The 126809-nt window shown below is 43.2% G+C and overlaps 4 protein-coding genes across 9 annotated transcripts; all 4 read right to left on the reverse strand.

Moving 5' to 3' along the window:
• Nucleotides 1–8067: 8067 nt before the first annotated feature.
• Nucleotides 8068–22400, reverse strand: cds1 (CDP-diacylglycerol synthase (phosphatidate cytidylyltransferase) 1). Its single transcript, XM_018758912.2, has 13 exons — nt 21892–22400; nt 14623–14771; nt 13855–13951; nt 12826–12923; nt 12364–12503; nt 11673–11731; nt 11303–11385; nt 10168–10255; nt 9807–9875; nt 9372–9524; nt 8811–8930; nt 8609–8712; nt 8068–8450 (listed from the first exon to the last, which is right to left on the reverse strand). The coding sequence occupies exons 1-13, from the start codon at nt 21955–21957 to the stop codon at nt 8315–8317; spliced, it is 1362 nt and encodes a 453-aa protein (XP_018614428.1). The 5' UTR covers nt 21958–22400; the 3' UTR covers nt 8068–8314.
• Nucleotides 22401–27332: 4932 nt separating this feature from the next.
• On the reverse strand, nt 27333–82256 carry wdfy3 (WD repeat and FYVE domain containing 3). Of its 6 annotated transcripts, XM_029259341.1 has the most exons (66): nt 82086–82256; nt 74726–74747; nt 73992–74202; nt 73671–73794; nt 72556–72665; nt 69441–69587; nt 68539–68731; nt 67105–67291; nt 66717–66874; nt 65347–65814; nt 64860–64961; nt 62626–62819; nt 62055–62512; nt 61127–61210; nt 60544–60724; nt 60044–60258; nt 59763–59875; nt 58680–58914; nt 57840–57940; nt 57420–57638; nt 56400–56581; nt 55978–56209; nt 55498–55658; nt 55113–55224; nt 54504–54694; nt 52371–52523; nt 52185–52258; nt 51649–51810; nt 51334–51428; nt 50105–50222; nt 49663–49880; nt 49398–49588; nt 48905–49051; nt 48537–48716; nt 48190–48423; nt 47864–47963; nt 44498–44667; nt 44091–44326; nt 43507–43616; nt 43086–43268; nt 42301–42458; nt 42109–42186; nt 41700–41927; nt 40012–40180; nt 39635–39798; nt 39328–39476; nt 38419–38539; nt 38192–38277; nt 37988–38068; nt 37842–37896; nt 37614–37733; nt 35833–35950; nt 35639–35745; nt 35206–35359; nt 35002–35093; nt 34549–34761; nt 33972–34119; nt 33595–33749; nt 32845–33003; nt 32493–32672; nt 31735–31917; nt 31525–31621; nt 30804–31115; nt 30385–30496; nt 29975–30172; nt 27333–29364 (listed from the first exon to the last, which is right to left on the reverse strand). In XM_029259341.1, exons 3-66 carry the CDS (start codon nt 74169–74171, stop codon nt 29244–29246), a joined length of 10476 nt encoding a protein of 3491 aa, XP_029115174.1. In that variant the 5' UTR covers nt 74172–74202; nt 74726–74747; nt 82086–82256; the 3' UTR covers nt 27333–29243. The 6 variants fall into 6 exon arrangements, with proteins under 6 accessions (XP_029115174.1, XP_029115175.1, XP_029115173.1 ...); XM_029259342.1 differs by lacking the exon at nt 74726–74747; XM_029259340.1 differs by lacking the exons at nt 74726–74747; nt 82086–82256 and adding an exon at nt 74325–74678 and having other exon boundaries at nt 56400–56578.
• Nucleotides 82257–83978: 1722 nt separating this feature from the next.
• Nucleotides 83979–87262, reverse strand: LOC108938508 (probable isoprenylcysteine alpha-carbonyl methylesterase ICMEL2). The gene is made up of 9 exons (XM_018759091.2): nt 86941–87262; nt 86650–86711; nt 86370–86519; nt 86123–86243; nt 85399–85611; nt 85020–85103; nt 84692–84833; nt 84429–84591; nt 83979–84309 (listed from the first exon to the last, which is right to left on the reverse strand). Coding segments are annotated over exons 2-9 (1110 nt in total). The 5' UTR covers nt 86652–86711; nt 86941–87262; the 3' UTR covers nt 83979–84074.
• A 13544-nt stretch (nt 87263–100806) lies between these two features.
• LOC108938384 (sorting nexin-18-like) lies at nt 100807–107279 on the reverse strand. The gene is made up of 2 exons (XM_018758926.1): nt 105572–107279; nt 100807–101847 (listed from the first exon to the last, which is right to left on the reverse strand). Exons 1-2 carry the CDS (start codon nt 107040–107042, stop codon nt 101594–101596), a joined length of 1725 nt encoding a protein of 574 aa, XP_018614442.1. The 5' UTR covers nt 107043–107279; the 3' UTR covers nt 100807–101593.
• Nucleotides 107280–126809: the final 19530 nt, after the last annotated feature.

The following is a 126809-nucleotide window of genomic DNA, read 5'->3' on the forward strand; positions in this document are numbered from 1 at the left end:
ATGCATCAATAGAACTGCTCCCAGATATCTACAAGACTTGATCATCCACTACACCCCAACCAGACTGCTATGCTCTTCCACATCTCTCCGCTTGGTGGTCTCGCGCACAAAAGGTAAAGCACAGTGGTTCTTGGTTCTGGCTCCGTTGTGGTGGAACGACCTCCCCCTCTCACTCAGAACTGCTGAATCTTTGTCCACATTTAAAATGGGTCTTAAAATTCATCTCTTCCGAACTCACCTCGCCGAGTGTCAGGCAGCCAGAGGTATTGATCCAAGGGGTACAAGGGAGAAACAAGGAGACAGGAACCGGGGCAACCGAGGAACAGGGAGTTGAGAAGCATGGTGAGCATTCGCTGGGATTGCAGTGGCTCAAGTGAGGTTCCGCGACCCGGTGCATCCGAGCAGCCCTTTTATGCCTCATCTCCCTTACGCGCTGCAAGTGTGCTGTCTCATCCGATGTTGTGGGCATGACAACTACAGTGTGGAGAAATATAGAACGAAGAAATCAAATTAAATTAAGAGATATGCAAAATAGAGTAATTCTTCTCAAGCTATCCCGGGGTATTCTTAAATAATGCAGTACTTTTCTGTACTGACTTCAGTGTTTCAGCAAAGGCTACCCTTCGTTTTCATGACTTTATCGAAAGAGCCCTCAAGTTCTCCAAATGACGCTTTCTGAGAAGAGTTTGTTCAGAAACTTATAAAGAACAGCCTGTACCCCGATGGAAGGGTTTCAGACAATGAGACTGTTAATCACTAAAATCCTCCCAAAAGGACCGAGCCACTTTAAAAGGCTCCAGCTGTGTAATTTTGAGAAATTTCAAATGAAATATGTTAGCATTCTATGGTTCAGCATACATTCATTCAATTCACTGGATTTATTAAGCGGAGGAGGGAAGGGAAACCTTGACGGACATAGGATACCCCAGCCGTTCAGCAAGAAACTCCTCTGTCTATGAGCCAAATGAGGATTTGCAGCAGGCGAGAACAGCAGTCCCAGCAGTCCCCTCCGATGAAGACAAATGCCATGTAATTCAGCACTAGTCACCGTCAAAGTCCCTGTGCTCCCATATTTGCCAACCACCTTTCCTGCTAAATGCAACTGTTATCACAGCAGAACGGCGAACCGTCAAAGGGGGAGCCGAGATGGCCGAAGAAACGGCAAGCCTTCTTTCAGCACCTACTCCATGACGCACTAAATCACATCAGCACTTGTAAGAAAATGTAATAAACTATCCACATATTCAAGATCTTTGTTGGGTATGAAATATGTATTCTAAAGAAGAAAGAGCTCACAATGCGCTGATATTACATACAGGGCAAAAGATGTTACCCCATACATATTCAATCAATTCAGCCCTGAGGTGTTTCCTTTTGGCATTGGATTATTGCTATTCAATATCTAAGCTCAGAGGGGGCACAGTGGTGCAGCGGGTTTGGCTGGGTCCTGTTCTCCGGTGGGTCTGGTGTTTGAGTCCCGCTTGGGGTGCCTTGTGACAGACTGGCGTCCCTTCCGGGGTGTGTCCCCTCCCCCTCCGGCCTTACGCCCTGTGTTGCCGGGTTAGGCTCCGGCTCCCTGTGACCCCGCATGGGACAAGCGGTTTCAGAAAGTGTGTGTGTGTCTAAGCTCATACTGAAAAGTTGGTATGATAGGGAATGTCTGAAGGGAAAACCATCAAAATAATGAATGTAACTGCAGCACAACATGGGAGCAAAGGTGCAGTGATTGCACATGACAGCTTGTGTGTGTGTGTGGACAAAGGGGTATTCATGTGAAATAAGTTGGCAACACACAACTCTAGTGCTGTCATAGATATCGGTACCATGAGTGTCACTATTATAACCTTTCCAAGTTCCAGCATAAGGCCATGTGTATTTGTTTTACAGTTAAAATTATTTCATTAAATGGCGCCTCCTCCCTGCGATACGGTAAGCTCTGTGGACATCAGTTTGTTACACAAGACTCTTGTCTTAGCATCCTCTTAATTCTGTTCTGTGATTTTTAGAGCATCACAATTCTTTACTTTCAAGGCACCACTAAACCCAGGCTGCAACCTGCAAATCTATCTTTCTACTCATCCCTCTGTGTTCCTGCGAAAAATATTCTGAGACACGGCCACATCCATAATGCATCAGTGGCTTTCCCTGTTACTTCAAGGAGCACTTCTCTGCCCGCTGCCTTTCCAGTTTCTGCACACTCCACGTCCCTAGGCAGGGGACGCACGTCCGCAGAACTGGACGAATCAAATTGCATGTGTTGCATTTCCAATTCAGTGGTGATGGATTTCATCCCTGCATCCCTTCTCTTTCACCTTCGTGACTCAAACAGTGATTGTCGCACTGAATATAAGGACGAGCCCACAAGCGTACACGCACGCTCACGCACCCGGATGTATATTACAGCAGATCACTGTACAAACACTGGACCAAAATGAAGAAAAATTCTCTTCTCCTCCTTGTGAAGATTACATTTTGTGAAGCAGCACTCATAATATTCACGCCTTTCCAACACCTGTTCTTCTCCATCCTAATGCAATAGCTATTGATGCAATAGATGTTCGCGTGTTCCTAAGACAGAGTCATTGGTTGGGCCATTTGAAACCATTTAAGCATCTAAATCATTATTCTCAGTATGTGAATACTCCTCACACTTGTGCACTTATAATATGTCTAATTAAATGCAGTAAGGAGTTCCCCAAAATTCCCTGTTGGGACCGCTGTTGCCGTCTCTTTGCATTGCATCACTGGAGCTGCGTGGCACTGTCTGCAGGAGCTGTGCTAAACTGCTTTCTTGAACAAAAAACTGGATGAAAGATAGTTTTGATTTTACTTGGATGCACTACAGTGCATAATGGCTTCAGCTGAATATTGAAGGTAAACAGCCTTATATAGGGAAATCTGAAATGATAACTGGTGTTCTTCAAAGTTCCTCTGTAATTAAGTTTTGTGACAAGAAGCTCTGCCAAGTAAAATGGTGAAATGGTTATTTTTTTCATTTATTTTGTAGTTCCTGCCCGAGAATCCTGCACTCTGAACGTCCGTGCTGCTGTCCCAACATGAGAGAAGTGACTAAAGAGCTGTTGCATAAAGAGCTGGCACACTTCTACCCTGGCAGGATAGTGAGATAACAGTCATTTCACTAAACAACTCAGTTCGCTGTTGAATATGTTTATCATTAATTTTAAGATTAACTGCAGAATGATGCCTTGACGTGTCAGAAGTGCTAAGTAGGGTCTAAGAAAGTGACACTTTCAACAAATGTCTCTATGAAAGCATCAAGTTTACACACACAATCTGAAACCGCTTGTCCCAAGCAGGGTCGCAGCAAACCGGAGCCTAATCCAGCAACACAGGGTGCAAGGCTGGAAGGGGAGGGAACACAGCCAGGACAGGACGCCAGTCCATCGCAGGGCACCCCATGCAGGGCTCGAACCCCAGACCTACGAGAGAGCAGGCCCCAACCAAACCTGCTGCACCACCACATCCCCCTAGCATAAAACTTAAGCAAAGTAAATATATATGAATAAAGACTTAATTTGCAAATGAGAAATATACATTTATACAGATTTTTGATGATCAGCAGAGCTACAGTGGTCTCCAAAATTATTCTCAACCTTTGCAAAGATTAACAAAATAGCTATAAAAATAAACAGCACAGATAAACAGCTAATTTTGTCCCAGAAAAGTCTGGAAAACCTACAATTTTTATTGAACTGCACTTTTTTTTCCAAAATAAATATTCATAGATGAGCTATACAGTGTGTTCAGAAATGCAACAATTCTCATAAATTCATAGCCTCATAGTTTCAGTCACTGTTTGCTCAATAGCGTCCTCTGGTGGAGCTCAGTGGAAATGACACATGAACCTGGGCCAGTGGGGCACCTGTGCTGTGCAGGTGTTTGTGCTGGAATTCTTCCGCTGATGGCCAACGTGACTTGCGTGTTAGTTTTCTTTACACTAAGTGACGCAACGATTTACACATATTGCATCGGTTTAGAGTACGCATCTTGATCAAGGGAGTGCAACTCGAACCAGCGTCCTTTAGATCGTAACAGCCAGAGTCAATACGCTGCCTCCTGCCAGTGGGGTTCCTACTCGCATTTACCTTTGGACCCTTCCTAATTAACAGTGAGCGACTGTCATGTTGCCTGTAGAGATGTATTCAACTCTAATTATACAACTGGCAGCTTCACTATAATTAATTAATTTGTCCTTGTTGGTAGTTACCAGTTTCTATTAATATTCAGCATAATTATAAATGCAGTCATATAACTGAAGGCAATTTTGTTTGATTTCCAGGTTGAGCAACCGATTCTTTAGGAGGCAAAAGCGATCTGTTTTTGGACAGGATGAGTTTGCTAATGATATATTGATAGTGAGTCTCAGTTCTTGTCCAGAAGACCCCATGTGTATGCTGCTTTTTCATTTAGCTGAGCTGTGCGTTGCATTTATTTGGCTGTTCAGTGAATAAATCACAGTTCTCAAGTCACATTAAACTAAAGCCCTCAGTGACCGAATTAATTTTTCAAGTAAGTGCTGAATAAGTGGTGAGAAAAGTTCACACCATATCAAAGAGAAGTGCTTGTAAGAAGACCAAAATCAATGTGAACGCGCACACACACACACACACACACTGCAATGCATGACAGAAGATCTCACTCTGACCTGCCTTCAGGTATCCTATTTCAAATAAATTGATGTAATTAGTGAAGATACTACTCCAGGGTGCTTTTGCTAATAACATTTTCCCTTTATTTGATCATCTGTAAGCTTAAAATAATACTCGTTCGTTCATTCATTCATTCATTCATTCATTCATCCATCCATCCCCTGCCAGTAGCTGTTTTCCTGGTCAGGTTCACAATAGTCTGGAGCCAATCCAGCAAACAATGAGCTCAAGGCAAGGTGGGGTATACCCCACACAGGATGGTAGCCACACATGCACACAATCCAACACACAGTCACTCGACAAACAATTTCGAGTATCCAGCTCACATTAATTGCATGTCTTTGGAAGGTATGTATTGAAATACACACCCAATAGAGAATTAGAACACAATTACTATATACCTAGTACAGTTAAGGTCGCTGTTGCCCCCGCTCTGTTTCCTGATGCTGTGTGCGGTGAGGATAATATACCGTAAGAATAATGTGCATGGATAATGTACCAGAGCCTAGTGAGGTGGTGGAGTTGAGCAGCAGTCTGACTGAAGCTCTACAGGGATCCAGCCTGAGTTCCTCCCTTGTTACACTGGGCCTCCTGTGGTTTGTCCACCACTGACACTACCTCTGCGTGATGGGCCTGCTAAACACCTTTTCCCTGGCCATCATGAGGGCCCTGCTCATGGCCTACCAGTTGACCCAACAGTTTGCGCACAACTCTCTTAGCAAGCTGGTGGCCATCCAGATGAGCTGTGTCATCATCTTGTTTGTTGGTGTCTTCCAGCTGGTCATCTGTGAGGCAGGAGACCCTGCACACCTAAATGCCCTAGAGTGGATGTGAACCACACCTTCATGCTGGCCAAGCTGGCACTCTGCCGCTGTGTGGCACTGTGCACCTTAACCCTTACCCTTGCGTTGGGTAAGCGTAGCGCCCCAGTCTTCTACCTGATGTCTTCAGTCACTTCTCTCTTGGCTTTCCTGTTGCTGCACTACGTGCTCCAGGCTGCCCTGGTACTCCTGCAAGTGCTTTTTGGGCCAGTCAAGACTGGGATGTACCTGAGGCACAAAGAGGACCCTCATCTACCCTTCAGCACCATGGTGACCTAGCATACGACAGCCGCTTTGCTATTCTTTAATACAATTCTTGAGGAAAGTATACTACTGTACTACTATTATTTTCTCAGCATATATATTTTAACTTTACAATTATGCTTAAAAATAAAATTAACTAGAAAATTTGTCCAATTACATTTAGGCAAACTAGCATAATTTTTTTATTGTAGCATTAGAACATCAAAAACCAGTGAAGTTGTAGAGAAGGTTGACTCCTCTGTTGACATAGTACTGAGTAGTATAATTACACAAAGTATTAAAACCAGAAGTGAATTTAAGAAAAAATATTTATTCACCTGTATTCTACAGCCATGGCCTATAAGAATACAATGAAATGACAAAACATGACAAACAGCTGGTTCCTATTTGTTTTTGCATTATTCTTAAACTTTATTTCACAGAACAGCTTAAGTTAAACCTCACCACCCTCACAAGATAAATATCTTCATTAAAAATAATCCCAAAAATGGACTTTGTCAATAAAATTAAGCCCAAAACAAAAAGTCAACAAAAGAAAAATTAAAAACATGACAAAATTAATACATATCTGACAATGCAGATAATCACTCATTTTTAGGTCATTTTTGCATTACTCACGCAACTTAAAAGCTTAAAACCGTATTATAAATTAGATAAGATTTTATGCTAAACAACAGTGTAACTTAAAGATATAAGGCTGATCCACTCTTTATTGTACACCTGACACCTGAGTCCAAGGCTGGTTTCCATTTTTCACGTAAACATGTATGATTAGTCTTATGGAAAGGGAAATGTATAAAGTCCACGCAGATGTAAAAACATGCCACAGAATGATTACAGTGTGCAGTCATCACCATCAGAGTAAGCGCAAGTTCGAAGTCATGGTAAAAGTCAAGTTCTAACTTTACATCTCAAATTCTGGACAATTGTTTAGTTTTAAAATGTGTGTTAAAACATCCCACATGTAAAGCCACGTTTCCAATTGAGAAATGTGAGTGTAAACGTCAACGAGAGCACTGCAACACTTGGTCGAGAATTTTTGACAGTTGCATCGAAAACGCAAAGTACTGCGTTTCTTGAAGCATCCAGTAGTTTTGTCATACATAATGTGGTACGCATTACATTATCTGAAAAAAACTGCAGACAGGTATCATGGTTTCAGAGTTAGCATCATGGACCAGATATATATCTATTACTCACCAGGAGCACATTAAAAAGGCCTTTAGCAATGCTTTGGTAAACACTTTAAATCATTCTTAACAGGTCCATCTCTTGAATAAATTACACTTGATTTCATATTCCCCAGCCCTTGTGCGAATTATTATAAAGCTGACAGGAACCATGTAGGTCACGTAATTTTCAACATCAAAATCTCAACTTGGGAATGCAACATGGACACTGTCCTTTGAACATTTCTTAAAGCATATTACTCCCGTGTTCAGAAATATATATATATATATATATTCCTCCAAATCTATATAATATATGTAATGGTATTCCACAGAACATAACAAGCAAAGTTCAAAAACATGAAAAGTTTGGCTGATGACAATGAGAACCTCCAAGGAGATTCCAAAAGGTGCAGTAGATATGATCTACCTGCATTACATCAGTGCAACTAAAAGAATTTGTTCACTGGAAAGTGACTGCATAGCCATTGACCATCTCCAGTGGACGCACCGCAGGGGGGCACCCAGCACGCTCTTTAAACATTCCTCCCACCACAAATAACAGACTCACTGCTATCTCCTGAACTACAGTACAAAACCCAAACCGATACTACAAAATGAGTTCCTTTTTTTACATAGCACATTTTAGAGGTTACATCATTTTAATAAGTTATAATTGCTTTATATTTACTTACCTATATAATATACACATCATATAAATTGTATCTACTTCATGTAAATATACATGTCCTTTGTTTAAATATATGCATATACACACTATTTACAGTGTGATGTGTGCTCTTACTATATTTATATTTATTTACTGCCATGCCAACTACATTCGAATTTATTCAAGTCTCTTGTAAAATTGTCTCTGCTCTACTCTTGCTGTACTCAAGGAAAAGGAAAATTAGTTTCAACAACCGCATTTCAGGAACATGCTTATTTCTCAAACTGCTTTTTACCTTAAAATGTTAAACACACAAAGAGCATGATCTTATCTTACATTTTTTGTAAGGTGTACATGTTGATGTCTGGACAATCAATAACTACTGTTCAGAGTGGCAACAATCTATATCGCTTGCCTACATTTCAAACTGAATTAGTGCAACATTTACACATTCTTGTAGCTACACAGACACAAAAACACTCGTCCTTGTCTTGTCAAGTTTCTGGAAGACCAAATTGAGTTCTTGCTTTCATAGAGCCTCCCATCTTCCATATGAGGCCTCTTACTGTCTCTCTGAGTTATCCTATAACAGCCTGAAGTCCACGTGTTGCTATGGTGACCGCTCGGCATTCATACTAACAGTATGTTTACATTAAGCACAAACAGTTGTATCCAGGTGGTGACAGGGAGTGGTGGCTGGGGGGAGCCTTTTGCACCTGCTCACTGTGCCTCAGGTCTAGGAGGTGGTAATATGCCCTTGTCCTGTAGGTGGGAGCGCAGGGTGTTGAAAATGCTGAGCTGTTGTTCCGGCTGCAAGACCAGAACCTGCTGTAATACTTTGCTGGGATTGGGACCCCTGGAAGAGGAGCAGGACAGTCAAATGTCAAGTCTTGTCAAGTCTAGTCGATGTTTTCACTTCTGTTCACCATGTTTTTAACAGTAAATATGTTAACCTACTGATTCTGTAGTGTTTACAAAATAGCATCTTGTTTTCTGTTTTGTGCTGTCAATTACCTGATAAAACTTGCAATGTAAACATGAACAAATGTAGCCATCAAGTACTGACAGTCAAAACGGTCCATGATGCCCCCATGTCCAGGGATTGTGTTTGCAAAATCCTGCAAGTCAGAAAACAAGACACATGAGCTCGTAGCTTTGAAGTGGGGCGGACATCAAGATATGCAGTAAGGTGTGTGCCAAACGTGTGCATGCTCACTTTAATTTTGAAAGCTCTTTTAAATCCACTGGCAAAGAAGCCTCCAAATGGTCCTATCAGAGAAGCAAATGTGGAAAGGGCGACACTGTGGATCTGGAATGGGTACATCTTCACTGTTTTCTGGAAGAATGGAGCACAGACAGAATAAATGTATTGTAGTATTTCAATGGAATAACCTACTCCAGGCAGGAAGGAGATGTTAACCTTCAAATGGGCGTTTTTCGCTGATGGCCATAAGCTAGACTTTTAAATAAGAGCCACATGGAAGCTATTGATCTTTGACAATGATATCCAGCTCGAAAATAAGATGAATAAAAATAGAGCCAAAATTCCTCTTTAAGTACAAGCCACAAGTAGCTAAACTAATGACTGAAGGGGTGTACTTGTTTTACCATACTTGCTACTTCTCGCAAGTACGGCTGTCCACACACAACATACATGAAGGGGAAAAAAAAAATTGTACTTAAAAGTCATAAAGGATACGTCATGTATACCACTCACATGACGTTCATGTTTCAGATATGTCCCTGCAGTAGACTGAACTGGACCATGTTCACTCACCCATCTGAGCACATTCTGCAGTGCTGCTGGGAGACGGTATTCCTGCATGACAAAGAGCTCAGAGGGCTGGCATTCCACAGCAAACCTGTTCGTCTCACTGTCATACTCCACCGGACACACAAAGTACTGGTACTGTGCCAGGAGGTAGGCAAACTGAGGGCAGAGGTGGAAAGGTGAGCGGCGCATTGTAAACTTACAACACTGAACGAAATATACAGATGACTTGTATGTACAAAAGTCATGTGACAGAACTAATGTCACACGTTTAGAGGTCATCTTTGGGGACACTGCTTGGAAGGATATGACACAGACTTGTAACCTGAGGGTTTCCCGATCAAGTCACTTCTCATAAAAATGGGCTAAACAACAAAGTAGCAATGGTGATCCTGAGACTGATGATGATATTTTTTTACTACTATCCATGAGGGTACTCACAATGAATCCAAAGACAACAGTGGAGAGGAAGCCTCCAATGAATCCTTCCCATGTCTTCTTTGGAGAGAGCTGCCAGATACATTGTTACACAAATGAGTTAACTCTTTGCCCTTGTCTGATGACAAACCCTCCACAACCACACGGCAGAAAAAGTAGACCCTGCTCCTATTTTTCAGTGTCATCAGCATAGCTGTACTCTCCAGTTTTACTTTACATTACTACAAAACTGAACCACACTGATGTTCAGCACTGTGACCGAGAGTATGACTTAAAACCATTGTAAGAAATATTGAATCTTTCAAAATAAATTTTTTCTTGAAAAAATAAAAACAAAAAAGAAGAAATATATTTGTATCTCTACCTTAATTAATGGAGTTCGTCCAAAAAAGAAGCCAAACAGGTAAGCCATTATATCATTGCAGATCACGATCGATATTGGAACAATGAACCTACGCAAAGACAAATTTTACCGTAAAAGTTCATAAAAATAAAAACGAATCAACACCACACTTAGACCTTATACTTGTAATACTGATATAAGCAGTACATTACATTTTTTCTGATATAAGTGCGCAGAAGGTAACATCTTATCCTGTGTACGTTGAAAGAATGTACAGTGCAATCCGAAAGTATTCAGACCCCTTCACTTTTTTCCCATTTTATGTCAATGTGATATTTCAGTTTTTTTATTTTTAAAAAGCTGGAAAATTTTCTAAAACCCCATTTTTGCTTTATCATTTTGGTGTATTGAGTTTAGACTGATGAGGGAAAAAATGAATTTAAACAATTTTAGCATTGTCACGTCTACGCCCACAACGCAACCGACAGCACCCGGCGATGTTCCTGTACCTGATTGATCACTCACCCTTTAAAAGACCCTCCTCAGTTCCCATACCATTGCGGAATCTCGTCAGGGACAACCACCCTTCTTCGTGACGCCTCGCTCACACGCTTCGCTAGCTCTCACTTCATCTTCTCCGGTTTTTGACTCTTCGCTTCGTTTCCCGACCATGTCCACGGATCCTCGTTCCTGTCCTGTTTGCCGCTCGACCGACCCTTCGCTAAGTCCTTTGACCTCGCTCATGGATCTTCGCTCTGACCCTGACCGCCAATCAACCGACCCTTCGCCTGTCCCCGACACCGAGAACTTGCCTTATCCCTCGACTCCGGACGAACGACGTTGCACTTGGGTCCAGCCGTCCCGGCCCCCTATGTTTCGCGTGACAAGCATAAGGTTACAACATCAAAAAATTAAGGGGTCTGAATACTTTCTGAACGCACTGTATATATGATACAACCATGAGTATGTAGGGTATTTTTAATTATTTAAAGACTATAAAAATGAAAAGATGAGATCACTATAATATTACGAAGGACTTGCAATAATTATAAACAGATTTTTCTGTCAGTCACACCACAGAAAAATAATGGGAAATTGATGACTACAGAAAAGAAACAGTTGATTGGTTGATCAGGATTTTTGTCTTACTGCTTACCAAATCATTCCTTCAAACAGGTTCTGAATGACAAGGTGTGACTGGGTTACCACAATCAGCAGTGTCACATGGGTCCAAGCAAACTGAAATTGCAAACACAATATATACTCTCATCTAGTTAAGGTCTATGTGCAAGAAAAGAACAAGTAGGACAAAACACAGAATCTTTATTATTTACTTTATTCATCTTAGATGTCCAATTATATGCTGCAGATTTATTGACATACAGCATATATTTTGCTGCCTTAATTATGTATGCACGGTTCATGTTAAACAATAGTTACTTTTAAAGTCCTAGCATAGTTTACATAACTTGAAGTATAGCTCATTCAGTTCTGTTAAGGTTTGGAGTGTCAATGCTGATACACACCATATAAAACTGCAGGCGGTAATGTTTCTTCACTAAACTCAGTACAAACATGCAGAAACCTGTAAAGGCAAATAACAACATGCAGTCAATTTATTTCCACTGCAAATAAAGCAAAACATCTGCATAAGCAGTTTACTCAACTTTGGCACTGTATAGCAATATTTCAATAATTCATATAGTGAGCTAATGTGAAGGTTAAGAAAATCCAGTGGGGCATTATGCAAGTGTGTGCCTTGTTAATGCTGAAATCAAAGGGAATCCAAACTGCTCAATAGCAAACACTGGCATCAAATCTCCCTTTGAGGTATACACAGAATAAACGCAAAAATACAGGCTGCAGGCAGATACTAAGTGTACACCGCTGGGCATATGCGTTCATCGTTCATGGACTGTGACATTAACTTTGCCAGCAACGTGTTAATCTACAGTGATAGAAATTATTTGCTTACGGGATTCTACTATCTGAAATAACATAATAAGTGCTTTGCTCGAGGATTCAGAACCTAAACTTTCATGCAAACAAAAGGGCCAGTAAAGCCCTGGAGTCTGTATTTAGATCTCCAACAGCACAAAAGTAAAAGACAACTACACATTAATGCAGCCAATCAAAAGCAAACACTGGCTTCCTTACAGCTCTATTATGAACTGTTGGAAGATGCCATTCTGAGTGGGAAAGCTGGCCTGCACTCACCTGCCAGGTACAAGGTGAAAGAGATAAAACGGTGGTAGCGCACGAGAAACTGCAGAGGCTCCTCTTTCTGGACCAGCACACCAAAATAATCAGCTACCGTCTCCCCGTAGAAGAAGTAGTTCACACAGATCAGAAAGTACCTGATGAAATTCAACAAGTCACATCGATTAGAACTCCGCAGGTATCTCTGCACTTTCCTCCTCCATGTTAGTAATGCTGAGTGTTTTACGAGATCATAGGAAGAATGGACGATCATCAGGAGTTGAAACCTGAGACCCAATTACACTCACACACAAATGACCAAAAATCTCCTTCTAAAGAATGGCGTATATTAAGGTAACTATTCCTCCTTGATCTCAGGGCTACAAAGAAAAACATGCAGAGCATTTCAATTAATTCCTGGAGTGGGACCATGCAGCTGGGAAGACCTTTTGTGTGCTCCTTAAATAATATGCTCCTTACCAGCTAAGTGTCCTGAACCACGGAAGGTCATAAGAATGGTAGACTCTGTACCCAATGGTTATAATTTCTTGAAAACACTTGATCTGAACCGTCATGACCTAAAACAGATAAGAACAGACAATATAGTAACTCATTGTAAAAATAGGGCATTTGTGCAGTTAACAACTGCATATTGCATACAGACAGTCCTAAAGATGACTACTTAATGGTATTGATAATATGCAGATTTCAAGACTGCATGTGAAAACTGAAAGTGAACCAGTAGAACAGACTGAGGACAATGAGAAGCATACTTGAGCAATATTTTCATTTTTGATTTAGCCATTCGTCTCAGAAGAGCCCTAGCTGACCTGCTCTCCCCCAAAAGATCAGTTTGCCGAATATTTTTTGCAAAGCCTCAGTGTGATGACTGCATAATAACTGCAACTGTCCCATCTAACCATCTTATCCAGTACTTTTCCAGTTCAGGCAGCATGGTGGCACAGTGAGTAGTGCTGCTGTCTCACAGTGCCTGGGTGGTGCAAGAAAACGTGGGTTTGCTCTCTGCTCAGTCTGTGTGGAGTTTGCATGTTCTCCCCATGTCTGTATGGGTTTCCTCCGGGTGCTCTGGTTTCCTCCCACAGTCCAAAGACATGCTGTCCAGGTTCACCCATAGTGTGTGAGTGACACTGAGAGTGTGTGCTTCACTGATGTATGGATGAGTGACCCAGTGTAAGTAGTGTACAGTCACCTTGGTGAATAAGGTGTGTGGGCCGGTAACACTACATAGCGTTCATTGTAAGACGCTTTGGTGAAAAGTGTCTGCTAAGTGAATACCTGTAAGTTTACTTTGAAACCTGTATTACCTGGAACTGAACAACCTAGTGACCACTTTAAAGATGTGATCAGAGGAGACACAACAAAGGAAGGCAAGGAAGAATTGACAGATGTTGTGGATGAGCAAGATGTTGAATGTGTGCCTGTATCTTCATTCATCTAGTTTTCTTAATTTTCATGAGATTAAATAAGAGAGACAAATAAAAAACTTACCACTATTATTAACATAACGGGCCCCAGGTAGATGATCAGGAAGAAGCCGGAAATCATTGTGAATGATAAAATTCCTCGTATCCACCAGTTCCTCCATCTAAAACATGGAAAAGTAAACATTCAAAAGACATTTATCCGTATATGTTTCAATTGTGTGGCCAGGTATACTTGAGAAGTTCTAAGTTAAACAAGTGGGAACTGGTTCAGTATACCTAACACCCACTAGAAGCCAGATAGCAAGCATTACAAAAGTCTCAATGGAAATCCTGAAATTCTTGAGGCGATACCACATTTATCTCTGCCTCATCATGAATTAAAATTCTTATCAATTCATGCATATCAAGTACAAAACACAGAAACTGTACACTGTTTATCTAGCTGTCTCATGAGATTTGTATCAGTGATCATACTCAGAAGAAACAGCTTGTGTGTCTACGCAGGAATTGATCTCAAATGAGAGAAAAAATATTTTGGGCACATGAGTAGAGCCTCAAATCGTAGAAGAGCACTTAGTATGTGAAAACAAACTGCCACACCTCCTTAACATCTAAGGCATGAAGTGGATCATGTCACTGACACGAAAGAACATGCGGTGTACACCCCTGGTGAGGGACAGATAACCTAGCAGAAACATAAAGTCTACTGAATCATTCTGCAAAGAAAACAGATGGACAAGGAAGTAGCTCATTGTATTTGAGGCTAACAGCAAGCTTTGTTTCCTAATGAACTTTCCAAAAGCCCACCCTTCCGTCTGGGGGGCTGGCCTACCTGGAGGAGAGTCCTTCCAGGGCCTTGTTGAGACATTGAGGAGTATTGTCTACGGATGTAGGGATCTCTGGGGTATCCGCTTTGGAGTCCCCATCTGCTTCTCCGTCAGGTTCCCCAGTTAGGCCCAGCCTGTCCTCTCCATCTGTCTCCTACACAACAGAGAACCGACACAGGATGCTACCACACAGGATGCCAGTCTGAATAGCACTAACACACAGGCTCCATTGTCTGCGCTGAACTCTCCTTAGCAGGAGAAGGCGTTAACCCAAAACATCTTCGTATACCGCATATCCCAGAATTCATGAAAAATGTCATGCACAAACGTTAACCTTTTCAAGTAGGAGAGATTTAAACACTTCAGTCATTCACATATTTAGAGGGAACTTCTACGCTCAACCACAGCAGTAAAATACATTTCTTTGCCAAGTATGTAAAATTAGTTGCCCTACATACCATAACATCACCAACAGACTGAGAGAATCAAACTTTTTGCTAAAGATTTTTCGATGGTTGTGAGAACGCCAGTACGGTAAACTTGTACCTTACCGCGTTCCCAGAGTAAATGTGTCAAAGTGCCCGCAGAGGCTTTGCATGGGAAGCACAACCGAGACGCCCCTGGGAATATTCTGTGTGAAGCACATTCTGTGAATGGACTTGAAGTTTTGTTCCGAGATGCATAGGCAGTGCAGTCAAGGAAGACTTTGGCACACATACATGACCATGCATGGTCACTAAAAGACACTTCAAGATCTTGTTCCCATCAATGCACTGGAAGAGCTACAACCAACACTTGATAAAACAGTGTATGATGCAGAGATCTTGGCCCTGGAACTGTCTGCTGTAATGAGCTGTTTCTCAACTTCCGTTACATCTGTCTGCAATTCATTCTCTTTTTCTAGGGCTGCAATAAAATGATATAGCTGTCTATGGTATTTGGAATTTTTTATTATGCAAAAATTTGAAAACTTATTTTCCAGCAAGTTTTAAAAAGTTAGATAAACAAGCAAGTGCCTGCAGCTTCAAATACTTACGTCAACAACAATGCATGTGGTGTTTGTCATGAATCAGAGCCCAAAAAAGCTGATGGAAGCCTAATGAAGTACTCACTGTTTATGGGCCAGAGCCAATCCTAAGGAATATGATTAATCTATAATAAACCATTATAGTTAATACCACACTCTGCATAATGCCACAAATAGCCTACAAGGCACTGATGTGATCAGAATGCAACACTGTACCATGTTCATTTACCATTATTTTAAAGCCAATACCTGGATTACTTACACTTATTCATTTAGCTGACACTTTTTTCCAAAGTGACTTACAATGTTAAGGTTACAATTATTACAGTTAGAAGCTTACAACTATTTACCCATTTATACAGCTGGGTAATTTTACTGGAGTAATTTTTAGGGTACATAAGTTGCTCAATGGTACCCCAGCCAGCGGTGGGGATTGAACCTGCATCCCCTGGCTCTAAAAGCAGTAACTCAAACCACTAAGCTACCAGCTGCCTGTAGAACATACTTTACTTTTCTCCAAAGCAACTTACAAACTTAAGCTACTTGCAATAATTTATTTATCCATTTATACTCTTCCTTGTATTTCTGGTTTTTCAGATATCCGCTCAGAGATTAATACTACTGTCAATAATGGGTCCAGACTGTCATTTATACAGTCTGCTTCCTCCACTCCAGGCCTGCAACAGTGGTCTGGCATGGTAAACTGAAACCACATTTGAAAATTGTGTAAAGCAGTGGTGTGGAAAAGAATTTACATTTACATTGACATTTATTTATTTAGTAGACACTTTTCTCCAAAGCGACGTACACCTCTGTGAAAATACAATGTGTGCATTATATTAGGAGTAAGAGATATGGCTGCAGACATGTGATTCTTAAGTTAACCTAGTTTGTTACTTTCCACTTGATGCACCGATGTTAATGGCTTGAGCAGGTGCATAAAACACAGGATAGATGAATCCTGATCACCTTCCTACAATTATTTTTAACAATAAGGCACACAAACAAACATTTACATACAATATAGGAGTAGCGGTTGTGTAAAGGGTTATCTGGGGATAATCATGAAGTTAGGTGCATGAACATTTACACCGTAAATGAGCCTGAGAGATCTTGGGCAAAGTGACTTTTCAGACCCTTCTTGAATGTAGACAGAGTTTCAGCAGTTCTGAGCGAGAGGGGAAGGTCTTTCCACCACAACGGAGCCAGAACCGAGAACCTCCGTGCTTTACCTTTCATGTGCGGGACCACCAATTTGAGACACAGTGTGCTTTAATTGTCTTATTATTCACTTATGTAAATTTGACATACAGCTTTCATTTACCTCAAGTCATCTATGCATGTTATCACAGAAAGTTAATTTTGTGACATAATTTTTAAACATTTATTTCATATACACTACACCCTTTGTAAATGAAATTTCCACGAACAGCTTGCCTTTATCCTATAGGCTTAGAACATGTGGTCAGGGGTTTTAACTCTCATAAGCAATTACAAGGGAGTATTTTCAATACAGTATAACCTGATGAAAAATGTCTGCCATTACTTAAGCTAAATATGCCTAAAAATGTGTTACTGTGGAATACCAGCTGATACTAATTCATTTGTCGAAGAGTGAAAATAACTTTCATAAATGCATACATATGGCTGCAAACATATTCACTGTGCTGAAATACAAGTTGGTTTATAAAACAAATATCCACAGAGTGCTGAAACATGGGAAAATACCATCTTTACCTCTGAAACAGGAACAGCCAGTTGTCCCACATATGTACCAAACCTGTGACCTGTGCACCATAAACATATCCTGAATCCAGTGTAAAGGGCAGTTGCTTCTCCATGTGGCAAAATGTAGACAACATAAAAATGATTCAGCTGGGGCCTACTGCTTCATTTGTTTTCCTTACATATACTACAGGGCAGGGGGATGCGGTGGCGCAGCGGGTTTGGCCGGGGCCTGCCCTGGGGTTGGTCTGGGGTTTGAGTCCCACTTGGGATGCCTTGTGGCGGACTGGCATCCTGTCCTGGGTGTGTCTCCTCTCCCTTTGGCCTTGCACATCCTGTGCTGCCGAATTACGCTCCAGTTTGCCATGACCCTGCTTGGGACAAGCAGTTGTAGACTGTGTGTGTGCATGTGTGCACTACATGGCTGACTGTATGGCCAAGATATATATAAAAACAAGACAACACTCATCTAGTGAAGAAATTAATTCATAAACTGATAAACACAGAAACTGACACTGGGAACTAAGTGACTGTCTGACAATGTACAGAGATGCTGCAAAGTGTGATTCAAAGACTTAGTACATCCACAAGGGTCAGGTCACCACAGAGCTTTACTAACATATATATATAGTAAAAGAAGGAGAAAGCACAGCTTTGATTTCAAGGGTCACTGTCAAGTAGGATTCTTACTTGGCATGCAGGAGCAGGGTGTCCCATCTAACCCACACTTCAAAAGGTTGTGGACTTACCCTTTTATGGACCTTTCTCCCACATCTTTGCTAAATAAGGCCAAAACTAAAGGGCAAGACTGAAGAAAACCACTTTGTATAAATAGTAAAGGTTGAAGCCTCCACTGTCCAACACTAATTAGTACTGATACCATAATAATTGGGGGCATACCTAACTAGGAAAAGGATGACCCTCATCAGGCATATTAACTCACATGAATGGCTATAGGAATATAGGAGGATATACAAGGGCAACAGAAAATTAAGAAGAAATTGGAATCCTTCACCATCAACATGAAAGGTTAATACAGAATATGAAAGTTGTACTGTATAATTTATTAGACTTCAGTATGAAATTAAGTTGAGCATAACTTCATAAATATTATAGTGGTTAAACAAGTAAAATAAGTATTAAAAAATAATACATTAAAAATAATGTGTAGCACTGATTCACAAATGCAAAAACAGACAAGCACTTTGGAAAGGTGCCAGACCTAAAAGTTTTGTTTTTCATTAGTTTTATGCAAAGAGGTGGGTCACAGTGACAAAAGACAGAGAGGAATCACCAAGAAATTGCAAATATGTCCTAAAGGTTACAATTTTTCACAGATACGATCATGTAGCCTGACCTAATAAGTTATAGAAGAGTGTTCAGATGTTCCAGAAATCCTCTGAATTGCTATGTGGTTCAATGTTAATATTTCATGCACAAAACAACTGAACACTTTGGTCATTCACATTTTTAGATAATCTAAAGCGTTACAAGTTTAAACATAAAAGCAAAGTTAAATCTGACTGCTTTCATAGCAAAAGTGTGACTGCAACGTGTCTACTGGCACTATTGGTGAAATGTAATCCCTTGTGCATCTCCTTCTCCTGCAAATTTCATGAGCGCATCTCCGGGGTCTTAACGCTGAAAAAAGGTCAGAAGGCATCATCCGCCATCGTCCACCATGAATGAAGTGATCAAATCTTTATAGAAACCTAGAGAATTATCCAGCACTAAATTACAATGTAAAGATGTGACACGAAATAATATGGAATGTATCTGTGTATAAGTACATACAGCAGCATTACTATAATAATTATTGTTAGATAGTATATTGATACAATTCTTAGCCAATCAATGAAATCGTACCTGATTCGGTACATTGCCATAAACAAGTTTTCGCAACTCTATCACATTTCAAACTTGACACTTCAGTTACAGCACGTGAAAATTCTTAAAATTGCAGCAAAAAAGGAAAACCAAAACTCAGTAATAATAGTAATAATAATAATATCATCTACCCATTGGGCTATATACTGCACCAGTGTATAACAGGTATATAATTTAATATTCTATAAGCTATTTACAAGATCTACGCAGAGCTCAGTGACTCCTTGACATGGACCACTTGAGGCATAAAAGCAAATTATAAAGAGGTAGTCCAGGCGATCGCCAACTTCATGAGAGACAACACTGTATCCCGCACAGAGACGGCTGATCCCGATCCTTCAAACAAACGATGGTGCCCACTATCTGAAGCTTCCAGCGCTCACCTGGCCTGTGTCGCTTTTGAGTTCTTTGCAACGGTGGCGAAGGAAGGCCTAATTATGAAAAAGTGCAGCGACTAGTGAATTGAGCACATGTGCTGCTGACAACAGAGACCATTTCGTACAGCTATTGAAGGCCCGTGGTAAGCAGCGGGAGCCCAGGAGCCAAATCCTACCCACAGAGGCTGAGTTAGCAAACAGCGCAGAGAGCCAGACTGTACTGAGCTTACAGCGTCAAAGCAAATGAGAGCAGTTATCTGTTGGATTGTATCATTTGTGTGATAATGAATTCTGGCTACTGGGAGGTGAGGACAGGACAAATGGAGATGGGAGTCAGAAATTCTTTATTTCACTACAACACACAGTTCCTATGCATTGCGGCTACATCCGGGGGGGATGGGGGATAGGGGATGGGGGACGGGGGATGGTGGGGGGCATGACCGGGTCCTGCTCTCCGGTCGGTCTGGGGTTTGAGTCCCGCTTGGGGTGCCTTGTGACGGACTGGGTGTGTCCCCTCCCCCTTCAGGCCTACGCCTTGTGCTGCCGGGATAGGGTCCAGATCCCCCGCGACCCCACATGGGACAAGCGGTTTCAGAAAATATGTGTGTGTGTGTGTGTGTGTGTGTGTGTGTGTGTGTGTGTGTGTGTGTGTGTGTGCGCGACTACATCCTCCTTTTTATACTTATTGGTAACGTACATTGATAAGTAACTCCGCATATTCTACTAATTACTAAATTACATTATATTTTGCCAAGTAACTAGGTAACTACAAGCATTCTATACTGCTAAAAGTATTATTAAGCACATACAAGTACATAACAAAAAACAATATAAAAGATCCTCCCACATATTTAAATACCAAGCTTGCCTATTATTAGCTGGTTCTTTATAATATTTATTGCCCTATCACAGCCCACTTCTTTTCGTAATGCTTTACATTAAAAATACTCCACTTATTCTAAGGACAGAACGACGGAGCAGCACACAATTTACATTTAATTTCCCTACGTATATCATATGAGGTTCATCACAGAAAATGGGAAAAAAAAAAACCCCAACTGTCCCATGTGGACCTGAATATTTTAAAGCCTTGCAAGCAGGGTGACTGGGCAGTGGACCCCCTGGGGGACCCTTCACCAGGAGTGACTGTGAAGTCAAAACAAAGTGAGTCGCATAGAAAGCAGCGAAGCAAGGTCCATCCGTACTGTTCCTTTCATTAGTAATGACTAAAGTTGACAGAGAACAGACACACAGGTTCAGCCCATTATAATAATAATAAAGTGTCGCTTTAAAGATGACTGCAGGGATGAGAGCTTAGCAGAGGCTGTAAAAGTTGAATTTGACAAAAACAGTACTATTAAACACACAATTACAATTTACATCAAAGGAAAAGCTCAACATGATATTTACTTAATATTGAATTATATCCTGATGTTTGGTGGGCATTCATTTGCATTGTTATTTACTGCTGGATTTATTTGTATGGTTCGTACATTTGCTCGGATGACGTCCCAGTCTTCAGATACAGTGTGTAATTTGCCATTTGCTGTGCAATTGCGTGGCTATGCTAAGACTTACGGTAAAATGTGAAAAGACTGATATAGTAGACGTTGCGGGCAGGGAGAAAACAATTAACCTTTGTACTTTCGATTGGCTCGGTGGCCAAATTAATGAGCACGTTGAAGGGAGTACTCTGACCCAAGAGATATCAGGATAAGGGCATGACATAGCCCTCCAATCCTCCAGTGTTACGTATATCCAGCAAACTCCCAAGGTATGCCTTTATCGAGAAAAAACCGTATGAAGAAATCTGGACAGTTGTACAGTATATTTCCCCCGCTACATTTTCTGAAATAAATGCGCATCCATCAATTCATGCAGTAAAACCAGCATGCAAGGTGATGGAAATGCGTCATGACATTTAAAACTTGACGCAAAAATTAGCACATGATGTGACAACATGCGACCGCTGTTTCTGTTTCCCGGCCTTTTCAGATAATTAGTTCCCAGACAAGAGGAGACACTTCTTCGCCAAGTCACATTAGATCCGCAGTAACCGACACAGCCCGGCGAAAGAAGACGATCCACAACAAAGTACCAGCTCGGACTGGACTGCAACCGGCACCGCAACGTCAAAAATCATGAACGTCTGGGGTGACGCGGTGTGTCTTCGAGTAGCTGAGCAAACTCATCCCCAGTAATAATAATAATAATAATCCAAGCCAGAGCTGGAACACGTAGGTCACCGGCTTGTTTACCTTATCGCTGATGTTTTCTGCAGTGCTGGGGTCCCCGCCTCCTCCTCGCTTTCTCAGCTCCGTCATAATTTCTTCCCAGTTCTAACAATTATAGCAATAATGAAAGTAATAATATAATAAGGCCCCTCGGCTCCGTGTCAGCGGAAGAGTAACGCCAGCGCTCGCAGTGCAGCCACCATTAAAGAGGCGCCGCTGACGACGGGCTGCACTGACTGCCGCCACACGCGCGCGCGCTCTGCTGCTGTGTGTGAGAGAAGAGCCGTCTCACACACACAGCGGGTGTGTGAATGAAGACACGTCCCGGGTGGGGACGGCACTTCCCCAGCACCACTGTCCACTGCCCAACAGCGCTACCGCCCCGCCGTCGCACAGTCCCGATACAATAATAATAGTCGTACTGCACGCCCGCTGGGGACAGGAAACGCTCCGCTTCACGCCGGGATCAGCGGCCCAGTGACCGGCGGCGCCACAGCGACGCACGAGAGCGGACAGTGCCGCTCATAGCGCCCTTTTCTTCCGCGTCAGCACTTTCATTTGTGTGTGTGGGTTTGGAGAGGGAGTCGGGTGTTTGGGCAGTCACACTCTGGCGTTTTTTTTTTTAAACTTTTATCAAAGGCAATTTTGTCCAAGTGCCGTTTTTACGTAATCAAATTTACCACGATTTATGTTCCGTACAGATGGGCTCCCTCGCTCACTCGCTGTAGGCGATTCAAACCCCAAACTTTGAGGCGAGAGAGGAACGGTGTTAATCGCTAAGCACCTCCTCCCAGCACAAAACAAAAATGTCACACAGTTTATTCAGTGGAATAAACGTCAACGCCTTTGGTTTACATGCATGATTTATTTAGATGATGCTTTTCTCCAAAAAGCAACTTACAGTGATTTACCCATTGAATAAGTGTAATTCAGCCATTTAAATGGGTGGGTAATGCAACTGGAGAAATTCAGAAGTGTCTTGCTCAGGGTAACACAGCTGGAAGTGGGACTGGAATCTACCGCCTTACTTTGGGTGCACAGGTAGCAGCGCTAACCACCCCAGTTCCGGCTGCCCCACTATTTCACTTGCTGTCTGGCAGTTGACAGTATGGGGACAGAGTGGCCAGCCAGCAATGCTGTCCTGATTTTTGTTGGAATGTGCAATTCTCCACCTGAGTACGATCCCCAAGACAGAAGCAGTCCCCAGGAGGATATATCTTACGGTTCCGACCGGACCGACCAGTTTGAACAGATATTCCAGCACTGGAAAAAGGCTCCCACCATGGCTTACTGGTTTCGGACACAGCTCCCTTCTGTAAAGAACTGCAGAACCATTCATGTCCATGAGTGAAGTTCCTCCCCAAATACACACACAGACTTTCTGAACCGCTTGTCCCATACGGGGTCACGGGGAAGCAGAGCCTAACCCGGCAACTCAGGGCATAAGGCTAGAGGGGGAGGGGATACACCCAGGATGGGACGCCAGTCCATCACAAGGCACTCCAAGCAGGATTCGAACCCCAGACCCACCAGAGAGCAGGACCCGGTCCAACCCACTGCACCACCACACCACTGCACCCCTGTACCCCCCCCCCATCTCAAATATATAATTTCCTTTCTTTAGCATCCTTGAAGCAGAATCGGCTGAATGAGTTGCAGGGGTAACGACAAATTGGTCTGGCCAGGGTTATTTATAAGGAAGCTACACGCGTCAGTGACAATTCTGATTTTTGCACCTACCTGGATGTCCAACAAAACCACACTTTCCATAGTAGCATCTCTGGTTGCTTTTCACCTTAAAATATAAGCATCCTCAGAGGATGTTTAATTTCATGAACCTAAGCTTTTCTCATTATCCCTCTTCTGCAAGAGAAAAAGCAGGCAGTTATTGTTTGCCCCAGTGCTCTCTCAGCTCGAACTATCCGAGGACTTTCCTATTCAGACTGGAGTCCGCAAGGGAGATGTTGCTTCTCCCCTGCTTTTCAATATTGTGACTGATGCCATTATGAGGAAGGCATTCGAGGGCAGATGCGGAGTTCAATATGACGTAAACAACTTCCTGACCGACTTGATGTTCGCGGACGACAGTGCCATATTCGCCGACACAGATGCAGAGGCCACCGACATTCTGTGCCAAATCGCCTGCATCGCCCAATCCTACGGTCTAAGAATCAATGCAGACAAGACCAAAGTTATGACCACCGATGGATCACAAGCCAACGTCCACCTCGATGGAATCCAAATCGAGCAGGTCCAAGAATTCAAATACCTGGGATTGCTGGTGCAGGAGAAGAAAGTGGCATCCAGCACCAAAGTCCACAGCAGGATTGGCCAGGCAACAGCAGCGTTCGCCTCGCTCAAATGGTGCCTATGGAAGAAGGTTAACATCTCCACCAAGACCAAAATTCGCCTCTTCCGAACACTGATCCTGCCAATCGTCCTATACGGATCGGAAACATGGACTCTGCTCAAATCAGACATCAACAAGCTCGAAGTCTTCCAAATGCGATGCCTGAGACAGATCCTGGGTGTCTCTCTTCGTGATCGCCATTGTAACGAGATAATTCGGAAAAAGTGCGACAATCAACCCTCAATCGAAGAGCAAATCCAAACACGCAGACTGCGATGGTTTGGCCATGTGTGCAGAATGAACACCAATCGGCTGCTACGCAAGCTCCTCTGGCGAGAGCGACCCGTCCACTGGAGGGTTCAACGAGCAGCGCCAAAGAAAACATGGCTTAAACATGTTGAAGAAGACCTGAAGAACCAGCGACTGACCATCAACGAGGCTAGAATTATCACCACCGATCGCCAGAAGTGGAAGCGTATCGTGAATGACATACGGAATCCAGCGGCACCTACAGCAGCGTATTGGTTGAGAGGGCAACCTGCCCCCCAAATCGCCAGCTAAGGACCGAAGAAGAAGAAGAAGCTCTCTCAGCTCACCTCCCCGCTGACCTGATCTCACTGCTGTAAGACACAGAGGTCATGTTCAGGCCCAGTTACTGTGGCGCAGGTGTAACTCAGCATCCTGTTGACATCACCTCATAAAAGGCATCCTGCAGGCTTTGGAAAAACAGCCGAAGAAGTTTGCTTACAAGTTCCACAAGCTACTGCAAACAATTGGCAATGTGATAAAGAACACATGTGATCACAGCTACACAGTAAGTTTTAGCAGATAAACAGTATGTGGGTTTATATCAAGACAGCTGTTTTTATATACTTGCCAAATACATATTTTTATCATCATTGAGTGACCAGTGCAAAAGATTTGCATTAAGTCATATTGCAATAAGAAAATATTAATTTACAAAAAAATTCACGTACAAATTATAACAGTGGATAAGTCACAACTTTCCGTGTGGATGCAAGGAATGTTGGCTGGGTGAGAATGTGCACAGACATCCAGTAGAAACACGAAGTCTGTCTGAGACCGCTTGTCCCAAATGGGGTCACAGCAAACCGGAGCCTAACCCAGCAACACAGGGAGGGGACACCCAGGGCGGGACGCCAGTCCATCACAAGCTACCCCAAGCAGGACTCAAACCCCAGTCCCACCAGAGAGCAGGATCCAGCCAAACCTGCTGCGGCACCACGTTCCCCACCTGGTAGAAACAGACAAACCCAATTATTCATTACAATACAGATAAATGTTAAAAAAGGATAAATTTAGCTTTAACCCAGTTATGCGAATACCCAGACTGGAAATATATTATGAAGATAGTCTGCTCACAAGAAATCCATAAAAAAGCTATGTGCCTGTGGACATTTATCAGATTATCTCTGGTTGCCACACTGGTCTTGTGAGAAACTCGTGTCTTTCACAACAAAACTGCCTGCTTCGGAAGAGGCTGTCTTATTACTGTCAATTCCTTGTTTACAGTACGCTGGAAAGAAAAAACAGTAAGACATACTGCGTGTATGTAGTTACAGGAGTACCAGTATTTGACGTTAGCATGCATGCAAGGTGCCGAGTCAGGCCTGACCCATAGCGATCACTCGCGTGGTTTACATTGTGAGTCAAGGGGGGAACGGATGTGGGTTGCCAGGTCCTTCCGCTGGATGTTGCGGGGGGCATGGAGCCACCACACACCCCAAGCAGGGCTTGATCCCCAGACCCACCTCACGGTGAGGCACCGGTCAAACCCCTCCATTATCACGCAGGTCAAGTTGAAACTATAATAAAAGTTTTTACATGTTAGCTTAAGGCTCCCCCTACTGAGTGGCATCTTGTTTCTACTGAGCTATACATTTAATCAATAATATATTATTTGGCAACATTTTAAGGCTTGTAGCAGTGGCTACATACTTTTACATGCCTACATCTTTTAATAGTCTATTACAGTTAGCAAACTTCCCAGCTTGCCCGCTGCTTCTCTGTCCTCCTCGGCAGGTTTCATGGGGGAAAACTAGAAGAACCTAAAGATATTTTGTATGTAAGACTCAGATATATATTTACTGGGAAGCTGACATGTGCTTAACTACAGAATTTATAAAAATCTTTATGCTGTGATCTCAGTTTTAGAAAAATTAATGACCAAAAATCACTGAAGGCAGTAGCGTAGAAGAATGATGGAAGAACCTTCAAGAGCTGCCATTTCACCAGAACTCGGTATCTTTGTAGGGTGGGAGGAAACTAATGTATGCAAAATCTCAAAGGAAAGCACAAGCAAAATGTGCCACAAGAAATAAATTCGCTACCGGTCAAAAATTTGAGTACACTTGAAGTAATACCTATATTGGACGAACTGGACAGAAGAGTGAAAGCAAAACAACTCATAAGTGTCCTGCATCTCTGGGAAGTGTCACAGAAGAGCTGAGAAGACATGTCAGCTCATTTCCAACTCAGACATGTTCGTGGAAAAATTGTGGGGAAAAAACTAGTTTCCAACAAACTTTTTACTCAGACTTTTCATTGGTTCTGTACCAGGGCAAGATTTAAACTTAAGAATGTTGAGTCACTGTGTTGCTAACCTCCTGAGTCCACATGCTGCCCTTTCATTGTACAAAACTGTACTTAAACAAGATGCAAAGTAACCTGCAGAACCTTTGTAAATCCATCCTGTCTCACAGCGCCTGGGTGGTGCGAGGGAACATGGGTCTGATCCCCACTCAGCCTGTGTGAAGTTTGCATGTTCTCCCCATGTCTGCATGGGTTTCCTCCGGGTGCTCCGGTTTCCTCCCACAGTTCAAAAACATGCTGTTTGGGTTCCCCTATAGCGTGTGAGTGACAAGAGAGTGTGTTCCACTGATGTATGGATGACCGACCCAGTGTAAGTAGTGTATCTAGCAGTGTAAGTCACCGTGGTGAATAAGGTGTGTGGGCTCATAACACTACATAGAGTTCATTGGAAGTCGCTTTGGACAAAAGAGTCCGCTAAATAAATAAATGTAAACATGAAAATTCACACTAATGTTCAACTTCAACAGCTAGTCAATAATTTCAAAGCAAGCGCTTACCGGTAGTAAACAGCATGAGGTTTAATTTGAACAAAAGGACTAAATACCAGAACTATTGCACTTAACAAAGAGAAACATTTCTGCTGAGTAAGTCTGCTATTCTTTATAGTTGTGTTGAGCATAAATATTAAATAAACATTCCATTATCACACATTACACAATACAAAATGTTGTTTTTCAGTCAACACAAGGTCAGAAATTTGAAGACAACTTAAGGATATAGTGCAAAATTCTGCCAAGTGCTGGGAACTATTTCAATACAATTTCATTATGGCTGCTATCACCTTACAGTTAATGTAGGACTTGAAGGTGTTTCATTAATGCCTTAAAACACACCGAAAACAATATTAAAGTAAAACATAAAATAAACTGACACAGAAAGTCAGCAGTGTTAATAGGTACATAACAAGTAATAAAACTTGCTGAATTTACAATCATAAAAACATTTAAACCGCATTTTAAACCATTGTAGCTTCTTACATTTTGGACAAAACTTTTCAAATTTAGCGAGTGGTTTCAGACACTGACCACAGACCGTGGTACGAAGGTATATGATGTAAAAATGTGACGCAGTACAACGGTCTGTGAGCAATGACAGCTATTGTTTTGATAAATTAAAGATGGTAAGATTTTAACTTGGAAACCAGATTCTTTCAAGTTCAGAAATGCTCAATTTCTTTGCGCAAAGCAATATGAAAAGTGCAAATATACAGTATGCTCGTACTCATATCATTTTTTGCAACTTAACATATTTTCCCAGTATGTTCTTGAAGTGATATTTCATAGTGGCACAAACTCTCGGGAGAAGTAACAATCCATTACTTTTTAAAAAGCTTCAAAATTAGACGTAAGTGCGTAACACACCAAACCTTTAGATAAAATAAACATCTGACATTATGCAGTATAGCAAAGAATCTGACTAAGCAAAAGAAAAATGAAGAGTCCCTTTCTGAGCCTTTAAACAGGAAAAGGTCATGATAATGCTGTTTTCACAATACACAACTGTTCTGTAAACCTGAAGTGTCTCTGAACTATCATAGTCATTGCCACCGATGAAAAATTGCTCCTTTCCTCTTACGCAAGTAACGCAGTGTTTGCCTCCAAATTGTGGAATTACATTCCCATTGTGCATTGAACAAGCTTCATTTTGGTAAACAATAGTTAACGTGATATGTCTTTCAGCAGGTATTCATACCACACATATTCACTGATCACACATGCGAACAGGATATAAACTGATCTGAAATAGGCAAGCATTCAAAATAAAAACTTTCATGCACTGCAGTCGTTACAAAAGATAAGTTCTACATAAGAAGTTTTCAAAAGAGCCATAAATTACCATTAAACTTTTAGCTGACACTTCTGTCCAAGATAGTTTACACTATTAGAAATTAGCTTTATAATTATTTTCACCATTTAATCATCAGGTTATTCTTTCCAGAGTAATCCTGTGGTAAAAACTTGATCAAGGGTACGACAGTAGGAGGGAGATACAAACCAGGGACCTTCAGATTAGAAGGTGGCAGATCTAACCACTGCCTCACCTGCTGCCTTGTATAGATCATTTTCTTTTGTTGACTGGAAGCCTCCCTCTACAGACCATAAACTGTTTACATTCTACATACAGATTTCAATGTTATGGACATTTTCAGCAAAAGGACAAAAACAAAAACTAAAATAAATAAATTATTGCATTACTAAACATGTCAGTTAATTTGACACCAGTACATAATAAATATTTGTGCTATTTTAACAGTTCCATTTTTAATCATCCTGGTTTGCTGGTTTGCTCATTTTCAATACAGAAAACTTAATGGGAGGCTGGCTAGGCTTCCGGCGGAGGCTTGTTTTCCATGCTGTTGAACTCTGCATTTCCTCTTCATCTCCAAGCAAACAGGCCTCCAGCGGAGGGGAGGCTAGCTTTTGTAGCCTTCCTCAGAGCCATTCTCGTGTAGAAAGCTGACGTAACAGTTCTGGCAAATGCGAACTGGAGAGGAAATCTTCAGATGCTTGATCTCTGAGTGAAAATGACAGCATCTAAAAAAAAAAAAAACAAGGACATTACTAGTTAGACGGCTAACTAGAATTAGAGCTAGAGACAGCTGTCTAACCGGAATAGTTAAGACGGCTGTCTTTACATTTTTGGAGTTGAAGACGAAAAAGAGTTCTAGAGAACTAACTATAGAGCTGTATGTCACACACAATGTCCGAGTGAAAAATCTGAATACATGTGAGCCAGACGGAATGAAGAGTGAAGGCGGAGGAACCTACAAGTGCCCTACATCTCTGGGAATTGCTGCAGATGAACTGAGAAATATATATTAGTCAGTTCCCTGCTCAAAACTTTTCACTCAATGTCTCACGGAATCTAGGAAGTGCACTCGGACTTTTGATCTGTACTCTACATAAGAACGAAGACCGCAACACCCGAGTGGCACGCAGCAGGACAGGGAAAGGATTTAATTTCACTTTAGATCTTGGAACAAGCCATAACACAGAGAACAGCTCTCCAGTGCGACATCGCTTGCAAAGTTTCAAAACAGTTGATTCCGTTGAGCTGCAAATGACAGAGAACCTATCATCCTTCACATGAAGAATATCTGGAGAAGTCTGGCATCTGGAGGGATGCATGGAGCCAATGCCTTACTTCTGACAGAACAGCTGTCCGCAGTTGCTGCAGCGGAGCCGTCTCTCCGTGGGGGAGGAGCGTGCAGAGCAACCGAAGCAGATTTCCTGCCCATCATCCTTCAGCCAGTGGTCACCAACAGAGCGGCCGGCCAAATCGCTCACTGTCCAGCTGTAGACCCGACCACAGCTGTCACCGACCAAGATCTTACTGTGGTCTCTGGGAAACAGATTTTCACGAATAAGTTGAAAAGAGTCACATCTCAAACAGCTTCGGACCAGTGGAAGATGCACAGCTTTGTCACATGAGCAAACTGAATCAAATAAGGCGAAGAGAACTGAATCAGAAACACCAGCTGTTACTATCTAAAGGCCTTAAAAGGTCACCTGCAAAGTAGCAGAAGACAGCTGCACCTGTCCTGGTCTACTTACTTCGACATGGCGAGTGCGGTGATTTCGGCAGGGTTGGCGTTGTCCTTGCGGTCGAATGCTGTGTGCATGGTGAGTTTGCTCCGGAACACCAACTGACGCTCCCATCTGTAGCCTGCCTCACACACAGAAATGAGTGAGCCACAAGAACTATGTTAGCGCTGCAGAGGCTCAAAATATTATTCACTCAGTAATAATGAGAAATCAGCACAAGTCCAATAATGTCAAACATATTTAATTACGTATATGCTAATTATTCTATTTCACTTGAAAAAAATAATACACATGCCAGGGGTCACTTAGTTCTGAAAATGACTCATGATAATGATATTCTCTAATGAGGTCTCCAATTATGTTTGAATTAAGTGACTCTGGAAGGCTGCGTTTGACGGCTGTCTGTGCGGTGTGTAACGTGGCCGTACCGGGCCTGAGTTTGTAGTAAGGCCTTGACTCTGTGTTGCCAGCAAGCAGTGTTTGAATCCCTCTGCTATAAAGATCTGGCTGCTGGGAGTTTTCCACAGACCCATCCTTCTCGTCCACATTCATGCAGTCTGATGAGCTTTCTGAATTACTGTCAGTCAGCCAGGACCCATTGGGATGTCCGCCGCCACCTTCATTCTTGTGTATTATATTTCCGTCCTGGGTGCTGGCTGGAAAGCGCGTGGACTCCTGCCTGACAGACTCGTCCTCTTCCTCCGATTCACTGCTGTCGACATCATCTCCCTCTCGACCTTCTGTCGACACACACGGTGCCACACATACAGACCACGACACATCCACCCGGTCAGAATAGCCCGAATTAACGCAGCAGAGCCAAAATGTGTCCCAGGCCACTCGTAAAATAATCTGGTCATGTTCAAGGGCTGAAAACTATGGACTTTTAAAGAGCAAGCAAAAAACAAGCACGAGAAAATCCATGCAGCATATCAGATGGATGCATTATGCCAACAAGGTCTTCCTTTCAAATTCCTGAGACTTCCTTAGCTGACCAAATCATGATGAAAAGAAGTCACATTGAACTGCTTAGTCACAGAGAGTCTAAACATAATTGTGACATGGCTAGACTGTTTAAAAGGATTTCTTTATCTGCTATGTTCCACCGAATGTAAAGATGCAAGTGAAGAAGAGTCTGGAAAGACTAACCTAATTTATCTTCACCACAGCAGTCTGCTGCATCTGTGGGGTCTGTGAAATCCATGCCTGGGGTCTCAGGGACCTGTAGGAACTCCATCCTCCAGAACTAAGAAGAAACAGACGTGACAAGAAATTCTTAAAATTTAAAAAAATCAAACAGTCATGGAATTTTGGAGGGGGTCACAGCCACAAAAAAACAAAAGTGAGCCAAACCGTTACCCGTACTACGCCGTCTGAGTGGCCGGTGACGATGACGTTACGCGTGTCCCACTCATTCATCTCAGACACGCAGCAGCACAGGATCTGCTGACTACGACCAGTGAAGGTGTTGATGCTGACAACGGGGCTGCCGTTAATACTCCACACATGGATGTGCGTTCCTGCGCAAGACACAATATCTCCCTGGCAACACCCACAACCCACCCCAGCATCAGGACCACAGATATTTACTGTCTCAAGTAGTGGTACTAGTGCTACTACTGACCTCCAGAGACCTCACTGGTTTACTTGTAAATTACATCACTTTATGTTTAACTAATTACACACAGACAGCTAGTAGCCTGGTGGTCAGAGCTGGTGCCTTCAGATCCAAAGGTCACAAGTTCAAATCCCACCTTCAGGTATAGCACCCTTAAGCAAGGTACCTACCCTGAATTGTCCCAGTGAAAATATCCAGCTGTACAAATGAGTAAATCACTGTAGGTAACTTTACACTGTAAGTTGCTTTGAACAAAAGCCTTAGCTGAATTAATAAATGTAAACATGGAAAACCCATGTGGTTGTTGGTTACTATAGTTTCAGGTCTCTAATGTCACAGCGAGTACAATAAAATAGCCTACAGAGGATAACATTACAATAAAAAGGCATCTTTTTTGATGACAGCAATAGTTTAAGTAGGAATTGGAGTTGGCACTCAAAACCAGGAGAGCAGGACATAACTAGTATTTGTTTTTGCACGAGTGAGACCGCACACATACCGTGAGCTCGTTGATGCAGAGGGCGGACACGGGGGCCCGGTGGCCCCTCAGCTGGGTGACAAAACACAGCTTGTTGAGGTCCCACACGATGCAGGTACGGTCCCGCGAGCCGCTCACAATGGTGTGGTAGGCCGAGGAAGCGGTGAGACATGTCACGGTGTCCGTGTGACCAAGCAGAGCCTGCCAACGCAAGTGGTCAGAACTCTCCTCGCACTCATGTTTCGGATCACGATTACCGAGCAACAAACTGTTGCAACTTTGGTAATTTTTGCATGCCAGCCGCAACACAAATTATGATATGGCGTTGCCACTGACATTGCTATATGGCAGGTATAGCATTAAACAGGGGTACCTGTTTCAGAGCGAGGGTCCTGGCCCGTTCTTTGGAGGTGCCCATTTCCCACACACAAACCACCGTACTTGTTCCTGCTGTGATGACCAGTTTTGGGCTGGGGCTGACGGCGCACAGGATCTGGCCCCATTCGGACAAGCTTTCATACACGACGACTGCCTAGACGAGAAAAAAATGATCAAACACATTTTGCATGTCAATGACACAGGTAAAAACACTGCCCTGAATGAATCCGAAACCAAGCAGAGTGTGCAAAAACCACTTGTCATTATACATAATTAATTTCATTACATCGCTACAGTAAAAGTGAATAAACATATTACACCTGATGATCCGAAATTCAAAAATGTGAGCTTACGCGTTGGGAAATATGCGTGAGTCAGGGAGTCACTGTGTATTTCCTGCAGGGCCACAACTAAAACTGTTGCTAATGGCTTAGGAATTACTGAAACATACCTAGATGGGCAGCAGAATCCTACTAACTTTGTCATAAGTAATCAACGCATCCAAAAACGTACAGAGAATCGCCACATCACTCTCTGCCTACACTGTTTCTACGAAACAAAAATCAAGACTCAGTGATATTTAAATACACAAGAACATGGTTTTACATAAGGCTTTATTTAAATGCTGCTTTTAAATAACAAATTAGGGTGACATTTGCAGCAAGTGGCTTGACGCAAGGGCGGATGCACAGTTCGGCGAACAGAACTCTCGAGCTGGAGGGAGGCAGCAATGCAAGTCTCTGACCTTGTCGGAGTCATAGTTGGCCAGTCTGCAGCTGAGGTCTGCGTAGCCCCAGGCGAAGGTCCTGCTCCAGGTGGGTGGTATCAGGACCTTGTTCTGCTCCACTGCCAGGACTCCCTTATCTGTGCACACAATCTGGCCAACCGGTTCTTTCAGCTCTGCAACGCCAACAAGCAACGGCTTGGAATAAAGCTTTACCAACAGGAGGCAGATCTGTGGAGGTGTTTACCAGGCTAAATTAAGAGCTCTTACCTATTTAACTTCATTACATTCCACTACAGAGTAACTGATGACAATACTATGTGTAATATGCTAAATGTAAGTGATAAACAGGTATGACAGGACACTGTAGGTGTTTCCAGCGCTTTACGATTTCCTGCCTTTGACAGGCACTGATGAAGGACGCAGGCTGTCCAGGTGGTGGAAGAAGATCCTGTCGGCTGCGGATGCGAGGGACGTTGGCGCACCCACGCTGTCTCCATTGGGTCTGCCACGCACACGCTTTGCAGGGTGAGGCTTCTTAAACAGCTGAAACACACATTGCTCCTTCCTATCAGAAGGCAAACACACTACTACAGTCCGCTAAGCTAGTCTGCAAGAAATATTTTCCCAAATTCACTTGTGGCCCAGATCTGCAACGAATACATTTTAATAAGCCTGCAGGATATTAAATGTTTAAGAAGGGGCTGAACACAGAAAACTATTTATGCATTGATTCAGAATTGATTTCTGCACCAAGCCAAGACACTAGCTTATTCAGGAATTTTCACACAAAGCTTTTATTGATGTTCTGTAACTTGACCCTCAACCTTTTAACACACACTGCAGTGCAGGCTTTGTGTCTGACCGATCATTAAAGAACTTGTTGTGGTTTAAAGTTATGAAGCTATATTACATTCAAAAAATTTAAAAACAAAATATATCAATTTCTGAAGCTTGTCCTTCGAAATGCTGCACCTGCTTAGGGATCTGCCCGAAGTTGTTGATGAAGCCAATGGTAGCAGTCTCCTTGAGCGGGTCATTAATGTTGTAGATGTCCACCTGGCCCTCATAGAACAGAGGGTGGAAGACGTTGACCGCCTCCACTGCTGGTGGGCCCTGCTGCTTGTAGCCAAATATGAGGTCTATCCACTCGTGGAGGTGTGCGCTGACATAGTCACACTCCAGGGCCTGTAGAGCAGCAGCAATTTGAAACCCAGGGTATCATGTGGCCAGACACTGTCCCCAGCTGGTCATGGTCACCATGACAATGGTTTCAGTTCTAACTCATTCTGTAAAAGCCTAATAGTACAAAAAATGATTACAATTTGCCATTCACTGGAAAGTATTTTCTAAAGGCGGCTATCGTGGTCGGTAGATGCGACACGTCAGATGAGAATCATAGCACAATACAAAAAATAAACCCCTTACCTCTCGATGAACTCTAATAAATTCCCTTGGATCACCTTTTGCCCATGGAGGTAAGAGAACATCACCGAGCTTGGTACCATTCTGTTTACTGCCTGTTGTGATAAAAAAAAAGCCAGGTTGATATATGATGATAGATTATGATAAGGACAATCAATGGACAAAACAAGGACAAAAATGGAGAGACAGCAGGACAATTTTTTTCACCCAGGTCAAAGTTGTTGGAGTTCAGCAGGAACTCTGGGAGGTAGAAGAATTCTGGGATGAGCTCCTTCACATCAGCCATATTGTGCTTGGAGGCAGATAACCAAGCCTCTTTGACACTGTGGAACATCCTGTCTGCCAGATCAAAGTGGCCTCCCTGCGTGGCATTGAAGAAAGTTAAACACAGCAATCCATACCATGTTTCTTTTCGGGTGTCAAGATATACAAAGTGCTGCTTCTCCTCTTTTGTGGGGGAATCTGAAGGTCCACTGGTTCACGACCGTTAAAAGCTTAGCAGTGGCAAATTAATGCTACTCAAAATATAACTAACTCACTGGTCAAAAGCCTTTCCATCTTTAGAACCATTTCATGAATCCATTGTGACAAATGAGTCTGAGGGTAATGAACTGTGAGAAGCCTGTAGGCCAGGGCTCACCTGCAGCCTCAAGAAGATCTGGGTGAAGGGCTCCATTCTCACCAGATAGGAGGCCACGATCATGGCTGAGGAATAGTGCGTGCCGTAGTGGTACGCAGGAGTTTCCCCTGGAACACACAGCCGTACACAGCCAGTTCAGTGTCGACACTGACGACGCCGGGATGCATCGAGAACCCGGCACCTGGGACACGTACCATTGGGATCCTCCCAGTCTTTGAAGCGCTTTGTGTACTGGATCAGTCTTTCGTCTGACTGGGCTCCCATCGGCTTGGCCAGGTTACGGAATGTTGTGGGGTTGCTGAGATCCAGTTCCTTTGTTTTGGGGAAACACCTCTTAGCAACACAAGTATGACACAATGGTCTGCCACAGGACAGACTTATTCGAAGTACAGTGGCGTCTCGTGTCGCCAAGAGTCGAATAACACATTTTCAAAGACACAAACATTTCCCAGGGTATCGATTGTGAATAACATTTTCTGTGCTATTTTTATTATTTCTTGTTTAATCTAAAATGCCCATGAGGCACTGGCATTGAACCCCCAGAGGTTTTTTTTTTTTCTCCCTTGACTTTCAGTTGGGGTGTTTTGTTCCTTTCCTCTGTTGCACCAGTTGGCATACATATAACTTTGATAAATGCATTGATAATGTACTTTGCTAGTCTGTAGTCAACTGGGGGGGGGGGTGTGGTGGTGCAATGGGTTGGCCCTTGTCCTGCTCTCCAGTGGGTCTGGGGTTCAAGTCCCACTTGGGGTGCCTTGTGATGGACTGGTGTCCTGTCCTGGGTGTGTCCCCTCCCCCTCCAGCCTTGTGCTCTGTGTTGCCAGGTTGGGCTCCGGCTCCCCGTGACCCCACATGGGACAAGCGGCTCAGATGGTGTGGGTGTGTGTGTCTGTGTGTGTGTAGTCAGCTGTCTTTTTTGTTGTATTTGTTTCTTTGCCTTATGCCTGTATTCAAGTGCTCTGTGTCACTGCATGAGAAGAGCGCTCTATAAAAATAAATTGAATAGTATTAAATTTTCCAAGGGGGCGCAGTGGCGCAGTGGATTGGACCAGGTCCTGCTCTCTGGTGGGTCTGGGGTTCGAATCCCGCTGGGGGTGCCTTGTGATGGACTGGTGTCCCGTCCTGGGTGTGTCCCCTCCCCCTCCAGCCTTACGCCCTGTGTTGTCGGGTTAGGCTCCGGTTCCCTGTGACCCCATATGGGACAAGCGGTGTGTGTGTGTGTGTGTGTGTGTGTGTGTGTGTGTGTGTGTGTGTGTGTGTGTGTGTGTGTGTGTGTGTGAGAGAATTTTCCAAAATTAGCACTTGTAGAACGAAAGCATTGTGTATACACTCAGCTCCCAGGTGTCAGCAAAACGCACTCAGACAGAATCGACATGCAGGACCGTCTTAGTTCAGCTCTTTTCCACACTCTTTACAACTTGCGTCTGGTATTTGTGAGTGTCGATGAGCCCTAGCCACATGAAGAACGCTGCATATATTAATACAATGAATCAGTCAACAATCTGCATTGAGCAGGAGTTGGTGAAGAGAAGGCTTTTTTATTTTCAGTCGTTTTAGTTTCAATATATGTACCCTGAAGTTAATAAAAATAGTAAAATAAGTCTTACAAAGTATTTCTTATTTATAATAGCTATATTTGAAATTTTTACAGCACCTAACCGAAAAATAAACTCAGGGATATGTGCATTATAAAGCATTTGTTGATAGGTGGCAATAATGACCTTAAGAACAAACAATATGAACCGATTTCTGGTCCCAGCATCATCCATAAGATTAGAAGCCTGTGTACAATAGTAGCTTTTACATTCATGCAAACATCCACTTGCGCTATTTGCAAGAAGAAGCAGCTACTTTCATAAATACTGAATTCTATAGATGCTGGAAGGAAGGACTTCAACCGAGTCAAGAACAGTTTCTGACTAAGATTATAGACCTGCTACAGCTTTAGGTATTCAAGAAAAAGCTCTGACAGTACCTCGGAATCGTAGTCAGCGAGGACCCACGGGAAAACAGGGTACTGCATTAGGTCATTGTAAGACCTGCCTGCCAAAGTGTTGAGGTGCATCAGGTACTGGAAGTTACTGATCTCTCCTCGCTGTTACAAAGACAAGGCCAGAGCATGGAACATTATATCTGTCCAAGGAAAATTAACAGAAACATCAAGAGATGCCCAAAAAGAAATTCTTAGAGGCTGTTTGCTTACCTCCCATCTCTGCGTTACAGATTTCTCACCGACTAAACTGCTTAGCAAACCAGAGCTGCGTGAACACAAAGGACAATGGAGAGATAGAAGCAGCTGAAGACATAAAATACACCTTTCAATTTGGTCTCAGGAACCGAAATACCTACCCTTGCTCTACACTGGTACTGGGGCGCTGGCCAGACACAGACTCAGAGCTGTCAGCCAGCGATGGAACCACCGCCAAGAATCTGAATATACAGAGAACAGAGTGACTGACTGCACACTGAACAAAGAAAACTGATAACTCATAGTTCTTCTCACTTCAGCTTGATTATAGAGCGTCTCATAAAAGAGAACCCTGGAGGAAGCACCTCTGATAGACTTTATTCCGGACACCTTTCTGGAATGCCAGCAGGTAGTTCCTTCCATCACCAGAGAACACCTCTACCGCCATTGGCTAGAGAGACAAAAATAAAGTGGGGTGGAAAAATGTCACTTGCTGTTACAGGAAGGAAAACGTAGAAATTGGGAATTAGAGCAGGTCATCGGTTCTGTAGCGGAGCTGTAAGGATGAGTGAAAAGGGAGCTCACAGCTCACCTGCAGCAGGTAGCGGCGCTTGTGCACCTCCCTGATGTCCTCGTACGCAAAGATGCTGCAGGTTCTCCTCAGCTGGCTTTGGCCCTGATGCGCTCCCCTGGGGATGATGGGCTCGTATGTGCTGCAACATCAAGATGTGCGGAGAGAAATTTAAAACACACTGTTGGGGCTTTAAACACACTACAGAGATTAGAGCTGTACTGTCCGTTCCGCTACCACATGTGATGCAATTATGCAACCTTGATATGTGATATACTGCAATGAATGAAGAACACAATTTGCATCACACAAACTTCTGAGTGCAATTTAAGAGTAATGTAATTTCATCCTGAGAATTCAGTTTTTTTGCATTTAGTGTTTAGTTTTGAGACACAGTTAAATATAGCTGGCCAAAGTGGTAAGATTGTAAAGACGCATTCCGGCGGTCTGGTGAAGACTGCAAAAGAAAAGCTGTTAAATGTTACAGTTGAATGTTGGAACCAGCTTTGGATTAAATGAACAAAGCACCACACCACAAACTTCATCTCCTGTCATTATTTTCATATTCTTTATTACTTATTTTTGGTTGTGATATGAGTTTTTTCTGGGTGATAATTACTGTATTTTATGTGCTCTGCCCCAACACCATTTTTTTCCTCTGAAACTGTTATTTTTTTATGCCAATTAGGTAAACGCAATGTTTCAAAGGAAGATAAATATTGTGATGTATCAGAACTGACTGTATTGGTGAGTAGTGGTGCACTGAGCCTTCGAGTCCAGAAGATTTATCTGTCATCAATTACTTATTCTTAATTTACTTTGAAATGCTATTTCCTGATTCTTTTGAAAGCTAAATAAACAAGGGTAGTTTACACAGGCTTTGGTTTCCACTCCAAGATTCACAGACCCACGTGAGTAAATTTAACTCACTCTGCAGAGAGTGTCTCAATGTCGCAGATCTCATGGGTGGTGGTCATGGTAAAGCCATCGATCACGTAGAAGTGCTCCATTCCGAAGAGCAGCAGGCCCTCGCTGGTGTCCAGGCCTTGGACCCGCGCACAGCGATACATATGCTGGATCTGGATGGCAGAGGAGCAACATTGGTAATGTGCACGCTTAACTGCTTCACAGCTGGCTTTACTAATGCAGAGCACCATGGAAGCAGAAGCAGTAGATGCTCTGTTCAGAGGGGCTGATTCGGTTCTCCTAGAATTGTTTGAGTCATGACTGGGATCACCTTCTCCCCCTCCTCCAGCAGGCGTAGCAGAGCAGTGCTGTCGGCTTTCTCATCTTCACCTGCAGATACAGCCTCCAGCAGCTGATCCATTGCCTGCTCTTGTCCGTCGTCCTCTGCACCATCCATGTTGGAGCATGTGCGTTTGAGAGGGGGCTTCACCAGACCTGTAACGAGGAGGTTACAGGACATAGTCCAGATTTTATGTACAGGGCACCACAACTAAAATGGCACAAAAAAGACAAAAAAATAATGGCACTACAGTAACAAAAATGAATAGAAAGAGGTGGAGAAAATGCTTTCTCTGGTTTAATCAACAGGGTAAGACTGCATCAGGCCTCATTCCAAACTAGCCTTTCACCTTGTCGTATGGTCAGTACCTTTGACCTCAGTGATAGTGTCTTCCACGTATGCAGGGTCATGTTGAATCATCTCTCCCTCCGAGCTCTGATCGATGGAGTGCTGGTACATGCCCGGGGTCCCCGACAGCACACGCATGTAGTATTCCTTGCTGTCATAGCTGATGGCCCTCCGATAGCGAGTCACTTTCTAGAGGGATTTTTAAATGATATGAGGAAATCCTAAAAGCAAAGTACTTCAGAAAGAAATGTCATATTATATACTGTACCATAAATAATTATGCACAACACCACAGTGCCAGTCACTTTCATTATACCTTTCCCTGTAGGAGGTAACATCATTCAGCAAAAAAAAAGAAGCCATAACTACAGTGTCCAAAAGTTTGAATCATATTATATTTTAATGGGCAAAAATTAAAAATCTTCCAATTGTACAAATAGTACAATTGTACAGTAAAATATACTATAAGTTCATACATTTAATTTGATAAATAAAAGTAGGCTGCTATTAAGTGCTTTTAAGACAAAATTGTAAGAATGTCCTCAAGATATAGCACAAAAAGGTCTTTGCCAAATCAAGTGTGTGAGCTTCAAATGGTGTGCCCAAATATTTCCTAGGTGAGATTAATGAATGTACAAGTAAATGCCTGTAATTTATTGACTGCCTTTCCTTATTAAATAATTTTAGCTACAGAGCACCTGAACTGTGGAACAGCCTACCAGTTACTGTCAGAAATGCCCCGTCTGTCTCAGTCTTTAAATCCAGACTACAGACTTACATGTTCACTCGGGCATATTACAGAGAAACTTAATTCCACTTGGCTGCGTTTCTGTTTTTTTCCACCTCTGTACTTAAATGTATTAAACTGTCTAATTTATTTAAGCTATAAATTATGAACAATTTCTTCTTTTGAACAATGTTTCCCTACAATAAGATCTGAGAAGGCCGGCTGGCCGTCACACAAGCACCCCATGCTGAGTGAAGTTGATGACCAACTGCCATAATGGACGAGACATATCTTGCTGAACTGGGAAATCGAGTTATGATACAGTAACAATACTATTATTAGTTGTAAACTGACATGGAAGTCTTGTTTAATGTAGAGTGCCCAGGAAGGGTGAGGGGGCAGCCACTGACACTTGACCCCCAGTGGATTTTTGTCCCTTGACTTTCAGTTGGGGGTTTTTGTTCCTTTCCTCAGCCAGTAGGGGTACTTATAGCTTTATAAAAGCACTGATAATGTATTATGCCAGTTCTGAAGTTTATTTGTTTCTTTGTCTCATGTATTTGTTTCTTTGCTCTGTGCCTCTGTTCAAGCGCTCCGTGTCACTGCCTGAGAAGAGCGCTCTATAAAAATGAATTGAATTTAATTGAATAAAGAGATGGCAAACAGCCAATGGCACACCACTGAGCTGCAAGGATTTTTGGGCAGCTTAAGAAGCTTAAGCATTTCACTGGATTTTGGTCGATGAAACATTCCATGTTGTTTTAGTGTGTAATGGAAAGACTCAAACGTAACCTGAACTGACTTTAATCCAGCTGAGGAGGAACACACCATCATTTGAAAACAACCTCAAGAGCCAATTCAGAGATATAGTTATAGTAAATTAATAAGCTTGTGTTTCTGCAGTTTTTTGGTAGGCTTTCATAGAAATTTGAAATCTCAGCCTTGTGCAATTGCGGTAGGGCTGGCTTTCGGTCTCTGCACCTGAGAGTCCTCTTCAGGCTCCGTGTCTGGCACATAGGGGTAGTGGATGTAGAACATGTCATTGCGAATCATTTTCTTCCTCATCCGGCATGGGCCCTCCGTCATCTCCAGCAGGAACTTGTCCAGGTGGGAGCCAATGGGCGGGCCCCACAGGCCCCTCTCTCGCAGAAGCTCGTACTCGATGCCTGCCCACTCCTCCGTTACGTATTTCAGAGTGTTCTGCTGCCGCTGTCACAAAGAATCACGGAGCAAAATTGTTTGCCTGAGATTGGTTGGCTTGCTCAAAGGTGTGGCATATCACACCTCAAGGGTAGATGTCACAGGAACATGACAGGGGCCCTTTCTTGTACACATAAACCACTGTGCTTAGTGAAAGAACGGAAGGAGCGCTAAGTCGTGTCCTTCTCACCTCTTGATACTCCTTGTACTGCATTGCGACCAAGTCCTGAACAACTGAAATGTGGGTAAACATCCACTGAAAGATGTCCTGATGAAGCAGAGAAGGGACAGATAACATGAAGCAGGCGTCTGTCTTTCAGCCACATGACAAAAAGACGACAGTATACAGAGAAGACGACCTGCGTCCCTGTCTGCGGAGTACCTGGGCAGAAAGGTGGTTCTTGCTAAGTGAACTCTCCTTCCTGCTGCGCCGTTGCCCTGTCAGCTTGGACAGGCCCAGCCCACTGCTGACCCGTGACAGCTTGGATTTTGCCATGGGGGCAGCTGCCTCTCCCCGGCTGATGCACTTCTTCTCCAGAGCTGGAGAGAGAGGAGAGAAGAAAAACATGCACACCAACTTTGTCTTGAACAGTCCACATTGTTTACCGTAATACTACTCCAGTTACACTCTAGCACCATCAGACTGAGCTTCAAGGTGGTTAGCAGGCAGTTGTTAAGACTAAGGTCAAACAAGACAACTAAACGTATGTACAGGTATCCCCTGTTATATGGACCTAATTCGTTCCTGAAAACAGTTTGTACACCAAGAGTCTGTAAACCGGGAGGTCCTTTCTCATTATTTTAAAACGGAGAAAAAAATGGTGCGTTCCTTGACTTTCCAGACGTGTCCAAATATTTCCACAAACACTTAAAAACAGTCTCAAGAAACAGTAATAAAAACATGAAGGTGATAAGATACTAAACATAATTAAGAGGGAAATAAAAAAAATAAAAGGAAAACATTTCTCAGAGGTTGTGATTGGCTCATGACTCCTACTTCATTGGGGAAAAATCCAAAATATCAGGAGCAGTTGGTCTGTATACTGAACAAGGGTACGATTATTCTAGGGCTGTCAGACTCAACGTCTGTAAACAATCAACAATATATTGATGATTCGGTTTGCTTGTAACTCGAAAAGTTACATGTGAAATTCTTGCACCGCTCACCCAGGTGGCTCTGCCAGCACCGAGCAGTTGGTTCCTCCAGCAATGCCTGGGCAGAGCCGAAGTCCACGTGGCCACGCTCGTTGGCGGGCAGGCTTGTTCTGATGATGTCCTCGAGCACCGGCCTCTTACTGAGAATGAGCTCAGCCCACACACGGCTCACCGCCTTCATCAAAAGCTGACGTCCTGTATGTAGCAAACATAACAACGTGACCATGAAAATCTAAGAATGTTAGATGTAAGTTATAAGAATCGTAAATGTAGATTTTTTTGTGCACTTTTCCATAGGAATATGTGTTCCACTCAATTAGCCGGCATCAATACGGAAATCCAGCACCAACGAAGCAAGAGACATTCTGAGCAACAAGGCTGCCTTTACGATCCTTTAGCATGAGCTCCTAAAATGAGTCATTATTGCTTTTACCTTCACTGACATCCTGTGAATGTATGGCACCAGCCTCCATCTCCACTGGCATGGCCAAATGCCAAGCGGTCATACGAGATTCCGCCTCCAGGCCAAATCCCTCAGCGCTGCTTGAGAGAACAAAGTTTCAAGAGGTCTTGTCAGTCTGCGCTTACTATGCAAGAAAGCAGACATCAAAGACAGGTTTTTGGCAGCAATCTTCTAAGTGTGTAAAGTAATTCAAGCAGCATTTGCAAAATACATAGCTGTCCCGACTGTATATATTCATATTAGTTATTCATTTAGATGATGCGTTTGCCCCAAAACAACTTACAGTGTTAGATTATAAACTTTACAATGGTTTGTCTATTTATACAGCTAAGTATTTTTAAATTTCAAGAAGCACATAAGCTAAAAACTAAATATGGTTAATAAATTAATTAATAAATGAACTTCTAATAGCGTAACTCCAGAGTGATTGTATGCATACTAAAAAGAACTAGGCAGCAAGCTTGTTCAGCTGGTACCTTCTGAAACATCAGAAGCTACAGAGTATAGGCACCCTGTTGTAGGGGACCCTATCACCTCCACAGAGAGAGTCTCACCTCCCCACATGCAGGCGGATTAAGCAGTAGGCTAGGCAGGCAACGAACTCCTGGTCGTGGTTGCTAGGGCCCAGGACCAGATCGTGGTTGACTACCAAGACGCGTAGGGTGTCAAGCAGGGCCACCTGCTGCAAGACAGCCTTGTGTGGTCGGGAAAGCTGGTAGAGGATGGTCCTGTTCAGACACTGGTAGAGAAGGTCCAAGGTCGAGCCTTGGGACCTCCTCTTGTATTGCGTCTATTACAAGAGAAGGCACAAATAAACTCTGTCAAGCAACCAGCTCTGGAGACAAACCTCTGTATGTCCTTACACTATGTATCACAGGATCAGTGTAATTCTGCATCGCATAAATTCAGTTTACCCTGTCCATTTTACATCTTTTACAAAGGAAAGACCAAGAAGACGGACCTGATATACATGTTCCATAAGCTGCATGATGAACTCCACCACCACTTTGGGCTCCTGGGTGTACGTTCCTTGCCACAGTTTATCCACCACACGCTGGGTAAAGTAGAAGACATTGTTGACCAGGACCTGGTGGCTTCCTCCACTGGTGAGGGGGAGATGGGCCTCTTCATCTGACACAAAGCAGTTAAGAGGAATTGTGTAATGGCACACAAAATCTTTTGTATAGGTACACCACACAAAGGTGATCAGGTGATCCTGACTCAGTCCAAAACTACAGGCCAGTCTCCCTCCTCCTTTTCCTGCCAGAAACTCTAGAGCAGGCGGCCTACAATCAACTATCTGGATTCCTCACCCGGAACCGTCTCCTGGACGGATATCAGTGTGGATTCAAAGCTGGGCACTCCATGGACACAATGCTCCTGGCAGTGTCTGATGCTCTCCAGTCGCCTAGAGCAGCCTTCCTCTCCTCAGTCCTCATCCTACTCGAGCTCTCTACAGCATTCGACACTGTCAACCACCGGATTTAATTGTCCTCTCTTGGTCAACGTGGCATCAAAGGAACAGCACTAATATGGTTTGAGTCCTACCTATCAGAGAGATACCATCAAATGGTCTGGAGGGGCACCCATTCTTCTCCTCTGCCCCTCTCAACTGGTGTCCCGCAGGGCTCGGCACTGGGCCCTCTACTCCTCTCAAAGTATACCTCTTCCTTTGGCCCTCTCACTGTCTCCCATGCATTCAGCTACCACTACTATTTACATTTACTGAGCAGATGCTTTTCTCCAAAGCAACTTCCAATTAACTCTATGTAGTGTTACCAGCCCACACACCTTATTCACCACAGTGACTTACACTGCTAGATACACTACTTACACTGGGTCACTCATCCATACATCAGTGGAACACACTCTCTCTGTCTGTCACTCACACACTATGGGTAAACCTGAACAGCATGTCTTTGGACTGTGGGAGGAAACCAGAGCACCTGGAGGAAACCCAGGCAGACACAGGGAAAACATGCAAACTCCACACAGACTGAGTGGGGATCGAACCCATGTCTTTTTCGCACTACCCAGGTGCTGTGAGACAGTAGCCCTACTCGCTGTGCCACCATACTGCCACAAGTGCCCGTGCTATGCCGATGATACCCAGCTCTTCCTCTCATTTGCACCTGGGGCATCGGACATTTCCTCGCGCACCACCGCCTGCCTCTTGGACAGCACTGCACAGATGTCTGATCACCACCTACAATTAAACATCTCCAAAACAGAGATCCTTCACCTCCCAGCTGGCCTGTCCTGCCGTGAACTCCCTATCAAACTTGGACAACTCACTGTTTTGCCTATCTCCTCGGCAAGGAGTCCGAGGGTAATGATTGACTCAAGTCTATCATTCTCTCAGAACATTGAAGCCACAACACAGATCTGCAGATACATCCTGCACAAAATACACAAGATCCGTCCTTATCTCACCACAGACTCCGCGCAACTACTTCTCCAGTCCGTGGTGACATCCCGCCTGGACTACTGCATCTCTCTCCTACGTGGCCTTCCAGCTACTGTCATCAAACCTCTGCAGCTGATACAGAACACTGCTGCACGAGTTGTTTTTGACTTTCCAAAGTGTTCCCATGTATCTCCTCTAGTCGTCTCTTTGCGTTGGCTTCCTAGCTGCCCGGATCAAATTTAAGACCCTGATTATAGCCTACAAATGCATCAATAGAACTGCTCCCAGCTATTTACAAGACCTGATCATCTGCTACACCTCAACCAGACTGCTACACTTGGTGGTCCCACACAAGAAAGGTCCAAAAGCAAAAGCACAGAGGTTCTCGGTTCTGATTCCGTTGTGGTGGAACGACCTCCCCCTCTCACTTAGAACTGCTGAACCTCTGTCCACCTTTAAAAAGGGTCTGAAAACTCACCTCTTCCAGACTCACTTTGCCCATGATCTCTTAAGTTCATGTAAGGTGTAAAAGTTCATACACCATAACTTTATGATCATGCTCGGATAAACCTTTACGCAGCTACTCCTGCAATATACAGAAATGTCTGTGAATCTCAAAAAAAAAAAAAAAAAAATAGTAGGAAGGTGATCAGGAATCGTCGCTATTCTGAGTTTCATGCAGCTACTCGTGATGAACATCGGTCACTTTCTCTTAATGAAATGCACATATTGGATTTTCTATGAGATGTACGTCGCTTTGGAGAAAAGCGTCTGCTAAATTAGTAAATGTAAGTGTAAATGTACACCACACAAAGGTGATGAGCGGTTCAAGAAATTGCCTTCTGATCATTTTTTTTTGTTTTAAATTTCAAGATTGGAAATTATCCTGTGCCAAAAATCAAAGTATTTCAACTAAAATGTCTTCATTAAATTTTCTACTTGCGTAAACGGATATGTAGTAAATCTGTAATCTCTCCAATATTCCTCTCAAAATATCAAAGCCACAACTTGGACCTGCAGACACATCTTGCATAACAGGATCCTCTGCTATATCACAACAAACGCTACGCAATTCCTGGTCCAGTGGCTGGTGATCACCAGCACTGGTGATATCCTGCTTGGACTACTACAACTCTCAACTCTACTGCAACTCTGTCTTGTCTGGTCTTCAAGCTTCTACCATCAAAACTCTCCAGATGATACACAACACTGCTGCACGAGTTACGTTTGACCTGTCAAAGCGTTCCCATGTATCGCTCCTCCTTGTCTCTCCGCATTGACTTCCTATAGCTGCCTGCATCAAATTCAAGACTCTAGTTATGGCCTAAAAGACCATTAATGGATCTGATCCTCAATAACTACAAGACCTAATCACTTGCTACCAGACTGCTATGCTCCTCCACCTCTGCCTGTTTGGTGGTCCCATGCACAAAAGGTTCAAAATGAAAAACACACAGGTTTTCGATTCTGGCTTCGATGTGGTAGATTGACCTCCCTCTCTCACTCAGGACTGCTGAATTTTTCTACCTCTAAGAAGGGTCTCAAAACTTACCGCTTTCGGACTCGCTTCTCCCCGATTTCGTAGGTGTATGATAAGCATGTTTATGTTTGGTAGTTTTAATAAAAATATATTTAATAAGCCTTAATACAGCTACTGGTGTGATGTACACTGGTTCATATGGCGACTCGTAACTAATTGACTGTAATGAATCATGTGCATGGATCCAAATCTCTCTGTTGACGTAATGTACTCATTCTATTTTTCTCTGAGATGTGCGTCACTTGGAAAAAAGCGTCTGCTAAATTAATAAACGTAAATGCAAAAATGTAAATATAAATGCAAACAACTATGTGCAAAAATAGGAATGCCAAGGTTAAAAACTGAGTTTTCAAGCATCACCACGAAATATGAGATCTCACCTGAAAAGACTTTTGCACCCAGCACCTGTTCCATTACACCGTCCAAGATGGAGGACTGGAACTCGGCCTGCTGGGAATGAGTGGCTCGCTCTGGGGAAGCCTGCAGATGCATGATGTCATTTCTCCGTCCATGACACAGGTGATCAGTTACAGCTTAATATATCGAATCCAGGCTTTTCCATCGCAATTTTCTACTGTCATTACAATTTTTATATCAACCACATGACATTTTGCCAGACACTCCCCATCCCCTTAAAACTTGTGGCTGCAGAGTTTCTGTACAGTTGTGCTCTAAGGCAAAGGTGGGATCACAAGTGAGTACACACCTCGAGCAGCAAATCAAGGACAGGCGTCTGCTTGCTGGCAGGGACCGTGCACAGGTTGTCCATAATCAGCACCCTCATGAAGTCAAAGATGCACTTCCTGGCAGGGTGGCCAGTCAGGTAGGTCTTGGAGCCCACATTGCAGTACTCTGACTGGCTGCGGTTCAGGCCCTTCTCGGCTGACAGGGCCTTTAAATCCTCCGCTGGGGAATTGCTCTCGTTCTCAAGGTCGCTCACCTGACGCAGGGAAAGAGACAGAATGGGTCAGAAGGATCTTCCAAAGAAACAAATCTTGTCAGAACAGCTTGAAGCATGTCACCCTCTCTCCAGGTGAAAACATGTAAATATACCATTTCAGAGTGGGGCCTAATGTTGAAAGGGAAGACGGTGGCTGCAAGCACACACAGGAACTCGGGGGTGGTCCACATGGAGGCCAGTTCGGGCAGATTGTGGTAGAAGTGCCCGAGAAACTGCATGAGAGTGGCGGGGTACTCCAGGAGCCAAGAGCCTTCCTCTTCTGCCTGCCACGGCTGTCATGAAAGAAAACACCAGCTTATTGCCAACTAATCATGAACCTACTGCTTGATTTCTGGGAATCCGACGTGCCATCAGTCAACATTAATCTGTCTCCCAAATGCAAAACGTGGAGTAGAAGAAAGGAGTTGATCAAAATTTAACAGAAAACAATTTTCCAGCCATGTCAGCCTCCTGTTCTCACCAGGTTGAAGAGGCCACGCAGCATGGCCAGCAGCAGGAAGGCTGCCTCCGTACACACGCTGTGAACCGAGCCCCCTGGACAGTCCCCCATGGAGCCGCTGGATGCGGGAATGCCAAAAATGAACGTCCACACAGCGTCCAAGTCACACTGTAGGGAGAATGCCAAGAAGCAGAACAATCCTGAAAAGAGAACTGAAAAGTGCACTTGGCACATACTGCAGCAGACAATATAACAAACAACTGGTTTTATTTGAGCCCATCCCTCAAAATAGAGACAAAGTGTATCCTGGATGGAACGCCACTGCAGGGCTTCCAATGTAAATATAAAAAAAAATCCAAATACAGTGCAAAACATACAGATGGCTTCGATTTAGAAAGAAATCAGAAAATGCTAGAGTAACGCAAACAGCCAGTTACTGTTCAAATATTAGTGACCTTCAAGCGGAGGTGTGGCTGTGGCGCAGTAATGCGAAGGGTTACATAGAGACACTGACGTGCAGGTTGCGTGGACGCTCTGCCACCGGCTGTTGCAAGAATAGTGCCATCAGCAGGAAGTGCAGCTCTGCCACATCACTGTGCTTTGGCATCAAGGTCTGAAGCACAGGGAACCCTGGGAAATGGCAGGCCTCCCGATTGATCTCCCGTATGACGCACCTTCCTCCGGCACCACGGCCAACATTGAAGCCTAGAAGAAAAGGGGCAGGGGTGGCTCAGTATCAAAGCCACGGTAACTCCCAGCCCCTCAGGAGTCTGGCTCACCTAGTACAGTGCCAATCCTGTCAGTGAGCACAGGTTCAGTGTTGTCCAGCCAGCCCCCTCCGCACAGACCCTCCCTGAAGCGGGCCAGAAGGGGCTGGCTGCTGAGCAGCGTCACCAGGATCCGCGCGGCTGCCGTCACGGTGCTCGGGTGCAGGTGCTCCTCCACGAACGCGAGTAGCCAGTCGAAACCCAGCGTCCGTGCCATTTCCTCGCATGCCCTGTAGGCGGTGGACGTGACCACAAACAGCCCGAGCTCTCTCACGCAACTCTCGTTCGTCATAAACCCAGAACCCCGACAACCCTAAAAACTCACTAACAATACAAAGCAACACGTCAAGAGAGCGGAGACACAAACTGAGGATGATCATTAATGAGAGGTATGTTCAAAATGTTTTCATACTTATGGAGAATTGTCAGCTGGCAGTAAAGAATGGGGACGTACAGGGTATTAACGGCGCACTTTTCTTTGGTGGTAAAGAGCAGATTCAGTAAGATGTCCAAAAGTCTGTTTCTCAGTAGGATGAGACTGGCAGAGAGATCCCCCGCATCGTCCTTGATTCCTAAAGGAAAGAAACGCTAAACTTAACTCCAGCTAATGATAAACAGTTGAATTAAACAAGGTCAACTCTATGTTGCGCAGGTTTTAAAGCACTACATATCCATATAGTACATTTGGTCCTTGGGCTATGAACAGTTTGTTTCTTGAAAAATTGTAACCTAACTTAAAAAAAAAAAAAAGATTTACTTTTTCAAAAAAAAATTGCTTACTTTCTTTCATTATCTTTTGTTACAGATTTTTTTGTTAAATAGTGAGTGCAACCTAGGTTTACCCATAAAGGTAATTATTAGCAGCGAAATATTTGCACACAAGCAGAAAAGAAGTGTGGCACCAGAATAATTGAACGGGCTTCCATAGTGTTTACAGCTTGTGTTTGATGTGTGAGTGATGCTAAAAGCACTGGTAAGAAAAAGAAAAAGAAAAAGAAGCCTGTTGCCATGGAGACCAAAGTACAGATAACAAAGAAAGATGAAAATGGTAGGATGATGTTGAATGTTATCTATCAGCATTAAATAGGAGTTTGTGGTGACAATTTACTAAGGTAAATCAAAAAGTATCCACAATAATCTGTATTCATATGAATATTTAACCTAGTATGTTTATTTCTGTAATATGAAATTAGTTTGAGTGTACAAATAGAATAAAAAAATAACATTAAACTATTAATAATATAAAGTCTCCCACGATATTATACATTGTAGAAATCTCAAGCTCTTAGATGACAACCTGTAAATAAATATAGGGACACCAGTATTATGATCAGCTCTTACTGACTGAAACTGAGCAGTAAAAGTGACTTTAGATTTATGTACGAAAAGAGTTACAAACAGACTCGTAATCCAAATTATGTTTGTAAACTGAGAGAGCAGTATATATAATTACATGTTTTATGGGACAAATCTGTTCTGAAGTTTTCCACAAATCATAGCTATTTCACTTTGTTTTAGTTCCTTAACAACAAACACAATTAGCAACTTTTATATTTTACATGCACAATATAGCTGTTTCAGACTGAAAACAGCAGAATCAGCTTTCAGGTTAAACACAGCGGTTAAGTCACAATTTCAGGTCCTTTATTGTTGCTTGGTTTAGAAATGTAAAGTATAATATACCTTGGTCACTCTTTTCTTCTGCATCGGCCTTCATAACAACAAATTTCTCACACACCGCATACGTGGGCAATGTGGAGGAAAGTAACTGGCCAAACCTAATGAAAGAAGCAAATGAAATGAGGAGCAGGACTTTAATGTTGAAATACATCTAAAACATTTCCATTTTCAAAGAAAAGAAAAAAAATTCTAATAATATAACAGCCACAAACTGTAGGTAGTGTCCAGACAAAGAGACTGGACATCTGGGTTACTGGGTTGTGGGCTCTTTCCAGTCTCCATGATATTCTCCCGCTACTGAAGAGCTCTCTGCAGCACCTGAGCAGGTCGCAGGCGCTGGGGAAGCCCTGCAGCAGCAGGCCGAGCAGACTGCCGATGGCTGCAATGGAGGCCTGGGACAGGGAGGGGTCCCGCAGGGTGAGCAGCAGCTTGGGAACCATCTGGAGCTCCCGCAGCAGCCTGCAGTTCTGGGGGGCCTCGCTGAAAGATCCAGAGAGCAGATATGCACATGCACACCATTGCACATCTGCACACACAGACTCACAATTATACAGGATTTACAACAGTATTTACAACTATGTAACTAACATTACGTACTGTATGTAACTAAGATTACAGTATTCATGATGGAAGATGTTACAGTAAGTCGTGCTCCTGATTGGAAGCACTCTTTTGTCTGTCATTAAAAAATCAGAATAGACTATATGTAGAATTTTCAAGAAGAACTGGTAAGTAAAATATATAACGACATTTGTACAACATCTTAATATTACAAATAAACGCCCTTATGAATTTTGTGAAGATTCTGAGACCAACAGCCCAGTGGTGACATCCCAGACTGCTGAGACACTCACCTGGATTCAGTGAGGAGCTCGATGAAGTGCTCGAACAGGGACAGGTGCAACTCGTGGGGTGCATGGAGCCATACCTGCGAAGGGGACAAAGCGGGTGAAAATGTTGACACTTTCCTGACCCCAGGCCGGACCTCGGCGCAGGAGCGCCCTCTTCTCGCTCGTCCTTGCTGCAGGCTGCGCCCTAACCTCCAAGTCACAGAGCAGCTCCTGGAAAGCAGTGGAGGTGGGGACGATGGCGGTCTCGTGGCTGCTGTCCATGGTGCCCACCAGGGAGAAGGTCAGGTGGAGGATGTGACTGTTGAGCAGAGCGCGCTTCTTCTTCAGCAGAATGGCCAACAGCTGTAATACAGTACAACCAGTGCAAAAGACTCGTTACAAGGTCCAAGGGAAATGTCATAATCGTTCGTGATATATCATTTTGGCGGGCGGAGTCGCCGGGATGGCACCGCGGGCATGGAGGGGGGTGGGTCTGGGACGCCAGATCTCGCCGTTGAGCCTTCTGGAGGTGTCGTGGGCTCAATTCAATGAAACATCAACGAAGGAAGGTGCCCACTTGACAACCCCAACGAAGTGCTCGCGGTGGCTCCCGGCGAGGAGGATGGTGTTTGCCCATGATGTGGGCTGATTTCTTTTTTGTTTTTTTTTAAGTGGAGGGAACTGTTTGGTGGGGGGTGAGGGGTATGTAGGGTTTTGGGAGGGATGGAGTACTGGTGGCGTGGTTGGTTTGTGTCCAGCCCCCCTTGATTTTGGCACGAGGGGTTGAACATCTTTCCCTGTGTATTATTGCATAGAAAATTGTACATTTACTTTTTTCACTTGTGACTTCTTTGTCCATAATTTATAATATTAGGTTTTTACACTAAACTACTTATGATGACTTACCCATTTATGCACCAGGGTATTCTTACTGTTTTAATCTACAGCAAGTACCTTGCTCAAGGGTACTACAGAAGGAGCCGCACTCAGACTAGGAACCTTTGTTTACAAAGAAACAGCTGTAACCACTGCACCATCTGCTGCCCCAGGTCAACTTAAATATACCTAATTTGGACAAATGTAAAAACTTAAATCAGGATACACAAGTTTTTGTAAAAATCTGCAAGGTTAAGATGAGGATTGACAGGACAGCTGGCAAGTGGCAGCAGCTCTGCTTGAGAAGAAACTACCTAGATGACAGCGCCACAGAGCCACACTCATCTGCCCTCTGCTGAAAAGCAGCTGTAGCTGAAGCACAGTTTGATGTTCACTTTGTGCAACAGGGATATCCTGACTTTCTCCTCAAGGCTGACTATATGAGCATATAGCAAAAACGGTACAGTGCCTTTTAATTTTAGTCAATGAAAGTTTATCTGTGAGATTTTCTCATGTTAAGATATTTTATAACATTAAGCTAATTTAAGTGTACTGGTTAGACCTGCAGGGGGTGCAGCGGCGCAGTGGCGCAGTGGGTTGGACTGCAGTCCTGCTCTCCGGTGGGTCTGGGGTTCGAGTCCCGCTTGGGGTGCCTTGCGACGGACTGGCGTCCCGTCCTGGGTGTGTTCCCTCCCCCTCTGGCTTTACGCCCTGTGTTACCAGGTAGGCTCTGGTTCCCTGGGACAAGTGTGTGTGTGTGTGTGTGTGTGTGTGTGTGTGTGTGTGTGTGTGTGTGTGTGTGTGTGGGGGTGGTTAGACCTGCTGTCTTCCACATGAGGACCCAGAGCAAGACATGCACCTTGAATTGCTCCAGTAAAAAATTATCCAGAAGTGTGGAGAAAATTGTCAGCTAAATAAGTGAATACTAATGCGTACAAAATAACGATTCCTAAAACTGGACTGCTCATTATATGTGGAATCACACACACACTGCCGGAAACCGCTTGCCCCAAGCAGAGTCGCAGCAAACTGGAGCCTAACCCGGTAACACAGGGCGCAAGGTTGGAGGGGGAGGGGACACACCCAGGACAGGAGGCCAGTCCATCACAAGGCACCCCAAGCAGGACTCAAACCCCAGGCCCACCGGAGAACAGGACATGGTCAAGCCCACCGCACCCCCATTATGTGAAATCAGTTCTCTTTAATTTACCATGTTTTATGTTGGTTTCAAGGTACAGCAGAGCCACACAAAACACACTGGAATCTAGATGCTTCTGGTGATGCTTGGTAAGTTACAACAAGTTACAAGCATGTTTCTACATAAAATGCAGAATTTTACACATTTATACACATTTTGACCATATCTGGTACAACTGAGAAGAAACAGCACTTAATGAAAATACGGCTTTTGGTCTGCATTGGAATAAGTAGAAAAATTCCTGGCATTTTCTGATGGATCATACGCACTTGGTATCCCCTGATGCGCTCCATCTCCTTGCTGGCTAGCGGGTTGCTCTTGACAACGCACACCAGCGTTTTGACCGATGCATACAGTCCTTCCACATCTGACGCCATGGCAACCAGGCCCAGGATAGCGGCTGCACCGCCAATATACTGTAGGTTTGTTGCCACTGGCTTGGGCACAAAAACACAAACACCTGGAAAGAAAATGGACAGTGACTTTGTAAATCTGCATCTTAGTCCTAACATAAACACCGAACTCATATATACACCTGAAGTGCAACAGTCCAAGGGCACCGCCCACAACTCTTCAAAACCACCAAATACATGCATTTGGGTCAATGTAAACTGTCTTCAGTGAAAAAGTATATATCACATGGCCATCTTGCAGTTCTACCAATTTGACAAGCTAATGAATTTGATTTTACATTTAGTTACATAAAAAACAACCGCCAACATTAAAAGAGATCTAAGGTTCTGTGATGGGATGTTTTAAATGAAAGCACAGGAATGCAAAGGAATGATGAGAGAACTAGTACAAGACCAGGCTGTGTGGCTGCAGGAATGAATTGGGATCAGTTTGTGCCATCATGCTGATCATCATGTCCATCGTACCCAGGTAGCCAATGACTGCCGCACCCACGGTGCGCGCTGGCCCATTCAGGTGGCCGGACCCATTGTGCAGGAGCTTCACAGGCGTGGAATTTTCGTGGGAAGACACCGCCAACTAAGGGGCAACAGGTAGAGAACACATGTCAAAGCAGGCCCCTTGTGTACCGCAACAATCTGACCCCTTGCGACCTTTCAGTCTGTGCTCTCCTGACCCTTAACAACTGTGTTGAGCTTCCAGGAGAGACATGTGTTCCACATGGGTCCTAACAGGTTCATCAACAGCTTATCTGACCATAGCAACCTGGTGGCAATACAATGTGATGGATCAGAGAGGTCCTACTAAGCTGGGTCCCAGTAGGAACTGGTTTCTCTGGGCAGGAGAACGTACTTGCTTGGCGATGGCCTTGCTGTCCAGCTTGTTGTAGACCTTTCTGATCTTGGCCATGGTGAGTGTGGAGACTGACAGCGCATAGAGGCTGAAAGATACCTTCTCTTCTGTTAGAAGGGCCACAGGGAATGGGATGCCAGCTTCCACTTTTGACTCTTTACCTTTGGGTAGACATAAGATGAGTGACCACCTGCTGAAAACATTGTATTGCAACCAGCTACACACCTCAGGCGAATTAAAGGCTTTAAATTTAAATGAAGTTCGATAAATTTTCAGCTTAGTAAACATGTTAACAATTTTAAATTTGGAAAACTAATAGATAGTCAATAATATCCGAGTATCCTAACTGAAAGAGTGACAAACACACACTCTATTTTTCAGTAGTTAGCCTAAGATTATTTTATCTACATTAAATGTCTGAAGGAGAAATAACTTGAAAAGTATAACCACAAGCACAAGTGTGTGTCCACAAACACTTACAGGGCAAGTACACAGCCTGGAAACTGCCCACGTAGTTGGGGCCCAGCTCGTAGATGACAGACACGCTTGTGGCAGGCAGCACCTCCTCCAGGAAGTGGGTGGGTCCGAGGCGCCAGGCGAGCGTGGACAGCTGGCGCTGCGCGGGCGGTGTGCCCACATAGCCATATACCGTGCTGGCTACAGGGGTGTGTCCAGAGCCCGAGCCCCCTGGTATGCTGTGGATGTAATGGAGCTGTCGCAATGAGGACATAGAGTAAGTATCTAAATAGCTGTAAGTAATAAAGACAAAATTTAAACCAAAAACAAAAGACTCCACAACTACAAAAAAGCAACAACATACAGCGTGGTGATCACAGAATCAGAGCACTGTTTCGGTGCGGTAATGCAGGCCTAAGCTGTCATGGCGCATGAAAGGTGCTCACCTTGACAGTGCTGACCAGCTGGCCGTCAATGTAGAGCGCTGCCGAGCTGTTCTTCAGCATACCTTTGCTCATGACCAACACCAGGTGGTGCCAATGTCCCTCACCGATGAGGTCGGCGACGTGGAAACGAGCACAGCAGGGCAGGACCTCGAAGAAGGACGGCTCCTCCCTGAAATCATCTGCTGGGGGAATTCAGCTGGATCTCAAATACATGTGTAATCTAGGGGTGTAACAACTGGTCAGGAATTGCGGGGTTTGAAAAAGCTATTAGTAATTTTTAATAGTTCTCTATGGAGTTTAAATGCATTCTTGACTGAATAAAGGAAGACGCACAATCCCCCTGGTGCCGCTGTGGTGCGGTCCATGGCCAAGGTGTGGCCACACACAAGGTCCCTCAGGCTTTTAGCAAATATTGTGCTCAAAAACACCATCTCTCTGCCTAACCCTAAAATCCAAAAGTCTCACACACACGTTGTCTGAAACTGCTTGTTCCGAGCGGGGTCGCGGCGAGCCGGAGCCTAGCCCGGCAACGCAGGGCGCAAGGCTGGGGAAGGGGAGGGGACACACCTCGGACAGGACACCAGTCTGCCGCAAGGCACCCCAAATGGGACTCGAACCCCAGACCCGCGCACCTGAAACTCTGTAGCCTAAAACAACATCAGGCAGGTACACTGGCATTGATTACATCATTTATAAAAGAAAATGGCAGGTGTAAAACTCCAAACAATGGTACTTATTTATTATTATTATTGATTCATTCAGCTGATCTTTCTCCAGAGTAATTTACAATATCAGGTTTGTATAATAAGCGATTTACAATGACTTGCCCTTTTATACGGCTTGCTTAGTTCATTTGAGCTATTCAGGGTAACCACCTTCCTCAAAAGTACTACAGCAGAAGGTGGGTTTTGAAACTGAATTTTTCTATCAGTCTCTCAGTTATGAGGTGGTGACTCAAACCACTGTGTCTCATGAGAAAGGTACTGAAAGACCACTGGAGTGGTAGACAGGAGCATTTACCACAGCTCAGCAGCAGTTCCTCCCTCGTGGAGATGGTGATCATGCGCTCCCTGGGGGACAGTGAGATGGCCAGGCACACATAGTGTTCCTCAGAGGAACTGGTCCTGCGCACCAGCGTCAACAGTCGAACCGGGTGTTCATGGGTTGAGCCCCCGAAGCGGTCCACGTAGAGCCAGCAAGAGTAACTGAGACCCGATGGAGGGGGGAAAAGACGCTCTCCTGCAGACAGGGGAGGACACTCAGTGATGGTGAGATGGGCAATATCAAAAAAACAAGGGAAAAACAAAAAGTGGTTTATTACAGTTGCAGAAAAACGTTGAAGTGTGTTGGGAAAGCAGAACGGAAACGCGGGGGATACGGAAACAGAACTGTATTTGCCCTATGAAAATGCCATATGCATAAAGATGTTCGGAGACTGACCGTATCCCAGGCCACTGACCACCGCCCCATCGCTGGCACCTGAGCCATTCGTGCTGTTGGAAGGGAAGTTGTGAGGAGCCACGCTCGGCAGGAACAGACACCTGTGGGAAAAGCATAAATCCAGACAGCATAATTACAGAGATCCACAACACTCTATTTACACGGTTGGCTGTAATATTCTGAACAGCAATCGTTCTCCTACAGGCCATGTTCCAGGTACATTCCTTATTCCCTTGTTTATAAAACTGCTTTTTTTCACAAGAAAAACTCTTTCACGTTGTTTTTAACGTTGAATAAATTCCTGTGTAGCCGGTCATCTTCGCCACGTTGCCTGCCGCTCCAGGATGCTGCAAATACCACATAATCTACACTACACCACTCAAGTAGCAATAATGCCACGGCTTAGGCTACTGTGGTACCTGAACCTTATCCCACTGTGTTTTCTTTTAAGGGGTCTGTCTTCTTCTCAAAACTCATACACTGATCGGAGCAGTAGTGTTGAAAATTTCCCTTAGGCAGAGGAACAGGCCTATTGACCGCAAATAATGTTCTTTACACCTCCTGGCCACTGTCTCAATAACACGGTCTTTCATAACCTTCCTCTGAGCATGGACATCACCATTGCCCCAGGGTGTGCCACAGTATAAATCTCACTTGATTCAGTGAGAATCAGCCAAAAAAAATGTAACCATTAGACGCCCACTGTTTCACTTGGTCAGACAATCTGTTTGTCTATCCCACTTTGACCAAAGCAAACAGCAGACTTAAGGATAAACAAGCCTGATACAAGCACCCTGATGGGATTTCTGTCCCTGGGAGATAAAGGTAGGCCAGCCTTACCCAAACCCTTCTAAAGACATGTCAAACTCCACAAAGGCTGGAGTGATTGATGAGCCACGCTGCCTGATGTTGTGAGGTGTTGTCATGGAGACAAGGCTCTTGACTCTGGCCAGAGGCACGGTGCTGTCTTTGGCCGAACGGACCAGACTCCGACTGATTCTGTACTGGCCGTTGTCTTCAGTCCCAGCAAAGTCACTGTCGGGACCAAAACCTTCCATGGACATAGTCATGGTGTCTGGGAGAAGACACATTCAAAAATTAAAAAAAAAAGACCACTTCCCTCAGGAGTAAAAGAACAACACTGGTTGCTTGAATTACACACTGCCGAATTACGAAGTTACAAACATTTTACATTACATTTAGAAAACATTTTGCAGTCTACTTCTTTTGAATTGAATTTTCTTTACTTATCTATATTTTAAACCTTCTATTTGTTGCGGAGCAAGGCCTATTGTTCTTTTTTTTTTTTTTTTTTTTTACACAGTTCCCAAACAGAATAGCAATGTGGGATGGACTAATTGAACAGTGTTCACAGCTTTTGTCTGATGTTTCTAAAAGCTGCTGATTAGTAACAAGATGAAAAATGTTCACGTTGATGGGATGAATCAGTCAACAACTAGCATGGAACAGGAGTCTGCATAGACAAGATATTTTTATTTCTAGTTCATTTTTAAACTAGTTTTCCTTTTAATATAGCTCAAAACGTTTAAAAATTAATCTCACAAATTTATTTATTATAGCTATACCTGAGATATTTTACAGACTCTTAAACTGTAAATAATTTTTGGGATGTCGGTGTTAAGCCTTCATTGGTTGTCACTCAATGGTAAAAGTTACAATGGAGTTAAGAACAAACAAAATTACAAACAGAATTACTGTCCCAATTGTGTCTGTAAGCTGACAAATCAGTGTGTAGCAATTACTAGATGGAAAGTCCTACCATAAAAGCATCATGCATAGGTCTGATTACTAAGTGTCTGAAACAAGCATAAACCTTAAAATAATCATAAAACTGACTTAGCCGTTGCAAATTCTTCGTAATTTGGAAGGATTTAAATTACAGGCTGGTAATGTATGTCTTACTTCCCGTCTCTGCTTCGTAACTGAGAGTGTTTGGTTTGTGGACTCGATACTGCTTTAGAAGCTTCTTGTCCCATGCGCCACAGTTTAGTGGGTTCCCCAAGCGCAGAAACTCTCTGAAAAATTAAAATACAGGTCATTATCTTGTAGCAGCAGATCTACAGCTTCGACCAAGGAGCTGCGTCGCTGCTGACTTTTCCAGATGATCAGAGCTCACAAAGACGTGTTTACTTCATCACATGGCACAAGCAAGGATCGCATGCACATGTGCCAGCGGTGTTTACCTGAGCACCACGGGCTGCGAGGCCTGTGAAACAAGCCTCTCAAACACCCTCTGAAGCGGTGGGTGCAGGGGGTGTGCTTCGTCCGCCAGAGCACAACTGCAGCGCTGAAGCAGCCTCAGGTGCAGACCCGCCTCACAGAGCGTCTGCTGGTTTCGCTCCGACTGTGCCCACTGCAGCAGGATGTTTGCCACAGCTAACTGCAGGTCTACAGCATGCTGGAGGAGGAGGAGGAGGAGGAGGAGGAGGAGAAGGAGAAGGGGGACAAGAGACACAATGGATCTTAAACAACATGTGAGGAATGAGACTGTTCATGATGATCCTCAAAAGCCACAAGGATGACATCGCTGTGGAGAACAGGCAGCCGCTCCCTTAAGTAAACATCGTAATTTACTATGCTGTGGTAAAGTCACGTACTGTTTGAAACCTCCACGGCAAGACGCTAAAAAGACAAGCAAGAAGACCTTCATGTCCTTAAGGCAGAAGGTAAGGGATTCCTGTACCTCAGGCTGAACCTCGGAGGTAACAGATGGAAGCAAGTCCAGCATGGCTAAACATGCCCCGGGGTGAATGACCATGGAGTCTGAGAGATGCAGAGGAGGCTCTCCTGGCTGGGTCTTTGACTCAGTCTTAGCTCTCCCAGAAAGAGGTGATGCAGGCACAGACGCCATGGGGCAGCCAGATCTACAGCGAAAGACCACATTGAAGGGAACAGCACACTATCATTTATTCCTAACACTTAACCATACAAAAGCAACATCCCTGGTGATGTTCAAAAGCAATTTGTCAACTTCATCTAAGCTTGTCAAAGCCTACTTGTTCAAACAAAAATGAGTCTTTTCTGTGTCACATCTAATGTGAATGTCTCATAAAACACACTTCCTGACTGATCAACAAATATCAGCTAATTCGAAGCGAAAGATTACGACTTAAGGCTCAAAATGTAACTGGGAAAAAGGGAGTTCTAGAGCAGATGTCAGCAGAGATATGTACTGCAAGCTTTCGGCAGAAGGCGGAAGGGAGCTGAGGACTGGAGTGAAAAGGGTGAGAAGCAGGAGAAGGTGGGAGCGGCTAGTGGCGCTGTACCTCTTCCTGGCCATGGCTGGAGTACCCCAGGGGGAGGGAAGCGAAGCCTCATGTGTCAGGCAGGGAGGTACCTGGTCAGCACGACTACACCCATACAGAGGTCCGCAAACACACAGATGCACGCATCGCAGCGGCAGAGCCAACAACAGCCAGGAAAGGCCCAGAGTTAGTGGGGAGGAGGAAAACAGTGTAGGAAGCAGTTCGACCTTCAGATGGAGCACACGAGCACACACTTCGACACACACAGTCCAAACAACACCTCTGCTACACTGCATTAACCATCTCTGGTCAACAGGGTCTACAGACCTATTAAGGTGTACATTCTGTTTACCCTTTCATGGTATTAGTACCATTCTACCCAATAAGCAAAAGGTGATCATGTCCTTAAATGCAGAGGGATCTAAAAATATTTCACTCACAGGATTCAAGGAAATGTAAAAACTGACAGTAGTACGTCTGGCCGAAACTGATGAACCGCATTAATGTGTCTTGTGTATACGATTAATACTTTAAAGTAAAATGATCATGCTCAGGGGTTTCTTTTGTCTGTAGCTAAAACAGAAATGGATAAATATAATAAGTTGGATGACATGTGAATCCTTATTAATTAAACAGCATCACCTAAATGAGCCCCACAGCACAGACTTCTGTGAGTGACTTTTCAAGGTCCGCCATCCTCCTTCGGTTCTTACACCGCAAGGACAATAAGCTCCTGAACTTCATCACGCATTTACTTAATTAAAACATCCTAAAAAAGCCCATAAAAAGGACCAAATTCTTGAAGTGACACCCTGATCAGAAACCATCTTGAATCTATCCTGAATCTGTAAAAACTTCTACAACGCTTAAACAAAGCACAAAAGCTCTAGAAATGTAAATTCAAAACGGGGAAAAAAAAAACACCTTCGGAAAGCAGCCCTGGTCTTACCTGTCGAAAGAGTCGGTGGCCACCTTGTACAGGTATATGAAGAGCCTGCCGCAGTGTCTGAGCGCAGGGTCCACGCAATCCACCGGGAGGACATCGCTTTCTAGCATCCTCTGAAACGGCTGGGCGTTGGAAGGGAACGCACTGGCCACCACTGTCTTTGTGGACTCCGAGAAGCAACCTAGGAGCCTCACAGCTTCCGCCAGTTTCTCGTAGCGCACCTCTGTTCGGAAGTAGTGAGAGCTGGCGGGCTCGTAGCGCATAGCCGCCACCAGCGTGCACAAGGCCGTCCGCAGCAGCTCCAGCACCTGGCTCTGGCTCACCTTTTCCCAGCAGTCCTTGGGGGGAGAGGCGAGGGACCCCTCCATGGCCACCAGGAGGGATGTGATGTAAACGAAGCCACCCACCCTGCGGAAGACCATCCGGGTGCGATGGCTCTCTCTCAGGGCTGCCAAGAGGGCCTGTAGAGGTGAGAGAGCAGAAGGGTGGCATTAGGTAAGCCGCGACCCGAGCGTGAGGAACGTGGTAAAACAGCGTGCTTCAGCCCGGTAGACCCTAGAAAGGCTGCTCTCACCTCAAGAATGTGGGTTTTAAGCTGCAGCTCAGTGGAGGAGGCCGAGTGCATGAGGCCCAGCAGAGTGCCCATGTCGTCCTCACCGCTGGGAGAGAGCACCAGCTGCTGGATGATGGACAGAGCATGTTTGCGGCACTGCCGGTACTTCACGATGTTGTGGACACACCTGGCACCTCCGAACTCCCGGAAAAGACCTGAAAGACAGTCTTACGTTTAAACTGAGAAATGCGAGACTGCACACTTCAGCAGCCCAGTAAGGCGACTTGAGCTGGAATTAAAGGTTAAACTGTCATACGACGGAACACAGCAAAATACAACAGAGCAAGTAAAAACATCTTAATGGTATGTACAAATCTATAATAAGCACTAGATGCAAAGGCACAACTTCAAGAAAACAAAAATAAAATATATAGCACTAGAATTTACGGATTAATATATTTTAAAATATACTGTCCTCTGCCGTCATCATTCATTAATTTTAAATAACATTTCAGTCATAAACAGTCGAAACCTGTCAATCCATAAATGCAAATAAACTGGCTATTTTAATTGTGAAAAAACATTTTTTCCAGTTCATTTATTTATTTTCATTGCATTTTCTTCACTGATCTATTTTCTGAAATGTATTTTGGGTTGCTGAGCAAAAGTAACCCTTATGTACCCTCCCAGCTTATACGTCTCAGTAAAAGATGCCTAAACTGAAGCAGATTAATTTAACTCATTCCCACTGCATTTATAACTTGTGTCTGGTGTTTGCGGAGTGTTGGTGATAAATACATTTACATTTGAGTTTATTTATTTAGCAGATGCTTTTCTCCAAAGCGACTTCCAATGAACTCTATTAAGTCAAAAAACACAAGATGAGGATTTTTGCAGATGCTTAACAATGAGCAGTGAAAAGGAATTTTGCAAGGACCATGTATTTTTAATGTCAACAATTCTAGTTAGTTGAAATTTTAATGCAGCTCAGTGTTAACAGACTACTAAAATTAAATGTATATTTTTAGTTCGTCGTCTCTAAATTGAAGGTTTTTAGAGAACCGAACCTCCTGGTAAATTTTCAGATGCCTGTATCACACACACACACACTTTCTGAACTGCTTGTCCCATACGGGGTCATGGAGCTTAACCCGGTAACACAGGGCGTAAGGCCGGAGGGGGAGGGGACACAACCAGGACGGGACGCCAGTCCGTCGCAAGGCACCCCAAGCGGGACTCGAACCCCAGACCCACTGGAAAGCAGGACTGTAGTCCAACCCACTGCGCCACCGCACCCCCATGCCTGTATCATTAACCCTTTACTGATTGTGACATTGTAGAAAAAATGTACAAACATGCTGAGTTATGGTCAGTCGTGTTCGTAAGCTGAGAAAACAGCGCACAGTCAGAGGTGCGGCAGAAGGCACTCTTCACCACAGAACATCAAACATCCTGTTGAGTACTGCGGGAGCTGCAGGACTAGTTGTGACAGCGTGAACGCAGCTATTATATCTGACCGATCCCTGGAGAAGTGCTGTGTTTGACTTCTCTTTCCCAAAGGGAAGGAAGTCCTGCCAGTCTGGCAGCAGTCCAACACAAAGTGTAGGAGGGAGAACACAAGAAGCAGTCAAACTGCTTTTGGCCACTGTTCCGATATTGGAACCACACCGCAGCGGTGAATGTTGGCAGGACCTCAGTCCTAAAGAATCGTTCATCTCGTGAAGAAATACATGTCTTCGAAGACTATCACAATAAAAGAGGACTGCAAGTGAGCAGCCCTGCTGTCTCACAGCGCCTGGGTGGTGCGAGAGGATGTGGGTTCGATCCCCGCTCAGTCTGTGCGGAGTTTGCATGTTCCGTCCGTGTCTGCGTGGGTTTCCTCCGGGTGCTCTGGTTTCCTCCCACAGTCCGAAGACATGCTGTTCAGGTTCCCCCATAGTGTGTGAGTGACACAGAGAGAGAGTGTGTGTGTTCCACTGATGTATGGATGAATGACCCAGTGTAAGTAGTGTATCTAGCAGTGTAAGTCACCGTGGTGAATAAGGTGTGTGGGCTGATAACACTACATAGAGTTCATTGGAGGTTGCTTTGGAGAAGAGCTTCAGCTAAATAAGTAAATGTAACAGATGATGTCTTCAACTCAGACATAGGTACTGAAGGGATGGGATTTCCTGGGTCAGTTCACATTTGATTTAGTCTACACTGGGACTCCAGGGTCACAACAAAGTAAATAAAACGAACGATGGTACACACACCTGCATTGGTGTTGGACCCCTGCAGGAGCACAGCAAGAGTCTCCATCACCAGAAAGGCCAGCTCTTTCTGCTCTTCAGACCCACGGCTGCTCTTCAGGTCGACTGACAAAGAAAACCAATTAACGAGCGAAAGAAAACTTAATCCAGCCTTTTGAGTTATGCCAGACTACTTTTAGGAATACTAGAAAACTGAAGAATGTTCATAAATATTTTTAAATCAAATCAAAGACAATCCTACAGATACTCAGAGGACTACAGAAGACTTTTCTTTCCATTCTATTCTCATTATTCTAAAATAACGAGTTTTTAAAGTTATTCAGTTGTTCAACAACCTGCTACCTTAAGCATTAACAACTACAAATGAAGTGAAAGAAATTTTAATCTTTCTCAAATTTAAATCTGTTGCTGTACAAATAGCTTGACTGATATCAACCTCGGAAAATACCAGGAACACAGGTCACTGTACACCGATATAACTCCTACTTACCCTGCTCACTTTGGACCTGCATGGGCTCTTTCATGAACGCAACATACTTGTGCAGCAGGTTGACCATGACCTCCAGGAGGCCCACCTCCCGGAAGACATCACCGAAGACTGGGTGATGCCGGCTGAACCTCAGCAGGGTATTCATGATCATGATGCTGCACTGGTAGGAGCTGCTGGCCTTGAGCATTACACTCAGGCCAAACAGCTCCTTGCAAGGGACATAGTTCAGATTGAAGACCACAAACTCCAGCAGCTCAAAGTACTTGGGCTGTACCTCTGGAATCCTGGAGATCTTCTCACTTATCATGGACAATGTGTGCTGAGTTTCTAGGATGAAGTAGTTGGCGTTATCAGCCATGTAAACTGAAGCTACGGCATCCAAAATAATAAGAGCAAGGTGACTGGTTTTAGCCTTCAGGAAGACGTTCTGAAGAACAGAAAAGGCCTGGACATTCCTCACTGTGTGACCTGGGAGCAACAAAGGAGACAGGCTGTCGAAAACAGAAATTCCAAAATGATTTGAATCGGGTCACATTACCAAACATATGGCTCAATTATAGCACATGTTCATTTGCACAGAATAGAAGGGAAAAGATATTTTTTAAAATTTTACTTATTTAATATTACAACTAACAATATTAAGCTACTTACATTGACTAACCCATTCAAATAGCTGGGTAATATTTACTGTTCAATTCAGGACAAGCACCTTGCTCAAGGGTACTACAGCATGAGCGAGATTTCAACCTGGATCCTTGACATGCAAGGACGCGAACCTATGTCCTCTGAGTGTAAGGCAGCAGCCCTAACCATTGTGGCACCTACTGACATGATTTAGGCATAAATTAAAAACAATAAAAAAGTATTGTTTAGGGCAATTCTATATTAAAGGCAAATACGAAAAAAATGGTGGGAACAATCAATTCAAACACACACACAGATTTTCTGAACCGCTCGTCCCATACGGGGTTGCAGGGAACCGGAGCCTAACCCGGCAATACAGGGCGTAAGGCCGGAGGGGGAGGGGACACACCCAGGACGGGACGCCAGTCCGTCGCAAGGCACCCCAAGCGGGATTCGAACCCCAGACCCACTGGAGAGCAGGACCCGGTCCAACCCACTGCGCCACCGCACCCCCCTACAATCAATTCAGTGAAGTATAAATTTCTTCTTGAAATTTTGCATCTCTTATTTCAGTATTTCATTTCTGGTGGTGTTGTCGGCATTTACATATACTGGCTCTTTTGCTCGGACGTATCTGAAGAACCACACAGAAGACATTGCAGACTGAAAAAGGTACCATTTTTTTTCTTGCAAAGATAGTAAAAAGGAAGGCAGCCGCTAAATATTATAAATTTGGAGGAACCAACCAACTCCGGAGGGCTGGGGAACCACAAATCCTGGGAGAAGGAAAGGAGCTGCAGTGGTGATTCCGGACATCTTTAGTTCACTCACTCCATAGGTTGTCAGGGAGGTAACCAAGTTGACCAGGTCATTCAGAGCATCTCTGGAATCGTTCTGCTCTAACCTGGAATGCATAGACCAAACCCTAATAAACACAGGCTTAAAGGAAGCTTATGTCCTTTGCACACCAAAGAACATTAATAAAACTACTACTGGGTTAACAACACAGATCTTCAGCTGTTATAAACATGTACTATACCAGGGCCAAAGGAAGAAGGGCTAAAGGGCCAAAAAGCCAAATATGTCTATGTCTGAACAAGGAAGAAGTCCCACTGTTTCCGCAGTGGACCATACCTGAGCATCAGATCACAGAGAAAGGAGTAACCTTGGCACAAGCGAAAGTCATCCAATAGTGTTTGGGATTTGGCACTGGAGTCCTTCAGGAAGCAGCACAGGCCTGCAAGCATCTCCACAACCTCCAGGGGTGACAGGTCATCTGACTGCTGCATATTCTGAATGCACGTGGCCAAACATTCTTTCTCTGAAGGGAAAATCGACTTCATATTACATTTAAAAATGAAACATTAAGTGATCACATGCAAATTACATTTGACAATGATGCACGCTATAGTAAAATGTTTCCTACCATCAACTTCACCCTAATCACCAGTGAAAAAGGAACACAATTAAATGTCTAAGTGCGAAAAAGACATATTGTTTTATCTCTAATGATCATTAAAGTAATAAAAATATGTAGGGCTTACATCACATTAGAGCATCAAAACCTTGGCACTCCAAAGCTTTGCAATTCAGTTTCGATTTCAATGTACTTTTGTATAGTGCTGTTCCAAACGCATTGCCTTAGGGTGTCTAACAGAATAATACGAATACAAAAGCTTAGAGAGACATGCAGCAATTAGCATGAGTAATAACAAAGACATACAGCACATTTAAAAAGAAAAAAGAAAAAAGCCAGAAGGCAGAAGAACAGGAAACAAAACCCCCAAGGCAGTTACAAGAGAAAAACTTAGGAGTGGTCCAAATCCAACCTGCTAACATTACACATAAAAGGTGATTCAAAAATCTAACTGCTTAATAATCAGGTTCTGGAACAGACTTGGAGGGGGTGTGGTGGTGCAGTGGGTTTGGCCTGTGTCTGCTCTCTGGTGGGTCTGGGGTTCGAGCACCGCTTGGGGTGCTTTGTGATGGACTGAAGTCCCGTCCTGGGTGTGTCTCCTCCCCCTCCAGCCCTGCACCCTGTGCTGCCGGGCTATGTTCCAGCTTGCCGCAACCCTGCTTGGGACAAGCGGTGTGTGCGTGTGCGCATGTGTGTTCTCCCCATGTCTGTGTGGGTATCCTCCGGGTGCTCTGGTTTCCTCCCACAGTCCAAAGACATCCTGTTCAGGTTCCCCCTTAGTGTGTGTGTGTGTGTGTGTGTGTGTGTATGTGTGTTCCACTGACGTATGGATGAGTGACCCATTGTAAGTAGTGTATCTAGCAGTATAAGTCACCATGGTGAATAAGGTGTGTGGGCTGATAACGCTACATAGTATCCATTGTAAATCGCTTTGGAGAAAAGCATCTGCTAAGTGAATAAATGTAAATGTGTGTGGAACAGAGTGATGCTTATCAAGCCTCAGTGCATCTTCAGTAATTCAGTACCTTTCCATATGTTACTGTCACATGTCTGACAATTTACAGCTAGGCTGTCAATAATTTATACATCATAAATTATAGTGGGAGTACAAAAAAACGGGATGTGGGCAAAAGCCACCCAATGACACACACCGTGGATGTACTTGATGACGTTGGCAGTCAGACCATGGTAGGAGATGGTTGCAAGCACCTCACGGGCACTCCGCCGCCAAGGCAGGTTGTGGGGCGGACACCAGGAGGTGATGGCACTGAAGAGCAGCTGGAGATCGTCCTTCTGGGCCAGCTCCTCAGCAGGTGAAGCAAAGCTGCACAGCTTGATCAGGATCTGCCAGAAGGACAGGCAGTTGAAGCCCACGTCCTGTGACTGACTGAACAACCTGGCCAACAGCGAGCAAGCAGCATGCCTGGTGTCCAAGAAAGCCGTTCGTCTGTTCGAACCCATGCTGACTAAGAGAGATTATGTTAGTCTCCATCAAGCCAAAAATTCCTCATATAAATAGATTCAAAGTCTGGCTACAGAGCCAGCGCAAGCCTGGAAAATGTGAGACTGAATCAAGTGACTTGAGAAGATGTACGTGACTCTACAGTACTGTTCTGGTAAAATGTATGTTTTCCTCCAATAATATATGATTCTGCCTCCTGCCACTAAGAGGTTGTGGTAATGAGGTGTGATACTTTAAGCTGCACGTGGCTCGTGGAAATACCCTCATCATATACGTGTATGTAGCGCCCTTCAAAATGTGGGGAGCGTGGGCAACGTAATCAAAACATACACGGGGCCAAATGAAGAGAACAGTGAAAGCAAGGCAACCACAAGTGCCCTATATCTCGTGGAATTGCTGTAGAAGAGCTGGAGAGGAGCTCATTCCCTGCTCAAATCTGTAAACGATATCTTGCGAAAAACTCGTTTCCTGCAATGTGCAGTCCAGCTTTTGACCGGTACTGGTACTGCACATGAAAGCGCGTTGGAGGGACAGAAGGCAGGACTGTCCAACTGGTTCAGCCACGTCGGTGCGTGAGCATCTCCATCTCACCTGCACAAAAACCTCCTGCAGGAGGGCACGGCGCTCAGTCAGGGGCAGCTCGGCATCCTCGGCCAAGCGCGGCAAGTCGAAGAACAGGTAGAGACACTTCACCAGGGTGGAGGGCACCGACATAGCCGTCATGCAGTCCACCGTTTTCTGAAGAACAATCAACACACATGAGCTGCAGCACAAAGAGTCACACTTTTGGTTTCTAAGAGAAGGCCAATGTACACTTTCACTCAAAGTCCTGGCGTTACAGACATCATTTGGTGATTTTGCTTTCGGCTGCGAGCGAGCGGAACAGCCCACACGTAGAGCTGCTTTGTTCAGAGCTCCTCTGACAGCTCTGCTGAGAGGAATCACAACCGGAGCCCAGATGAGCTGCGCTGTACACGGTGTCAGACCAGCTCATCGCACTTTACTGGTCCGGGGTACGGAAATAGAAGTAGCTCTATGGTAATTCATGCACATGAATCACGTCTCTCGCATCGCTCGCGTCAAGCGCTTAAGCACCGCGCCTGCATCCCTTTCTGAAAAGCCAAAAGTGATATTTCTGTCACTCCCAGCAGACCAAAAAAACACCATGCACATATTTATCTACACCGAGAACAGTAGAAACAAACTGCAGCACTCACTGTAGAGCGCTATATTAACACGAAAGCAAGGCACTGATTCACCACCGATGATGCAACAAAAGGCAAGCGCGTTCTGCACATAACTGCATAAAATTATGAGAAAAATGTTTGCTATTAATGGGGGGTGCAGTGGTGCAGTGGGTTGGACCACAGTCCTGCTCTCCGGTGGGTCTGGGGTTCGAGTCCCGCTTAGGGTGCCTTGGGACGGACTGGCGTCCCGTCCCGGGTGTGTCCCCTCCCCCTCCGGCTTTATGCCCTGAGTTGCCAGGTTAGACTCCGGTTCCCTGCGACCCCCTATGGGACAAGCGGTTCTGAAAATGTGTATGTGTTTGCTATTAGTTACCAGCAGTTATGTCAAAGCTGGATTATAATATACCTGAAAGATGAGCCTCGCAGAAACTTACATTATTATCCATAACCTTTATCTATTCATGGATTTGTTCATTCATCCAAAGCTACGTATTAGGATCGGAATGACCAGCTCTTACAAACTGTTTTTACATTTATATTTACACTTATTCATTTAACAGATGCTTTTCTCCAAAGCGATGTACATCCCACAAATTTTGGATTCTTGCAGAACCCTCCTCCTCATAGCGAGAGCCCTGCCAAGGGTTACCAGTCATGAATAAACCAAAAGACAACGGCACTTTGGCAGCAGGGCGGCCGAGGTGTCCCGCATATCCCACTGGGCAGAGGGGTCTCACGGCTACACCCCCAGATGTACATGTTTATTTTCTGGTAGCAACATAAACCAGAACCAGACACCGAAAAGCCCTTAATTTTCATACTGTCACTAACTAGCTCTGAAATTTAAAAAAAAGGGGGAAAAAAGATGTCTCTAAAGATGAATTAAGTCTGAAACCAAGATCCAGAACCTCTTTGTAACGTAATAAAAGGGCTCTGCTTGGGTGACGTCATTAGGAGCGTAGCTGCCAAGCACAAGCCTTTCGTTATCTAAAGACTGGGTCTCTGCACACAAATAAACAAATTACAACAGTGTGGGTGGCACGGTGGCACAGCGAGTAGCGCTGCTGTCTCACAGCGCCAGGGTGGTGTGAGAGGACGTGGATTCGATCGCCTCTCAGTCTGTGTGGAGTTTGCATGTTCTCCCTGTGTCTGTGTGGGTTTCCTGTGGGTGCTCTGGTTTCCTCCCACCATCCAAATACATGCTGTTCAGGTTCCCCCATAGTGTGTGAGTGACAGAGAGTGTGTGTGTGTTCCACTGATGTATGGATGAGTGACCCAGTGTAAGTAGTGTATCTAGCAGTGTAAGTCACCTTAGTGAATAAGGTGTGTGGGCTGATTACACTACATAGAGTTCATTGGAAGTTGCTTTGGAAAAAAGTGTCTGCTAAGTAAATGTAATGTATAGGAAGACAGGGAGGTTTCAAATTCAGAATACAAAAAAACATAGAGTCAGCCCAATTCTAAAGTGAATTTTACTTCACCAAGCATTTATAAATGGAAAATTTCAGCCCTACTTTGAGATTTGCTGCAAAGGGATTTGAAAGCGTGCAACATAAAACCAAGAAAGATAACTAATTGGACAGATATTGTGCTGAAGAGCCACGGCTGTGCCCTCTTCGGGATTTTCGCGGGAGCAGAGAAAGCGACCCAGGCGGGGGCTGTAAAGGGAGGGAGGAGGAATGCTGCTCCTGAGCCTGGGAGCACGAGCACATAGCGGTATGAACTACTTATGTGAACTGACTCCCAGGAAAACAACAGACAAACACATTTCAACGAAAACTGAGAGAACCGAACCGAGTCAAACCAAGGAATCCCTAAATGATCCATGCACTGTTGCTGACTGAAACCACGGTAGAAACCCTAATATGATGTTCTTCTTTGTGTGACAGACGAAACCATCTGGTATACACTGACTATATTATTCCTTTAGCTGACACTCTTATTCAGATGGGTGTAAATTATTTATTTCCTTAGCAGGCACTGCAGTGATATTAAAGGGTCCGCAGCACTTTTACTCCGAACAAAAAATTTTTTCTATGACAGAAGAGGAAAGAGAATAATGAAGCGGCAGCAAAAGATGACGAGCTTCCCTCGACAATGCTTTTGGTTAAGAAACAGAAACAAAAAACAAAGCAAATACTAACAGACATTCAATAAATTTTGGAAAAATGAGCAAGTACACACATCTTCAGAGCCGCTTGTCCCACATGGGGTCACGGGGAACCGGAGCCTACCCGGCAACACAGGGCGTAAGGCCGGAGGGGGAGGGGACACACCCAGGACGGGACGCCAGTCCATCGCAAGGTACCCCCAGCGGGACTCGAACCCCAGACCCACCGGACAGCAGGACTGTGGTCCAACCCACTGCGCCACCGCACCCCCATAAAATGAGCAAGTACCAAAATATATTTACATTCATAACACATCCAGAAATAATTACATATATTCAGATGCATTTAAATGCAAAGTATTTGCATATGAGTGTAATTGTTTTGGCCAAACGCCCCCCCCCAACGTACCTGACCGGATGAGGCCAGCAGGTTGATGGTCGTAAGCAGCATCCATCCGCGACTGGCCTCCTCGCTGTGCTCCACCTCGAGGAAGTGTGCGATCGCTCGGCTGGCTTCCTCTGCAGAAGCCGAACACACCATCACACTCAGGCGCTCTTTCTGTCCTTATTTTTCAGATAACACGTATACATTTCACCCGCAATTCCGCGTCATGCCAGGGTCATCTGTCCGTACAACAAGCCAAATAGAAACCAATGATTTTTTTAACACTCAGGGGAGAGACTCAAAGAGACTTTTTGGTGTCGTTGCTGGTGCGGTATCAATTTAATAAATGCGTTTAGGGGCATTTAGTGAGTAAAGATGGAGCAATTTAAACATTTCATATGCTTTGATTTTATGGATTATACAATATTTCAAGACAGGTTTCTTGATAATAAACTCAAGCGTTTTGTGGCAGGGGATCAGAGATGTAATCATTCACCATATCCTTTGCAAGACACCTGGGAAGGAGCTCTTTGATGCAGAGATTCTGTGTGCCTGTAGCCTGCTGTGTGTGTGTTGGATGAGATAATTAATTCCCTTAGGTGATTACCGGGAATGCGGAATTAAACGGTTAGTCTGAAAGCTGAGAAGAACTGACATGGGCACATAAGAATAAAGTAATCATTTGGCACCGACAAGCAATATTCACATTCAGAGGAACTCCAAACCACTGGTGATACTCATTACTGTGGAACACTTTGTAAACTGTGCTCAGCTTATCTGCAATTAATTTATCAGATTTTAGAAAAACGTCCACCAATGCGCAAATGGCTCCCTTTGCCTGCTTGTTTATTTCTGACTTTGCACATACAGATATAACAAAATGTTGCATAAACAAAGATTAAAAACACACAGAGTCTGAAACCACTTGTTCCAAGCGGAGTCGCGGTGAGCCGGAGCCTAACCCGACAACACAGGGCGTAAGGGGGAGGGGACACACCCAGGAGGGAACGCCAGTCCGTCGCAAGGCGTCGCAAGGCACCCCAAGCAGGACTCGAACCCCAAACCCACCACGGAGCAGGACCCGGCCAAACCTTGTGCGCCACCGCGCCCCCTAACATTAAAAACACAATGAATGAAACCTGTCGACTTGTTAGATGCTCTTCTTCTGATCTCGGTCACAATCAGTCGTGAAACCTGGGTGGTGAACTGCAAGAGATCGGGGAAGCCCTCCGTCACCGACATGGGAGGAGTGTTTCCAAACACCTGGTGGAGGAACGAAATCATCAGTGCTTGGTTGGCCACGAAATACTGCGATCATAAAATACCATCAAAAACCAAAGACCGACAATATCTATATTGCTGTATCAAAAAGTCAAGTATAGTTCAATGACAAGACTGCTGAAATCACTGTGAATTTCTGGCTTTTCAAAAGATGACTACCACCGACCCCCCATGCTCACTCGGTTGAAGACAGGCAGCATCATGTAGAGCTTCTCCTCCTGTTCCTTTTGGGTCATGTGACGTGCCTGGTGGCACAGCTCAGAGGAGAGGCGGCGCAGGTGCATCATGCCTAGAGCATTGTCTTGGGGGCCGCTCTCCTCCTGCTTCGGCTGGCCCATGATCCTTTTTACCACGTTCATATTGTGTGGCGTCTTCGGGGCAAAGCCAGCCCTGACAGAGTGTCACAGAGAAGAGTGAAAGAACAAGTTGAGGGGAGAAAATGCATCCATTAAAGGTCAAGGAACTGCAGATAATGTTAAAGAATAAGAATGGACATCCCTCAAAATCCTTACCAATTCATATAATACATGGATGACATTCAATAATATATGAGGCAACGTGGCTGAAAGTCATTGAGAGCAGCATAGGCCACTGGTACTTGACCCTCCGAAGGTTTCGTTTCCCAGTTCCTTGGCCTGAAAGTTTCTCGTTTTCCATTTGTAATTTGGCAGATGGCTTATTTTGGAACAGTTCTTTAGCAACTGCCTTCATTTTTTAAAATTTTCTTTGCCTTCTTCAATTACCTATGTTGACAGTATGCTGTGTGTGCTGTGTCGCCGCATCAAGAAGGTACTATATGAAGAACATATTAAACTGTTAAAACAATTGCTTTATTTGTGTTATAGGTTGATATGGTGTTAGCTGCAACAAAATACCTCATCCCATAGTGTAATCAACTGACTTATCTTCTAACCTTGTAAGCACTCTTCACCCCTCTTGTCATGGATCAGGGTGTCAGCCAAAAAAGAAACAAACAGGTAAATAGAGAAATAAATAAATATTAGAATATGAATCCAGGAATGTTCAGAAAAATAGTCTCTTTCAGTTTTAAATCCCCAAATATGAAGTTCCTGCTACTTTGACAGCTCCAACACGAAGCAAGCGGCAAGGGCATGTATACGCTTGGGTACATTCAGAGAGGCTACTGTAACAGTGAAACGTTCAGACAATCTAACACACATCTCGGGAACGGCATCCCCTTCAGGGGCTGGCTGTTCACAACCAATTATTCTCACTTGATGGAATTAGAAAAGCGCTTCTTTTCAACATGAATGCAGCGCTAAAAGCAACTGGTGCTTAGTTTCCCCGCACACTTGAATGAACTTCTCAGCTTTTCGGTTCTGGATTCCCTAAACTCCGCTGAACTGGCCGACACACAACTAGCTGTAAAAGAACGGAATGCAGTTCAGTTAAATGTTGTTTTTTTAACATGGAAAAACACTGTTGCAGCGTTGATGCGATTTGCTGCAATCGTCAAAAAACAAACAAGCCGTTAACATTGAAGGTTTAACATTGAATGTACACGAGTGTACGTTTTTAAGAAGCACAAATAACATCCAGTTTTTGACTCAGTAAAACACCTAAAACATTCACACATATTTTTAAGGAAATTAATCCCTCAAAACTATATGAAATAAATCCTGCAAACAGCAAAGTATCTTTTGTTGACAAAAATGATTGCTTGATTATTTAGGAGATGATCTCTTGAGCTGAAAATCAAATGAATTGTAACATCAACAAAATCTAGAAGAATGGTGTTCACTTGCTCGAATCCACACACCCCTGTTGAACTGTAAGAAACTTTTGGCCATGTAATGTATATGTACTTGCAGTGAATACAGAAGCACATACTGTTTTCAACATATATGCATATATCTTGGTCCATGCGGACTGTATTGTGCCACACAATTGCTGCAGATTTTTTGGCGACAAATGCACCCCGTTCCCCACAACATTTCACCATCATCACCAGCTTGTACCACTGTCCCCATGAAGTATTTCTTGATGAATGCCAAGTTTTGACTTATTGCCACGCCACAGCAGAAACTAAGAAAGACCAGAACAGGCAACACTTTTGCACTCTACAGTCTTCTAGTTTTTCGATCATGTATCTACTGAAGCCTCATCTGCTTTTTCTGAGCCGAGGGGGGGCGGAGCCTGGCATGGTCTTCTGCTGCTGCAGCCCAGCCCCTTCAAAGTCTGAAGTTGTTTTACTGAGGTGTTATATTCGTACTTGTAGCTTGCCTATTAACCTGCACGAGTCTTGCAGTTCCCTCTTATGTTCATCATCAGCAAGGTGTTTTTGGCCCCAGGATTGCTGCTGACTAAACATCTTTGCATGTAATACCATTCTTTGGAAATTCTTCAGAGTATTAATGCATGAAAATGACAAAAGAGCGACAGCGTCTGACACACTGGAACTGGTGCATCTGTCATGAATTATAGCATGTTCAAAAGCACTTAGATCACACATCATGCCCAATCTAACACTCAGTTGAACAGTAAGTTGGTCTCTTAACCGTGTATGAATATTTTAGATGCTGAGTCACAGCCATATGACTCACTGTGATAGAGGTAAAGTGTAAGTGTAAAAGGGCAGGTTTACAGAATAAACTAGCCAGTGAGCACATATTTTGTATGTGTCACTCTAGAAAAGAGTGCATGTGCTAAACAAACAATGACAGTGTCACAAGACTACTCAACGAATCTGTGACTCAGTTACTGAGACACATTTGCAGAGTGTGTAGACAAGCACATAGACACTAAAGAGAGACATGCTGCAGCACTTTGAAAGAAACTGTCAAGCTAACAACTGAAGGAGCCCAGCTAAAAATACTTCCTCCCTCTTCCATGGATGCCAAGTCACTGTTCCAGCTCCTTTGCTTTTACATCAGAAAAGTACTAATACAATAATTTCAAGTGCTCTTAACAAAAGGCAAACACTGCAAAGGGATTTATGAATCTCAATCCAAAGCATATGCATGGAAGCTGTTCATTTGGATAAATGTAATTTTCTAACCTAACCAAACCTAACCTAGATTAAATTAAATTACACACACACACACACACACACTGACTGAAACCGCTTATCCCGAGCGGGGTCGCGGCAAGCCGGAGCCTAACCCAGCAACACAGGGTGCAAGGCTGGTGGGGGAGGGGACACACCCAGGATGGGACGCCAGTCTGTTGCAAGGCACCCCAAGTAGGACTTGAACCCCAGACCCACCAGAGAGCGGGCACAGGCCAAACCCGCTGCATCACCGCAACCCCCCCATATTAAATTAAGTTAAATTAAATTAAATTACACAATTGCCAACATAAACAATCCCTACACCCTAGCAAAAAATGCCAGGCACCGCCACCTATGGCTTCCTGTTTATCTAAACTAGAAGAGAAAATCAGAATTGAAAGGCCCACCATTTATGTCTTAGCCCAGATATTGTAAAAACCAAATTCCCTTTCTCCCTCAAAACTGCTGAATTCCTCCCAGCATTTAAGAACAGTCTCAAAAACCCTTTATTTTCAATCCATGTGGAACGTTCAGAGACCTTTGTAAATTACTCCTTCACCATCTGTACTGTTGTTTACATATTTGCTCTATGAATGACATTTCTGTAGGTACCTACTTGAGTAACGTGAATCAGTAAAATTCTGGTACCAACAAACAAGATCATTCTCGTGTCTTTTACATTTATTCATTTAGTTGAGGCTTTTCTCCAAAGTCACTTACAATGTTCAGGTTACAATTATTACAAATTTATTAGATGTCCTTTAACAATGATATGTCTGTGTCTGAAACATTTGTTGTGGAATATGCTTTTGCGTACCCTGACTTATCACTTCGAAGAAAAGCATATAACAAATACATGTTTAAATAAATGTAAATGATGTTTGTTAACCTACCGCAACTTGTCACTAATCTGATCTCTTAAAAATGAAGACAACAGTCATTATATCAGAACAGCTTCTGTATATTGTACAATACGGACCACAGTAGGTATGCAACTACACATAGTATATAATGCATCTCGGAGAACTACCAACATTTCTTCTGGCTGGATTTGTTTGAAAGGTAAATGAAATAAAAGTAAAATAAAATAAAGGTAAAGCTGAAACACACTACTAGAATCATTTACAACAAATGTGTAAAAACGTATATGTGAATTATATGTATAATAAATGTGTGTCACTGTATGTACGTGTATGTTTGTTATACAAACATAACAAACTGAATGCATAACAAATTGAGATTGTCTATAACTTCAGTTTCAGGCTGCATCATTCTGTAAATAATACTTTTATAAAGCATTAACATAACAAAAGCATTTATAATCTTTTACTTTAAAAAGCCATGGAAAACTATACACTATGTACAAAAAAAAGAGTGTTTAGTCCTAGCAGAAAATATTTCGGTAATGACTGCAAGCGTTCTGCAGGTATCGTATTTTTGGAAACCTCCACATCCTCTGCAGTGGTGACTTGCATTGAAATTTTTCATGTAAGGAAATGCCACATATAAAAACAACCAATTAAAATCTATCAAAACACTTCTTCATTTTACAGCCCTGACATGTTAATCCAAGTCAATCTTGAATACCATGTATCTGAAACTTGCAACAGGAACAACGGAAAGAACATGTACATCAAATTTGTTTCATTTTCATAAAAGAATCCATTACATCAAATTTATAACCTTTGGTCCTCGCTTCCTTGTGAGGAAACTGTTCCAGCATCAAAACTTGCGTGGAAGGAATGTTGAGTACTTTTGATATAAAGGCAAGAATGGCTCTCTAGTTTGTGTAATTCTTCGAGATGCCTGAGAGCAAGCCTTCCGCAAAAGTTTATGGGGAATCCGAATAAAGCAACACCATGGAACAAGTTCAACCCAAAATGGTAATTACAAAGATAACCACAAAAGTATGTCTTGCCATTTACTTATTAACCTAAGTCTTTGCTATGGCAATTAAATGAAAGAGAACTGCAATTACTTTCTCTGTTGTTTTGCAGATATATTTGCACTGATTTCAGGAAAGTGCAAAATTAATTTAAATTGGACCTTATTTTTATGTTATGATTTTTGATTTACCCTTGAATTCATCATCAGTGTGAAGCTCCTTGCTTTCACAGGTTTTATATTCAGTTTAATTTGTTTCAAATGAGGAAATATAAGGGGGTGCGGTGGCGCAGTGGGTTGGACCAGGTCCTGCTCTCTGGTGGGTCTGGGGTTCAAGTCCCGCTTGGGGTGCCTTGTGACGGACTGGCGTCCCGTCCTAGGTGTTGCCGGGTTAGGCTCCAGCTCCCCACGACCCCGTATGGGACAAGCGGTTCAGAAAGTATGTGTATGTGAGAAAATATAACTGAAGTAATACTAAATGAAAAAAGACCATGTTACATGCAATACAATTTTTTAAAGCCATAACACCCAATCTAGCAAATGTACAAGTAACATATGGGTAATTAATCTGAAATTTACTGAAGTAAATAAAAAAAAAAACAACAAGTGTCATTTTTAATTGCTTTGTGCTATCTAGCATTACCCTCTGGGAAAAGCACTGTACATATACATCCAATGGAACAGCATGAAAAAATGATTATAAAAACATATCCAAGGCCTAATTCAAATAGAAAAAAACATATGTTAAATATTTAAAAATATACAGAAAAACTGTAAAAATTTACCAAATTTCTGCACACATGAAAAAATTGGGGCAGTTTGTACAGCAAGTAAAATAAAAACAGAGGCTTACAAAGACATAAACAAACCACTAATCACCATGGTGACAAACAGGTTTCATTTTCACAGCTAGCTTTCTCTTAGCTCTCTGCCAGGTTCCCAAGACCAACATATACATTCCAAAAATAGGCACTCTAAGTTGTCTCTCACCAGCTGTGGGTTCGGCATACTGAAAACGTTTAATTCGACCTCCTGCAGAGTGAAAGAAACCAATGTCACTCAGCAGAATCAGAACACAATGCCGACATTCCAGAGCGATCTGCAGGGACTGGCACTGCCAATTCCGATGGCACCAAACCGTGTGTGCGTGCGTGCAGTTTCTCCTCACTAAGCTAAAGAAAACATTCTAACATTTACATCACTGTGGGTTGTGGCACATTCATCTAACTGTGCAGGTCATGGTAGCACATGTTAAAGTCTCACTTTGCAATCAAAGGAGCTGGGTTTGAATCCCGGTCCTGCTGGAGAACTCTTGAGCAAGGTACTTACTCTGGATTACTCCAATAAACATTACTCTCCTGTATAAAGGAGTAAGTAGCTCAACATGACATTGTGGGATAGCAGGTAGTGCCACTGTCTCACAGCGCTTGGATGGCATGAGAGGACATAGATTCAATCCCTGCTTGGTCGGTGTGAAGTCTGCATGCGCTCCCCGTGCTTGGTGACTCTAAATTGCCTTTAATGAGAGAGAGTGGTAAATTGCTCTGGTGCGCAGATAAGTGATTGATTATAGTTGTGTAATCAGCACTGTAAGTCAGCTCAACTTAATTATATGTCATAGTCATTGTAAGATGCTGTAAAGAACAGCATCTGGCTAATTGCAAGACAGCTGGTAGCAAAATTTACATTTATTTATTTAGCAGACACTTTTCTCCAAAGCAACTCCCAATGAACTCTATGTAGTGTTACGAGCCCACACACCTTATTGACCAAGGTGACTTACACTGCTAGATACACTGCTTACACTGGGTCACTCATCCATACACCATAATGGTCAGAGCTGCTGTCTTTGGACCCAAAGGTTGTGGGTTTGAATCTCACCTCCAGCTATAGCACCCTTGAGCAAGGTACTTACCCTAAGTGCTCCAGTGAAATCACCCAGCTGTACAAACGGGGAAATAATTGTAAAGTAGTTTAACATTATAAGCTCCTTTGGAGAAAAGCGTCAGTCAAATCAACAACTTGAAATGCAACCCTACTGTCATACGTTGCCTTGGAAAAAGTTCCTCCTGATCTTCTCGAGGAGTTAACGGCTTCCCTGAGCGGGCATTTCAGAAGCTGGCTTGATTCAGTTCAAATCGTGAGCTGTAAAATGAAATTCTAAAAATGGCCATTTTTCAATGAATCATCTGACAGTGTTCAGGAGTCACTGTTAGATTCTAGGGGCTGCAAAACCCTACATACAAAAACAAGACTAATATATATAGCAGTTTACCTCATCATGCACGTCCAAACAAATCCACGACTAAGGTTAATAAAAGGTCACAGTTTCACACAATACAAATCTGACATCAATTTTTCATTTGTTCATTCCTAAAGTCAAGTTCTCACTGGTACTGCGTTTTATTTTTGCTCCATCAGTAATTGTTTAAACGGCAAATGTTAATAACAGTGTTATAATACTACGAATAATAACAACTCCGTGGTGCACCTATTGGCACCCGACTTGGACGCCACGCTGCTGTGCCCTTGACTTGAACGAGGTGCTTAACCTGTAAGTTACACATAAATTCCCTGTAAAATGACAAAAATAAAAAGACTCGTTATTGAGGAAAGTTTGTTTCATGTTTGTCGGGAGAACGACGATAACTGCCTGGAGCTCCTGGCTGTGACACAGCGGAGCAGGACTAGCTTCATATAGCTCGTCAGTGGCGGGGGTAAATTATAACCGCAGAAAAAGGTGCTTAGGTGGGAGTTTCAGTTTACCAATTAAATCTCTGAATCCACGCTAAAGACTTTTAATCGTGTGATAACGGAACGGGGGTGTTTGGGAATAGAGCTCGGCGGTATTATTATATGTATACGTGCAGGAACACGACGACGCCTCACGCACACGGCGCACCATCAACAGAAGCGGAGAAGCGGCAGCCTACGGTCTCCCTGCACCGTGTCCGCGGTCTCCAGCACTTTCTCTGTGCAAATGTGAGGCTCGCGGACGCGCCGGAGGCACGTTCTCCGTAAATACGACTGTCGGCCACTCGTTTCCCGGCGGAGACGTGTCCTTAGCCAGGGAGGGAGCGCCGAGCAACCCCGTTCGGTTCCGGACACCCGCTCGGCTCGCCTGTTGTTAACATTCGATTAGCCCAATAACCATGCCATGGTTAAGTGCCATTAACTACGACTGACTATAAAATTAACACTGCGGTGTTGTTGTAAACACCGACTGCAGCACTGCCGTGCCCACTGCACTGGCACTGGCTTCTTAGTTATTCCCACGACCACGGCACGTCCCTCCGCTCGCTCCTTCGTGTGCAAACGCGCGATATCCAAGGCTGAAACATCGCTGTTATCTGCGCGTACTGTCACAGGATCGACTTACCAGTGGATCAGAGCCCGGGTTCGAGGAGCGAGTGGCACATTTTTAAGTAAATACGATTCCAGGTGCCTCTTCACCCATATGTGACAAATAGTGCCGTGTTGTCAAAGCGACGGCCGCTCGTGCCGCCGCTCGCGCTCCTCCTGCTGGTGGCCATTTTAAATAGCGACCCCAGCGTCGACTTCGCAGAAGAGCGGGAGCGCCGTCGTGGTTAAAAGTGCTCCGCACGCATGCTGTTAGTTACACGCTGCTCTTTCGCTACGCACAAGCGCTGAGTGTAATTTCGAGAAAATGAGTAAAGGTAAAATAACACGCAGGGCCACGGTGGTCCTCAGTGTGTACAGGAAACGGGGCCTGAGGCGGTGGACGCTAGGGACACATGGCGAACCGGCTCAGTCCTTCGTGGGGAATCGGTCACAAATTCATTCAAAATACACACTAGTAGAGTGTGGGAGGACTTAACACTGAGGCGAATTACAGAACACCCGGGACACAACATTTTCCCAGTTTTGGGCACATCACTTTATTGTGTGAAACAGTAAAAAGTATAGTGTTAGTCATTCTCCAGGGATACATTCATTAAGACTAATTTCAACACGGATTAAATATGTACTTTCATTAAAAATAAGAAAGTTTAAAAAGTCTGAGAATTAAACCACATACAGATCATAGTTGTCAGACTAATTATTATAAAATACATTTAATTGCAACTGTAGAAGAATAGCAAGGACTCTTGCAACTACTAAAACTTCTATCGATAGAATTCAGCAAAAGTGCCACACAGAATACTGTCTGCAATAGGACGTCACCATCTGCTTCAAAGTACAGTACTGTGATGAACAGGTCAGATATTTATGTCTAGAGAGGCCCATGACCACTACATAGTCAGGGCTCATGAACCAATCAGGTTTAAAACAAAAGAAAAAAAAAAAAAAACACTTCAATAAAGTATGAAAACTAGAAGATATGGTATCAGCCCCCCAAAAAAATTCATAGAGGAGTAATTTATGGCTGGCCAGGGGGTTGATCCCAGGTGCATCTTGGCACCGCTGCCCACAAAGATGAACAAGGCGCTCGACTAATTACACAAAACAAGTAAGGATTCTTCAAACGGAAATGGAAATAGTGATGACCAGGGTTTCACCCTAGGTTAACTTTCCAGAGCCTTCCGCATAACTCATACAGCAATATACCGTTTTCTACAGAACATGCTATCCGGTAAAAATGATATCACAATTATTGTAATATTTAAATAGTCCCAAATATGATCTGATATTTAAGCTCTACTGTATATTCATAAATATTCTGGACTTCATACTGTTTCAGTAAATTTCCAATTTACTTAATCTTAATGAGTAAAAGGGACGTTCTACTGGACAAGTTTGATGTAATTCTCCAATAGTTATTTCCCCAAAATAACAATGATAAGGATTATTCTCAATTTCTTAACAAAACCTAAATAACATGAAATGTTACAGATAAAGAAAAACAGGTCAACTAGCACACTGGTCCTTTGTAAAGTTTACACTGCAATACATCATTATTTTAAATGAGCAAATAAAATTTAACATACACTATTTTATAATGGAATATTAAACAATGGAAAGATGTCCGCATAAAATAGCATAATTAAAATTACTAAAGCCATAGTAAATGGATGCCTAAAACTTACTTTGCTTGTAATTCAAATGAACTCACACACACACATTTTCAGAACCGCTTGTCCCATACGGGGTCACGGGGAACCGGAGCCTAACCCGGCAACACAGGGCGCAAGGCTGGAGGGGGAGGGGACACACCCAGGACGGGACGCCAGTCCGTCGCAAGGCACCCCAAGCGGGACTCGAACCCCAGACCCACCGGAGAGCAGGACTGTGGTCCAACCCACTGCGCCACTGCGCCACTTCAAATGAACTGAATAGTAAAAAAAGAAAAAAAAAAGAAAAAAAACTGCAGAGAAACTACAGCATTATGGAATCAGTGCCCATTTTGTCAACACTTTGCTATGAATTTATGGAACTCCTGTTTGATACACCCAAATACAATGTGGTAGAAGTGCCTGTCCGGTGCCATAAGGTCAGTGACAATCTCAGTGTGGTTCATCTTGGGCAGCAAATAGAGGGACACCTTCGCAGAGAGGGACGTGAGAGCCTCAGAGAACTGGACTGAAGACTCTACAGGAACAACGATGTCATCTGTTCCGTGGAGCAAGCCGAAAGGAGGAAGTCTACAAAATTCACAAGAACAAAGGTTGCTGGTCTCATGTCTAATTCATTTTTAGCAATCTTGTCACACTGTGTCTTCAAATTGGGCACAATCACAGAAAGTATTAGAAATGCATCATACCTTTTCAGAGCACCCTCATTAAGTTTCCCTAAGAAAGTTCTAGGTGAGTAAATATCAAATTTATCCATTCCTCCCATGGCTCTGTGCATTGTGGACACATACTCAATTCCTCGAATTTTTTCGTGCTGGTAATGGTCCACGACATCATACACTCCACTCAGTCCTTGAAGACATTCATAGAAACACATTCATTTTGAGTTAAGTTGAACTGGTGATATGTGTTATTTTAAATTGTATTGCAGTAATACAATTGATGCCTTTACCTATAACCCCTTTGATGGAACAGGTAATTTCCTTCTGTGTTTCTGCCTCTATTGCCAGCTCATCAACACCCTCCACCAGAAAGAGAGTGGTCAATGCACACAGATGAGCACCTGCTGAATGGCCAATCATTACAATACTGCCCTAAATAAAAGGAAAGATAGCAAATAAAGGGAAAGACTGAAGAACAAAATTTCAGAAAATTCCATATGTACAATTCAGCCACTGTCAACATAAATACATTACAGAAAAAATACTGTAATGAGGGGGGGGGGAAAAAAAAAAAAAAACCAATCATTGTACTAAAATGTCACTGTTCATATGACTTACTGTGTCAATATTGAACATATGCCCATTGTTTCTCAGCCAAACCAGGCAGTCAGCAACATCTTGAACCATACTTAAAACATTTCCCTAGGAAAAAAAAACATAAGAATTTACAGCTCATTCTAATGTCCAAATAACACCAAAAACATTACAGAAATCTTATTTTTATTATGTATGAGAAATTCACTGGATATCTCATTTTATTGTTTTGACTTCATCCTTCTGAATTAAAGTAGAATTGCATTGAGCAAGAGGAATGTGATCAATCAGATGAGTCCAGATTACAGCAACAACAGTGTTACATCTGCTGAATGAATAAATGTACATGTATTCTTGTGCTGGATCACGTACATAATGTGGAAACAATTATGTGATGCCACACCTTTGGATAGATGGAATAATCAGGGCAGACCACAGTTGCATTGAGCTCCTTTGCCATCTGAAGGGCCAGTAAACAATATGTGGACCTTTCTCCTGAACCCCATGCACCTCCATAGACAAAAACAACTACAGATGAAAGGGTATTGCTGGATCGGTCCATTTTGGGAGAATAGTACAAATCCAGTTTGTTGCCATGGCGGCCAAAAGAGATGCCCTAATTGAAAGGAGAACAAACATTTGGTAAAACCACAATATAAAACATACTGTAGCATTAGAAATTATAAAGTGCACAAAGGGTAAGACCAACAAAGATGACTGTATATCAACCAACCCCCCCCCAAAAAAATACCTTAGCAAATTTAATATAAAATACACTGGACTGTCATATTGTGAACACAACTGGTACCACAAATATAACTGTTGCCTGCTTTGTTCATAAATCCAAACACTATGTCACAATCAAGTTTAACAACATGCCGAATTAATTGAGTGCCACATTCATACTGTTTGGGTGTTTTACTGCCAAATAATAACAGACTGTGTAAATGCAACTAATTTTTGAAAACAGAAATGCATAAATGAACGGAAAACTGTGGAAACACTAATGCCTAGTGTACCTGTAATGCATTTTAGTTTGTTTAGGGTAACAATAATTTAATGTTGGAGGGAAAGTTATTAACTCCAAAACTACAATCAGTCTTCCTATATAACGAGCCCACGTTTACCTTCTCATAATGTTTGTGATTATCAACATTCTTGTACCACAATTTCCACTGAAAGTACAGTTTGCCGTATTGCAGATATTTCAGAGTTTCCAACACAGCTCGGGTTACATAGTAGATCCGCCTATTGGGAGACAACACATACTAATTTTACATACAGTATTTGGAAATGAGCACAAAGGCAAAAAAAAAACAAAAAAACAAATTAGCCAATTCAGAATGGTAACATATGCATTTTTGATTGATTTACCTGGGTTTTAGGGCTTCTATATACTTTCGATATCCTGGGTAGTTGGGCCATCCATACACCCACTGGGTAAGAAGTGAGATGCTATAAGGAATGGCAATAAATATGGCTCCAGCAGCCAAGGGCAGAGAAACGTGGTACTTTGAACCAATCCTGGAGTTAAAAACAGAAATTCCACATCAACTGGCAAAAACAATGATGTAACTAATGTTAATGCCATGATATATGTTTCGAATGTGGCTATTGATAAAATTATTCAATTGTTAAACTGAAATATACTTACATTGAGATCTTTTTCAAAATGTGACTGAAGATACTAAACCAAAACTTGTGCTTTCAGATGATCTGTAAAAGAGAAAAGGTCTTACAGCCAGATTGAGATTCCTAGGCAAATAGAATATATTCACGCTACCCTGTTACGTAATATCTGGGCCAGTACATCTTCTGAAACCCTAGAGGATCATTCCAGAACAGCAATGGTCATCACACATTCTTGTTGGACATTACCTCTTTGACAACAACTCAAGTCTTCACAATGAAGTAGTTTACATGGTGTACTGCGAGTACTACTCACCAGGACGGCAAACAGAGGAACAGGGGGATTTAATTCCAGCTCGGCACATGATGACGTGACTGCGCTCAGTCAGTTCATTAAGACGAGTAAGGTTAAAGGTGTCTGCTTCATTCGGGCTCACTCTTATTGAACAGAAAGAAGAGCACGTTTAAACTTTTTCATACTAATAGTTAGAGTTGTGCGAAAACGGCACGATTTCATTCTGCACTGAAATACACCGATCAGTCCACGCGATTCTATGCCGTTCAACGCACCTTACAAAATCGAACGCCGGTCTGCGCATATGACGTCACCAAACCCCTGTATCCTCATTGGTCCTCGGTGTCATGAGGCGGAATGTAACGTGCGGACCCGGAAGTTGTGTCGGAATTATCGCTCACTGCACGACCGCAACCAAGGACCCGATTTAGAGTTTAAATAATAAAACACATACGTATTAACAACACTGTATTAACCATGACTATGTAATGAGCGATTTACTTTGTAAAATAGAATGTAAAAATTCACCTTGAAAATATATCTTCATCTCACAAAGGATGTCGCACAAATGTTTCCATTTAAATGTAACACACAAGGTGGTTAAAGATTTTTACTTATCTCGAAAGCAAGTGTACTTATTGCCTAGAATGCACCCTCTCTCTCTCTCTCTCTCTCTCTCTCTCTCTCTTTAAACTGAAAGATTACACTAATTAGATATAGGCTATGCTGTATCCCAGGCCTTGGACCGGGTCCTGCTCTCCAGTGGGTCTGGGGTTCGAGTCCTGTTTGGGGTGTCTTGTGATGGACTGGCGTCCCGTCCAGGGTGTGTCCCCTCCCTCTCTGGCCTTACGCCCTGTGTTGCCGGGTAGGCTCTGGTTTCCCGCGACCCCGTATGGGAGAAGCGGTTCCGAAAATGTGTGTGTGTGTACCCCAGGTCATCTCGTTCAGTTCGACGCACGTCGCTTTGGAGAAAAAAACGCGTGTGAAACGAATAAATACGAATATAACGCTGGGGAAGTGAAGCAGTAGCACTTCCTGTGTTAACCACTAGGTGGAAGCAGTGTACAATGTCTGCTCACGTGGTGCCCGTGACATTTTCCCTCCAGTTCCAGCTGTCATCCCCGAGCAAACCAGATCTTCTGTTTCTGTACTGTGAGGGACAATTTACAGTGAATGTGACGATACTGTGTGACAGTGAGCAAAGTGCGGGCGGCTGCGTTGTTTTTACTGGAATAATGTGAGATGAGTGTTTGTGAGTGCAGCCTGAAGGCCCAGTTTCGTGTGATGCCATGATGAGATGCTCAGTATGATGAGGAAGTGGCGGCACGGCGAGTAGCGCTGCTGTCTCACAGCACCTGGGTGGTGTGAGAGGACAGGGGTTCGATCCCCGCTCAGTCTGTGTGGGGTTTGCATATTCTTCCTGTGTCTGCTCTGGTTTCCTCCCACAGTCCAAAGACATGCTGTTCAGGTTCCCCATAGTGTGTGAGTGACAGACAGACAGTGTGTGTGTGTGTGTGTTCCACTGATGTATGGATGAGTGACCCAGTGTAAGTAGTGTATCTACTTGGGACAAGCGCTTTCAGTCGATGTGTGTGTGTGTGTTTGTGTGTGTGTGTAAGTAGCATCCTGTGAAGCTGCAGGTGTTCCTGCTTATGCACAAAGGGGGATACACAGCTCATCCAGCTAAATGACCCAGTGAAGGGGAGCAGGCGCTGGCACACTGGCTGGCTGAGTATGGATGACTTGAACATGTGTCACGCACACACACAGAGAGAGTTTCTTTGGGTTCATCGTTGTACTTGTCCACTAATGGATTTTAAGGTTTTAACTACATTCCATCAACGGTCTCACGGCGCTATGAAAAAATAAAACCCGTCACAGCTGCCATCATGTGTAGCGACAGGACGTTCTTCGAGGCTCTGTCAATAACAATGGCTGCAGCGCAGGCATCCTTCAGCATCTTTGTTGATCTGAGCCAAATGCGGGAAGCAATCACCAGAGGGCTACATTCATGCTGGTGGAAACACACTAGCCACTTCCTCCCCAGTCTGGTTAAGCTCCACAGACTCTAACGTCACACACATACTAGTGGCCATGGCTGCTGCATTCGGAGGGTATCACATACCCCCCTCGACCAAAACCTTAAAAATTTTTATTGGTATCACTTATAATAACTCAGGGGGGGTGTGGTGGCGCGGTGGGTTGGACCGGGTCCTGCTCTCCGGTGGGTCTGGGGTTCGAATCCAGCTTGGGCTGCCTCCCCCTCCAGCCTTACGCCCTGTGTTGCCGGGTTAGGCTCCGTGACCCCATATGGGACAAGCGGTTCAGAAATGTGTAATAATAACTCAGCATCACAACATGTTTGCATTTGTGCTTTATGGACATTTTTTTTTTTTTTTTTTTTGCACGACGTTTTATTGTTTCTCGTTTCTTTACTCAAGATTTACAAATAAGTTCGGTAACCACTATTTGACAAAAGTTCTGTCCTTGCTTTGTCACTGGGGATTATTTCCATTTTTTCAAAATTTCAGATATTTTAGTCATCTGAAAGTTGGAATTAAGGAATGTAGTATATCTATTTGAGTGTGTCCACATGTTGTTTTCACGAATATCCACAGTCGCTGCAGAAATATCTCTTACTTCGTTGTACTGAATACAATAGAAGGAGATACTGTATATATGCATCCATAATAACTTGAATGATGTCTGAGTGTGATATATAGCTTACGGTCATTTTTTAGTTCCTCCAGGCAATCTTGCGTTGAGCTTGCAGGGACAGTGGGAGAGGAGATTTACCCTGATTTTATATCTTTGAGAAAAACTCTAGTATTCAGTGTTTTTTCAGAACACATATTAATGAAATTATTTGATTTGTTTTCATTTTGTGCAAACTACCTGCTGCTAAGTAACCAAGGCATACAGTGCTGCAACTGTTCACTTGTTTTTAAGTGTTTACTAGTGTTTCACAGATTTAAAAAAAAAAAAAAAACATTGAATGCATTTATAAATGCATAACTTGCCATGCCTGTGAAATTACAGTCTTACTGACCCAGCATTGCATTAAATTCTGAAACTAAAAAACAGCCGAGTTATCTGAAGACAATACTAAAAGCATTGTGACTGCAACATCTGTGGGCAAGGTAGATTACTCAGTTTTACCTTTGTGTTATGGCACCTGTGTTTTACTTGGATACTGGGGAGCCACAGGGTGTTTCTGTTTTGGTCACACCTCAAAAATAAAATATTGTTACAGATTCATATATTCCATACCTTTTAAACCTCTACAGTGACATTCCAGTCGCCATTATAAATCTTCACCTATGACGTTTTAACGCAGCTTTACAAAGAGATTAGTAAAACAAAAGGTTCAGTTCCACGAGCGTTAAGTTTGAAGACCTTTTTCGTTTCTTGACGCCTCGCGTTTACTCCTGTGGCATCGTGGGTAATGCTCAGTTGCTGCGGGTTCGAATCCACCGCCGGATCTGTCCGTATGGTGTATTATGCACGTCCTTGTGTTTGTCTCATTTCCAGTTTTTCCCGTGGCACAAAGACGAGGTTTACGCAAACTACCGACTAATAAATTGCCCTCGGTGTGTCCCAGGTGTACCTCACCTGTGTTTGCTCCGCAAAGCTCCGATGGAAAAAGATTTAGTGGAAATAGCCGGGACGGATGAGCACCGTTTCTCAACGGTACGTAAATTATGGCTAATTAGGCCTGCTGGTTGAACAATCGGAAAATGTGCCCTTCGCCGCAGACCCGCAGGGATCCTGAAGCAAACCAAGTATTGTATTTCAGGAAACTCGGAGAGCGTCGGTTCTCAAGTCGGTTTTGCGAGCGCGGCATTCCAGACGTTAGACGTAATGAACCTTTCAGCCCCGCTACACAGAGCTGACTCTATGGTCATCCAGTAAAACGCCCATGTCTGGGAAACTCCCTTATTCTCCGTGACTTTCCGTCCTTTTTCGGTTCATTTTTTTTTCTTGAAAATGTTATACAAAAATATGTTTTATTACCGTTCTCCTCGGCTGCTTCTGTTATTAGTATGTACAGAACATTAATATGACGTTGCGTGTACACCTCCCGCATGTAGTCCAGTTGAGCCATTATATTTTTATGAACATTTTGGTGTCCGATGCACACAGAGTTCTTCACGCAGCGGTGGGAAATAAGAATCTGTTCGGAAACAGGATGTGACTAATGACGAACTTGAGGATAACGGTGCTTGAAAGTAATTTTCTGAAATAACGCTTTTTTGAAAGACCGTGGACGGTTGTGAGGATATCAGGGAGTATGACACGGGGATGGAATAGTGTACCAGACTTCATTCACGAAGAAAGTACTGACACTTTTTAATGTGATCACGTGTTGTGGCTCTTTCTGGAGTCTGAAAAAAGGTTTTTAATGAACTTGACACACATGCCCATGGGAACATGTAAAAAGTCGTTAGGCAAAAACAGGGCAGTGATTTCGGACTGCTTCAAAAAGCATTAGAGGTAGTAAAAAAGTGTATTTGACAAATATCGGAACAAGGATTCTGGTGTATTGAACTAAAATGCTCTGTGTCCATTTATATTCCTCTATTTTCAATCAGATTTCATTCTCTGCAATGGTTAAATAGTCTGTAAACTGTTTAAATACTTTGTGTTGTCTGATGGTCTAGGACTGTTTGATTTCCTCCAGATGGTTAACATGATGGCAGTAATTAAACAGAAAATATTTGCTGCTGTCAAAAATAAATTACTTTCAACGACTTACATTGCAAAAGCGGAATTACACGACTGTACTAAACAGATCCTAAAAATTGCATACGCATTTTAATAGAGGAGATCTACGGACATTGTTATTGTGGAAGTGCCAAGAAATTAATAGTGAACGTTTGGAAGACACAATTCAGCATGCGACAAACCCTTCTTTCTTTCACCAAATATCGACCTCCAATACATTATGTAAGGAGAATTTTTGTGCATTAAATAGTGCTGCTTCCATACCTTTCAGCACTTGAATTTGCCAGTATAAACGAGAAATCAGTGCTCCTTGCTAATCATCATTTGAAATCGTCACTATTCAGTGCTTTTCCAGAAAAGATACTGAGCAACATCATGGCTTCTCCAGGATGTTAAAGTTCAAAAACACAGTAAACAGAGAACTGAAATTAGAATCTCGAGACTCGGAACAGCAGTCCTTCAGTCCTTCCGTTTGTCTGCATTACAGCTGAGGATCATGCTTATCTCCTTACATGTCATTGTAACTCATTGTAGGATGCTGGTGTGACTCTTTGATAAAAAAAAATGAACCATAGATCACTTTTTGTGTGTTCATGAAATGAAAACTAATAATACGACAGGGGATGCACAGACCGTACATACAGTTACTGCCAACGACTGTCATGGACTTAAAAATGATAAAAACAGTAATAAATAATTTAATGGCTAAAAAAGCCAACAAACACACACCGTCTGAAACCGCTTGTCCCGAGTGGGGTTGCAGCAAGCCAGAGCTTAACCTGGCAGCACAGGGAGCAAGGCTAGAGGTGGGAGGGGACGCACCCAGGACAGGACGCCAGTCCATCACAAGGCACCCCAACTAGGACTCGAACCCCAGACCCACCATAGAGCAGGTCCCAGTCAAACCTGCTGTACCACCACACCCCTGCCCCCACCCGCATTTAAAAGCCAATAGTGTTGCTCAGATGTTTGGATTTTAGAATTAGTTACCGCCTTGCGCTATAGCACAATTTAAAGGTTAAATGAACAAGAAGTAAAACACTTTAATCACATTTGGCTCTTTTGACTTCTGTTCCATAGTCTATTACAAATAGATTCATTGGAGTTTTCCTGTTAAAACCAAATTGTACCAAGTTTGCGACCTCAAACATATTTTGCAACTTGTTTAATTGCTAATGAAAATACTTATTTTATAATGCAGCTTTGAGGACTGGAGCAGATAATCAACGTCTTTTTGGAGCAGTTAAGCCAGTGGAACGAGTTGAAGTACCAACCTGAGCAGCAAAACAAAGCAGAAGGTCGGTGTTTTCATAAGAATGAATTTAACTAGCAATTTCTGTGACCTTTAAACCACGGCAGGGTCGCGACACAAAATGAATTAATTTGCAGTATTTGGTATTTTACTCTTTAACAAATTTTGCTAGCGATATTTTGCAGTACCTTATCCTAAATGTATCATTTTTATCAATTCAGTTATAAGGAACACTTATCTTTATTCAAAGGATATATTCCATTTGTTTGGCCTGTTTTGACCGAAGATGCGTAGATTATTATTATTTGTATACAGTGTCATTTTTATTAATGATCATTTTAACGACAGACAGATAGTCGTAGACTGAACCGTCGGATGACTCAGTCCCTAAATGATTTCAGTAGATGTACATCTGAAACTGAAGACACTTGCTTGTCACACTGGCTTATGTACACTAGTCACTTCGGAAATGGAACCCAAAACCACAAGGTTGTCACCCCACTGCCGTCACAGTTTGACTGGATGAGAAGTAAAGTCATGTACTCGTATTACTCACACTAAGCACGTCGAGCGTGGTTCAACTGCAAACTCTGCACAAGAGCTGGTTTGAGAAAGCCGAGCAACACTTCTATGGGACAAAGTTGAAATCAAAGCAACTCACGAGTGTCCGAAATCTCTGGGAAGCGCAACAGAAGAGCTTAGAAGATACGTTGGCCAGTTTGTTAGCTGAATACCTTGTGTAAAAAAAAAAAAAAAAAATTAAAAACGAAAGTGTACTCAAACTTTTGACTGGCGCTGTGATTACCTGTGGCTCAGGCTGACAGAATTGTCTCCAATCCCTGCCTAGCGCCTCCAACGTCCTGCGGTGATGCTGCACAGAGGGGCTGCGGACGGTCACGTCTGAGCAAAGTGCTGCAAAAGCGGAAAACTTTGACAAAGCCGTGAAAGGTCATCCGGCGGACTTCGTGCCACGCCGCCCTGGACAAAGCCCACCACCGACGACAACAAAGCAAGTCAGCCGACAGCGGTGTTTCCCATTTGGACTCCCGTATGAGATCAACTTCCACTCATTCAGACACTTTCCTCGCGGCCACAGCCGACAGCAAGCCTTGCTGATGATCATACCTCGACGTGCATTTCTAGGACTCTTTCTTACCGTCAATCATTCGTGAGCAGTAGGTGCTGTGCAGTTAAGCCCAACGTCATCTGGAGACTATCTTCTGAAGGACAGGATGTGCGTGTGTCCTCTGATAGAAAACTGATTAAATTAGTTAGATGTTACCACACTCATAGACTGGACTGGATTTTAAAACAGTTTGTACGAGTACACATACACACTCACGGGGGCTTGACTGGGTCCTGCTCTCTGGTGGGTCTGCGGTTTGAGTCCCGCTTGGGGTGCCTTGCGATGGACTGGCATCCCGTCCAGGGTGCGTCCCCTCCCCCTCCAGCCTTGCGCCCTGTGTTGTCGGGTTAGGCTCCGGTTCACCGCGACCCCGCTTGGGACAAGCGGTTTCACCCAGTGTGTGTGTGTGTGTGTGTGTACATACACACCAGTTTGGGAAAATGGTGTGACCTAAACTGGCCCAGTCATACCATCAATAAATCATTCACACTGTAATTAGAGGTATGTTCAGTTAGTTTAGATTTCGCCTTGTATACAGCATATTATGCCTATGGATGCTGATGAGCCTTTGGGACGTTTTGTTCACAAACACATGGATTATTTAAGATGAATCTAATCTGTCATGTCCTGTGTGAAGTCTCCCCCAACCCAGACCACAGTTTAGCGCAACGTACTGTTGGAAAAAAAACAGCAGCCACTTGCGAGTGAGTCACGATACACGAGCAAAAAGTCCATTGTGAATATACCTGCGTTGTCATTTCCAAGCTACAGCAGACGGTGACCGCAGTAACGTAACGGCCAAAATTTCAGGACAGCTGAAAACGGTGCGGAAAGGCTGTAGCAGAGCCCGTTTTCACGCGCGTAGCGACGACGGAACATTTTTCCCACTGGACCTCGGATCTGTAGCACGGCAGAAACAAGCGAAAGGACTCCATCGACAATTTTCTTTTAAAATCTTTCGCACACTGACAAAGCTCTCTGCCCCCTTCTCAGGAAACCACAATGACTCACTGTGAGCAAATGTCTCGGGGGCTTGGAGATTTTACACTCGTAGGCCTTGTCACGTCTAAAATAGCCTTCGTTCACATGACGAGCCTATACACACCCAGGACAGGACGCCAGTCCATCACAAGGCACCCCAAGCGGGATTCGAACCCCAGACCCACCGGAGAGGAGGCACAGGGCAAACCCGCCGCACCACCACACCCCCCATCGCAAGCCTATATATTTGCCTTAATTTTGAATCAGTAAATAATTCACAGTATTTTTAAAGCACATTTTACAATCTACATTAAGCAGAAACAAAAAGGACAAAGCACAGAAAATACATTATTCCTTTACGTCTTTTCAAAGGGTAACAAAAGGTACGCAAGAAATAAAGTAAAAGCTATAATATAGATGTTATTGCCTAGAATGAAACTTCTGACCTTCATGGAAGGTTTACCGAAGTCGCACTGCCCATTTAGATTTGAGATGTGTGCAGCTGAAATGTTTGCTTCCAGTTTTTTTTTTGTTGAGATTTAATCAAACCTTGAACAAATATAATACAAGATCATTACAAACAAAGCAACGGTTGAGGCTTTTGGAGCAATTCCCTTCAAATTATTATAACATTATCATTGTTATCATGGCATTATCACAGCATCAAGTAGTGTACATACAATTTCATTTTATGTCAATAAAAGTAATATGGCACAATTTATGAATTAAAACTGTTTATTTTGTGGTCTATATTTGGAACTGTTTTGCAGTAGTTTAATGGGGAAGGACTGAGACCAAACAGAAACACATTGTTGTTTCCAAATGACTTTAGTGGAGAGCAGTTTCCCATCTTCCATGAGGGGGGAAGAATACAAAATGCAACATTTTTATGGTGTTTTTGGTGCACAGTAATGATTCCGGGAGCCATATTTTAGAGGTTTTATTATAATCATGTGAATTTTTTGCTTTGAATGTGACAGGAGTCAAAAACTTAATTTCGTTCTGGAGCAATGCCTTCAATTCACCTGGCTGCCGTTGTTTCAATGTTCACGTGGACATATTTTTTTTTGTTTTTTTAAGATGAACCCTGTGTCATGTTTTTAATATTCTGTGAAGTTTCCCCCCAATAACATTTAGCCCTTAATGTCCACTTAGCTGCCCAAAGCAGACAAACCTGGTCAGCACAAACACTTCTCGTTTCATTGTGCTGGACTAAAATGGACTGAAACGGCACATTTCTTTTTCTGTAGATCACCGCTAAACCATACAATGTTCATAAGACCATATGACTACTACAACTTAATTCTGTTTCTAAAATATCTGCATGGTTTCGTCAGAAAGAATCTGATTATCACATTTGCCCCTACAATACTTTGGTGTTAGACATTTGTTGCAAAAAAATAGAGTAGTATGGACGGATGTTTATCTTCTGCTACACACTTCCTTGTACAGTGATTTTTTTTTGGCATTGGGTCAGACTGGCCATCACAAACAAAACAGTAGTGTATAAATAATTCTGTTCATAAATAAAACAGGCTGCATGGAAAGCATTGCTCTCAGATGTGGGCACACGAGAAGAACTCGGAATAAAGCTGAGGTGAAGGTGTGATGCGGAGGTGCTTCCCTGGCACCGTGTATGACAGCTGGAGTAGATCTGCCACTGACATCACGGAGGATGCCGCGATTGTGACGTTAGGGTTACATCGCATGGAGATAAAATTTTGCCAGAGCGCCACAGGGGTTACGATCTAGAGATAAGAGATCTCGCACTCTCTCACACACGCACACACACGCACAGTCACCGGAATGGTATGCGAAACCATGACAAGCTAAAAGCTGACATATTGAAAATAAAACAAAACCTAGCTAAACCCAGCAAAAAAATGAAATCCCTACTCTCAGAAAACAGTTTAGTTTTTATTTTTATGCAAAATTAATTATTTCGAGACATGCTTGAGGATATTATTCGGGGAAAAAGTGAAATTTCAGATATGAGCTGTGGAATGTTTCAAACTGAACTTCTTTTCACAAATGCTAGCTCCCTGCATTTACACTGTAGGACTGCAAAAAATTCCTTTTCCATGCCCATCATTCCAAAATTACAAATGTTCATAATATGCTTTTAGCTTCATTGTAGCCAGAAACAAACGTCCAGCTTTGGAAAATGTTTTCATTTTGAATCAGATTAGAGAAATCTGTAGTGTCAAATCAGAGTCAGCGCTGTTGAGCGTCATGCTTATTGTGCCTTCATTGTGCATTCAGTCATTTCCAGAGCTGAAGGAAACTGGTCTGAATGAAACTTATCCCCCTTCCAAACCATTTATCTCTTTAGCAGATAATGTGGGCTCTCACTATCTGAAGATCAAGCAGTTTTATGTACATGTATCTCACTGAAGTAAACATGAAAATGGGAGATTAATTCTCTAGGATAGAGTCCTGGCTGACTAACTACATATCAACGATAGATGTGCTTTTCTGCTTATAATGATGACTAAAGTGAATTGATCTGGTTGCTAAAGAAGATCACTGTGAAGTGGATTTGACAGCACAACAAGAATATTAATAGCGTTTCCAAAAAGAAAAAAAAAAAATTCTTGAAATAAACTGGAGAAGGCAATGCGTCTGAGTTTTGGGAGGGCAAAACAAAACATTATGTAGTTTTCTCCAACCTCAGGTAAAACACCTCCTGGGGTCCAGTTTCTAACTGCAATTCTTTCAACCACTACACAATAATGAAAGGTTAATAGTACAGCTCCTAAACAGTACAGCTCAATCCCTTGTTTTATTTTCAGGTTGGGTTCTCTTAAAAACATCAGACAAATAAATAATGAATTAAAAATTCTTTTGTCTGTTTTCATCAACAGCTCATCCAATGCAGGGTTTCAGGGTTCTTATATGCTACAAACGTTGGGTATGACACTCCTATTTATCTTTATTAACACGAAGCAAAATTATAGTCCCCTGTATAATGGCTGATAATAAATAATACATCATGTCCACAACCTTTAATTCATTCTGTTGTTCTGGCTTGTACATGCAAGATGGCAGGAGGACCCCAGCACTATCAACTCTGGCCTTCTGGCTTTTTGGCTTTCAAGCAGGAGGTGTCAGAAAAGTTACCACAGGGATAACAGGCTTGCGGAGGCCAAGCGTTCATAGCGACATTGCTTTTTGATCTTTTGATGTCGGCTCTTCCTATCATTGCGCAACGGAATTCACCAAGCGTTGGATTGTTCACCCACCAATAGGGAACGTGAGCTGGGATTAGTCCATCGTGAGACAGGTTAGTTTTACCCTACTGATGATGTGTTTCTGTGATAGTTTTCTGCTCTGCTACATACGATCAGGTGCCACAGCAGAATGAAACAATGGAGTATAGAAAGGAGGGTGACTTGGAGAACATATTAAATAGCATTTCACCTTAAAGTACCAACTGTTTATCTTATTGTACCAACTCATCACATAAATGCCCGTCATGATCTGGTGACTTTCAGTTTGCAATCCAAAAAAGCATCATAACAGACACATACCTTTATATATTCTGTAGCAGGTGTAAAACGTCTTGGATATAGCTATAATGAATAAAAATATGCCAAATGAAATCATTCCTGCATTGCTATGAGGCACTCCCCCACCCTACACCACAGAACCATTTGAATTTGAGTGCATTTTGCTGCCAGCTAATGACAGAAAATGGAAACCCAGGCCCTTTTCACACAGCAACAAGAGACATTTTAGGAAATGTAGAAAATGCTATTAAAACAAATGAACAAAATGGGAAACGTTTGTATCTTTGAGAAAACGTAACTTGGACATTTGTAACACTACTTATAAATGTATAGCATATCACTGCCACTCTCATTTGCAACAAAAAACCTGCATTAATCTCAAGAGTTGCACAGAAATATCTAAAATGTTTCTTATATGTGTCATATGCACTATTGAGGATATTTCCATCCAGCTTTAAATAGCCATGTTTATATAGTGTTCATCCTTAATATGCATCTTCTCGTCTGAATATTTGAGTAGTATTCAAGGAGGAGGAGGGAGTATTTTAATTTATTATTCTTAAAAGTTTGTTCAGCATCAGTCATCAGAACAGTTGTAACAGGTCATAAGTCTACAAAGTAGTTCAGCCTGTTGGCACTCCCTATAAAGACTATGTTTTCAGAGACAAGATTATATCTTTTTGTCCATACCTTGTTGTCCAGCCTCGCCTTATGAACACAAAGACATGCATTTTGTATTTAACCTTACCGAATCTAAACCGACAACTCTTTTTACTGCTTTATCTTATGATTAGTAAATGATGATCATTTTTTTCATGTCTTAACATAAAAGATTGAGGTTTTAACAAGTGATATCTGATGCTACTGTATTTTTTTGCAATCTCAGATTTCCTTCTTAAAAAAAAAAAAAAAAAAACTTCTGCTCACTGCAGATGTTTTTCATTAAAAAATGCCTCAGAATCTAGGGAGTACTAACACAGGAACATTAAAACTGCACTGATATATTAATACATTTCAAACAAACATTCACTCTTCCAAATAATGTAATCTGGTTTCTTCACTGAGATCTATAGCGTCATTTTCTTCTGCTTCCCCAAAACAGCACCAGATGTCACAGATCAGCATCTTAAGCAACCATGCAATCTGTTTTCCTGGAAGTCATGTGTGTAAGGCAAGTGCTGCAATGCAAGCCTACCACTCCAGGAGCATGTTAACAGCATCAGAAAGGTCTGACACACACAAGAATGCAAGACTGACTCACTGACTACCCTTTTTCTTTCATACATATGTAACGTTTTAATAAAAACAAAATTGCAAATGAAATATCTGATTTGAAAACTGTAAAAATCCTGCTGTATATGTAAATATAAATGTTAGAGTCTCATTTTCATAAACAAATATAAACACATTTACTTATTTAGCAGATGCTTTGCTCCAAAGCAACTTCCAATGCATACTATGTAGTGTCATCAGCCCACACACCTTATTCACCAAGGTGACTTACACTGCTAGATACACTACGTACTTACACTGGGTCACTCATCCATACAGCAGTGGAACACACTCTCTCTGTGTCACTCACACACTATGGCTGAACCTGAACAGCATGTCTTTGGACTGTGGGAGAAAACACACAAACACATGGGGAGAACGTGCAAACTCCACACAGACTGAATGGAGATAAATCCACATCTCTCGTACCATCCATTTGCTGTGAGACAGCAGCGGTACTCACTGTGCCACCGTGCCGCACCAATACAATTTTGCAAAATACAATTTCACAATCGTTAAAGCCACTTAAAACTTAGGAAATATGTTCTCCAGCTGTGTGTCAGAGGCAGCCTGAACATACATACACATCCCTATAACACGCACAACTAGCCACAAAAAAGAAAGATGAGTAAGAGCCTCTTCAGAGTTAGAATATTATCTTGTTATCTCATGTCATGGGTTTGAAGGGATAAAAAAAGGCACCAGTCAGTGTAGAGGTTCCTCTTCCTTAACTCGCTTCTGTGCTCTTCCCCTTTCTTTAATATATACCAGCTCCTAGCGAAGAGTTAAGACTCAACTGCACAACACAGTCTTACTTTGCCATGGAATGCAAGTCTCACTGGACTGGAGTATGACAGGAAATGCTGTCTGAGCAGAAGCCAATAAGCATCTTTGCAGCTTTTCTTCTCCAGGCACTGTAGAGTAAGGTTTTCAAACTCACAAACGGTTCGTGTATACGCTTGTATTTGCTGAAACCAATTCTGTAGCTTTAATTAACTCAGTCAATTGTTATGTCTCATAAATATTTATTATAGATCACTTCTTCACATTTCCAAAAATATTTCTTAATGTATGTTATATGACTCTTAATTTACCCACCCAAAAAGGCAACTGTCCAAATACAGAAACTAAGTCGAAGCAAACGCAAAATATATACTATTCTTCCGTCTTTGATAAACCTGCCAAAAATTAAAAGCAAGTGTGCACAAAGACACACGCACTCTATAGATGGTACATTCCATGAGTTCTAAGACTTGCCACCATCACACCATAGCCAGTCTTATAACTTCTTGGCTGCAATGTCATCACACAGTAGCTAGTCTTACAACTTACTGAGTGTACTGCACATTTTAAGTTACATATAGAAAGAATAGGCAGATTTAGAAGGTGCAAGTGGCAAATGTAAACTTCTTGTTGATCCCGGAATCTATGCTATGGGCATATATGATAAAATCTTACAAAGGCCTAGCAAAGTTAATTTTCACTGAATAGTTCTTTTATTGTAATATACGGTTTTGTTACTTGATACTTAAAAGCCAATGCCGTATTTCTTCTGACATTCATAAAAGATGTTTTGCACACAGGTGTGTACATTCCATTTAAAATGTATTTTATCAACAGTTCTGTTCAAAATTTTTAGGACTGCAGACTCCTGTACATACTTTGTGTTTAAGAAAGGAGTTTTTTTTTTTTAAAAGAACCCTTCTGAGCCTCAGCCATAAAATCCAGACTTCAGGGAATACAATTCACTTGAACTAGATAAGAATGAAAAACAACACTTTTGCTCTCCATTCCCCTGCAGACTCCACCTTATGGACTGTCATACTTCTGTAGTGCCTCCTCCAGCTTGCTAGTGATCTTCCGGAAAAATCCAATCTGCTCTTGAAGGTAGTGCTGCATCTGGGCCCGGAAGTCGCGCACACGGATCTGGTGGAAGTGGTTAATCTCGGCAAGTGTGGCAAAGGAGATGATATTGCAGCGCTCCCGGATACCCTCAGAATGTGGGTGATCCACCTTGCCCTCTTCTCCGTGCTTTTGGCTTTCCTTCACCTTGGTCAGAGCACCTACCGAAGTGGACAGAGGGTCAATAAAAATGAAACCAGTTACTGCCTGAAGCCACTGACATATCTAACTTCTGCACAAAATGACTTATGATCACAACATTATGGAGATGTATACAAACAACAATCCACCAAGATGGTTAGATGGTCATTAAAGATAAACTTGAGATTTAATTGACAGTCTGGTATTATTTTCTTAATGTTGCAACAGTGTCAACACCAAAAATATTGAAATAAAAAGTCTTACACAGCTCAAGGCTGGATGCATTGGCATGCTGCCTTCCTGAAGCATTATTACATACCCTGCTATTTAACTGACTCATTGTTTGAAAGCAGTAATATCATCATGTTTTGGGGGTCAGTACTACACATGCTTCAGATTTATGATGGTTATATACAGATCAAATTACTTGCTAAAATACTAAAAACAGACACTGAATAAAACTAAATGTTTTAAAGAGAATATTTTTAATACAGTACATTACCTCTCTCTTCTGCCAGAAAATAAAGGTTTACAGTAGTCCAGCCTACTTGAAACAAAACCATGAAACAACTTCTCAGCATCTTGCCTACATAGGTATCGCCTTAATTTAGCTATATTTCTCAACTGAAGGAAACACAACCAAGTCAATGTAGCAATATGAAACTACCAATGACAGGTTTCCATTCAATAAATACCAAAGTCCTTAACACAATCTGTATGCTTGAAGCTTATCCCATTGGTGGCCAAGACTGGTGTGACTGTGTCTAGAGGTTCAGCATCACCACTCACCACAAGTACATCTGTTTTATTGGCATTCAGAGATTAAAAAATTACTCACCCATGATTCTATACTGGTAAAACAGTTTGCTAAAGACACTACATATGATGGGTCATCAGACTTAAAACATATAGCTGTGTGTCATCACAGTGAATGGAAACTTACATCATGTTTGAGAATAACATTCCAAAGGTAACATATAGACTGAGAACAATAATGGACCCAGCACAGAGCCTGAGGCGCACCATACTGAACCACAGATGAGAATGAATGGACGCAGTCATCAGATTTCAGTACAAACTGTTTATGGTTAGCTAAATATGAATGGAACCACTTCAGAACAGCGCCCCTTAGTCCAACCAGGTTTCTAAGTCTACTGAGTAGGATACTGTGGTCAACAGTATCAAATGCAGCATTCAAATCCAGTAACATAACAACAGAGATATGGCAAGCATCGGAGGGGGGGAGAGTATCAATAACAACAAAGGTGAGGGCAATTTCAGTGTTGTGACCAGGACAGAAACCAGACTGAAATTATTGAAATACATTATAATGATTAAGGTACTTTACAGTTTGGGAAGCTAAGATCTTTTCTAATATATTGGATAAAAACGGTAGATTCAAGATTGGTCTATAATTACTTGGGTTATTACAATCAAGATCTGATTTCTTTAGTAGGGGTCTTATAATGGTGACTTTAAAAGCACTCAGAACACAGCCATTCAGTAATGAGGTATTAATGATACTGACAACAGGTTCTCTGAGAATGGAAACTGCAAATTTAAGTACTTTAGTGGGAATTTGGTCTAAAATACAGGTAGTACATTTAATTGAGCGAATTAGCACACTGCATGGTGGCAGTCACAGCCTAAATGTAAAACATGAATGATATGTGAAGAAAAACATGTCTTGTTGTCTATTTTCTTTGTTTTGACTACATTTCACTATCACAGCACAATATTGGCTGCTATTGAAATGAGTAGATGCAATGTTGGCAGAGGTCATTGCCTTGAGATAAAAAGAGCACTTGTAGTGCTATATACGGGCAGTTTAATTTATGAATATGGCTCTGAATCAGATTTAATGTAACATGCATGATGTGAGTTAAATGGTGAAGAATTAGGCTATGTTTTGAACATTTCAGTTAGCAAGCTTCATTCTGCTTTTGAGTGTCAGAAATATTTGTTTTCCAGGTTTTAGTATGAGTTATTCTGACAAAATATTATCGTGAAAAGTGACATTTAGATTTATTCATTTAGCAGACGCTTTTGACCAAAGCAACGTACATCTCAGCAAAAGTATAATTTATGCATTACATTAAGAGGAGACATAGCTGCAGACATGAAAGTCTCAAGCAAACCTAGTTTGTTCCCTACCACTTGCTGCACCAAGGTTCATTGTTCGAGTAGGTGCATAAAACACAGGATAGACAAATCCCGATACCCTCCCACCAAATTTTTTTTTTTTTTTTTTAAATTATAAGATACACAAATGAGCAAGTACAATGCCAGAGTAATGGCTGAATAAAGGTTGTATCTGGGAATGCTTATGGAGTTACGATGCGTGAACAGTTACACCATAAAGTCACGCAGTTACACCCCCCAGCTCTCCAAGAACTGCACTCGTCCAGAGTCAGTAAAAGGGCGAGCAAAATCATTCTAGACCCCTCACATCCAGGCCACTTCCTCTTCGAACCCTTGCCATCTGGCCGGCGCTACAGAGCACTGTGCACCAGGACAGCCAGGCATAAGAAAAGTTTCTTTCCTCAGGCCATCTACCTCATGAACACCTAAATCTCTCCCCTAGAGAGTAAACCGTGCAATACATAATGCTATTTATATTTATAACTATTTATCACATTTCTCTTACTCACACTCCCTTGCATTTGTATCTAGTGACTATTTTTTGTATATTCGGTACTTTATATTTTTAAATATTTTTTATCCCTTGCTCACATACTCTGTCTTTTCACCTGTCTTGTCACTGTCATTCTGTCTGTGCTGTGGTAGTTCCTGTCACCAAGACAAATTCCTTGTATGTGCGAACATACTTGGCAATAAAGCTCGTTCTGATTCTGATTCTGATTCTGATAAATGAGCTGGAGAGACATCAAATTTTGAAACTTTTAAGTTATTCCCTACTGGTCAAAAAATCTGCTAGAAGGAAACCAGGAAGGACACACATTTCAGAACCGCTCGCCCCATATGGGGTCACGGGGAACCGGAGCCTACCCGGTAACACAGGGCGTAAGGCTGGAGGGGACACACCCAGGACGAGACGCCAGTCCGTCACAAGGCACCCCAAGCGGGACTCGAACCCCAGACCCACTGGAAAGCAGGACTGTGGTCCAACCCACTGCGCCACCGCACCCTCTCACCAGGAAGGACAACAAGCCATTTATGTCATTGGGCATACAAAAGGCTAAAAAAAATATCGTCCTGTTTCCTGGAGATGAATATAGTACATGCTCCAAGAGATGATTTACTGATCAACAATAAGGCCTCAAACAGTTTTACACCTACCCAGACTTCTTTGTACAAAAGAAGTGTCTTCTGTGTCATAAAGAAATAACTTCTTGTTAGTGTGAACGAGCTGATTTTAGAAACTTCTTCACTTAAGCAATACCTATGTTAAAGGCAAGGGGTTCAGACATGAGAAGAACCAAACAAATTGCTTTAACACCTATTAAAGGAGAAGTCCATGAAACCAAACTTATAGAACTGTGAAACTGTACACAAAGACTGTTGCACAGCCCTGGGAAAGAAAAAAAAAAGAGCTAAACTCAAAATAAACATGTAGCTAACACCTTTTAATTGTAAGTCAGAACAACAGTCTAGTAGCTGAAATAAAACTATGATACTTTGAGATTTTGGCCTAATTTTTTGTCAGAAAATGAAGTAGGTTAATATTTCAGTTGACATGAAACAGATTTGTTACAGGACTAGAAAGAAAATATAAGACATTACCTTTCTGGACATGGATGATGTCTGGGTAGTTAGCCAGATGTCCCTGATAAAGGGTTAACAGATCCATCACAGGCTCCAGGTCCTGCTTGGGCTGCTCTGTAAAATACTCGCCAATGGCATCATAGACCTCTCCAGTGAATGCTATGGCCTCATTTAAACCCACAGAGAATGGCTGCTGGTCAAGTTCAAATGCCTGACTGAGCACTTTGAAGGACTGTCCGACTTTCTGGTACTCTTTTTTAAACCCCAACATCTGCTTCCTGGCAAATTCACTTATGGTTGCACTGACATAGAGCACGCTGTCATCCATCTTCTTGGTGAAAGCCTTAAACCCGTCAATTTTGCTCTCTACATCTTGCAGATCGAGAGGGACCGCAGGTGTGCTGATGGTCAGGAAGAAACTGGCTCCCACCATCTCATCCTTCTCTGCTTTCCTTTTCCCTTGCTTCCAGGCTTTTTCATCTGTGCTGCTGCAGGTGAGGAAGTGCTGGAAAACATCACACCTGGCCAACACTGGATGACTGGTCATGTGGTTCATCCACCATATCAGTCCTTTCCTTCTCTTGGCAATGAAGTCCTCCTCAAACCTCCCTGTGGCCTGCTTCTCGGGGATATGGGGTATGGAGATGACCGGGAATTTCTCAACCAACCTGGCGTACAGCCAGTCAAAGTGTTTGTATCTCCTGTTCACCGGGTTCTGCGTGTGTGTGGGTGTGAGCTTATACGAAATGTAGCTTTTCATGCCTTTAAACTTGGTCTGTTTCGTAGGGTCATCAATGGTACACGTGAACGGGTAAGGGTTCTCCTGCCATTCCGGACCATACTGTCCCATCACCACACAGATCTTGTCCCCGTCCTTCACGAAGCCGGAGGCCTCCCCCAGTACGAACGCCTCCCCGCCGGATTTCACAAAAGTTGAGAACCTGTTGAGATTCCTGCCCACGGTTCCGGAACTCTTGGCTTGTTGAGGATAGCCTCCTCTCGCCACGGAGGTGGACAAGCGATATGTGGAAGGTCCGTTGCCCTGGAAGTCGGGGTCACCCCCCCCTGCGCCCGCGGGCTCATCCGCAGCGGCTGAGCTGTCATCCCAGTCATCGTCCCAGTCTTCCTCGCTCCCGTGATGACTCACCTGATACTTGTGCTGATTCTGGGACGGAGCAGGCAGGATGGCGAAGCTGGGAGCCACGGCTTTGGGAAAGCTGGGAGCCACGGCTTTGGCGAAGCTGTCCACCTGAGCGTCCGCTTTGAAGGAGGCGGTGCCGCCGTGTCGCGAGGGAGTCACCGCGTCCCCTCTGAGTACCTCCACGTAGGAGGCGGGGAAGAGCCCCCTCTCCCCGCGGGCGTTCGTGCCTTCCAGCCAGCCCTCTATGTCCTGCTCGCTGTGCAAAACAACCACTTCATTCTCCTTCACTGTGATCTCGCCCGGGTTTTCGGAGTTGAACTCATACAGGACCCTTGCCTTCAGCGCCATTAGTTTGGCACGAAGCCGAGAAAACAGAGCAAAACCAGCAAAACGCGCTCTGACGAGGATTTCGTAAAAACTACTTTACTCACAGGCACTATTATGAATTTCCACTTCTCCTGCTGTCAGCACCGTCACCATCAACGCAAAACTCGTTATGCAGCAGCCTCTTCAGGGCTTAACACCAAAAACTAGTTTAAAGTTTAAAATTCTCACTCCAACCGCCGCCCCTTTCGTAACTGTTCAAAAAAATTACCTCAGTGAGACACAAACTCAGGCTGAATAATAGTGGGAGGAGTCAAGCGGGGCTTGGCCAATCAGAGAGCAAGGACCTACTTGAGGACGGGGATATGCTAAATAAGTCGAAGTGAAATAAGTAAAACTGACTGTAAAACAAAATGCGTGACGCTGCTTCTGTTCATTATCGCAAAATCCAAGGTTTTCTTATGAACATAGGACGGAACATGTCTTCTTGTGAACATAGGAAGTACAATTTAACGTGGTAAATGTATAATGAAGCGCATGCACCATAATCCTTTCACCATGGCATGATTACGATATGTCATTGTTGATTGTGCAGGAGTCTCATTTATGCCAAAAGACGTTATTAAACTAAAATGAAGATAGAGTACAGCGCAGCAGACTTTAACTTTTCAAACTCACACTGCAGTTACATGGCACTGGAAATAATTATTTTATCCAATGACTTTACATTTATTTATTTATCAGACACTTAAAGCAACTTCCCACGAACTCTATTTAGTGTTACCAGCCTACACACCTTATTCACCAAGATGACTTACGCTGCTAGATACGCTACTTCCAATGGGTCACTCATCCATACATCAGTGGAACACACACTCTCTGTCACTCACATGCTACAGGTGAACCTGGACAGAATGTCTTTGGTAGGAAACCAGAGCACCCAGAGGGAACCCACACAGGCACAACATACAAACTCCACACAGACTGAGCAAGTAATTGAACCCATGTCCTCCCACACCACCCAGGTGCTATGAGACAGCAGCACTACTTGCTGTGCCACCATGCTGCCCAACTGGATACACCTTTACAACTGGATAGTTGTGTTTGGAATAACTGACCAATGTGTATTGTGTTTCCAGCCTACGCAATCCTTATATTTCATTGTCATTTTGATATCTGGGAGAATACTGGTATGAAAACTCATATTTAAGGAGGTCTAGAACTTAAAATGATTCAAGTGCAAACTATGTGTAACAAATTTTCATATAATGTTCACATTTCTATTATTTAAGAGTGCAATCTGCCTGGAATAAAACCGGGGGAAAACATAGGTCTACTAGTTTTATGAATGGCTGTAGGATCACATTTTAAAATTGTTGGAATCTTCTGGAATTAAAATATACTCTACATCTCAGGCTTGTTGAACTGATCGAATTATTTCAAACAAATCTGTTTGCAACGGATGGCTCTTAAGTAAAATGGACCTAGGAGTAATGTCCACTCTTTACTGCTGTCCAAAAGCTGAGTCTTTGCCTTCAACCTTCGGTATTCCATCATGACACTGTAGCGCCCTGAAGCTACTAATTGGAACAGCTAGACAGTGATACTACCTGGTAAAAGTGTGCCAGACAAACCCATGCTCATCTGTCTTTAGAGCATGTTGAGCTCTTACCAACTGCTGGTCTTCACAGGTCTTCAAAACAATGTCCACTTGTCACAAGTGAGTTATGCCCAAGATCAACTAGAAGGTGAGTTCTCTCCCAGGTTGGTTCCTGCGAATGGCTACCCCTTCAATTTCCAGTCTACACTCCTGGGAAATCAGGGCCTGGAAGGACAAAAAGGCAGTGGCTCTTGCCCCAGTTTTCACATTTCTAAAAGGGACTGGTAGCACACTGGTTCTCTGATCAAGTGCTTTGTGGGGACACTTAATGGGGCTGGAAGGCCTGTTCCTTGAGTGCCCGGTTCGTACTGGAGCGTTAACTCAGTGAGGTCTATAAAAACGTCCAGTGTGTCAGTGTTTGGTAGATGGGTGAGGATTTGATTCTGTTTCAGAGTTGGCTAAAACACGTTCAGATGCTGAGATAAAGCATGCAAACAATACATTTTCAGTTATTGGCCTAAAATTATAATTCCACTTTGTCTTAAAGCAGAGCATGTTATTTACTGTCGATATTCAAAATAGTTTTTTCTCCCTGTACTCTACTGTACCGTAACAAGTGCGAGAACATGGACTCTAAGGGTGAATGGATCTGACCTGTCGAGACATGGGCTCTGGCTGATCGGCGTAAACTGAGAACTGCACACAGTGTTGAAACACAGCTGGACAAGGCAAGCAGGGAAAGGACATTCATATCATGTTAATTATGAAGCTGAACTTTGGTCTTCATTGTGGCAACTGTAAAGATCGATAATGATCATTCAAACCGAAGTTGATGCACAGCAAAGTGAAGGAAATTCAGTATGCTGATTCCTCAAAGGAACATAAATCAGCAGATTTAGGCATATTAACTGACAGATATAATCTGAAAATGCCTTTGCATGAGAATAGCTGAGCCATCCATCTTAACTAAATGACACCTTTTGTTCAAGATGTAATATCCAAAACAATTTGCTTTACAATATGCTGAAAATAAAACGCTTTATTTACAGGTTTCGAAAAAAAATCATTCCTATTATCACCAGTAGAGGACAGTATACATAATGTTACCTTTCTAACTGACTTCATTACTTATTTTTATCATCTGTTAACATGAGGCACGCATGGTAGAAAAAAAATTTTGACTTAAGATTATGTTTGTTTGTGGAAAGTAAAGTAAGCTTGCACAGAGTGAGTAACAGTCGTGTATAAATCTGGGTGGTGTCACAACCGTGCCCGCACCTCAACCAGCCGCACCTGATTCCGAGTAGGCACCTATCCGTAATCGGAACACTCCAGGTATAAACAACAATCCACAGCCCCTTCCCACTTGCAGAATCTCTTTGAGACAACTGTTCCTCCTGCGGTCACGACTCTTCCACAGCACCCTACCTGGTCTCTTTTGTGTACCTCCCTCCTTGCTCCCTCGGCCACCTCCTATGGCACCGAACTTCACAACGCCTTCATTGGCCATATTCTTGATTTCTCCCCTCATACCATGTTTGTGCTTCAGATTCACCACACTTGTCCCAGACTACAAGTATTACCTTGTCCCAAGCAACTTTGATGTAAACGATCCCACAATTGGGTCCACACCTGGGTCTCTGAGGAGAGGACACACCCAAGATGGGATACCAGTCTGTCACAAGGCACCCCAAACAGGACTTGAACCCCAGACCCCCCAGACAGCAGGACCCAGCCAAACCCACTGCACCATCATGCCCCCTAGCTTCAGCAACAACATACAGTACCTAATTGTTGAGTAGGGAGCAAGCAGTGCAGTGATTAGGGATGATAACTTTTAATGTGCAGTGTGCTACTCAGAATCCAGCTCCTGCCACTACTGTAGAACAAAGCACTGATGTTGAATCAGTTAAAAACACCCATTCCGTAACAAAATAACAATAGAAAGTTTTGTTTTAAATATGTTAGAAGACAGTTGTTTTTGAGCAGTTCCATTGGTGCTGCTGTAGCTTTTGAGTACTGACCTGTACGCTAGAGCTGTCTGTAATAAACAGACAGCTAAAATACTCCGGGTAACAGCATGGCTACCAATGTTTCACATTTTTGTTTGAAATGGTACAAATTAAATCTTTGGCACACTTTTGTTTTTGGCCTGTATGCCACCTGGGGTGATGGGAAAAACTTAAATGGTAAAAATGCACTTAATTATAGCGGTTAAAAATGTCAGTTATTCTTTAGAGTTGGCAAAATAACTCTTGCACCATGGTATGTGGAGTACAGTAGATTGGCCAAGAAAATAAGGTCATTTGTTGGTCTTGGGTTTAATTAAGGAACCACTTTTGTTTGAAATCCAGTGTTTCATGAATCAAAATGGTATTCCTTTATTAACAGTGAGAATTCACCATTATTCAGTGTTATAGACTATTACACACGGTTACACAAGGACTTGTCCATATTTCATAGAGCATTTCTACACTGGGATGTTATTTACTGATGCAGTTGGGGCTTAAGTACTTTGTTCGATGTTGCATTAACGGATTGTGAAGCTATTTGCTTCTGCAACTGGTAACAATACTTATTTACATGGCCATTAAGGACTACTTTTCACCACACGGGTGATTGAGCAGTTTGTTCTAGTTTAAGCTTTAGCTCAGGATTTATTTTATAGAAGTACTTATTTTGAAAGTCAGTTCCTTTGGTATTTCATGTATAACTCATGTGCTAATTAAAACATTTCTGCAATACCATCTGGATCGTGGTCGTCTGCATCTGTAATGCATGTTCCACATTATTCTGTGTTTTTGACTTAATGACTCAGGATATGAGTAAATTCTAGTAGCATTTGTTGAGCTTTTACACATCCAGGTTACTGACTCCACTGGAAGTGGTGCAGTAAAAGCCACCGGCGGTGGACACCATAAAGGCCTGTAAGCAGAAAAATTCCACTCAGCTGGTGACTGATTGGCACTTGAATTGATCTGTAAACAGACAATGGTCACTCATCTAACTGCTATAACTGGTGTGGTCCGTTGCTACAGTTATTGGCTTCTGACTGTCATGGGAAAAAAACGAGGTAAAAACTGTAGGTTTCAGCAGCAAAGACGCAAAGAATATCTGATCAGTGTTTCCAAGAAAATGCCCAGCAGCAAAAACTTTACTGCTAACAAACTTATTATTTTTAATAGACCACTTTGCTGACAAGGTCCATAACTGTTTTTTCATACTGAATTTGTTAGTTTAACATACAGTATGCAAAAAAATAAAGAAGAAAATAAAAATGAAAAATAAAAAAAAAAAATCAGGGAGGGGGCAAATACTTTTTCACGGCACTATACAGAAACATTTAACCAGCTTAACTTTGTATTACTGATATGATTCAGTTGCCTTAAGTTGGGCAGCTACTGGCTTAGGGGTTAGAACTGCTGCCTGTGGATCCAAAAGTTGCAGCAGGTTTGTATCTCACTTCTGGCTGTAGTACCCCTGAGCAAGGTACTTATCAAAAACTGCTCCAATAAAATTACCCTGCTGTATAAATGGGTAAATAATTGTAACTAGAGTCATGCTGTCAGTTGCTTTGGAAAAAAGTGTCTTGTACATGTATTGTTTATGATTATTGGGAAAATCTCAAATGTGGTTTATAAATAGTTTACAAAACTTATCGTCACTGGGTATTCCTATAGATATCCTGTCAGCGTTCTTTCAAGTGCTTATCGTAACCCTTCTTTTATCTCGTGAAAATGTTTTAAACACATGCAGTGTATTTGAATACAAACCTCTTTATGAACATAAATAGAACATGCTAATGTATAGACACACACACACACTGTCAAAAACTGCCCCCACCAACCAGGGTCGCAGCGAGCCGGAGGCTAACCTGGCAACACAGGGTGCAGGGCTGGAAGGGGAGGGGACACACCCAGGGGAGGGCACCAGTCCATCACAAGGCACCCCAAGCAGGGCTTGAACCCCAGACCCACCAGAGAGCAGGCCCTGGCCAAATATATAGCCTATATGATGGGAATTATTTTTAAAGGGCATATCCCTACAAGTATAGCTACATGATATTACAGGTGGCAGATTTTGTGTGGGGGAAGAAGGCTCTGGCCAAGCATCATTGCAGAGGACCAGGTGTTATTATTGTCTTATTTGTCTAAAATGAGCTGATTAATCTCTTTGTTTGCCCTCAATTTACTAGTTGGCAGTAGAGCTAATGGAAAATGTGTGATGGATGGGCGCCGGGAAATACGGTCGTTCATATTGTGCAAAAGCAGGTGAACAGGTTTGACCACAGGCGACTCCTAGACATGTAAAAGTGGGAACCCAACAGCCACCACCCTTCCTTCCTCGTGTTTCCGCGCGTGTTTTTCCTGTTTCATTCAGATGTGTAGCTTCTCCATAATCCCTAATCCAATTAATGAGTTTTATTTTGGAAAGCGCTGCCCACTGATCCTTTAATCTCCATCGAGGTGTCCCGGAGCTGATCTGGTCGAGCTGCAGTACGTGAGCGCGGCGCCCAGGGAGACCCGCTGCCTCCTCTTCATCCACATCATCCTCCTCATCCTCCCCTTCCGCGCTCGGCCTCCTTCGCTTTTGCCCGAGTGTTTCTCCACGGGGGTGCGGGCGCGGGCGTGACGCTACAGGCTGGAACCATCATGACCATGTCCGAATGCATGCAGCTCTCCTTGTCCCTTTGCCGGATTGGCTTCTACACGGTAAGGTGAACATCAGTACTACCCCCCCCCCCCCCAACTGGTGGGTAAACAGCCTTTGCTTGATGTGAAAGGTCTTTACTGAATGAATGAATTTTTTTTTATCAATGGACGGCGCGCACCTCCTACACCCACTACTACACATGTTCAGGCGATGTCCGACTGTAGAGGCTCCTCTTGCAGGGTCACGGCACTGAATAGAAAGCGGGCAACGCGACCGTGTGTAACCTGAGTGAAACGGACATCTTCTTAAGGAAGAAATGGCCGCAAATTTGGACCTATGATGTGTGAACTATCCACTCCGCTCCACTTTATTGCAGAAAAGGAACAGCGCTGCATTGAAACACAATAACATACAACATAACATACTTTCTGAAGCTTTTTTTTCTATTTTATTGCAGAAAAGGAACAGCACTGCATTGAAATACAATAACATGCAATAAAGGGAAAAGGAAGAAAAAAATAACAGTAGCATCTCATTCAATACCAAAAATGTGATCACAATTCTTAATAAACTTGTTCTTCTTATTGTTATCAATGAGTTTAACAGAGTTTACAGTAGGGGAAATCTCAGCAAGAAAGGCACCGAATCTAGGCAAAGTCTTGAGAAATTTGTTTTTGTGAATAGAAAATTTGCAATGCAGCACGAAAAAGTTAACAACAAGATCAATAGCATGGTCACTTCCAGAAAAATAAAGAAATATATCTTTCAGTGAAAACCTGAAGGGGGGTGCGGTGATGCTGTGGTGCAGTGGGTTGGACTGGGTCTTGCTCTCGGGTGGGCCTGGGGTTCATGTCCTGCTTGGGGTGCCTTGTGATGGACTGGTGTCCTGTCCTGGGTGCCAGGTTAGGCTCCGGCTCCCCCCGACCCCCTATGGGACAAGCGGTTTGGACTGTGTGTGTGTGTGTGTGTGTGTGTGTGTGTGTGTGTGAAAACTTAAAATCAAGTTTCATATAAGCAGATAAATAACAACTTGAGTCCTCCCAATGAGATTTAACCTCAAGGGTAGAATAAATGAAGCAAAGTTTCTTCCTCAACTTTGCAGAAAACACATAAGTTTGAGAGACATACTTTCTGAAGCTGCTTCTGTTGTGGCTCGTGACATGATGACGTCGCTGGCGCTCTTTATAAGCAACTTCTCCGAGTGGCCGCGAGACCGCGCGAAAGATGAGAGAAGCGCGTCGCCCCTTAAGTCCGAGTGCGACTCTTCTTATGACGAGCAGATCGCATGGTTTCGGTGCATTTTGGTGAACCCCGAGAAAGGGAAACTTGTGGTTTAGGACATTTATGACAGGCGCACTCTACTACTATTAATTTTACCAGAAAAATACCAAAGCTGAATTAAGAAAAAACTTGACTTCTGAAGAGAAACAGCCAAGATTAACTTTAAACACCTTTTCAGCATTAGATATCCAGTAAAGCATGCCATGTATTCAACACTTGTTTTTCATTTAGAAATCATAGGTAGGCTGCTAATATTCATGGGGGGAAATCAAATGTCGACAATTAGTAGCCAGTTCAAATTTGGTTGTGCATTGAAATCTTTGATGCATTGCACATCCAGGCTGAAAAAAAAATGATATGAAAAGCTGTGTATGGACAGATTGTTTGAAGTCTGTTAATTGCATATTGTGTGGATTGAAATGACTGAAATCACTTTTGCCCTTTGCTGTAGTTTATTTGGTGAAAATGCACATCTGAAACATCAGAGACTGTAGACTTTTCTATGATAAATACAGTAGCAAACATCTTTATCTAATAGAGCTATTATTTCTACATTTCTTGAAATGACTCTGGGTTCCAAATTCCACTTTACAACATTGAATGGACTCAGCTGGAGAAAATGGTATGTGACACTAGGGAAACAATGGAATTAACAGACTGGTTTGTGAACTGTAAAGGAACATATGTTTAAAGATAGCAAAACAACATGTTTAATACATGAGTTCTGAAGATGTATAAGATAGAGGAAGAGAAAAAAGAAATCTAAAATAAAATATAGTGTACTTAGATTAATATTTTGCTTATTTCAGTATTTTTTTTGCACCAAACTGTACACATTATACTTTAAAAAGTTTAATGATTACAAAATGATAGCTTGGAGGGATGTGGGAAAATTGTCCCTCGATTTACAGCGACCTGTTATGAGGTCTAGAATACAATGTGTTATGCAATATTTTTTTTCCAGTTTAATTACTTGTAGCACTAACCCTTCAACCATTACAGTGTTTATTGTATTGAGAGCAAATAATTTATTGATAACTGAATATGCTATCGCTCTCCTTACAGCAGAAGCTTTTTATTGGCATAAATTCTATTCATGGAAAGAAACTGTAATTATATTCTTTAAAAAAAGTATTTCCACATGTTCGAGCCTTAAAGGATGTAATGCAACGGGGCATTGAGGATACGGTATTTCCATATTTTGATATATTTTCAGTTGATATAGATTCTACAGAAATTTAATCCTTTGTCATTCCAGGCATTTTGCAATTTGCAAATAAATTGAGCATTTATTCCATAACTAGGCTTAACTATTCTCACAGCTACTGTACCAGGAATTGTATAAGGGAATGTGTATGTTTTAAGTTTTTTTAATATTTATAATTCAGGGACAAAAAAATGCAATATTTCATGTGTGATGAAGTACCATTCACTGAAAAGTCCATAATCCAAAAAGATGTCCAGAGTTTGTATTAGTCCATATATATAGATCAAATGTTTTATAATTAATAAATATTTGCAATTTTTTAGAGTTGCAAGATATGCATCACCTCTCAGAGCACTGTAATGATAGTAGATCAATACAATATCAGTTCTAGAAATGTCTTATAGGCATTTAATAAAACCTTACAATTGAACTGAATGTGAAGATTGAACGTAAAGGACAGCTGGTAGTGTAAGGGTTTGGCTCCGAAGGTTGCAGGTTTGATCCCCGCCTCCAGCTGTAGTACCTTTGAGCAAGGTACTTACCCTAAAATTGCTCCAGTAAAATTACCCAGCTGTATAAATGGGTAAGTGGGTGGCACAGTGAGTACTGCTGCTCTCTCACAGCGTCTGGGTGGTGTGAGAGGACGTGGGCTCGATCCCTGCTCAGTCTGTGTGGAGTTTGCACGTTCTCCCCATGTGTTTGTGGGTTTTCTCCCACAGTCCAAAGACATGCTGTTCAGGGTCCCCCACAGTGTGTGAGCGACAGAGAGAGTGTGTGTGTGTTCCACTGATGTATGGACGAGTTACCCATTAAGTAGTGTATCTAGCAGTGTAAGTTACCTTGGTGAATAAGGTGTGGGGGCTGATAACACTACACAGAGTTCATTGGAAGTTGCTTTGGAGAAAAGCATCAGCTAAATAATTGTAAGTACCTTCCCATTCTAAGTTGCTTTGAACAAAAGTGTCAGGTTAAGGTAGAATATGCTTAGAAAAATTGGTAGATAAATGTGGTCTTTTTCTGCTCATGGGTGAGCATTCAAATCCAGCCCTGGTAATATAGAGTTTGCGTGTTCTCCCTGTGTTTCTGCAGGATTCATCCCATGGCACAAAGATATGTAATTTCAGTGAACTGATGGCTAGATTTGCCTTGGTGTGTGTGTGTGTGTGTGTGTGTGTATACATGTGTATGTATGAGCGCTGTCCCTCCCAAGGACCTCACCTTGCACCCTGTGCCCCCCCAGGTTGGGATTTAAAACGGAGAATAATGTTTATAATTCCTTCAAATTAGCTTTTCAACAATGTAAAAGACTTTGCTGAAGTAAGTGCCACCGTGTAACTGAGGGTGGCTGATAGTGTAGTGATTTGTGCTGCTCCCTTTGGGTCCAAAGGCTGCTGGTTTGAGTCTTACCTACTGTTTGTAGTACTCGTGAACGATGTATTTACCCCAGATCGCTCTGTTGAAAATGCCCAGCTGTATAAACGGATAAATAACTGTTTGACTGCTTTGGAGAAAAGTGTCAGCTAAATAAATAAATGTAGCTGGTTTAGGTTTGAATCAGGTAAAGAAAGGTTAATTAGAAATCCTAAAATGACACTCTGTTGTCCTCTAGTGTTCATGGTCCTACTTTACGTCTACTAAAGTAAAGTGCAGTGTTCTCTTCGGAGCTGTTTCGCGCGTCGGCTGGATGCTGCACCGCATGTTCTTTTTCATCACTTTACATGCAAGTGTGAGGGCTTTTGACAGTGTGTTCAGTTGAAAGTGTGCTTGATTACCATATTGGTGGGTAGCATGTTTTTTTTTTAAATATCGGAATAGAAAAATTAGAATTAAATAGTATGGAGAGTGTGAGTGACACAGAGAGAGCGTGTTCCACTGATGTATGGATGATGGATGAGTGACCCAGTGTAAGTAGTGTATCTAGCAGTGTAAGTCACCGCGGTGAATAAGGTGTGTGGGCTGATAACACTACATAGAGTTCATTGGAAGTCGATTTGGAGAAAAGCATCTACTTCATAAATAAATGTATGTATGTATGCAGAGTCAATGGTAGAAATATTTCAGTTGTGGCACTCTATGAAATATTTTCATAAGTATCTTTGAAAAATTTTTGCTTCTTTGCATCGAGTAGTGCTACTCTAGTCCATTTTAGGTTGCAAATTTGCGTATGTAGACCACCCCACCCCAATTTCTGAAAAATGAATTTATTAATAAACTTGACAGAATTTCATTTTATATAAGCAAGACCTACAGCGTAAACTCATTAGCTCTGTAGGAAATTAAATTGTCTGCATGTGAATCTAAGGTAAGGAAACTTGCATTAATTGTCCCATTTAGCAGAGGCACCCTGGAAGCTAATCTGCTGATAGAGGTAATATTTTGTATTTTACAGTCAATGATGGAAGAGTCACTGTTGCAGGTTTGCAGCATAATGGGCAGCCTATTCAAAAGTCCAGGTAATGTGCTCCTGCTGCAACTATTACAGTACATCGGCGCCCTGGAATTACAAGCGCAAACTGGCACCCGAAGTATGGTCATAAACCAATCTGTTCGTAAATCCAAACTGACGTGGACTATTAAGGTACAATCAATAAAAGGTTAATAATGCAGACTTTCCCGGGTTTATTTATGAGTTAGATTCAGCAGATGTCTCTGATATGGCTACAATAAAGAAATAAATTCATTTAATTAACAAAATACATTATTTTGAAACATTTATTAACTCCGAGTTAAATTAAAATGAAAACAAACAAAAAAACTTTAAAATGACGAAAAATAAAAAATGATTTATCACTGCAACCTGCTGCACAGTGCCGAAACACCGCAGGCCGGAGTTCAGGTAACGTTTTCCTGCACTTGTTTTGTTCTCTGTGAGTTTTTCTAACATCTGCTCTCTCTTTCCATCAATACAGGTGACTTTCACTCTACCATTGACAGAAATCTCAGACAACAGATTCAGGCCAAAGTAAAGAGACGTGAAAAATAGCTGCACCTTAAAAAAATTTGTAACTTGAGCCCTCAGAACCCAAATAGCCAGTTTACATTTTTTTTTCTGCTAACTCCTCTATGAGGGATTTCTGAACATGCACTACATATTTACATGTATTCATTTAGCAGATGCTTTTCTCCAAAGTGACGTACATCTCAGAGAAAATACAATTTGTGCAGAGAGAGAGAGAGAGAGTTGCAGACGTGTGATTCTTAAGTTAATTTAGTTTGTTTCTTTCCAACCAGGGGGGCACGGTGGTGCAGTGGGTCTGGGGTTCAAGTCCCGCTTGGGGTGCCTTGTGACGGACTGGTGTCCCGTCCTGGGTGTGTCCCCTCCCCCTCCGGCCTTTCGCCCTGTGTTACCGGGTAGGCTCCGGTTCCCTGCAACCCCGTATGGGACAAGCGGTTCTGACAGTGTGTGTGTGTTTCTTTCCACTTGATACACTGATGTTCATCACTCAAGTAAGTGCACAAAACCCAGGATAGAAGAATCCAGATCACCTTCCTACAGTTTTTTTTTTTTTTGAAAAGGTACACAAACATTTACATACACTACAGGAGAAGCGGCTGTGTAAAGGCTTATTTGGGCATGGTCGTAAAGTTACGGCGCATGAACATTTACACCATACGTGAGCTGGAGAGACCTCGGGCGAAGTGAGTCCGGAAAAGGTGAGCTTTCAGACCCTTCTTGAATGTAGACAGAGTTTCAGCAGTTCTGAGTGAGAGGGGGAGGTCGTTCCACCACAACGGAATCAGAACCGAGAACCTCTGTGCTTTTGCTTTTGGACCTTTCTTGTGTGGGACCACCAAGTGTAGCAGTCTGGTTGAGGTGTAGCAGATGATCAGGTCTTGTAAATAGCTGGGAGCAGTTCTATTGATGCATTTGTAGGCTATAATCAGGGTCTTAAATTTGATCCGGGCAGCTAGGAAGCCAACGCAAAGAGACGACTGGAGGAGATACATGGGAACACTTCGGAAAGTCAAAAACAACTCGTGCAGCAGCGTTCTGTATCAGCTGCAGAAGCGGGAAATATATACATATACCGTCTCTTTTTTATTTTTTAATTTGCGTTGTTTTATTCCCACTGCTTTTCCCTTCCCCGTGTTTCTCCCAACTGGAACTGCTGAAGTACTCTTTCTTTTCAGTTATGCTTTGACCATGAGTATTTTTTTTTTTTAAAAATCCCAAGTGTTTTTTATTTAATGACAGCTTTTAAAGAAGCACTTGTCGCCATCACTTTCACGCAACATTTTCATGTAACCAAGGCCACGACTTGCAACATCGAGGCGTCCTTTCATTCGGTCGTTTTGCTTTCCCGCGTCGCCACACGACTAGCAAGTCTCGCGAAGCCACCGCGCGCCTTACCTTTGACAGCCGGCAGGGGGCAGTACTGCACCGCTCTTCAGTGCCTGCGCGCGGAACGGTCTCGTGGCTCAAGTAACCTGCTGTGCTTCGCCGCGGATTTGGAAGAACGTCAGATTGTCATTGGCATTCAAGATGTCTACATGTTCAATATGTATATTTGTTTAATATGCTCGTAAAATTAATGCATGTCTTTTTCAGCTACAATGCCGTGTGATCTCATAACATGGGCTGAATAATATTAGTCTTCCTTAGGTGATTACAGACCTCATATCTGACTGTAAACCATTTTGAAGTGAGTGCTTGACATAAGTTGACTTGGCAGAGGGATGTGCCCCCTTTTTATTTGTTGTTCAATTACAGAAATAATTTTAAAAAATCAAAATTACATTTACGTTACATTTATTAAGCAGACACTTTTCTCCAAAGCAACTTCCAATGAACTCTATGTAGTGTTATCAGTCCACACACCTTATTCACCAAGGTGACTTACACTGCTAGATACACTACTTACACTGGGTCACTCATCCATACATCAGTGGAACACACTCTCTCTCTGTCACTCACACACTATAGGTGAACCTGAACAGCATGTCTTTGGAGTGTGGGAGGAAACCAGAGCACCTGGAAGACTTACACTGCTAGATACGCTTCTTACAATGGGTCACTCATCCATACACCAGTGTAACACGCTCTCTCTGTGTCACTCGCACACAAATGTCACGCACGAAAATGACTGAAAGTAACGTGGAGTGTTAACAACACTAATAGAGCATAATAGTAACTTCTGATGGAAAGGTACTACCTGAGCTATGGAGACACAGGGGATGCAGGGTATAGCTGCTGGTTTGGACTCTGAAGAACAGCCTAGTACTTTTTCTTTGAAAGTGAAGGTAAGGAGTTTGCTAAAAATCAGTTCATATGGACATTGCAATGGAGAGAATACAAAGAAGTCCACTGTGCGGTGTAACTTCAGTTGTACTCCAATCTTCTGCTGTTGTGCTATTGTACGTTCGTCCAGTAGCTGGACAGGAATGTTATACCATGTGTAAGTCATTTTGAACCTGGGCAATCAGAAAAAAATATTTTCAAACTTCCTTTGAGAGGGTGTGGTGGTGCAGCAGCTTTGGCCAGGTCTTGCTCTCCGGTGGGTCTAGGGTTCGAATCCTGCTTGGGGTGCCTTGTGACAGACTGGCGTCCTGTCCTGGGTGTGTCCCCTCCTCCTCCAGCCTTGCATCCTGTGTTGCCGGGTCAGGCTCGCTCCAACCCCACTTGGGACGAGCAGCTTCAGACAGTGTGTGTAATTCCCTTTGCTGCAGACCGCATTCCCAGGCAGAAACATTAGGACTGTACCAAAAGTCATTTCATATTATAAAAGTTAATATTTCAGTTTATCATCTATCCAGTACGTTGTTTTGTGAGCTACATACAGCCTGAACCTCCTAAAAATTATCGGTTCAAGTCCTAGGAGAGACCCTGATATTATATCTTTAAGGAATATTCTTAACATTAATTTTTTTTAACTAAAAATATGCAGATTTATATACTGGGACAAATTCTAACTCACACTGGACAAAGGTATGTAAACATTTTTTAGCTCAAAGTAAATACACATCTATCGTATTCCATCGTGGTTCTGGCTTAAATAGTTTTTCATGTGTCTCAATAATTCAGTGTGAAAGAAAGTCACAAGTTCAAGAAGAACAGAACTTAGCACTGAAGAAAAGCTGATGGCTTCCTTCCTTCTGCAGGAGCGTCTCTCATGGCCTTAGACGGATGCTTCACAGGGACAAATCGCGACTGAAGCTGAATTGAAGTCTCTTGTGTCTCCGAGGCCCACAACACTGGTGGGCCAAAGCATCATCTCGAACTTGGCGGTGCTCCCATAATTGCACGGGAGTCATAAGCTGGGGTTTAGCGCTTGCACAAGCATCTCTAACGCAACAGTTTATACTTACCCTTAACTCTGAACATTATCTCCCAGTTGTCCAGCCCTGGTCAGAAATGTAGGAGAACAGTTTTCGAAAACTTCTGCTGTTCTGCGCCCACGTTATTTCAGTTAAAGTGGCGCAAAGCAGGAATCGTTTAACCCACATGGAGTGAACACAGGCACCATGTGCAAAACACGCTGTTGCTGGGCCAGTGTGTTGCGGGGCTGTGGCCCATGTGCTTACCAAAACAGGGAAGGCGGTCTTTGAATCCAGCTCATCTAAGCTCTAGAATGCGTTGCTGTCATGCGTGTTGGAAATATCACGTCTGAGGTCCTTGGCTGCGGCATTGTTCCAGAGGGAGTTTAACAGCTTATTTTGCAAAGCCGAACCTTATGCTTGCAATTAAACTTGCGCCTAACAGCGCGATGGTTGCCATGACGACACATGGGGCGAACTCCTGAAGGAACAGCGATTGTGGAAATGCGGAAATTTTCTAGTAAGAATGAAGGATCAAAGACATTTCGGCGCGAAACTTGTGTAAGAACTCGGTGCTCCCTCGGGTCAGAGTGCCAGTTGCATTGTTTTCCAAAGAGCTGGAGCACAGAGTTTTGGTGGCCAGCTTCCTACTTTTGTGCTGCTTCCTTTCCTTTGGTCGAGCGGGTGTCGGTGCCCCCTTTGTGCCCATTGCTATGGCCTTCGCCAGGTTACTTCCAGGACAGTGTCAGCAAGCAGAAGTGATCAGACCCTACAAATCCATGTACCTGTGCACCACCATGTCATGTAATGACACCAGCTGCTTCAGCGCAGAAAAATCTCAGACCTAAACTGCCCTTAAAGTACCTGTGAACTCAAAACAGCGTTTCCACGGAAACAATGGATACCACGCGGTGTGCGTCGCTCAGCAGCTTAGAGATAAGGTACGCAGAGGACACTCTGTCTGAGTGGGATTCTTTGCGAAAGCCCCTCAAAACATGTTCCCCAAGAGAAGATGTTTCTTCTCATGTCCGTTTGTCTGCGGTTTACGTGAAGTCTTCCTGTTAGTCCGTTCGGCGCGAGCGATGACTGAACGGACGCAAATGGCCAGATATGACCTATTGCGATTGTCACGCTGTTTTATCACACAGCGCTTCAGTGGGTTCATCTGTGGCCACGAGCACTTTGTGTGGTAGTTGGACGAGAAGCGGCGGTTTATTTTTACAACCCCGCGGCTGAAATACAATAGACAAATGAAATTCAAACTCTAATGTAATTAGGGCTGTGTTGCTTTGGGACTATGCAGATCAGAGGACTTCCTGCTTGGCGTTGCTCTCGGTTCAGGACAAATCCTCTTGCTCTCTCCAGAACGACAGCAGCTCTCATCTGCGTTATTATCACCTGAAGCCCGGTCTGGTGGCCCTTCGGCGCACCGCCCGCGTTACCGAATTCCAAAGGTCAGAGATGACGTCACGTTTCCCTTCGGTGTCTTTTTCTTTGTGAAATAAGCCAGTCCTGTGAAGGCAGAACAATTGACTAGTTGTTGGTAAATTTCAGTTTCTCATTGCTGTTTGACAACCAGTGTTTCCCACTGTAAGACTCCCTAGAGCCGGAAAACAAAACTTTCCCGTATGAAATGCGTGGTTCGTTTACTGTAAAGGCTTTCCCGCTTCATGACATTTGAAGCGCTTAAGACATAAAACATTTGCCTAGACACCAACAGCCCTGACGATTTATTTTCTTGGAAAGAGAAAATGTACATTAGGGAACTGGTGTAGGTTTTCAGTGAAAAAAAAGGCTACAAATTTCGATGCAGTCTAGGATTTTTACATTACCGTGCCACCGGCGATCTCGACCTGCCTAAATGAAAGAGTCTACTGGTGTAAAATCTAATTTTCAGCATCGGTTTCTGGTACTTTCAGGAAACGACGTCTCAGCAGATCAGCCCTGTATTTCTTGGAAAGTGATATTACTGGAGGCTCCTACCGTTGTCCTCTTGCATTTAATGGAGACGTGTTTACCTTAGAAACTTTCCCACACTTGGGGGATGAAGAGGCAGCCCCAGTGATTTGTTTTTATTAAAAATTAGAGCCATCCCCAACAAAACAGAAGTTGCATGAAAACGTGTGGCAAGTGCTGAAGCAGCGAGAGCTCCCATGTCCCCCGGACAGCCCTCCCGCCAACCCCCCCCCATTCCACCCCCAACGCGGCCCTCACATTTGTATTAGTCAGGATTTTCAAAAGGGGGCCCTCTGGCTTTGATCCTCTGTCTCGGAGCGGAAAGCATCTTTTCGCTATATTGTGTAGGGAAACCAAAGGTTTTGCCGCCTTATGCTAATATGTTCAAGCTAATCACCCTTCCTAATTAGAAGATTTATATTCCTAAATGCCTAAGCATTGCTCTTCCTCCCTCCCCCCATCCATTATGGTAAATAGGATGCCCTGCATGTGCCCCGGCGAGGCAGGGCTTGAACCCGAATGGCTGTACGAAGGGAGAAAAACATCCAAACATTCCTGTAGGTGGGCCTTTCACCGACGCACTAACCACATCTCCCCCGTCGCAACCTTGCCTCCCTTAACAAAGTGCCTTTCGGTGGTCCACCTAAATCGAAAACGCGTTTCGGGATGGATTTTAGAAAGTAAACACCTTCTTGATTTTCACACAGGCCCCAAGTGCTGCGGAGATGTGCAGTTTGCTTCTCGGTCATCCGCTGCTCCGCGTTCCCAGCAGGCGGCAAGGACCTCCTAACTTGTGTGTGAATGGCCTCTTGCCGACAGCAATAAGAGACTCCTCCGACACAAGCTCCGCTTGTACCGCTGTTCACTTGCATCATGCTACGGCGTGTCGAGTTTTAAAAGCTAGGGAAAAAAAACCATTGTGACATTATTATTATTTTGTTGTAATGATGGTAGTGTTGCGTAACTGCAGCATGTGTTTTCCAGTCTCGGTGCATGGCTGCTGGAGAGCAGCAGTAAAGAGCCCAGAAAGCAGTGCGTATCCTTGCGGGGGGGGTTAGGGGCTCCTGTGAGGCTCTGGCTAGAGCTCCTCCACGTGAACGTCCTCCCGCCGCGCCGTCGCTGCCCTCAGACCTGCCCCGATTCTCCTCGCGCGAACCCTTCGGAAGCGCGGCGCTGGCCTTTGTGCGGACTCTCTCCGGCTCCACTTCGTTTCAGGACTAATTAGACCCGTTAGTGGGGGTGTATCCGGCCCCGGGTGCAATTTGCGCCCGAAGTGGGCTCCGTGGGGCCGATGCATTATTCTTATTCTATTTTTTTATGTCTTAAATTGATTTTCCTCTCAAACGGCATCGTCCCCTCACGTGTGGGAAGTAAACTCAGACGTACGTACACTTAACAGATACGTGCAGCTCAGCACGTTCATTAAAGATGTCCGTTAAATTAGGTCTGGAAACGTTTTTCTAAGTGTGCTGCGTATGGACAAGGGGCTGTCGCCCGCCACAATGGCAATGGAAATCGCTCACTTTGATCCGTCTGCGAACGGCGGAGGCAGCCTCACGTTTCTGTGTCCAGAGGGCGTTACTGGGAACAAACAGCCCTGCTGCAGGATTTCTCAATAGGCTGTCTAGACGGACCTCGGCCCAGACTGATACAGCCTCCCATCAAATTAGCGTTTGTCAGATTTATGGTAATGTCTCGCAACGGGCTTTGCTGTCGCTGACGTGAAGATTTACAGCGCCAGCCCTCTCCGAGACTCTGCTCACCTCCCTCCGCTGCGCACTGCCCTGCTCCTACCGCTACCTGCAGCTGAAATAAATTCAGCAAAACCACGAGTGTTTTACAGGGTACCAGGTATCTTACAACAGTGGGAGGAGCCATGTCTGGAACCTTCAGCAATGAACCTGTGCAATTTTTAGGGACAAAGCCAGGCTGCTTGTTTGTCTGTTGTACTGGATCCCTCCAGTTGTACTGACCTCAAGGGGGGCCTCGTGTGTGGATTAGTAGGTCTTTTCATGGTGACATGCCGGAGTAACCCGATCCAGCCGACTCGGTGGGAATCGCCTTTCGACAGCCATCCTCTCCGTTCTGGGTCCAAATGTTTTTCCAGGGCTGTGTTTCATCTTTTGATCTTACATCCGAGACGGGACTGGAGGGGGAAACGGCTACTGTTTCGGGCAGAAGACTGAGGCTTGTCACCGGGCAAAGTTAGGAAGGACATTTATTCAATGACAAATCTATCTATGCCTTTCTGCCGCACTCAGAGTGAGTGGGATACCTCCCCTCAGCTCAGCTCTCCATGTGTCATCCTGTCCCAGAACCCTGAACATGAGACAGACACTTCTGCTCTTTTCTGGTTGCTTGTTTTTGGACTTCTTCCCCGTCGGCCCCGAGGTTGCGGTGTGGACATCTGTCCCGGATCGTCCCTATCTGTGACTTTAAACTGTAAAACAGGCTCAGTCTCCTCCTCCCAGATACCCCCGGTTCCCGGTATCTGAAGATTTGATCATTTCTGTAACTTCATTCTATAAATCCTGTTATTGTCTAAGCAACTGGATGACATTGTGGGACCTGGTAGTGAAAACAGAGGGTTTAAACAGACACTTCATGTTTTGACCTCTCCCAGAAGAGCTGTGCATCACTTACGGTTGAGTTGTATGTAGTTTGTGTGTCGAAATACAAAAAAACACGTTGCAATGCACTGCCCGAAGTTCTGCTTCTACCCAGGTTGAGTTCATTTTTAGTTGTTGCTAATGAGAGTGAGAAGGAGCATTTAGCCGAAACTGCGTGATCCTCTGTTCTGAGAATCGGATCAGCGTGTCAATCCTAAGCGGACAGCATT

Source organism: Scleropages formosus, chromosome 17 (genome assembly GCF_900964775.1).
Source record: "Scleropages formosus chromosome 17, fSclFor1.1, whole genome shotgun sequence".
Taxonomy (NCBI): Eukaryota; Metazoa; Chordata; class Actinopteri; order Osteoglossiformes; family Osteoglossidae; genus Scleropages; species Scleropages formosus.

Coding starts and splice junctions, on each gene's coding strand:
- wdfy3 (XM_029259338.1), bottom strand. CDS start 74,350: ATGTCATCCATGTATTATATGAATTG. Junction 65,815..66,716: donor TCCCCAGCCCTCCGGAGTTG/GTTGGTTCCTCC, acceptor TGTTGCTCCCAG/GTCACACAGTGAGGAATGTC. Junction 52,524..54,503: donor AGCGCATCAGGGGATACCAA/GTGCGTATGATC, acceptor ACTGTATTACAG/CTGTTGGCCATTCTGCTGAA.
- LOC108938508 (XM_018759091.2), bottom strand. Junction 84,834..85,019: donor ATATGTTCAATATTGACACA/GTAAGTCATATG, acceptor CCTTTTATTTAG/GGCAGTATTGTAATGATTGG. Junction 84,592..84,691: donor TTCCATCAAAGGGGTTATAG/GTAAAGGCATCA, acceptor AATGTCTTCAAG/GACTGAGTGGAGTGTATGAT.
- cds1 (XM_018758912.2), bottom strand. CDS start 21,957: ATGACGGAGCTGAGAAAGCGAGGAGGAGGCGGGGACCCCAGCACTGCA. Junction 13,952..14,622: donor CTGGAAGGACTCTCCTCCAG/GTAGGCCAGCCC, acceptor TCCATGTTTTAG/ATGGAGGAACTGGTGGATAC. Junction 9,525..9,806: donor CTGTTGTCTTTGGATTCATT/GTGAGTACCCTC, acceptor CTCTGCCCTCAG/TTTGCCTACCTCCTGGCACA.
- LOC108938384 (XM_018758926.1), bottom strand. CDS start 107,042: ATGGCGCTGAAGGCAAGGGTCCTGTATGAGTTCAACTCCGAAAACCCG. Junction 101,848..105,571: donor CATCATCCATGTCCAGAAAG/GTAATGTCTTAT, acceptor CCACTTCGGTAG/GTGCTCTGACCAAGGTGAAG.